The following is a 101,566-nucleotide window of genomic DNA, read 5'->3' as shown; positions in this document are numbered from 1 at the left end:
TATCATATACTTCCACTGACTTTAAAACCAACTGGAAATCCATTTTGCTCATCCAAACAGATCTGTAAATATGTCGGAGCCTGCTAGCATTAATGGCATACAGAAAACTAATAAAAATAATGCTATTTCTTGCCATATTGCTATAAAAAAATTAAACTTAACTGATTAGACCCTGCTTGGTATGTGTAGCACAAAACAAAAACTACCAAATTATGTGTGTTGTTCTGTTCCAGAAGAATATCTGAACATGCTCTATTTACTGTAAAATAAATGCAACTCCCAACTATAAACCCATAGTTAACTAATAAAATAAAATTTAAATTTTATTAGTTTTTCCTGGAAGAAGGATTGAATTTTTGGAAATCGTTTCTTTTTTGCAGAGTGTCAGACTTTGATTATAAAACACTAAAGCTGTCTAAGAGTCCAGATTGCTATTTAACAAGATGTTCCATGAGAAGAATTACATCGGTTGGTTGTTTGTTCTTTCTGCACTCACAGCACTCTAGGAACATACTTGGGAAGGGTATCAGAGATCTAGTCCAACCTGCTTTCTATCTAATCTCCTGTTAAAAATACCCAAATAGAAGAGATTCTAGTAGCAAATTTAACAAAAGAAAACCACAAACTGTTGTCTCTAAGACAAGCAGGCTCATATCTTATGAAACATTTTTTGATAGCAATGATAGATTTGACTCAATGGAAAAGTGACCACTAACAGACATCGAGACCTGTGGTGATAACACCTATCGTTAAAAGCATTTATTGAAGAAAAATTTGGATTTCTTGACTCTCATGTGTCATGAGAAATATGTGCACTTACTTACATCTATACAAGTTCACACATATATATATATATATACACACATATATGTGTGTATATATATATATTCCATTGACAAGCCTTACAGAAGGCCTTTTGCAGTTTTTTCTTTTTTTCTGTTGTAATATACATGTCCTAATGCAGTCAAGGGCATCGAATGATATACCATTCAAATCTAAACAGATTACTTTTGTTCAAAATATGTTATTTTTTAAAATACACTACTTGCAAAGGTCAAACTATTTCACAAGAAAACACAAATTAAAACACTTGTCAAATAGGATGTTAATGGGACCAAATTTAGCTCAAGCAAAGTAGAAAGAAAAAAATTAATTTGTTTTAAAAGACAAACAACAAACAGGTTAACACCGTATGATGTATTTGCCTAGAAGACCTATCTATAAATAAAACAGAGGAGATCCTGTTTGTTAGAAGTACAAAACATTAAACTAAAATTAGTCCTAAATTAACAAGTAGATGGGTTTAGCTATCCAAAACATGTTTATTTATGTGGCTTGAATTTAAAACTTTTTCTATTACTTCTGTCATACCAATGCACAAAAATTTTGCAGATTCTCAATGACTAATTTTGACACTTTTCAAATGGAACAAAAATCTGAATCAAATTCAAATACAGTTTAGTTGCAACCAAACTTTCAAAATACTAGTTTTCTTGCATAAAAGGTATTGCAAAATACACATTACAAGCAGTCCAAATTATATAAGGGTTAAACATCAGTGGTACTGTAACAGTAATTGCTACAAGTGATTTACTATGCCATCTCCTTTCTGCTCTGGTGGTTTGTAGATATGGTGTAAATAAGGAGCTTGGCTTCTGCCACTAATAAATGCATTTTCAACTATCTTTCACCTTGCAACTTATGTTAAAAGTAAAGATTTAAGCTAAGAAGTAGGAGATATGTTGAGAAAAAATTCATATGAAAAACTGATGCTTATGTGTTTGTTTTATAGTTTAACTGCACTCTGAATGCATGTAATTTTTCAGAGCTTCTTCCAAGACATGAGTAAGTTTCTTACTAAAGAACCAGAAAAGAAACAAAGTCTATCTATTTCTGTTTTCAGTAACATGACTCCATGGCACCAGTCTCCATTGAACAGATCTGACCCATGCTATGAGTCAGTAAATCAACAAATCTCATAACAGTGTGAAAATATTAAAATTTAACTGTTAGAGCTAACAGATACAGCAGGAAAAAAGTGAGCACTTTCTCCTTATTTACCCTATGATCTTTTTGGCTTGTAATGCTAATATAATGCATACAAAAGGATCTCTGTTATCATCTTAACAAATATTCAAACGTATTCTCCTCTTCTGATGAGTACACTAACTTCCATAAAGGTCAATGGGAAACAGGTGCACAAACTGAGGGTAGAATGTAGCCTAGCATACAAGACATCTGAAAACAGTTCCTTTGGGCTGATCTCTTTGCAGTTCTCAAACTCTCTCATAAAAGCCCTAGAACTAGTGCAGCTTTTGGTGCACTACAGTATACCTTGAGAAGCTCTCACTATCTCCTCTTTTAACCACATAATAGAAAAAATTTGAGAGTACCATACGCAGATGTCACAGTCCACTCATAAGCAGACACGTGATGGTTCGTACCAGCTACGATCTCAGAGTGCAACGAGAAAACACAAAATCCAACAAGTCAAGGGAGTTAAATTTCAATCCAAGGGGGAACTTTATTAATTTAGCCCGTAAAGCGGCCTGCGATAGAGAGAGAAAGAGAGAAAATTGGGGAAATATGGGGAGGAAAGGGAAGGAAAGGGGCTACAGCTACCACCACAGGTCCACAGACATCTGGCGTCCCTGGGGTCCCATCCAGTCGGCGTTCCTTGGCCTCTGCAAAGATCTATGTGATCTTTCGGTGGGGAAGCTCTTCGGAGTTCAGTCACTCCAGAGCTGTCTTTTATGCTTAGTCCATACACCTGGTCCCTCCTTGCGACCCACCTTTGCTCCCCCTTGATTCTTGTGGAGATTTGCCAAACTCCACATGGCAAGGCCAACGGAGGAGTGTCCGAGGCATGGTCGGCAGGTTTTTCACAACGGGTGTCAGGGCGACAGCTGCAAAGCCTTCATCACGTACCAGCTTTGGCAGCACAAGGCCTTTGTTCTGTACCAACTCAGGCAGGTGCAAAGCATTCATTCTGTACCAACTCAGGCAGGCACAAGGCCTTTGTTCTGTAGCACCTTAGGCAGGTGCAAAGCATTCATTCCGTACCACCTTAGGCAGGCACAAAGCATTCGCTCCGTACCAGCTTCAGGTAAGTACAAAGCATTCTCTGCATAAGTCCTGCACCTGTAGTTTCTGATGAGAAATGCTGAGACAGAACTCGATTCTTGGATTGACCCTTACAGCAGATTACACCGAGGAAGGAGAACTTGGAATTTTTCAGCTGGTAAACCTATTTTCTACAGTGCTTGGCAGGGAATCACTCTCAAGTGCTGGACCATTCACTAGTGTGTTTTGTGCCAAATCTTACCAGACTGCAAAAGGGTTCTCATCTCAGAAAGGACCCATCATTCACCATCACCTTATTTTGCCAAGACAGAAAAATAGTATGTCCATCCAGAAAGAACGGGAAAGAGGGGAGAACCTCTTACAAAATGTACAGAGGTTATTAAGAGATCAGAAGCCATCTAGACAACAGACAGTTTTTCTAAATTTTCTCAAGGTAGACTATGAACCCTGACTCACATGAAAGACTACAGGAGAGTTAACAATCAACACTGATTCCGGCAGCAATTGAAGTTTTCCTGGCAGCTATCCCAGCAAAGTACCCACTAACCTGTTCAGTTTATGATACCTAACAGGATTGCAACCTGACAGAGCCTGACTGCAAATGCAGCCTTTTTCCAGTGCTTGTCAGGACAAGTTTCAAAAATATACTCACCAGGTATAACTATTTGCAGACCCAGCCATTGCAAATAAATTACTCCAATTCTGTAATTGCAGAAAATTTAACCTGCTCTGGAGTTGATAGTTACTGCCTCCAAAAGCTTCTTGTCACAGGGTGTTGTGAACACACGCTCCACTTGAACTACATCAGTCTTCCATGTCCTTCCGCTCTGGTAAGCACAGTTCTGGCAGACCAGCACGCTGGGGTACCCAGCACTTCACTGAGAGAGCAGTCAGCAGCACTGGCCCAGCCGTTACCGAAAACAGGTAAAGGATTTCGATATAGGTTTCCACATGATACAATAGACTATACACTTATTAATTTAGGGGGAGTGGGGAACAGCAAAGCCACTTGCTCCCAGTCTGGAGCTGCAGCAAAATGAGCTGTGTCACTTCACTCCTGCACGACGCTCACGATGGGAACCGCCGTGTCAGCAGGGCAGCCCAGTGCCACCGGCTGACCCCCACACAGCACAGTTTGCCATTTCGCCACTCGCCTGACGCTCACAGCAAATCAGGCTTTTATACTCGTTATTCCCAGGTCACTGGAAGGATTATGGCTACCAGCCGCAAGTTGGCCCGCGGTTGAAACCATACAGTTCCGTCAGTGTTCGCATCGACACGACTCGTTTTCCCGCTCGGCTGCAGGAGGGGCCTAACATGGATTCTCCCTCAGTGCCCGGAGGGCAAACCAGAGGCGAAAGCGATATCCCGCACAGGGATCCCGCCTCGGCTCGCTCTGCCCTGACCAGCACCGCTCCCGACGCCCCCGTGAGGGGAGCCTGCCGCGCGCCCGCCCCCGGCCAGCCGGAGCACAGCGCGCATGCGCACGCGAACTCCACGGCAGGCTGTGTCGCTCACTCCTTGCGCCTTACGGCCGCCAAGCGTAAACTGAGGGTGTGTTCCTCGGAGAACTACAGCTCCCATCATGCAACGCGCGGGGAGCGCCTGCGACGAGGCACACCCTGCGGAGCGCGCTGCATGCTGGGCGTCGTTGTTCTCCAAGCGGCTTCCCCAGCCAACGCCCCGCCGGAGGGGTGTGGCGCCGGGCCTCGGGAAGCGCCCCGTCCCCGCGTCGCTTCGCGCTCTTTCCCCGTGCTAATTCCTTTCGGATCGCCGGCTCTGCCGGTGCGGACGAGCGGAGCATTGGGTGTTTTACTTCACGGAGCTCCGTGTCCTTCCGCAGTTCCCGTGAATTTCTGCGCATCCCGCAACGCCTTCGGAGCTGGTTTGACCCTCGGCGCCTGCCGTAGGCAGCCGCTGCCAGCTGCCGGCGCCTTTGTGCGGCGGCGGAAGGGGCGCGGGGCCGAGGGCGGCGGGCGCAGGGCAGGAGCCGCGACAAGGAGCCGCGGACAGGTGCGCAGGGGGCCGAGCCGGGCCTGGCGCTGCTGCCGCCCGGTGGGAACGCGCTTTCCTTCGGCTTCGGCCCGTGCAGCGAGCGCCGCGGCGGCAGGGTGGGGCCGGGGGCGGCCCGCTCCGGAGCTCATTAACTGGGAGAGGCTGGGAGCGCTGCCTTCTGCCAGGCCGCGGTGGGACCTGTCAGGGCTGCCGGGCGCTCTCCCCGGGACGGCTCCTGTGGGGTTTGGGTGGGGACGCTGGTTCTGACGGCACCAGGTTCGTACCGCTGCCAGCTCCAGGCGGGGCGGAGCGGGGTGGGCGCTGCTGTGCTCGGGCTCGCTGCGCTTGTGCCGCTGCGCTTCCCCAGGCGACGCTGGGCGGGCGGCAGTCCGTGGTGTGACAGCGCGCTTTTCTAGTGCTCTTCTAAAGGGACACCGGAATGCCAACTGAAAATGCCGACCGTAGATTGATTATTTATTTATTAGCACTTTAATGCCCACAGACGACATGAAAGGATACGTACGTTTACCCCAATATAAGTATTACTAAGATGTGGGAGTAGACGTATGAGGCTTGCAACATTTTGCATCCCTTCCTGTGCTGAGCTGTGCTATGTAAACACTTGCTAGTATTCTTAATTTTGAATTAGCACATAGTTATATTCCTAGCGCTTAATCTTGTATCCTCATTGTCAAGCTTAGTGTAAAAGCATTTATAGTTACTTCATTTGTTGTAGGACCACTTCTGCATTTTCTTTGCTTATAAACAGTAAAATTAAGTTCTTCACATAGCCCATTCAGAGTTTTTCATACCTGTGTTCTAAATTCTTTTTAAATTCTGAAGTTGCGGTGTTTCCACCTTTTGCTGTTGACCTTCTTTTTTGTATTTGAGTTAGTTTTATAGCAAAACTTTTTGTACCATTTTTGTCTTTAAATTATCCACCAGTTTGTTAGCAGTGTAGCAGTTTTGAGAAAAAAAAAATTATAATCCATGTATTTTTTGGGGTTTTTTTGGCCACCACACTTGTACTTACACTGCCTTATCATTTATAGTAATCCTACTAAATGTTTTAATAAACCTTTATTTTTAATCATACAATGCTGTGTAGAAGGACATATAGGTTACATACTGTTAAGTTATAGCATGCCAATATTTAGCTGTCAAAGCGAAAAATGAAAGAGAAATACTGTCTTGCTGCTTTCCTTGCTGTTTTTAGCCTCAGTCGGCTTTGTAGCTGCAAAAATCATATGGCAAGATCAGCTACTCGTATCTTCTGTGCCTAAGGTTTCTTTCAAAATAGATCTTTCAAAGAGCATTGGACCTACCTTAAGAATGGTCGCTGTCACCATGCCATAGTTCTGTTTGTTTTAAATCAGTTGCTTTAGTGTTGAGAATCTGTTAAGTGAAAGAAAAAGTAGAAATAGGAATGAGGTTTTTTTCAGTTATTGTTGACTTCTCAGACTTCTGGTAAGCTGGTTTTGGTAAGGTAGTATAATTCCTGGAACGAAAAGCTGCTATCTTGAGAAAAAAAAAAAAAGAGAAACCCAACTAACAAACAAACCAAACAAACCAAACCAAAAGCCAAACGGTGACATGACTTCTGTTGATCAGCGTTTCAGCCATGTCTGACAAAAGTGAGCTGAAGGCGGAGTTGGAGCGCAAGAAGCAACGATTGGCTCAAATCAGAGAGGAGAAGAAGAGAAAGGAGGAAGAAAGAAAGAAAAAAGAAGTAAGAAATAATTTTCACTTTGAAAATTGACTTTGCATATGTAACTTGCCCATAATTTAAGGGTAGGTTCACGTAATCATTTTCTGTGTCCTATTCAGGGAGTGTCTTTTTAACAGTTGGTGCTAATACGTGTATAGCATTTTCGTTTTCTGGTAATATCAAACACCTGCTGTTTTCTTCATAACTGTCCATATGATAAGCTGAATTAAAAAAAAAGTAGTATCTTACACTAGCATAAAATTCAGATTTCTAGAACTACTTGCATGCATGTGACATCATTAATCAAATCACTCTATTGCATGAAAGTTGCATTAAGCAACTTTGCTTAATGAGTTGTGATTGGTGTTACTTGTAGAACTCATTTATGAAGTGTGGTTCTGAGGATGTCTACAGGAATTGTCTGACTGTCAGTATTATCATTGTACCATGTGCTGTGTTCTTCTGCTCTTTGACCTGTCTATAGGCTGAATTTTAAAATCAGAGCAACATTCAGGATGTGTATAGTACTTATGTGTTAGATTTGGTTTGTTAACAGTCTTTTGGTTTTCTCTCTGCTCAAGTATGTGAAAAGCAGTGATACATTACTGTTTACTCATACAGTACTGCAGATTATACCTCATAAAAGAAACTTTGGCTGGAGTTTTTTTATGTTTTGGGGTACATTTTCATTGCTTCTCTGTGTTTTGGTTATGATCTAGTTGGTGTTCTAAATCCACATATGAGTGAAGACTGGGCAGCTGCCAACTGCATGATTCAGACAAAAAGGAGAAGGACATAGCTCAAATTACACCCTAATGATCTTGTAATCTGTAATCGCCAGAATTGCTTTTTTAAAAAGCAGTTAACTAAGTGTAGAAAGATACGGCATATTCCGCATCTTTTGCAGTAGAGCTTGTGTTATTTCCAAATGAAAGAGGGCAGGGCTGTAGTTTTATTTTCTATCTAGCAGATAACATATCTTAAAGAAAGCTGCTTTTCTTTGCAATGGTTATTGTAATTTTAAAATAGGAACCATATGACTGTCTCTCAAATACTTTTATACACAGGTACGTGATCTTTTCTTCACTCTTTGCATTTTACAGTGCTTAGGATTAGTGTAAAATAAGAAACTCAATTTTATGAAATGTCAAATTTGGTAAATAAGCGGACACTTTTTGCATGTTTATTATATGTCCTTTAAAGACAGTACCAAAGCTTCAGGATGTTATTCCTGTCTGTTTACTATATCTACTAAAAAGAACCATAAGAATTATTGAAATTGGATATCTAAGTTACTTGATGATAGGTTTCGGTACTACAAAAAACCCTGTGAGGCCTCAAAATAAATGAAAGGTTAAATGATGTTAAATGCAATAACTTAATATTGAATAATTTTTAGACTGACCAGAAGAAAGATGTTCTTCCAGTACAAGAAGAATCTGATCTTGAAAAGAAGAGGAGAGAAGCTGAAGCATTACTTCAGAGCATGGGGTTGACACCTGAGTCTCCTGTTGGTAGGAATGTTACTATCTGTTTGAAATAAATGTTTGCGAGTTTTTTGTTTAGTTTTTTGGGGTTAAGTGTTTTTGGGGCTTTCTGTTGGGGATTTTTTGTGGTGGTGTTTTGTTTTTGTTAGGATTGAGGTATTTACATAACTAACATAATAGTTCTCTGGCCATGTTTTTTGGGGGGTATACATGTCTGTGTTTTACGCTATTTTGTCCTGCATGATCTGTTATAAGTGTCAAGGAATGTGCTTCTGTACACATTACATAACATTATTTTATGAAATAACACATTTTACAGTTAGATTATTTGAGGTATTTTAGTTAAAATTTATATGTATCATGTATACATTTTCTTTTTTCCCCCAATTTTTCCAGCTCATTATTCTCCTGTACCTTTTTTCCTCACTCTTCCATAATGCCAAATTTTAATGCTGATACTTTGGTGTGGAGTTGGCTTGTTTCTTTTCTGCATCTTTTACACCCTTGTTTTTCTTATCTCAAATACCTGACTGACTTTGTTGGAGCAATGATGCCTTAAATCACTGGTAAAAATTTTGAGACGCAGACACACAGTATAAGAAAAGGGTATTACCTTGGTTTAATAGGATCCCAGATGCACACTGACGACCCAGCCCCGACGATATTGCAATTTATGGACAGCCTAGATTAGCATACCTATCTAAAAGTCTCCAATAAGAAGTCTAACAAATGAAGTAATTGCCCCCTTATTAAAATTGCCCCCCCCCAAAAAGGTTACAACTTAGTTTACAAAAACATGTGTCAGTGATGGGGCTCTGTTCAAGGTTGGTGCCTCATGTTCTTGAGATTGTGGGGTTTGTTTCATCTCCTCCAAAGAATTCGGAGCAGGGCAAGGGTACTAGGGTTATAAACATGTAGGGTTAAGATACAGGGACTAAAAAGTGCAGGAATGGGGAAGGGTAAAAGGATATATATAAAGAGAGTATAAAAGTATAATGAAAAAGGGCAAAACCCCATCAGGCATCAGCAATAGCAAGGCTAAGTATAAAAACTAGCGTCCAAGGGTGATGATTGGTATCTGTGCAGCTCTTGGATATTAGTATATTGGCTGTTGCTTTTTGCCTTCACATAGGCACATCTCCGTGGAAGATGAAAGCAAAGAGTATGATAATGCAACTCTACTTTTTGTCTCTAACTCTGAAATCAAAGGATTTTAAAGCTTAGCACTTTGGGATATTGGTGAGGCTCTATTCAACTGGGTTTGTAAATAAAAGAATACTAGTAGTTTCTTAGAGATACAGTCTATATGCGATTGTCTTTTCATAATTGCTTTTGTATAATCCTCAAGTGTTCAAAAGTGAACGTGAGACAAACACCATTATCAGCAGTCATTTTTGGTAGTTCAAACTGTTCTCATAGTTGAGAGACTCCATTTGGCTGTTAGCACGAGCCTGCAGCTGCTTAAGTAATCAATTCTGACTCACTACAGCTTTTCTTTGCTGAACTCATAGTTGAACACTTCCCTTGCATGACACTGTGCTAAGGCAGTTGACGAAATTTTTGTAGAAATGTATGTGGTTTTTGGTTTGTATTTTTTTTAAAATCTGGGAGAGAATGTAAAAACCACAGAATAGCCAGTCCTCAAAGCAAGTCAGTGCATATGCTCAGAGTAGGTGTTCCTGAAAAACTCAGAGGTGCTGACATGCAAGACTGAGACACACCCCTGTATGTTGTGTTTAATTCCACCGAGCTGCTACTTAATCACACCCTTCAGTGTACGCAGAGAATTCATTCTGTTTCCTTTCAAGATAACCAGATCTGATACAGATCCTTAAGTTAAAATGTCCTGCTTGCTGCCTGGCAGTTAGCATGCCTAAGGCACAAGCTCCTTTTCTGCTGACTGAGTGCTGACAAGTACAGTGATTGTATGCGTGAACTGATGTGAACTCATGGCTGAGCTGCTTGCTGTGCAGGTAGCTTGTGCTTGCACTGCCAGGGGAGGTGGATAGCTCGATATTAGATTCTTTCATACAAAATTGTGTTAATTCCTGAGGCAATGCCTGTGCTGATAACTGCTAGAGAGAGATGGCTCTCTTGGGGGAGAAAGGACCCATATCAATGTCAGTATGTTTTTGATATCTACCACACTTATTATATAAGAAGCCCTAAGTTACTGAACCAGAATTATTTTCAAGAAGATACTATAGTTTATTCCTCTGGGGTATGTGAGATTCCATCTGGTCTTTCTGTAAAACTGCTGGTCTTTCAATGGGATTCACCCCCGTTTTGGGAAGGGTTTCTCGAGAATCGCTTTCCCCACAAGAGAGCGCTGCAGCACCAGGACTGGGCCCTGCGAGTGGCAATGGTCACAATGTCCTGAAAATGTACACAAATGGCAATGCAAAGACCTGCGGGCATCTCCTTTAGTGTAGATTAACCAGTTCATGGCCAGGGTGAGTTTAATAATGTATGTATTCTTGCACACAGTTATATAAATACAAGGGTAAAGTCTAAATGCGTGTATGTATGAATTTATGAAATATAACTCAAGACCTATTAAAAAGGTCTCTCCCCTAGGAGAAATGAAATTTTAATGCATTGAAAAATTCACTGTTATTTTGGTAAAATTAAGGGAGAATTCATGTCTCTGTTTTGGGATGGGGTAGAAAAATTCTTTAGAATTCACAACATACTTGTGATTTCAAGAAATTCTGTAGAAATCTTGTTGATATAAAGTCAGAGTTCTCCCATGCTTAACTGCTGACAGAGTAGCTAATAGTTTATATAAATAATTTGTCTTCAGGTGACTAAAGGGTTAAGGTTTTCTAAGGAGTTAATGCTTTACATATTGCTGAAAAATTAAGCATATAAGGACCTTCAAAACACCGCTTGATTCTTGTGTTTAAACCCTGAGTTTCATTTAAAAGGGACTATTTCTAAAAAGAAAAGTTGAAACAAATGTCAAAGTTGCTTTGTATTTGTATCAGGTTGCATATCATTCACTACTATGTATCAGTTCCAAAAATCATGTTACTTATTAAATTATAAATGCAGTCTTCATCTACATGCAGAAAATGAACTGAGACTTAAGTTTAAATAGAGTGATACTAGACTGTTTGCTGTCAAGCAAAAGAAAAAAAAAGTCATCCTCAAGACCTAACATTAGAAACTTTATCATAATACACAATATTTATGTTGATTTGATTCAAACTAGAACAAAAATAACAGGATGCTGTATGACAAAGCCACTTTTTTGGTCCACGCCACAGTGGTTATATATTTTGAAATAACATTGCCAGTTGAACACATTCATTGTCTAATCTTTAAGAAAGACTAATGTCAGAGCTGTATTAACAACTTTTTTCTATGTTTAAGCAACATGATTCAGTGGAAATTACCTTTTGAAAATCAATGTCATCATTTGTCAAAAGTTCAGTTTAAAAATAACTTTTTCAATTCATTTTCTCTTAAATGTCTTCCCCTCCATGTCTTTTTGTACGCTCCAGATGCATAAATGCCAAACAATTGCATGAAAGTCCAGCATGAATTGTTAACATTGTCTTTTCCCCTCTCTTTCTACTGTTCATTTTCATCCATGTATTTTTCGTTTGCCATCACTTTTTTTTTAATCCCTCATTTTAAATTAATTTGAAAACATCCTAAGCTGTGCAACCTCTGCGAATAGTAACAGCGGATACCTGTCTGTTTCACTATTTAGTCCCTCCTCCTACCTCTCCGTCTTCCAAATCTGTGAGTACGCCAAGCGAGGCTGGGAGCCAGGACTCCGGGGATGGTGCTGTTGGATCTCGGTACGTCACTTGCTCTGAATAATAAAGCTTTAGAAGAAATCAAGGTTAATTACTTTATTATAATACTACGAGGTTACAGTGTTGAATCTGTCAAGAGTGACTGTCTTGTAAACTACTTCACTTTAAAATTTGAAATGCAGCTACACTTCCTACTTTGAAGTTGCCAGAATTAATGTGGAGTTGTTTAAACATGCAAGTTTAAAGTACAGTTAATGTCTTGGGATAATAACAAACTCAAAAAGTCTAACTTCTGCACTCTTCCCAGTTTTTTCTAAAGGAGGGTGGGTATGGGTGATAGGCTATTTCCTTTTCCCCATATCTAGTTGATCTGATATTGCCTTCAAACAGCATTACTTCTGATTTTATTTTTCTCTTACTTAGAACCATATTTCTCATTATTTCACTTCATCTACATAATAGAACCACAGCACTCACAATCTCTCTTATTTTATCAGAACGTAACTCCACCTTAGTACAGCCACAGTTGTGTTGGTCTTTTTTCAGTGCCAGTACTTGACATATCTGTTTGACCATTTCTTTGGGCATGATGGTTTGAGACACGCTACTCTAAAGAAGAGTCAGATAACTATTTCTGTTAAATATTTAAAGTGGTGATATATGGGTGATAAGGTGGGAAAACACGACTTCCAAGGGGTATTTCGACTGTTTCCCATGCAAAGTCTGCAAATATGAGCAGTATGCCTATTAATATCAGTAAGATACTCTCAGCAAGTGAAGTTCGTGTACTTTAAATTTACCAAGTATGCATTGTGGATGAAGTTTAGTTAAAGCACAGTGACTGCAGCAGTTATCAGTTACTGTTGTGTATGAGTAGTGGTTTTTGAAACAGAGTCAATGGTTAGACTGCTTTGAAATATGTTTTTAAAAGACTGCAGTAACATCTTGTATACATATGGATTATGCAAGCATAACTATATGTTTCTTCATCTAAAAATATTCAAGATATTAATGACCTGAACAAAGGTTAATGGTGCCTGTTTCTAAGTAGAAATCATTAAGTTAGAACAGAGAATATATCAGGCAGCAGATATGAACCCAGACTGTTTTTTAACAATGCTCATGTATGATCTTGTTTTCCTGTCACGTTAATTAAGAGCCAATATAATTGTTCCTTCATTGAGCAGCAAGCAAATTTTAATTATTTTAAATTGAGATTATTGCATATTAAATTGTCTTTTTTTATATTTTTATATATATTTATGTTCACTGGTAGAAAAAAAACCAAGACGTATTTGGTGATGACTTTTTTAAAGGAAATATTTCCTTCCCATTCATACCTAATTTAAATTCAGTTTGAAATAATCTGTATAAGCCACATACCTGTAGTGGAATGCCATGTTGTGTACTGAATTTATTTCCACTTCATCAGTGCACTGCACTCTCTGATCGTGTGTTCTCAAACATAGTAAGGCAATGTTGTATGCATGCATCTTCTGTGAAGCCTTGAGAAAACCCATAACCTAAATCTCAGTAGCTTCATGCATTTTTAAACTTTAAATCTTTCTCAAGACTGTCATCTTTAAGGCATGGAGGTATGAATGTACAGCTAAATTGAAGGCATTATGGAGTCCCTATTAGAGTCCCCGTGCTTGTTCACCTGCCACTGGATAACATTCTTCCCTTCCCCCAGCAAATGGGTATCTATATCCTAGTTTATTAGTACAAGTTCATACATTTTGAACATGAAAGGTGGACTGCATGGTATCCCTTGGTGTTACACCTGGCATTTCATAGGTGGCTTTTACTAATATGAGTATATAAAGTCTCCTTTGTGATGCTTCATCTTGTCAGTAACTCTTTTAGTAAGTAGCAGAGCAGCATTCAGACTGTTCTCCTGCTGTTACTTCCATCTGTCTTGCTTTATTTTCATTAGTGAAGAGTTTTGTTTCTTAGTTTGATTGTGGTTCTTTCTCTTTTTTTTCCTCAGTCAAGGGTGCAAATCCAGGATTAAAAATGAATACAGCTGGTTTACTTTTCGGCGAGGTGGATGCTTCACAGAATTAGTTTAAAACCAGAAAAGATTTTTAGAGATATAGGAAGTATCAGGAATGTGCTTACATACAGAGAAATCTGGGCAGTTGTGGAAGAATGGGAACTTCTGTTTACTGAAGCTTGTAGATAAATTCATTTAACTTAAGGCAAAACAAACAACTGAAAAACAAAAGAAACAGTCTTTTGCATAATTTTGGCCCATATATAACAGGTGAACTTTATCTTAGAATGTTGTTACCTTTATTTTAAAACAATATCTTTGAGAAGTATTTAACTGTATCTCCTGTACTACTTCTTGGCTTCAACTATTTTAAGAGACAGACTCTCCATGGTGCCACTGAATCAACTTTTGAAAGTGAAAATAATGCTTTGAAAGCAGGAAAGCCCTCATTAAGGGCTAGATCTTAAACAGATGCAAAGGTTGGAGCCTTTTATGTTTATAGCCTTTTCCCCAAGTTCCTCTCAAATATGATTGAAAAAGTTGAGAAAATATTTGGCAGGTATTGTGGTGCTACAGCATCTGCATCTAAAGCTAAGGTGTCCTTTGCAACATGAACATTGAGGTGGTGGTTTGGTTTTGCATGTGATTGAACAACATACAAGCAATATCCAACTTGAAGTCTCAGGCACCAAATTAAACTCTAAGCTTAAATCTCTTTGGTCATGAAAGATAGTAGGGATCTAATAAGGTCGAATAAGTATGCTCAAAGTAATTAACTTCAGCTAAAATTATGTGTGCTGATGCACAAAAGAGATGAAAAGGTTTTGGAGATTTGGATATTAAGCTATTGCTGTGGATTCAATTGATTTGCTCTATATGAAGATAGTGGATTTGTAATTCTTAATTAATTATGATTTAATAGTCCTAAGGCATACTTTCCACTAGAACAAGGTAGTGCATGACACACCCATATTTATGAGCTTTTATGGCATTGTATGTATATTTTTCTGATCAACTTCAACTTTAGCAATTTTGCACCTGCTTTATAGAAAAGTTACCATGTATGGGATGAAAATGTAAATGATCTTTTATTGACTTAGCACAGTAAAATATTGTGTACTTTTAATTTTTTTTTCCAGAAACATTATTTTAAAAATATAGAACATAGCAACTGAGAATTCTGAGCAGTCAGAAAAAAAATGCATGTTAATCTGCTAATGTCTTACAAGTGTGTTTCTAAAATCCTGCCTAAGCTTGATAGTCAGTAGACTACCTGAAAATTTGTGAAGAAGGGATGAAGGCTAAAAGTGAAGGTAGAGGGAATATTGATTTCCCCCTTCCTATTTCTTCTGGTACGAGTTGAAATGGATCCATTCTGTTTGTTATTGCACATGACTTTGAAACATGTTATTAATATAAAGCCCACTATTTCTAAGAGATTTTAAGTATCTTAGATGGAGTTGGCTCTAACTCAGATGACACTTACAAGCCCAAGGCAGTGCTTAACCCATAATTACTGCAATGTCACATCTTGGAAACTCTAGCTTTTCTCTATCCCAGTGGAAATGCTTTTTTGCCCTGCTACCAAAAGGCTTATGTGTTGATTCATTTCCTTTACCAATATGACAGTTTCCTCCACATATTTACTGCCCTGGGCAAGTTTGTATTATGTTAACAAATTTGTCTTCATATAATTTGAACAAATGTGAACATAATTTAAAAGGAATTTCAAGCTTTTAATGGTTCTTGTCAGTGTTTTAAATACTTTTATTTGCCTTTCATAAAGGCAACATCTGTTTGCAGATCTTTAGTTTTCAATCTTTAAAATAATTTAATTCTTTGCTAATAGTTCTGAATTCTGTTTGCTTCTTAACTTTTGTATTTATTGCATGTGTTATTGCACTGAATGTTTTCTGAATTTCTGTTAACTGATGTTGCATTGCCTTGTTTCTTGTGAACAATGAAATAACTATAAGCTTGCTGTAACTCTAGAATTTCATAGTGTATATTTGCTTCACTAATCTCTGGCCTTTTTTGCTAATGCTGCATGATTGTTCAACCTGGGGTATCAGGACGCTGCATTGGGATACTGATCCATCAGTTCTTCAGCTCCACTCTGATTCCGATCTGGGGTATTGCATAGATTTCTTATATTCCCTCTTTCATGTGCTTATGGATAATAAGTATGAGCGTGTTTTCCTCTAAGACTTGTTGTTGTTGAGAAACTCTTCTGTAAGTAATAGAGCTGTCCCAAGAGTTTGCACAGTTGGCTTGCAATGGGAAATTTTTATATCTTTTAACATGCATTAGATGCTTATTTCTAATAAACAGAAATAATTTTTGAGTCTTTCTTTGAAAATTTTGAACTTAAAGAAGTCATTTGTTTAAAATAGAAAGGTTATCATGACTCTATTTAAAAACAGAGCAACTCCCATCTTTTCTTACAAAGATGTTTATAGAAGCTATAGCTCATTTATAAGCACTAATAAAACCCATAGTGTGCTCTAAGAATTACGATTCTGCCCACCAAAACCTTTCGAAAGGAGTTGCTCTTCCGCTTTTATCTTGGGAGAGGAGTGGAAACTAAATTTGATATAGGTAAATTCTTGGATTGTTGCAGTATTATTACAGTACATACTGCAGTTAGGTTTTACAGGAGGCTGCAATGACTGAATTAATGTTGTGCAGGTTTTGGAAGTGTACTATGTGTTGTATGATGCTATCTATATCTGCCTTTATTAAAATCAGAAAGCTCAGAGGTTTTGTGCTCTGTAACAATGTATTATAGATAAATCACTTGTCAGTGTGAGTTCCAGGTTAGCCTTGCAGTTCTGCATTCTAAATAGCATCTTACAGTTGGACAAGAATGGGCAGCAAAGTTAAAAGACTAGGAAATGCTTTTTCCTTCAGCATAACTAAGTAGGTTTTCAAGCTTTACAATCCTAGAAATGTTGCTTACAAACACGATTTGTGAGTAGATCTGTACCGCTCATAATACAGATGTATCATATAAGTGGCAATATTCTGGTCAAACACAAAGAGCAAAAATTTTAAATTATATCCTAATGTCCCGATATTTATATGTGCACATCTTTCTTTTTGTCACAGATATATAAGTAGTTGTTGATTTTAAATAGTAATGATAAGATAGTAGTCACAATCTTGTGACTTTTTCAAAGTTTCCACTGGATTTAAGTGTGGCTAAGCAGTGCTGTGACAAAATGACTTGGGTATTATTCTAGGTAAAATGTGAAATAATAAAATTAAGTGGGTTTTTTTCCTGATTTTTGAATTTATTTTGTTTAGACGTGGACCTGTTAAACTTGGAATGGCCAAAATTACACAAGTTGATTTTCCTCCTCGAGAAATTGTTACGTACACAAAGGAGACGCAAACGCCTGTTATGACTCAGCCCAAGGAAGGTGAATGGTTAATTTATTACTATTAAGGGTTTTCTTGTTTCTTTTAATGTAATAATGATAACAGGCTGAATTAGAACTAGCACTTGTGATCTTGAAACTTAATAAGGTAAATGAAGGCTGGTATGTGAGATAATTTATATTAATTCTATTATTAAATTTATAAAGGTTTTGCTTAACTGTTACTGTCATTCTGCATCTCTTTTAACATCACTCTTGCTACTGTGTGGTATTTTCACACTCCTAGTAAATATTCAGATTAAAATCACAGTTGCTTAATTAGCTGACAGCTGATAAATAATTGGGCTTTATTTTGCATTTATGACATTTAAAAATCTACACACAACTTGGCACATGGAGAGCAGGGAGGTGATTTGAGGCAACTGGCATGGCTTCAATAAGGGCAGCTCCTGCCCTGACCAAGCTAGTGGCCTTCTGCAATGGAGTGACTCCATCAGTGGACAAGGGAAGTGCTACACGTCATCTGTTTGGATTTCTCTAAGGCCTTTGACATGATCCCCCCAATATCCTTCTCTCTAAATTGGACAGAGACAGATTTGATGGGTGAACTGTTCGGTGGATAAGGAATTGGCTGAATGGTTGCATCCAGAGGTCAGCAGCTCAGGGTCCTGATGTACATCAGTGACATGTGATGTCCCTCAGGGGTCCAGACTGGGACAAGTGCTATTTATTATCTTCATTAATGATATGCAGAGGGATCGAGTGCACCCTGAGCACACCTGCAGGTGACACCAAGCTGAGTGGGACAGTTGACATGCCTGAAGGATGGGATGCCACCCACAGGGACCTGGGCAAGCTTGAGAAGTGGCCCAAAAGAAAAGACATATCCTGGGCTGCATCCTTAGTAGCATGGCCAGCAGGTCAAGGGAGGTGATTCTGCCTGGAGAGGGACCTTTCACAAGGGCATGTGGCTACTGGACAAGGGGCAATGGCTTTGAACTGGAAGAGATTAACTTCAGAGTAGCTATCAGGAGGAAATTCTTTATTGTGCTGGTGGTGAGGCACTGGAACAGGTTGCCCAGAAAGCTGTGCTTGCCCCATCCCTGGATGTGTTCAAGGCCAGGTTGGATGGGGCTTGGAGTAGTCTGGTGTAGTGGAAGGTGTCCCTGCCTATGGCAAGGGCGTTGGAGCTAGATGATCTTTAAGGTCCCTTCCAACCCCTAACATTCTATGAACTTACTTGAAGCCTATGGATCCTTACAACAAACTTAGCAATTAACACCCCTACTTCTTATGAATTTTAATTTTTATACCTGAAGTTTATACTTTGAGTTTTAAAAGAAGGAACTAATTTATTTATAACTTACCCAGTTTCTGCTTTCAGCAATTGGACATAGGCTTTCTTTCAGTCATGATTTGTTTGCTTGCTGACAGTGGAAATTGCTTGGGATTGTATGATCTGAGTTTCACAGTAGATAGGCTGTAGTTGAGGTTCACTGCAGTGGAGTTGGAACAGTAGTCATTTACTAGAAAGCTGTCTCAATGTATTGCCTCCTGATCTATTCCATCATAAAAATTTTTTGAGGGCCATCATAAATTTTTTTCTTATGTTTATTTTGTGTGCTTCTCAAAATTCACGGATATCTTTTCATCATTTCAGTGTTGAAGATCTTTTTAAGGTCTATTTTAAGATTACCTGAACACAGTCATAATAAAGCTTTATGCTGTTGGAGCTGTGCTTTTGAATAAGGAAAATAGAAGCAGTTTTATTACATATGCTCTGCAGTCATTCTGCATGTTTAGGTCCTCTTGTGCTAATTTTTGATTTGGTGGGGGAGGACAGCACATGAAATAAAAACAACAAACCCACAACAAATCACTAAATGAAATAGTTCTCTTTGTTCCAGTTCTGTCTGTGGCAGTGGTTATGTAGTTACACTGTAAGCTGAGTTAGGAAACATTCAAACTACAACCAGTCTGTCTAGTGGGAGAGATAGGAAGTAGAAGTAAACTAGTTTTAAGTTAAAACAGTTTCTAGTTTGTAAGGAAATATTTGTGGTAACACATACCAAGTGAGTTAAATAGGAGAGACTTCATGTCCTCAAATAAGAGGCGGCATTTGGAAATGCCTGTTTCGGATTTGTGTAACAGTTAAATTAATTTTGAAGTGTGACAGCTTCCTTAGGAGATGAAGGCATTTAGTGTCCTAACAGTTCTCACAACTTCCATTATTTTATTGCAGTACTAATATGTTGATTTATTATGACCTCAAAGTATTAGAGAAACTGCCTGTCTTAGGAAGATTGATTCTTATATATTGTAAAACAATAAAATCGGGGTCTCTCCTAGAAAACAGTTTGTCCAGAGAAAGGTGGGTGTATAGGAGAAAATGATTTTGCTCAGCTCTCACAATTAAGGCTTTTCCAGGGATAATTGGATACTTGCTACTTAGTGCTGCTGCACAATAGTGTGCATATGCAATTGCAGCTGACTGCAGATGGTATTATTGCATTAGCTCCACTCTTTGAGGAGTAGTTGTCTGCTAACATCTTCAAGACACAGAATTAAAATATTAAGCAGAGTAATAAAAATATGACGTATAGGATTTGCTTCTTGGATGCTAGTACAGTCAATGTAGGATTTATGCATTTTAATATTTTTAAAAGAAATAACAGACCCTTGTATATCCATGTACAATCCTTGTGGGTCTGTTCCAACTCAGAATATTCTGTGATTCTATATTATCCAGTACATGCCTTAAATGTACAGAAATATAGATAGGAAAACTTGATGTGAAGACATTTGGCTTAACAAAAGCCACCCATTTCACAGATGATTTAACTTTGATTAACCTACTCTGCTGCAACAGATTACTCAGACAACTGGAACTACACTCTACAGTGTTATTGCTAGGTGCAGCCTAATTTACAGCACTGCTGTTCTTTCTGTCTTGCCAAAATACATCACAATTTTTATGTTAACTCAAAGTAAAAATTCGGTGGTTCATTAAATCTGTTTTTAGCATTCATTGACAAGACTTTTGTTGCTATTAAAGATTGCATAAAAATAGCAGCTACTTTACTGCTCAGTTTGTAACCTTAGATCCCCTGATTGCCTGTCAGAAGCAACATGGAGTTAATCCCTTAGCATATTATAATGAATATTCATCAATATGTTGATGTGACATAGAGTCCCATTTTTCCTGTCTTTGTGACCCTGTTCCAAGTCTTTGCAGCCTTTATAAAATCTGAAATCATATTTGGTACACTGACAATTGAAGTGGCTTAAAATGCCAGTAGATACAGTCATTAATGAATAAGGTGGATGCAGTCAGGGGGTGCCCTTAAGGTTTCAAATTTAGGTAGCTGACTAGAAATAAATGCAGGGCACTGCTGTATCATGGGTTCTTGACTTACTAGATTGGAACTTTTTCAGAAATATTATGTCCAATGTTTCAGTGTTTGCTGGGTGCTATATTATTGTTATGCTAATTTCTTGCAAATTCTGTTATCTGGACTGCTACTAAATAAATCCAAGATGGAGACAGGAAAAGTAATTAAAACAAACATTTCTTATCTCGTTTGTAGTCCAGCAGCTTAATAGGGTCTATTTTGTGAACTGTGAGAAAGTCTCCTGGGTTTGGATAAGAAAGCATTCTAGTTTTGGATAATGAGGTCAAGGACTTGTATATGTGGGCTTTTTTTTTTTTTTTTTTTGGGGGGGGTTTTTCCTCCAGATCCCTTAATGAGAAAGTTTGCATGTGACTCTTCTTTAGAGAGTAGATTTATGCAGTTACAGATAAATCAGTGAGATGACATGTTCAATTTCAAGTCTGATACTTTGAGAATATTAAAATAAGTGCTGTATCCTGCATTTAAATGCAGTAATATCAGCTGGCTGTATGCAGTGAAAGTACTATGAAGGAATTTAGAGCTCTGTATAATATATGCCATTTATGTTTCAAACATTAAAAGGCAGGAGCAATCAACTATATGATCTTTTGAATAAAATGTGTAGATTAGAAGGTCATATAGCACTAAGGGGTTGACCATCTACATTTGACAAGAATTTGACTCCTGTCACTGAAAATGGTACTTAGAATCAGTGTAGTATGACTAATGGGGGGTTGGGCTGAAATTTCTAATTTGGGACTTTCAAAGCTAGAATAATGTATCCAGGGTGACCCAAAACCAAATTTCTAAATTTGAAGGCATCATTTAATTCTTCAAGATTGATTGGCAGGACAAAAAAGAGGGGGATTTTTATCCAAGTAGCTGCAATTTGAATATGTGATCCTGTATGTGTTGTTCTCAAAGTCGTGTGTGTTAACTCATATTACATTTTTTAATTAATCATTGTTCACACCTGTAGTTATTGGACATTAAGAATTCCCTTCTTTAAAATGGCCACAGGTTATACAGTTTTCAGGTTACGAGTCCGCTGTACACGCGAATCCATCGAAAAAGGAGCAGTGTCTTTCTGTTTCTTTGCGTGATTATTTTGCCCAAAAAAGCTTTCATTTTTTTTAAGTAGCACAAAAGCTGTAATTGGCATGCTTTGTAAGGAAGTGTCAATGTGCAAGAGAGTGGAGATCACTAAGAATTCTTTTACGGGTTCTTTCCCCTTTGCACCACCGCCTCCTCAGCAGGGTCACTGAGATCACTAGCTTTTCTTGAAATGGCCATTTTCACTGGCAGGTGCATTATACCCTGTATTTTCAGATTGTTTTTCCATTCTGAATGTTTGGCAGGTTGATTGCTCTGGCTGCATTGACAGAGAAAGGGCTGACAAATGCGGTTGGGCTGGCTGAAAAGACAGTGATTACTGTTTTCCTTTGTGGCTGATTGAGGCCCTTGAAAGGAAAGATTTTAACCTTCACCATTTGGTTCAAAAGTATGAGCATATATTGAAATCATTCATGCCATTTATCCTAGTTCTGTAAACTTGTCAGAACATAAAAATCGCTCAATTTCAAGTAATGTAGGATTGGCATACGTCATTATCATTTTGATTAAGTTGGAGTTTGTATTATTGTGTGCATTATACAGTGTCATTTAAAGCTTTCTTTCCTGCAGGTACAGTTATATTTTTATTGCCTATACTATGGAGTTAGAAGGATTTTCAGACCTCTTTAAACCTATCACTATGTGTGTGGTTTGGCAGCTGGTATGGCCTACAAGCTGTATTTTGTTTGCAGGGTAAAGGCTTGTCTGTAGACCTCCTGGAGTGCTGGTAATTGCACAGGCTTGCCATTGGGGAAAGACATGATTGGAAGCAGTCAGGCAGAAAAATGTTGTGCCATCCCATTGCCACCTCATAGCAGAGAGACAATCCTTGCAGTACCATCTGGTTGTTGCTATCTAGTCAGCTGGCCTGGCTGCTGGGACCATGGCTTGGCAGCTGGTTCCCATCCCTTGACCACCCCTTTTTTTTTTTACTCTTTTTGTGTGCATGCATGTGGATTTTGGTTGGTTTTTTTTTTTACTTTTTGTGTTAGATAACTGAACATGGGTCAGGGAGATGGCTGCAACAAACAAGCCTAGTCCCTGTTGAATACTGTCTCATTACTTGTGATGAGGCATGCAGCAGTCTCCTGCTGCCATTCCCTTATAAGCAGATGACGTAGCTGTTTAACCAATAAAAACAAGTCTTTTCAGATGCTTGTTCTAGAAAGTGAATGAAGAAAAGCCAGGAAATGCATATCCCACAATTCTAAGTCATTTAAAGGTATTTTCTGGTTTACAGTATTCAAAGAATAAAATGTAGAAATGCAGAAAGTGCTGTAAGCCTTGTCAGTATTCCTGAACATTAACATTTTATGTTATTCATTGCAATTAGGGAAAACACATTTTCCTGTAAAGTTCTCATTGCCAAACATGATACAGATAATGAGACTTGCATCTAGAATGACAGAAAAAATGTAATCTCTCTGCTATTATCTTTAGCAAAATTTGCTTCTCAGAATAGCAACCTGAAAGCTAATGTAAGCCATCTTCATGCCATGTGCAGACCCATTAGACTGATGGTTTCAGATCACAAGTAAGCAGCTGCTCTGTAGACTATTTTAGCCATTTGATTTTTCTTTATTCCGTGGCATTAATGTGTCAGTGTGTTACACAGAACATGCATTCACCCCATGGTTCTGTGTGGAATCATAAATGCCTGTAAGACAGATTTCCACTTTGGATTCTTTACAATTTCCTGCATGTCTTATTTCAGTTTATGCAAGTACATAACTCAGTGCAACTCACACCCAGGTGTAGACAGCATTCCAATGATATTTTGGTTTGTGATAATGTTATCCTAGGGACTACATTTTACAAATGCAATCATTTTCAGCTACATACTATTTTACATCAGCTTATTTGAGATTCATATAGAATGTTACTGTTCCTCTTTAGAAACACTGACGGTCTCACCATAATGTTTCTCCTTAGATGAGGAAGAGGAAGATGATGTGGTTGCACCAAAACCATTAGTTGAACCTGAGGAAGAAAAAACATTGAAAAAAGAGGAGGAGGAAGAAGGTATGGTTCACCTCAAGACATTCTGAGTGTGCTGGAAGGAAAGCCATCAATACATTTTTAAATTTTTGTTCCATTAAGTTAGAATTAGTTTGATTGTTAAATACCAATTAGTCAGCAAAATACAAAATGCAAAAATTATTAAAAACCATGATAAATACTGTTCTTCTTTCTTGAAAAGAATTGGTTGAAAGCGTGCAGTCCAGAAAATGTCTGCATACATTTTTTTCAGCTGCCCCTCATGAACTCACTGAAGAGGAAAAGCAACAAATTTTGCATTCTGAAGAATTTTTAAGTTTTTTTGACCACTCTACACGCATTGTTGAAAGAGCCCTTTCTGAGCAAATCAACATTTTCTTCGACTACAGTGGAAGAGACTTAGAGGACAAAGAAGGGTAATGTGAATGTTGAATATTTTTCTGTGAATGTCCGATACTTTTAATTGAAAAAGTGATCTAAGATTAATATCTCCAAATTGTCTTCATAGGGAGATTCAAGCAGGAGCAAAACTGTCCTTGAATAGGCAGTTTTTTGATGAACGTTGGTCAAAGCATCGTGTTGTCAGTTGTCTGGACTGGTCATCTCAGGTAAAAAATAATGCCTAAATTAAACAGTTGGGTGTGTAAATTGTTGTAGTTCTGTGCATTTGACTTGAATACAATTGATGCAGTTGTATTTCTGAATGTGTTATTTACTTGCTCCATGGTTTGCAAAAAGTAGACAGAGCTGTTAATCTTTTGTAAAAAGTAACAAAGGTTCATATTGTGAAGAAAGTTGGTTTTGGTTTATGGACTGCTTTACAGAGGTAACTCGGTTTCATTAAAAAGAAACCTTGCTTAAAAGTTGTGGGTTTTACAGTTAAAAGTAAATTATGATGAAAAGAACAAGAGTAATATGTACATTAATGCTGTTTCATGAGCTAAATTAGTAACAATTGCAGTTTTAAGTGACTGTTTTTCATGTCTTTAAAATGCAAAGTGTTTTTTTAACCCTATTTTGGCAAAAGAAAACAAAGATTCTGGGATTATCTGGACCATTAGCCAGTCGTTTTGCTTACTCTGAGTGTTTTTCACTTACCATGCAGTATCCAGAATTACTTGTCGCCTCTTACAACAACAATGAGGATGCGCCTCACGAGCCTGATGGGGTGGCCCTTGTATGGAATATGAAGTACAAGAAAACTACCCCAGAATATGTCTTTCACTGCCAGGTATGATTCTGTTTTGGGAGGCTCAAGATTTTACGCTGATGAATTTGGACAAGTACCTTTCTTGTGTTTGTCAACATAGTAATTTCATTGGGCTAGCATTCACTTTAACCACATTTTATTTGCCAACAGATACTGATAGCTAGAGACTTCAGCTGAGAAATACTATGGTGTTTCAGAATTTCTGACATAATTCAGAATTCCTGTTTGAGGACTAATTTTCTTTTTTTATTTAAAAAATAGGAAAACTTTCTTGTGTAATGGTTGAACCACATAGGTTTATATGTGAGGGCCTTGAGTGGGATTGAACAATACTACAGCTTAGTTTACTTACTAAAATGAAGTCAGCCTGAGGAAGTGGAACAAGGATGAAAACTAGAAGCACATGCATCAAGAATAAGGCAGATGGAGGTTTTCTACTAGCTTTCTAAGAGATAAAAACATGTAAATCTCTTCCATTATGCCAAGTCCAAGATAGCCACTTTTTTCCCATCATTATGGAAAATTACACATTTGAATCAAAATTTAACCTGATGTTGTCACATTACTATCAAAGCCCAGATTGCAAAAGTAACTCTGTTGTACCAAAATGTATTTCTACATTCTTTTAGAAGTAATGACTACAGGATGTGGCAAAATATTATTAAAATTTCCTGTGTTATTGGGCCTTCCTTTGCTAATAAACTGTGCTAGGAAGAATACAGATTATTCCTAGCATGTGAAGGAAAAGAGGAGGAAAACTTCATTTTAGAATTATAAGTTGAAACTGAGGGTTTACAAAGGGTGTGTGAATCCTTAAGTAACTGGGCAGTGAAATAATGTACTGACTACATCTAGGCAAAGTAGTTGTTCTGATATTTGGCTTCATTTTCTTTAGTTTTAACCATAGTGTCTTTGAGTGGTCGTTTGTGTATTTTGTTGTTTTTCTTTCTTTCAGTCAGCAGTGATGTCAGCTACATTTGCAAAATTTCATCCCAATTTGGTGGTTGGTGGCACATACTCAGGCCAGATAGTGCTGTGGGATAATCGCAGCAATAAGAGAACCCCAGTGCAGAGAACTCCACTTTCAGCTGCTGCTCACACGGTAGGAGGTGAAATATCTTCAAGGACTGTGCCCTGTTGAGATGTGTTTAATGTCTACAAAATTCTGTCCAGTGAACTTGATTGGCGATGCTTAAATGTTTGTGTCTGTATTTTGACACTTAAGATCCAGGCTATTCATAAAAACTAGAGTGTCAAAAAAACCAAGCATCAGTTTTATGGGGGAGTATCATTTGTACTTTTGATTGTGATTAATCTTTTGTGCTTTGTTAAGTGGTGAAATGGTGTCTTCTACTGTATATTTATTAAACCAGAACTGGTTATTACCTGTAAATTTCTTTCTGATAATATTTTGTTTCTTAGCACCCAGTGTACTGTGTAAATGTTGTCGGGACCCAGAATGCTCATAATTTGATTAGTATCTCAACTGATGGCAAAATATGCTCTTGGAGTCTGGATATGCTTTCCCAACCACAGGTAAGATAACTTTGGATATATATGGTATTTATTTCAGGTTAGTATTTTATAAAAAATTCTGTTAATCTAAGAAACAGTAATCAACATTTTCCCAACACATAGAAATTAAGATAGCTTGACATTTGATAAAATATTTCCCCACCTGTGGAATCAAATACTTTTTGTAGATTATTTTGTATATTTTTGGTGTACTTGTGTTAGTGGTGAACACAAACGTAGTAAGAATTTCCTTATTCCTGCCCAATCTATATAAGTGAAATAAAAACACTCATATTGTGAAATCTAAGGGATTTTGTAGGTGTTAATATTTCTTTTTATAAAGTAAGTTGCTGATATTTTCACTACAGGATAGCATGGAGCTGGTTCACAAACAGTCCAAGGCTGTGGCTGTTACCTGCATGTCTTTCCCTGTTGGAGATGTTAACAACTTTGTTGTTGGCAGTGAAGAAGGCTCAGTGTACACTGCATGTCGTCATGGCAGGTGAATACAAATCTTAATTATTCAAAGGAAATAAAAATAGTGAAAGGATGAGTCCCTGCATGCTTTACACTCAAAATTTTTTAAAGTTAGTATTTTCTCTTTTGCATTGAAGGAGTTCAGAGTAGCTCTGTCTGAATTCCAATGCACTTTTTCCTGAGTAAGAGCTTCATTAAAAACAGAAGTAGTTGGAATAGTGAATTGGTATTATGAATTGTTTGTGTTGATGAGGACAGCATATGTCACTGTGGTTTTATTCATTTGAATTGTAGCAGAACATTCCAAACTTTGTATCTGTTTTGTAGATAATTGTACAGTAACATCACGCACAAATCTTAAATTGGCTAGCTGTTCTCCTGCTGTTCAATCTATTTTGAAATTGTCTGACTGTATCTTATCAATTGCTTTCTTAAATACAATTGAGTGTCCAGGTTTCATCTCAAATACACATCACCTTGCTGCACAGCTTTTTTGGTTCCAAAATACCCAAAATTGTATCACTTTTGTGTAACATCCTTCCCATCTGTTTCCCTCCTCCCTTATCATCACCCCTGATAAGAGGCTATTAGGGATATATTGTTTCTGGTGTATGTCTGAACCTCGTGTTCATAAAGTATGTGCAACTTCTCTTAATTTAATGGGCGTTTTGTGGTTATTCCTGAGGCCAGATTTTGTTGTTTGTATGAATTGAAGTTGTAGCTATTGCTGGGAGGACAGTGTAGTTAAATGTGTGGACTGACTGGTACCTGCTGAATTAGTCTCTTGTTCCTAGGATATATATTGGTATTTAAGGTTAGCAGAAAATACATGTTAAACTTAAGGTCTGTTTTCAAGACTGGTCTTCTGTGATCCTGCTGTGGTGAAGCCTTTTACCCCCTATGATGGGGTAACATCATAGAAGGCAGCAAATTCTTCCTGTGGCTATATTTAAATTGCATTTCAGTGCTGTTTCTGTCTACAGATGTTTGGTTTCCAAATCAATTAACCTTGGTTGTATATTCTGAAACAGCAAAGCTGGAATCAGTGAGATGTTTGAAGGACACCAAGGACCAATCACAGGTATCAACTGCCATGCAGCAGTTGGACCTGTAGACTTCTCACATCTTTTTGTCACCTCTTCTTTTGACTGGACAGTAAAGCTTTGGACAACGAAGGTAACTTAGATAGTTGAGTGGTTTTCTTCGTAGCCCTTGACACAAGGTGGTGCTATAATGTAAGCTACTTAAGGAAGTTCACTAACCTGATGAAAAGAAATCATGGGACGTTCTGAGGTTCTTAGCTGCTTTCCTGCAAAGAGGAGACAGCTGATGAGCAAAACTAAGATTACTAACATAAAGCTTTGCTTTCAGCTTGTGCATCATTTGTATACTTCTGATCTGTTCTTTTCATCCTTTTGCCCATTGTTATCAACAATGATTACAATGTAATCAAATGTAAATCCTGTTATAAAGTCAGTTACTTCATATATTCATAAGGCAAATGTTTTGCTACAATTTTGTGGAAGACTAAGGGACATCAGTTAAACTTGATGAGGCTCACAATTGAAATATCTGTCATTTCCATTGCCAGAATTACTTCTTTCTCTGTTAGTTTGATGCCCTGAGAAATGCAAAGCAGAGGAAGCAGAGCTCAAATCTCCCAGTAACAGTCTGAAGTGCTGTCACTAAATTATCATTGGCTTGATTTACAAGATTCTTAAAGCATTAAATTTACAATTTACAATATTGGCTTGCTATTGGCTGTTTTATAGCAGCAGCCAGCAAAACGGCTGCATGCTTTGGGAAGCATGCCTTTAATTATTAATAAAGAGCATTGATTTTGGCTGATCTTTGCAGTGGCAATTTTTAAAGCAAGTCAAAATGCAAATGACTTCTTATTGCTGGTAATGCTGTTGAAGTTCTATATTTTGCTTTACCTGTTAATTTTATAATGTTGAAATGTAGGGTTTGGGTATCACATGGTTATTTTTGCTTTTTTTCAGAATAACAAACCTCTCTACTCCTTTGAAGACAACTCAGATTATGTTTATGATGTGATGTGGTCTCCAACTCACCCTGCCTTGTTTGCCTGTGTGGATGGGATGGGCAGGCTTGACCTGTGGAATCTCAACAATGATACTGAGGTGAGGAAGTCAGGTTAACAGTCAAATGCAACTGGAAAGTTGTTTATACTCTTTGGAAAAAAAAAGTCAGGAATTTATCATAGCTTGGATTGTTGGGGTTTTTTACCATAGCTTGTTTTTGTTGTTCTTAAATATTCTGTAATCCAGTAGTTTCTGTGTAACAGATAGCATTCTTTGATTACAGGGTTACAAATGACTCCTCATAATGAATAACAGCAGTAATTAAATTGTTTTACCTATAACAAGAGAGGGAAACATCTGTTGGTGTAACACTGATCCATGTTGTGAAAGTGATTACAGACCTCCCACCTTGAGGCCTTGTCAGCCTGCAGCCTAACAGTGTGAACAAGCCTGTTACCACACACCACCGTTGTCCTATTGCCACAGTAATACTGCAGTGAAAGTGCCATTTGTTTCTAAACTTAGACAATGGAATGCTTGGTTTTCTGGTGTGAGTTACAAACTTCATTACAGTGTAAATTTTTTTTCCAAGAATTGCTGGAGGTAGATCAGAAGAGAAACCTGACAGATACTTAGTACTTAAATTTCACTATCTTAAAACTACATATGAAAGCAAGTTGCAGGACCAAATGCCAGCCTGTGCCTTCAAATTAGAATTACCTCTTCTAGCCTTTTGGACAGGGCTTGACCTGCCAAAACAGCTGATTTCATCCCTGCTCTCTGTCATAATCTTTCTTGAGATCCCAGGGTGCCCTGGCACTGCCTGAAAGCATGTCTGCCCCCTGTCTCTCAAGAAGAGTGCAGATGTGCCTTTTCGTAGCAGATGTTTGTACTTTGGCAGAGGGACAGATGTGTTGTTTTGGTCATGTCACTGGTGACAGCTTAAAGCCACTGAGGGTCTTTGTACTGTGAACAGCCTTTGATCTGTGCACCACGCACCAGCTGAAGTGTTGGGTGTTTCTTTTGATGCCACACAGATGGCCTAGGTGTGTTCTGTAATCTTTAGCTTATGGAAACCTGATGCATTTTTAGCAATGTGTTTCCAATTGGTACAGGTGCCCACTGCAAGCATCACTGTGGAGGGCAATCCTGCTCTGAACCGTGTGAGATGGACACATTCTGGGAGAGAGATTGCTGTAGGTGATTCAGAGGGACAAATAGTTATATATGACGTGGGAGAGGTAAGTATACCATGTATTGTGCGAAGTATATTGCTAAACACTTGAGTTTATTTAGCAGCTTGCCTTTCACTTTTTTGTCATTAGACAAAGAATAATTAGGTTTAATTTTTATTTTTGAATTAATGTTCCCTAGTAGTGTTTTATTTAGGGTGTTCTAGCATAACTTTTTAGTATGCTGTCATCCAGTCAGAAAGCAAAAATTTATTGTAAGGCTGGTGAAATAAGAATCAGTGGTTTTGTTCATAGAATTTTATTTTCTTTGTAACTGTGGCACTTGAGAATTTTGAGCCTAGCTTGAGAAGTACCAAGCAATTTCGCAGTGAAGCAGTCTCTGTTTTGTTCCTACAGAGAAGCTGTTGCTATTGCAAGTGTGTGTACTGCAGTAGTACATGACTAATTGATGAGATGAGGATATAGCATTAGTATTCCTCTTTGGAGGCAGTCTCTCAGATGGAGATCCATAGCATTAGCTTATGATAATACTCTGCACTTCAGTGCAGGAATCTGAAATCCTGCTTCTTTTATTAGTTAGAGCTTTTGATGCTTACACTAAACTAAAGGTAAGCTTTTCTACTGGAACCTCTTCTGAACATTCTTTAGGTGCTCTGCTGTTGCAAGTGAGCTCAGATTTAATTATTAGTAGGTTCAAGTAACGCTCTCTGTGTCAACAGCAAATCGCCGTTCCTCGCGGTGACGAGTGGACTCGGTTTGGCCGAACGCTGGCAGAAATAAACGCCAACAGAGCTGACGCAGAAGAGGAGGCTGCGACTCGCATCCCAGCGTAGAGCCTTCCAAACAGGCTGCAGGGGTAGACTTGGGAGTGATTGGATGCAAATCCTAAAGTGTCAGTTCATGTGTCAGTTCTAATCATAGCTTAAGGGAGGAACATATGGTTTCAACAATGGACTTGGAAATGTATTAAGAACACTGAAAATCAGATCTTGCATCGTTATGTTTTATATATAAATTGCAAGCACATGCTTGGATTTGTGTAACTTTTAATACACTTAACTTTGAGTCTGCAAGGATCTTCTTTTGCTGAAACACTAACCTGGTATAAATTTGCTACTTGGCTTCAGTAAAGTCCAATCTGAAACAGTATCTTTCTGGAAGGTAAAAGTTCCGTTCCTAAAACTTTTTCTATTACAGACTAACCTTCATTAGGTAGTAAATCTCTGATACATTCTTTAATTTCAACTCTTCATATTACCCATGGATATGCATGCATATGTTCCAAGTTTCATTGTTTATATATAGATAAGACTCAGACTCTGGTAGTGGGTAACACATGTGAATAAAAATTTGTCTGTAGTTACAAACCTCCTTGATAATCAGACCTGAATTAATGAAATACATATTTAATACCAATTTTCTTTTGTTTGAATTGGTGCATTAAAGGTGAGACTGATTCATAAATAAATATTATACAAGCACTTGTCAGCTGCCCTGACTTCTAATCTGTGTCCCTGCAGTAGTTTAAAGTTTCTGGGAGCTGATCCTTTTGTTTTACTACACACATCACAGAGTTGTTTTCTACCCCCAATCACCATTTATGGCCATGGCAATTGGCCAATAGTAAAAGTTCCTGTTATCAGACTTCTTTTCCAAAGGATAAGGAACAAGATTTTGACTTAACTTCTATAGCACAATAATTTGTATTCTGTTAACTACAGACTTGCTATTAATTTTCTGTGCTAAGTTAAAGCAAGATTTTTGTTATTGTTACTGATTTTAAACATTTTTATTGAAACAAAACTTCATAATGGCTTGAAACAGAACAGTTGGAACTTCTGTTAAAGGTTACTTTTTTTCTTTCTTAGCACATGATAAAGTTTTCTATCAAGACTGGTTGCAGGGTGGCTCTTGCTTGGTTTTGGGTTGTTTTTTTTTTTAATACTGTGAGTTGTACTAATTAGGCTCTAAACCAGTTTTGAAGCCTTTAACTTAGGACTCTCCGTTTGTTCTTAATCTGTTACAAGCTTATCATTTTGCCAGAAGAGCTGATTTTATATGCTTAAAAATAGGGAATAGATTTATATTCCTTAATCAGTTTTAGATCCAGAAGTAGTATCATTGTTTCTTCATTGTTTGTGTTTTAACTTTTCTGGTTTGTTTTGGGTTTTCTTCTGGTTTTCCTTGTCTCAGTTCTATTATGAGCAGCTTACAGAGACACAGCAGTAACAGCAGTTCTGTCTTCAGAAATTTTCTTTTTTGCTGGGTCTGGAAGTGAAATATGTTTGGGCTTCCACTGGTGTTGGCATTTCAAGAGTGTGTGTCCCTCCCCTCCCTTTTCAACGCAGCCCTGCTGCTCGGGTTGCACACATTTACCCTGGGTGTTCTCAGCCCTACAAGGGCAGCTCTGTTCAGCTGGGAAGCATGTGAACTATGTAAGAACAGCACATCATGAGATGGTTTGTACCTTTAGGCACAAGAGGAGGTCTGTTGGTTTGATGGTTTTGGAGGGAGGGTGTGCTTGGGTTTTTGGTTGGCTGTTCTTGTGGGTTTTTCACTGAGATTACTTCTCATTAAATAATACATTTCCCTCATATTTTTATTTTCAGAAATCCAGTAGATAAAGCTTTCTTTCAATGACTGTTGCATACATGCAGTTCATCTGGCATTAGTTTGGTGTAGTTTCAACCTTCTAATAATTTTCAGTTATTAAATTTAATACTGCTCTGTATTCCTGTTTGTGTTCCTCCCTCACAGAATACTTGAATACAGATTTAAAACATTGTAAAACCTATACCTGCAAAAGTGATGCTAGATGCTGTAAATGATCATTCTGGGAGACAAACTGTCCAGTTTTGGAGCTGTAAGAAATACAAATGCTGTTGTGCATTGTAAAGTCTCCTAAGGCCTTGATCCAAGTCAGTCAACAAGCTGTGACTAAGATTAAATGCCAGTGGGTACCCACCATTTTTGTCTCTTTAAGAAAAGCACAGGACAAAATACATAGATACAAGAGAGAGTTCCCGTGAAGTCTGTCTCTATCCAAAAAGCACTACAGAACAAGAAATTCCTTAAACAGAATATCACAAATAGAGAAGGAAGTGTTCTAATGGGGTTATTTATATTCATACTGCAGAATAGTGATCAAACTCCCAAGGTCAGTGTATTGTTACCTCTGGCTCACTAATTATGCAGCACCAAAATTATTTTTATCTTCCTTAGAGCCTAGAGCTGAAGGAGGGCTGGTCTGTGCTGAGTTCTTAAGAAGCTATCTCTTCATAAACTGACTTAATCACCATCACCTTAGTAAGAAAACAGAACCTGAAATGAGTTTATATTGCTTGGATATGCTGTACTTCAGGATGTTTAACCCTTTAAGAAATATACAATAGTAAAGACTGGAGGTTGCTGTATTGAGGAAGCAAGAAAGGTTTCCAGTAAGGCTGGAAACTCACCCCTCTCATCTCTGGCTGCATGGACAGTGTAACTAATTTTCCTCAAGAACGGTAGGAATCTAGACTCCCCTATTTCCTCTGACACTTTTGCATTTAAATATTATACCAGAGAAACTTTTGGCAGACACTAAGCCAGAAATAAAGCTTCTGCTTTCTCCTTTTACTTCCACTCACCTGCAAAGGTAAAAATCAGTTTTGCATATTAAAATAATACAAAAGTAAGTAGGTTTCTTCCCCCCCTGCCCCGAATAACCTAATCTCGTGGTAAAACAACCTAGAAATAAAGAGAATGCTTTCAATTTTTCATAACAAGTTTTCTGTCTGGAAAAAAAGGCATTCTGAGTAATAAACCCTGTAAAAATTCTTGAGTCTGTTAGTAACTGGCAAATATCTCATGTTTTAAATATGCTACCATAGAAGTAATATCTATTACACATTTAGTATTGCCATGTATTTTGAGAGAATTCTTGTCACAAAGTAGTGCTGCAAAATAAAAATCCTCCATGTGCTCATCTAATTACTGTGTTCTCTACCACCTATGAGCCAGCACATAGCATTTTAATTCCTTTGCTGTAATTAGTAATGAAGGGTATGCCTGCAGAGGCCATGTCCTGTCCTGTCCTGTCCATTCATTAAATGAGTGCATCTGATCTTTACCTTTACTCTGTGGAGGGAAAAAAAGCAATCATACTGGACAACTTCCTATAAATTCAAAGAAGTGAAGTGACAGAAGTATTTTTAAACATTTTATTGTCACGACTGTTAACAAAACACCTTCAAAACATCTGTACATTTCAAACTATTTTGAACTGCAATACCCATTATATAAATGTATGTGTATAGATGCCCTGATGTCTCTGTACAAAGATGTACAATATGTACAGTAACATTAAATGCAAGCTGTGCAAGGCAAAGTCTAGGCTACAGCTTCATGCCACTGGTTAAAACAAGGCAGAGAACCACAGCTTCAATCAGTTCCTTGTGTGTAAATAAATAAATGCAGGTATGTATGAATATTTGAAAGGAGCAATTAGATTTGCAAGCTCAGTTCAGCTAGAACACATGCAGCTGACTGGAAAAAATACAGTAGTAGTTTTGTGAACTCTTTCCACTGCCATCACTTTGTCCCATTGAAACACCTTTTCAGGGTTCAGCTGCTACCTTGTGCTTGAGCCGAGGTGGTGGCAGGAGCTCGAAACTTTGGAAGATATAAACCAAATTTATTTTCTATACCAGCAAATGTAGCTGTAGCAAGTCTGTATCCTCCTATATGTGCAGGGTTAGCAGGTGGAAGATCTGAAATTCGAGTTTTTGGGGTAGATTCTGATCCAGCAGGTTTGCTGTTTGAACAAAGAAAAAGAAAAAAGGTCTTTTTATTTGTCTAGATTCCATACAAAAAGACTTTATATAGATTTATTCAGGCTTAAATACTTGTGTATTTTTTTCTTAATATGGAAGATGTTAAAGCTGACCTTAATTAATAGACTCCTCTGCTGAAGAGAACGAGGTCAGAACACTACTTAATTTTAAATCAAACCCAAAACTAAAGTTAAATTTTCACTGATACCTTTGTAAATTCCTTTAACTTCCAGTGTCATGAGGAAAATGGAAAAAACTATCTTGCTACAATGGAAATACAAATTAGTGTACTGAAATAAATATGAAATGGCTCTTTATCTCCTCATTGTTCAGAAGTTGCATGCAAGTTTCCCTCAATTATATAAGGATGGGGGGATTTTTTACATTCTGCAAGTTTGAGTACAGGTGCTCAAAGTCAATAAGTTTTAATGGGTCCCATGCATGAAAAGATTTTATTTTTTTTCTTTAAACTTGGCAGTTGTTTTGTGCAAGCTAAATAGCAAATACTTGACTTACAGGCCTCCAAAATCAACATATAACCATCTCTGCAGAAGTTCGTAAGTGACCAAAGTAACACCAAACTGGGGTGAAGATCTGAACACACGAGCTGTTAAATATTACAAATCATAGTGTTAAACAAATAAAACAATTTTTCAAGAGAAAAGCTAAACATTTTTAACAAGGTGTTATATTTTTCACAATCAGACTTTGTAAACACTGCTCTGATTTGAGTCCTTATCAAAGCCAAGTGCTAATTTGCAGATTTGGAGTCAGCCTTAATACTTTTTTTCTCACCTCCAGCTCCCTTCCACAAAGCCGAAGGGCCTTCCTCCCTCAGAATCTTCCTAAAGCAGTCAATAACTCCACTGTACGTTGTCTGGCCAGCGCGAGCTGCCACTTGCAGTCTAGTCTTGATGACATCAGCAGGGGTTACCAAAGAAGCAGCAGGCACACCTTTTAGGAGAAACCACATTTAATTTGCACAAAGGATCTTGTAAAAGATAGAACACTTAGAACTGAAAAATACAAGTGCAAAATTTCATATGTTTTACAAAGGCTAGACATTACAAAAAGTGCAGGTTCTTACTCCTGATGCTCATACAAACTGTTGTGTCTGATATAATCATTTCGACTTTCTTCTAAGTTAAAAGGCTGTAACTGATAGTAAAGGAAATAAACTATCAAAAACCGGTATCAACTTCTAGCGGCCTGGCAGGAGCAGTACTTTGAAACAAGATAAAATTTGCTATTTATGTAACATGAATTAGTTGCACAAATTTACTGTATTTGTTTATACTCTACAATGTATTTTGCAAATTACATAGATGATTGATTTGGGAATTGAATCCTCTTGCATCCAACAAATTGCATCCATTTGTTAAAGGTGTTGATGAGAAAAGCTACTCCTTAAAACCCCTACTCCACAGAAATATGTCTATACCGCTGCTTGGACTGTTCTGTAGGAGAATAGATGCTGCTTACTGCAGTAGGCAAGCCATAAAAAGACTGAGGACAATGAAGGTGTTTTACATTAGTAAAGCTTAGTACCAACTAGCTTAGTACCAATTAGCTTAGTACCAACAGCGTGATATTAGCCAACAGTGATGGAAAAACAAATCTCCACTTCCAAGGCACCACTCAGCTTTCTAGTCAAAGGAAAGGAGAACGTTTTCAGAAATGTACTCCACAGTAGTATGTAACTGTGTTATCTATTTCTGAATACCTCTGAATACTGTAAAAACTTTGTCCCCTTAAAAAGAGGAACCATCTGCTGATTTAAAATTCTGAAATTAATTTTGACTTCTGTTGAACTTTTACAACTGGTTAATATTGAATTAAAAATTTTAACAAGTCACTGACTCGCATAGCTGATGATAAACTCTAAAATGTCACTGACCAATTCAGGAGGTTTTAAAGGAAAACAGAAGCATTGTAGTTAAGCCTGCAAGCATACACAAATAGCAGTCAAATGCAGATTGTCCTTACAGGCAGATCCCTTCAGACTGTATTCTGTGCCTGCTGCACATGCATACCAGGAATTGAATAAGTAATTGAAAATTTGAAATTTGCAATTCAGAGAGGCAGATTCTTGTACATGCTATAAAACTAGGCCTATAAGATTGACACACATTTTTAATAGGGTTCATCACTTAGTATGAGCAACACAGAAACACTAATGAAACAAACAGAAACTGTGAAATTTGCAATCTAAAAAAGTCTTATAGGAGATACAAGTTAATAATATATTTAAAATTATATATGAGTATTGTAAAAGAAGCTAAATAATTTTCCACTTCTGGCAGCTCTGCAATATTAAAGAATAAACAGGGCTACAAATCTGTTAGATGTTTCCTAAGTGGTCTCCCTTCCCTCTGGCACAAGGAAGACACCAACTGGAACAGAGCAGGTGCAGCCAAGCTCTGTATCAAGTCCAATATGGGAAACTGCTATTCACACACAGGCGCTCATGACTGATGTGTGTGTGTCTATATATACATATATGTATTTATAAAATGATTCCTTATGACTGTAAAAAGTAGCAAAGGGTCTTGCTCAGCCCAGTGGTGTTTCTGAACTGCAGATTCTGACACTGAATCATTCACAGTTGAGAGGCTGCATGCAGATACCTGGTTTTTATCTGCTGAGCTCGTCCTTGGTCGTGCAGAATCTGGCAATCCCTATCTGCGTGTTTAAATATCCACCACTCTAGTTTCTACATCTAGTATTTCTATACCCCTTGCCATTTACTACAAACAACTTTTTATCACAGCTGCATATTGTCTTTATACTAAACTTGTTTGAAAATTCTTAAAATATTTTAAATTTCAGAGTATGGTACTTCAGCTTCTTTACAAACTAATGCCCTATTTTCAGCAATTACATTTGAACAAAGTTTCTTTTCAGTTATTCCGGAATCCAAACCTGGGCAAGTAATTTTCTTCTTAGCTCTTACGATCTCTCATTTTATGTTCATCAAAGATTCAAATTAGCCTTCAACTCTGAGAGCTCAGTAACAAGTAAAACCCCATTGAGACAGACAGATCAAATTTGACTACAAGTTGCTGAGCTGCATTACGCTGTTTATCCACATTATGCAAATGTAATTAGCTCTCATCAAAATTACATCGCCTCCCACTAAGGATAACAGTGATCAAATTTAGATTAAATGAGATACAATGGTACAGCACCCTTCCTTTTTATGGGGCTACTGAATGAATATTAAATATTACTCACTAAAAGAAGAAAAAAATTACTTTTAAGAAACATTCTGCAAAATTACCTGCAATGGCTCCAGCTGCAAGGAGATTAAGCCCTCCCACATGGCCAGTTTCATCAGCAAACATCATTTTACTATGAGCATAAACCGGAAAATAGATTGCAGAAAAGGGAATGTCTCTGAGGAAACATGCTTTGGCACCCTGACACAGAGAAAAGAGACAGAATGCAAATAAATTCTGTAAACAAGGCTGAAAATGATATCCAGCAAGCAGTCTGAGCCCAGAAAGTACAAACTCTTTTGATCTACTACATAAATATCAGAAAATAAAATGTCTCAGGAAACATACAGGGAACTTGAAAGTAAGAATTAAGCACATCTAAAGTGTCTAGAACGAGGCAGAGTCAAGTTTCATGTCTAATTTTGGTATGGTATACATGACATCAATCCTGACATCAGTACCTAGGATAAATACTTTTTACACACTATGTGTCCAAAGGCAATGAAGGAAGTGACAAAGATAAGTCCTTATGTCTTTCTGACAACCAGAGAAGCAGCCAGATGGGTCCCTGCAGGCTATTTTCCCCACCAAACACAAAGGCACTACTAAAATACCAGTGAGCACTCTAAGACCTCACACTGATCATCATCTGGTTGACCAAAGAAGCTGCACTGGAAGGTTAGCAAAAAGAGGAAAAATGCTGCAAATTTGGTGCAGTTTAATAAGGAAATACAATGGTCACAAATCTCATCTACCAAATTCAAAACAAAAGCTTCAGCTCTAGAAGTAAATGTGCACATTTTTATAGCATTATTGCAGGTCTATGGACAAATCACATAAAGCCATGTTTTGTAAGTGCACAGCTAACAGAACTGCTGAATTTACGTATTACCCCTTGCACTGGCAGAAGATACAGAAAGAAACACTCTTCCTTGTTTAAGAAAACTAATAGCTTCTGCTCCATTACACCTGATCTGTAATGATGGCAGTAAGTGTACCTGCAGGGAAGGAATCTGTTGACTGGCATTCTGCTGAAGTACCATACAGAACAGGCTTTTTTCAGTGGAATTTATTGACAAATCCCACCACTTAACTTCTTAAAAATCTGAATCCTACTAAACTCCACTACTGTTTCACTGCCATCAAATTATTAAGACAAAGAGAATATCCTGCTGCAAAGATAACAATAGAGATACAGAGATTCAAAATAAATGTAAGAAAAACGCACAGGGAAAGCTAAAGAAACTTTTCACAAAACCCCACCAAATGAAATGAGCAGTGCCAGAATCCAGCAGGTCTGCAATACATGACTCCCTGCAGCTTGGCATAAAAGCCCAAAGGATAGAATGGGGGAGTATTTTTTGTATCCCACTGCCATTAATATAGAAGTGAGTTTCCTTCAGTTTTCCACTGTGGGGCTGCCCTGCAGGAAGAGATTGGTTTTAAATTCAAAAGATGTCTTTAACAGGTTTTTGTTTCAACAATATAAAAGTTTAGCATAAAACGATGAAGCCACTCAAAGCAGAAGTACGTACCTTATAAAGACCAAGAAAGCCTAAATCTTTTATAACAGAGAGGGCACTGACTCTGGGTCCTGTAGTAATTTCTCCTGCTACCTGCAACCGAATCTTTACAATCTCCAGAGGATTAGTGAAGATGACCTGGGAAGCTCCTGCCTGCAAACCCGAAGAAAAAGAAAGTAAATTGTGTTACTAGAGCATGTAGTGACATACTGACTTTTGCAAGGTGATGAGTGCCTTCACTTCTCACTGCATTGGCTGATATTCTCATGTAAAAATATACGAGAATTTAATAAAGCACCTGTCTGGAAGTCAAAAGCCCCAGATCAGAAATCATGGGTTTGTAAAAATAGATTTTTACATTTATATTTTTATAGTCCCCTGAGGTGAATTAATTCAGTTTGTCACTGCTTTTCTCCTTGACATCACTTTCTAGAAGTCATGGCTGTGTTTGAAAGTCTATCAGATATTACAGGAAATACTAAACTAAAATAATCATTATAGACTTGTGCTAGTAGAGCATCAAATACACATAAAGAAGACCTTATGTTTATTCAATAATAATCCATCACGAATGTGCAGACATGCTATTTGCATTCAGAAGTGATGCTGTTTAAAAGATAAATTTGCATTTAACAGTGTAATTTTAAATTATTAGAAAAGGTGTTTGGAGTTTTGTTTAGCAGTGTGTAATAGTCCTAAGTGGAAACAAAATATAAAATTTAAATAGGAAAACTAACATTTCAAAATATGATACTAGATAAAAACAGGAGTCATATCTTTGAGCTGAGCATGACAGATTTTACTTGCAGGAAATGCTCTGCTGGCAGTGTTGAAGGACTATCTTGCAAACTTCCTAGTAGTAGTGTTGTAAAGCTGCTTCTGATTCTGCACTTTAACCAAAGACTTTCAAAGAACTGCATTTCACATTTGAGAGAGATTCAATCTGACAGTTCTGTTTCAGAGTTTTAAACCTGTTTAGAATTACATGTTTAGATTTCTCCCTGGTTTGCTGTAGGTACTACCATTCACTTCTGAATAAGTATGTGGTTCATCACAAACCACCTGTATTTTACTAAGCTTGTTATCCTCCCCACTTCCTAAGCCACATTTTTTCATTAAAAAATTAAACACACTTCCTTAAAATTTGTGGCATATAACCACTTGAATACAGCCAACTTTTAAAAGCATTTCTTGCACAATATAAAAGCTCCTCTTAATTCTGACCTAGTCCTCCAACCCATCAAATTTTAGTGAAGTAAACAGATGCAGAATATCTGCAATTAAAACTTTTTACCACTTCTAAATTGTCCAGGAAATAAACCCTTTCTGTGATGCTGGGGGTATGGTGAAATAAAATAATAGTCTGATACAGCACCTCCTGGACAGCCTGCATGGTGTGCTCTGCTAATTGATTCACAACTGATGAACACCAATCCTTTCTGCCTATAGCACAATTTCCTCTCTCCAGCAGCATGCAGAACACATTTGAGATTAGCTCTGAAGCACAGTTTAGAATTTGACAATCTGAATTATTCTATCTTAGAGACAAAAGAGCATTGCAAACCTCATCAGCTCTTACTGAGAATGACCTAGCACTTGGGCAGCATCTATGGGCTGGGGGCATGAAGCAGCAACACCTGCACTGACCAAGCATCCCATACTCCACTGAGCCTCTACTGAGCACTGCCAGCCTTTTATTGCAAGCCCTGATTATTACTTCACTCAATATTGACATTTAAAATCATCACTGCAACAGCTTTACTGAAGCACCTTGACCCAAACAGTGGGAGATCAACCCCTGCTTTTGATTAATTATCTCCACTGTAGTAATTACTGTCTTTAACACTTTCCACTCAAATAATCAGTCTATACAGTTAATCTTAATTTTATTCCCTCACTTCTTCACCTCTCCAAAAGAAAATCAAAGCCTACATTTTTGTGGACATTTGTTGCTACCATCAGGAAGATCACTAGAACTCCCAGACTGGCCAAAGTGATTCCTATCCTCTCTGCTCCTTGGACTTGCTGCACTGTATTTACTCAGTTATCTGACACTACTCATGTCCAAAGGCATTCTTCAGACTCTCTTAACTTCTCATCTCACTTTTTCTTTTCCAGTTCACACACACCTATGCATGCAAGATGAAATGGCTGTCTTGCCAGACAAACTTCCAATCTAAACAAAATTTATAAAATTTGCATCCAGCAAGTTCTGTTAAACAACCTCTTTTTTTGTTTGTTTGTATTGCATTAAGCATAAAACCAATTCCAAATGTTTAGCATTTCCCTGTATCATTTGAAAAAATAATTTTGGTAGATAAAATGTTAAGCCGCATGTTCTGGCTTCATATTACAATGGACCACACAAAAAATTCAAGTAACTTTAAATTGCAACACTAAGCTAGAAATTCACTCCTTCTAGACAATTACCAGCTACCTGCCTATTAAATATGTATTATTTGTTTACACATATATGTGAAATTCCATTTTTTATTTTTAATGTTAAAAATTAGCACATCCTGCAGAGCAGCCAAAATAACTCTTCCTATTTGCCTAACACCCACCACAGAAACACAAATAGGCCAATTTGTAAACATTTCTATTTTCTATCCTGAATTCAATCTTCCTGCAATTAACATTTTCCTCTCCTAGGAGCACAGCTGCCTACCTTTCTGTTAAAATCAGCCATAGCCCTCTTCAGATACAGAAAGTAAAAGATTCTGAACACAACACATTTTAATAACTTAGTAGCAACACTAAATATTCATACAATGTTACAAATTCTATATAGTTAATACAGAATTATGTATTCCAATAATATTAAAATATTATTTGGTGATCAGGTTATTGAGGAAAATAAAATACAAGGAAAACCCTATGCTTATCAGTATAAAACCCATTAAAAAGCTCTTTAATTACATCAACACTTTAAACATTGAGTATTTACAGTGTTGACAGACTTCTCAACAGGCAGCTTTCTCAAAAAGAGCTGTAACTTCCTAGATTCCCAGATAAATACTGGGAATATGCAATATGTCCTTCTATCCAAGTCTTGTCTTAACACTGTTTTACTTGGAGCTTGGCAAACTTTTCTGCCCAGCAGTGATTTGATTCACGCAAAGAGTGCTGCATTCAGCAGAGTGGCACAGATGAGTTAGGTCCCTCAAGGCATCACAAGTACAGACAGGACAAGCATTGACTTTAACACACAACATGTAACACAAGAAAACTCACTTTCAATGCAAAGTGAGTTTTTTGAATGCAAGAATGAATGCAAGGGTTGTTTGCTTGTTTGTGTTTTCTATTTAAGCAGAAGTGGCAAAGAACGTGTGGGGCAGAGAGTGCTGCCTTGGGGAGCAGAAAAACACAGCAGAAAAGGATGCAGAGGAGAATGACACAAAGGATCTCCAAATAAAAATGAACTGGAAGCATGTAGGTTTGCAGTACAAATCTCCACGCTCCTGTGCAAATCATTAGCAATCAGCATCATTCTTGTTCAAAGTCTCTTACTTCAGCTGTCAGCTATGTATGTTAAATACATGTGCATGTGTATATGTACACAGAGGTATATATTGCACTCCTTGAATTGCTTTTGGAGATGGTGCAGTAAATCTAGATTTCTCTCCCACAAAAACCTCTCTTCACACATAAATTGCAACAGACACTTTAAAAAAGGTTGACAAATTTGTTTCTGAATGGAGGTTATTCATACACATCAAAAATACCAGTAATAAAAGCTTCTACTTAACCTTAATGTCATGTAAAATAACTCTACAAGGAGCAAATAAAGGAACTAAATCTGACAGCAAAGGTTATGAGAGAAAAGATGTAGTTTGAGATCCCACAGCAAACGCCCCATGACATGCCAAAGGCTGAAGGAAATACACAAATGACCCTGCAACATGAGACCTCTTGCCCTTTCCAATTCCACCCGAGAGGCATATGCTGCAAAGGAGGAGAGGCCTATTTCAAGCCCTTCCTTCCTTCCTTTTTGAAACCACCACATCCTGCACCACAACGATGTCCCACAGAAGCAGCTAAAATAAGATGTTACTTAAAACAGTGTTGTTTGAAAACATCAAAAGAACTTGCACTTCTTTCTCAAGGCAAAGTTGACACTGTTCATGAACATACAGTAAGCTTACTGTCTCTTTCATTAAACAATCATTTTCTCCCTGATTTTAAATGTCCACAATAGAAATCAAGATAAAGGAGTAAAGTTTAAATCTGCTTTTAACTTCATGTTTTTGAAGTATAATAAAAGAAGTAGAATATCTACAGAGTTTTGAAGGAAAATCAGTCTGACAGCGCTAATTCTGTATTTTTGTGTTTGTTAAACAAAACCATTAACATTTTACATTATTTTTTCAAAAATAAATATTTGACACATTCCTATTTGCCTGATAAACCTACATGCATTTTTGTGTGTCGGTATATATATATATGCATAAATATGTACGAAAATTATTTTTTACAAGTATACCAAAATATTTAGACTAAATGTTAGATTTGATGTTCATGAAAGCTTCAAAATCAAGTAACTTTGGACCTCTCTGTGTATTTATGTGCAAACACGAATTCACATACACACATCCCAACCTCTAATTACCAGCAGATGCACTGCCTACTCCTCCAAGGGTTCTCAGACCCTTTCTGCCTGGCACCCCACATCATCTTTCTCCCTGCAGCATAAAGCCAAAACATCTCTCTGATGAAACACAATTCATCCATTCAAAATGCTAAGCACCATGAACAGGACGGGAAGAATCCATTTCTTTCTGTGTAACTCATAGGAATTACAGCCCAAAATCACAGTATCTTTGTCTCGTGTACCAGTAATCATGAATCATTTACATAGCATTAGATGTCTACTTCAACACTGCTTCCCAGCTGAGGATGAGCAGCTGCCCTACAGCACCTTGCCCTTCACAATGTACTCACATGTGTCATGCGTGTAAGCTCCTCTGGGAAGCACTGTCCATATCAGGCATGCGCTCTCTCTGCTTCCCAGGCCTCTGTCGGGATAGAGGAAAGCATTGCCAAAGCCTCACTCAGTCTCCCTGCAACTCAAAGCTAATGGTAGCTGAAAACTTCAAAGGCAGGAATGCAGGTTAATCACTGAATTACACTGAAATGTAATTCAATTAATTACAGTACCAGTAGGGAAAGAAAATGTTTGCTCTGAACATGTGTAAATGTGGACAGTGCTGTTAATGATTAACAAACCAGCATACTTCAGGCAGGTAGGAGAATGGGATATCAGTTTCATCCATCAGGGACAAGAGCCCTTTCACTGACAGGTATGACCTGACTGCTGTAACTGAGCTGCTCCACGTAGCTGCTCTGCAGTTTTCAAATGCAGCTACAGCTTGAAAGCAGCTGGGAATATTTGGGCTCCAACAGAGCAGACCCTTCACTTCCCAGTGACATTTACATTGCCCAGCAGCCAGCAGGTAGGTTTAAATGAGCACAGGGCACAGGCTGCCTGCGGGAGGTCCCTGCCCTGCAGTAAGGAAGGAAAGACAACAGACAGGCAGCTGACCACATAAACAAGCCACTGCAAAGGCAGAAGTCTTTGTTAACTGCTGTGAGAATGAAGATGTTTCCCCGTACTGAGAACATGAGTTTACTCCATAACTCACAGAAGCTGAGAATAATTGGAGCCTGAGAAGTAAGATTTTGGCCAAAGCGGTTCAGTCTCCTGGGGACGTGTCTGTGAGTGGCCCCTTTGCTGGACAGTAGAGCTCTGCCAGCAGATCCTCCAGAGCTGAGGATACTGACCAGCCTACACAAGGTCTCATGAATCTCTACTGTCTTGATATCAAAGGTTTCACCTGTCCTTATGCGTGTGTCTTAGAAGACTGTAACACCACACATGAGCTTTGATACAGCACTGCCATCCAGAGAGGAGAATTTGCTATGTCTGCTGGAACCTTCCCCAAGCTGCCTCCACTTCCTCACAAGAATTCTTTTGATTGCTGTTTGAGGACCGTGGCATGCACAATATGCTTTTGTATATGCACAATATATGCATATAACTTTTATATGCACAATACTTGCTTTTGCAAGAGGGAAGGCTTCCAAAAACATGGAAGGTCTCTGCTGTAAACTCTGTAAAAAGGCTGAAAATATGCCTTGCTCAACTTGTTCATCCACCAGCAGTTCCATACCAGAAATGATCAAAAAGTGCATTATTCCTGTTAATGAGGAGATAGTTCAACACTAAACACAGGTAAGTCAGAGTCAGAGACAGTAAGAAGTACATCTCTGAGAACTACATGCAGGCATAATGCTATTTCTTCTGATGTTATGACAAGGTGGAAAAGTATGTTTTAATTTTAGCCTGTATTTATAGTGTACTATTAGCAAAATATTGAAGTGTTGAACAGTAAAGAAAAGCCATAAAGAATCAAGTTACCCAAATCCAGATGCTGAAAATAATTTTGGCATATATAAAATCCAAACATTCCCACAGTATCACACCACTTTGTACTAACAGAGAGAAAAAGAAGAGAATAAAGGAAAAATGAAAGGTAGTATCACCCAAACACAAAGCTTTGTGTGCCCCTGCAAGGAAATGGACTAAGCTTACTTTTGGCACTGCCTTGGATGTTGGTTGTGCCCCACAATATTTTGTAGAAAAACAATACAGTAACACCAAAAATGTGAAGACCAATACTATTTCCAAGCAAGTCAACACAGAAAAGAGCTGTCACAATGACAATGAAAAGGTCTGAGGATAAAAAAAAAAAAGACTAGTATCAAATTGATCTGCTTTAGCCAACTGATACTGTCAGACTCAACCTTATAGGCTTGATAACAAAGATTCTGCTATTTAGGAAGAAGTGGAATTGCTAAAATTGAACCAACCAGCAGTACAGACAGAAAAATCTTCAACTGGTAAGATATCAGATGATCCAGTGGAAGCTTACGAAGTAACATCCCTCAGGTTGCTAAACTGTGGTCAACACCTCTTCTATAATTTTATTTAAAATTCTCCCAGAGTGAGTGAGAGTAATATAACCTTGAAAAAGGAGGTGAAAATATCAGCTACGACAGCCAGCTAGAAGAAAGTGTTGTGTTTGACACTACAGATGAGAAGATGAGCACTACAGATTTGAAGATGAGCAGACTACAGATCTGCTCATCTTCAAATAAAACATCCAAATTACTGAAAGCTTATCTGAAACTCAATTTCTCCCCAATTTTTCCAAGTTCATTACAGTAAGACAATGAAGTTATTTTGAAAAAACGAGTGTGTAGCACGAAGTGCAAAAGCCTCTAATGTAGATTCAATTTAATATTATATATTTCAGTACAAAATAATGTAAAATAATAAAACTCAGTATCAGATATTTGATTTTAATTATGAGTTTAAGCACAACACAAGCACTAATGAATTATATTCTCTTCCATTATAAATGACCTGTATTTGCTTTCTGTGTTACTGAGCTTTCTAGAAAAAGGTTAGTCTTCTGCTAGCTATACATGAGACCTGCTTTCTCACATTTCTCAGAAAATAAACTTTGTGCACTGACAGGTGAAGACTCAAGCATGTACCAGGCTGCCAAATTCAATCAGGCAGAACTATAAGCAGCTTCCCTTCAGGGCTGTTTCTTTGAATTAAAAGTTTGCAGAGGTCAACAACCTTTCTGCCCCAGGTTTTCTTGTAAGCCGAGGAGGTTTTCTACCAGCCTGTCAGCCTACTCAACTGGAAGTTATTAGTGTTCTCTGCTACAAAAGAAACCTAACTCAAGCTTTAAACATATTATAGGGTTAACAACTGTTGGGGAATCCCACAAATGAAATTAGCCAACGTGCAAAATCAAAAGGAATCTATCATCAATATCAATTCAAAACACTTACAGATTGCTAAAACATTCACTGAATCACAGCCCTCAATTTCAACAAAAACATTGCTTGTTTTTTAATTGTATTTAGATGAGGGATGTAATTAGCATCTCAACTAACACAGCTACATTTTATACAAAGTCATTTAAACAGACAATCCACTCATACCTGTTACCTGAAGGGTAAAGCTATATTGTTCTTTTTTTACATATTTTCACAAACAGAAAAAAAATTCACATGCAGCAAGTTGAAGAATATATTTCCTTTCTTTCTTAAAAAATACAGCAAGAAATATATTTTCTTAAACCACCCTAGACATCTTCATCCCTCCCCTGAAGGAAATTCAATCATGCCTATAATCCTTTGTCAAGGAGTACCTGTATCTTCCCAAACTAATGGTGAATGGCAACCCAGCAGTACATATGGAAAGGGAGAATAGGCGTCCTGCTCTTTGGACTTGGTGAATAAAACCACTGCTGAAACCAAACGCTACAAACTGGGCCAAAAGAGCAGTTTAAGCACATCATTCCAAGGGAACTTAATTCAGAAGTATGCAAAGCTTTTCAAGCAGAAAAAGTACTTTTTTTAGTTCTTGTGACTGGGAGAAAAAAGAGCACTCCTGTTCAAATTGACAAAGCACACCCATTAACTGTCATTCCAACTATTCTGGACATGACTGAGAATCAATTTTTCCTAGCAATACAGGACAGATACTTACACAGCCTCCAGCAAGGACCTCTGCAGGGAATGGAATGGAACCATCTTTCTTAGTAAATTTGTCTCTGACAAAGTCATTAACCTAATAAAGACACAATATATTACACACTATTTTAAGTTATTTTTCCTTCTTTTTAACATACATCAAGTACATCTGTAGCCATATACATTAGAATGCTTGTAAGTGGTCATCTTTCACACATTTTAGGAAATAAATCCTGTGCATGTTAACAAACAAAAGGATGCCAGGGAGAAAAAAAAAAATATACGTACAGTTAGCTTAATAGCCTTTTCTGGAGCAACACCTATCAGCTGTGGTAACAAGCCTATAGAAACAAAGACATCATAAGGCAACATTATCTTCCTAATAAAGAAACTAGTATTTTACAAGTGCTGTACAGAAATGCCTTTCTGCACAGGGGATATCCTTTGAGGTGGATGGCATTTAAGTATGGAATGCTGCTAGAGCACTGCATATTCATACCAGTACAATTTTATATTATAATTTCTGTTGAAAGTGATAATGAAATGGGTGACCAGATCTACCTTCCTCGACCAAGTCAAGCCTGATGCCTGATGCTTTACAGAAGGAAAGAAGTTTAAGGACCAAATACCTTGGATATGTTGACTACAGAAGAGATTGTCTGACATTTTTAGCCCCTTAGTATCATTTTCCCATACAGCTTGCAATCACTTTTTAAAATAGGAGAGTAATTGTGAGATATACACAACTATGATAAATTATCAACTCGCTTCTACTTGACTCACTAACCTGAGTTTTCTGAAGACTCAAGTCACCTAAGGGTATAAAGGACTTTCTCTTGTTCAGTTCAATATGGTAGCATGAACTTCTTCAAACCCTATCACTAGTAAACATTTTTTATCTCACTAAGAGGAGGTATTAGTGGACAGAAACCGATTTTGACAAAGCCCTTGCTCCTGGAAAATAGCTACAATCAAAATGAACTGTCATTTGACAAGCGCACATACACTTTTCTAGGAACTAATAGGTTTAAGAAAAAAATCAGTAGATGGCAGTCTTAACTTCCTAACATAACACATTATAACCATATCTGTTATTTTTAAATCCATTTTCTCCACGGTCATTTTGGCATATGTATAGATTCATTAAACTTAGGAGAGTTGTTTTTATTAGATACGGTCACTCCCTAAAGTTATTCCATGGTTATGGAATATCATTTTGTCAAGTGTTTGCCAGTTAACTAACAAACAAAAACCCACAGCAACAAAACTGCATTGATGCCACTTTCCACTATTCATTAAGTATAAAGAAACCACAGCTAAAAAAGTTAAATGTTCAAAATCCCAAGAAGTACTCAGCCTGCAGAATTTTTACACTACTTCCTTAAAAAGAAGCTCAGAACAAAGGTACCCTAAATGAAAGTGCAACAGTTATTAAATGCAGTGTAGTGTTTTCTTCCAACATAGTACTTTCTGTGCGATTTACAGACTTACTATGCTGAGGAAAGGTAGTTATTAAATACAAAGAAAGGTTGACAGTAACAAAAAGAAATCATGCCCTCCCAGCCTGAATTTCTGATCTACCGTGAAAAGACAATCCAGTTCTGCAATGTCTACACTTAAAAAAAACAAAACCACCAGACAAAACACCACAAGACAATTCCCCCACTCCCTTTTTTATGTAGCTGAACTCATCGAGCACACACATTTGGTGTGCCAGAGAACCTGGGGCACTGCATGGTCTAGTGAAGGATCTGAGAGGAAACTTCTTAGTTTTGAAGTTGGATACCAAGGCTCTAAAGTGACTTTAGTTTCTTGGCCAAAACTTGTAAGTTTTTATTTAGAATTATGACGTTTCCAGTTTGTGTTAATTTCTATTCTTTAAACTAAACAACTACATTGTACCATTATGTTACAGTATAGATGTACTTTATACTACAATACAATTAGGATAATTCAGCTCAGGAATATAAGAACCCAGTAAGAGAGACCCCCAGTCAACTCTGTAAGTGTTTCTGCTGTTTAGTTAACATACTTCCAACAGAACATCTAAACCTCTGAGCCCAAATCTTAGTAACATGCTGACCATTAACCGTAACATTTTCAAAACAACTACGTGAACGTCTTTCCTTAAACAATCTTAAAGACAATTATTAAACAGGCTATTAAAAAGTTTAGCAAACTGATATTCTTTCAAACCAGAAGTTTTTTTTCAAGTGTAAAGCACTGCTTTTAACTTGTCAGTGGAATCATCCTTGATTTCAAAGTGTTTAAGAAAGGTGAGAAAACAAAAATAAAAATAACAAATTATTTTAGATGCTGCTGTGCAAAAACGGGGTGGGGGGGCGAGAGAAAGAAAACAGTACTGTAGAACAGCACTGAAGAATCAGTCTCATAGATGTAACTCAGGGAGTATTTGCTTCTGTGAAAGATTTAGCATCAAAAACAGAAAAAAAAATTACTGATAAGACACTATTTACACAGACTACAGCTATTTCATTAACCTTGCACTAACATACTCCTTCCCTTACTTACTGCATAAAAAAATCCTGCAGGACTACAAAACACTCTTTAGCCAGAACCCACAGACTTCTGTATGCAGAAACTTCTTAGATACTGTCCATAAAGGACACTGTCCAGTGTCTTCACTGACAGAACACACCACAAAGCAGAACAAAATAATGTAGCCATCACACAAGTGAGTGACTTTGCTGCAACTAAAGAAACAGGTGTACCAATTAATAAGTACCTTGCAGATCCTTGTGAAAATTGCGAAGTTCATAAAATTATTTGAAATTACAATTAAAAATAGAGAATTCAACTATCTATTTTAGAGGGTTGGCAAGCATGTACCCTGTATGTAAGTTACCTTATCAATGGGATTAAAACTCTTTCAGAATCTTCTAAGCTAAAACAAGATATAAAATATAAGACAGCTTTCAGCCTAACTGATAAAAAGCTGAATTCCTAACATGTATTTTAGAGTTCCATTATTTTTTTAAGTTACTATTTTCTGAGTTCCACTGTTGATATTTTAAAGTAAAATAGAGCAACATAATTCAACAGCAGAATGCAACTTTTGTTCACCGGGTAAAACTATAAAACAAGTCTCACTACCTGCAAAAGTATGAGGCATAAGATCTGGTATCCAGTTTACAGATACATTTCAAAATTATCGTCTTTTGTCTCTCAACAAAAAATATTTGCAGTAAAACTAATCTTTATTCCTCAGATGCTAATCTGCTCCTGATGTTTGACCCCAGCCAAAAGCTGCAATCCTCAGTTTGTGAGGTAACAATTATGTCCTCAACACTTACACCCCAAAAATTAGGTCTTCAAACAAGTAGCAAGGAGCAAATCAGTAACAACAACAACAAAAAAAAGCCCAGTTTTTCCCAGCAATTGTTTATGATGAAGAGTGCTCAGTGGAAGATAAATACTGAGCTCCAAAATGAAAGCAAAATTAGACATGATATCAAGTATCCTGACTTGCCCATTAGCTGTTGAGGTATTATAAAAAAAAAAAAAGGTGGCAGAAAATTACTGATTATATATAAATACTGATATATATATTTTATTTATTTTTTATTTGCTTACCTCTGTAAAGACCAAAAAAGCCTTCAAAACGCAAAACCTTTTTAAAGCAGTCAAAGCTGTTTTTGTACATCAACTCTCCTACGACTGAACCTGTGGAGCGCTGATTCTGCATACGAGTTTTCACCAGATCTATGGGATATACTGCAGTAGCACCAACAGCTGTAAGAAAGCATTTGGAGTATTATTTCTGCAACATCACTGCTGGTGTAGTATATAACTGTTGTGACGATTTTCTACAGTATTTATTTAAACATAAAGAATATATTAGCTGGTAAGACCTCTGATATATTCAAACTAAGAAGAAACAACACCGAAAGTCTAGAAAAAAGTCTCAAGGAGAATGAATTACACTGTTACATAATGAAGAACACCAATGTGAATTACCACTAAGGAAATTAGTTACTGGCATAGTTTCAGAGGACTGTGGGGGGATTCTGGAACCCAAGTGACAAGGAAAGAAAGCGAAGAGCACAACCAAAATGGTTCCGACATCCAATTCTTCACATGTATAACCAAAAAAAATCCAACTTAGAAGAGATCAAATAGGCTGGCAAAACAGTGTTTAATTAACCCAAGCTTGAAAACAGAAAGCAGAAAATTACTCACCTCCAGCAACTGAGCCTAAAGTGAACCTGTAAGCTGACTCAGCTATCTGGAGCCAAACAGGTCTGCCTAATTCGCCAAAAGATTGCTGCATGAGGGAAAAAAGAAAGAAAAAAGCTTGAAAATCTGCACAGGAGAACAAAGGCACCTGTGAACTTCTTTTATAATGTTACAGAAAGAATCTGATAAAAATTGGTGGCTTTATGTCTAGGAGGAATGAGAAAAAATAATTACTAGAAAATGTCTATCATGCCTAATGCATGAACTACATTTTTCAAATACTCCTTTTAGAAAATATTCTTCCTCACATATTCCTAGTTGTGCCAAAACCAGCACACTGATACAACTGAAACAACGATGCTCAAGAAAAAGAAGACAGAAACGCTAAACAACTTTGCTGTTTTCCATTCTGTTGCCTTTGAATTTGTAAGGCAAGGAACTCCCTTTTGACTCAAATAAAATTGAGTCAAATTGATAAAAACATCTCAAAAGGAATTCAGGATCTCACACACAGGCTCTATCAGCACAGGACATATTTAAAGATTACATATCCATTCATACATAGCATTAACATGAGATTTCATGTCTTCAAGACAAGCAAAAAAGTCAATTATTCCTAAAAGTAAACTCCACAAGACTTTTTCATGCAGTTGTTACTTTACAGAACAATGCTGACCTCACTCATTTCAATGACATACACTATTGTATATGTGTTAGTGTTCTAAATAATAAAGTCTGCAGAGAAAATATCTGCAGAGACTCATAATCATATTATATGGCCATTAGAAACAAGGTAACTGATAAACAAGATGTGTTCACAAACTTGCACAATAAAGTACGCATGACTGGCCAAATTTTCTTCCAAACATAAATAAGACAATTAGAGAAGTATTGATATCATGCAGTGTAACTTGTCTGGGCTGAGTTATTAACTGTTAAATTCCGTATGAAAGCACATACTAAAGTCCATTTTCTCAACACAAACCTGTTTTTTTTTAAAGTACCCTGTATATTGTTAGCAGATGTGCTCCTGACAGCACACCGGGAATGTCTACAGCCCCCAGACTGCCACAGGAGGCTTTGCTCTGATGCATATTAGGAATTTTCACAAAGATTACCACACACACACTTCACAGCTCACTCCCCAGGGCCACCCAACCAAGGTACATTCAGCTCACTGAACCACTACAGAAACACAGTGCCCATCTCAGCACAAGCTACTCTCTGTGGACTGGTGTTACATTCGATGTGCAAAACCTGCCTTTATTGCACAAGTTTACACTGTATACACACAGTGTAGGACAAAAGCCTATGAGGTCAAGGTGAGATCATTACCTTTAAAAAACCATGGATTATATTTTGTACCATTTTTCCACAGAATAAAAAGGTACAGCTAAAACCACTTCCCTCCACAAGACATTCTCCTCCCCCACAACACAGCTTAACAGAGAATAATAGAGAAATTCTAGGTAGCACCAAAATTACACACTGCACATGCAGACCAGCACAAAAAAAACCATAAATCAAATGTACTGCCTTTACAAGCAATAGAAGCAATAAATCCAAAGAATATTCTCATTACTGTAAAACCTCAATGATTTCCTATTAAAAAAAACCACACACAAAACCCCCAAAGGATAATAAAAACAAAATAACCACAAAAATAAATTATAAAATTCAGATATATTTCTTTTCATTCATGTAAATAAAAGACACATGCAAAAATATACCCCGAAAAGCCTTAGAAGCAGAACTAGTTCTTCATTCCATAGAAATTTTCTCCTAGTTTAGCACACCTGCTGCCTTTCAGCCGTTTTAAGATTATTCTTTTTTCCTAAGCTTCACACAGTTCTCATCAAAATCCAATCATTGCATTTAGACATTAATCTTAGTGAATGCATCCTTGAATGTTAAAAATCAAATTCTTTCTGAAGGAAATGTCACTTTTATATTATTAAATAAGTGTTCACAAAGTTTTCAGTTTACTTGTGTGTTCAGATGGATATGTAAATGAATGTAATTAATGCTATAGCTTTCAAATCATGAATATTTATAAAGAGAAAATTACTGTAGCTGTCATCCCCATAGGATATTCAGCTGCTAAGCTTTAAAAAAATCTTACACAATGAAAAAAATTGACAATAAAGTAAACATGGTTGAAAGCAGGCTAATTTTCATTTCTACCCAATCTATATAGAGTGATTTTATGTAAAAATTTAGATTTTTCTTTACAAAGGGATTTTTAAATCATATAAAACTGATTACAGAATTGGTTTCATTTCCCAGGGACAGCTGGACTGCACTGGGATGATATTTACTCTTCATGAACTGATATCTTTCATTTTGTCTATTCACTTAACTTACTGTCAATATAGGGTTCACTTAGGACATGGTCTAATCAAAGACTGTTCCTTATAAATGAAATAAAATGAAATTATTTTGTTTTCTGGTGTCATGTTTTAACACAAAATGTGGAATAAGATGAAAATATAATGTACCACTTCAAGAGTGTGAAAAGAGTATATGCTGTTCTAGTGATGAGTGAAGCTTTTATCAGTGATTTTATTTTAAAAGAGTGCCAAGCTACAAAGGTAGGTCTGAAAAGTAAAATAAATCAGTATTTTTTCTACTTAGAAAGGTGAGTACTGCAACACTGAATAAAACCAAAGCTGGTTGTGGAATGGTATTACAAAACTTCATCGAAAATATTTATTAGCCTGGATAAATGTTGTATCCACATTTCTGGGTCATTCCATTTCATAATTCCTGCCATCAGGAATCCAAAGGAAGACTGTTACCACTAATTAGGTTTTTGACATGCATTGGCTCAGATATGTCTAATTGCCTATGGACAACCAAGGACAAAAGAGCAGTAGAATTAAGAACAGGAGCAGAGCTCACTATGTTTCAGACCAATTTGTCTGAAAGATAATCAAATTATCAAATTCAACTCTAGTAACAGTAACTATAACAACATAAGTTAATGTTTGGTCCTAAATCTTTAGTTCTTACAGTTGTAAAATGAGCCACTGAAGTAAGAAACAATTTATATTCAACATCCAACTGCACAGCTTGGAACTCCTATGCTGTACTACACATGTGTATTTTTACTAAGAAAACTATGGTAAAAGCAAAGCTAGCAAACATAAATGTAAAGCTCCGGTGAAATAAAGAACTTACATTCTACTACAATATTTTTCATCTTCTTATTCTACCCTTTTCATCAATCCCAATATATTTGAAGTTGCCTTCTACTGGGAAGATCAGCCAACAAGTACAGTAAAACTCAATTATCATTTTAGATAAATGGGTAAGCCAATAATTTCACCCCATTTTTCAAAAAGGAATATATTTATAAGCTTCGCATTCAATATTCGTATTTTTTGCTACCTGTATTGACTTTGTGTGGCAAAGCTGGGGGTGGGGGATACAGGGGTGGCTTCTGTGAGAAGCTGCCAGAAGCTTCCCCCATGTCTGACACAGCCAATGCCAGCTGGCTCCAGGATGGTCCCACCTCTGGCCAAGGCCAAGTCCATCAGTGTCAGTGGTAGCACCTCTGGGATAATGTATCTAAGATGGGGGGAAAAATCCCTGTGCAATGGCAGCTGGAGAGAGGAGTGAGAACATGGGAGAGAAACACCTGCGCAGGTACAAAGGTCAGTGAGGGAGCAGGAGGAGGTGATTCCAGGCATTGGAGTAGAGATTCCCCTGCAGCCCGTGGTGCAGACCATGGCGAGACAGCTGTGCCCCTGCAGCCCATGAAGGTGCACAGTGGAGCAGAAGTCCACCTGCAGACACTCTAGGACCCCACACAAGAACAGACAGGAGACAGCACCTCAAGGAGACTGTGACCACATAGAGCACCCATGCGAATCTATTCCTGAAAGACTGCACCATGTGGAAGGAACTCACACGGGAGGAATTTGCGAAGAACTGCAGCCCATGGGAAGGACTTGTTGGAGAAGTCCATGGAGGGCTGTGTCCTGTGAAAAGCCTTCTCAGGAGTGAACAAATGTATCCCCAATAAGGAATCCAAGTATCCATATAAGCTCATATCTAAACAGGCCATTCTTCAACACATCTCATACCTTGTTTAGACACATACAGCCTACCCAATTTCTATCCTTACAGCAGTACACACAGCTTGTTTCACTTGTCAGGAATTTGTTTAAAACACATTATTCTTATTTTTCATTTGAAAGTACATGTAAACATTCACTCAATTTCAATTATTTTTTTCCTTTTACCCACCTGCCTCTGGAGTTCTGCCAGGTTGTAAGGTAATGCACCTTCAGCCAGTGGTGCTATTCTCTCAATATCTGCCAAAGTTAAGCGCCTTTACACAAGGCAGAGAACAGCAAATTATAATTAGATAAAGCATCAAACATATTCAGTACAGTATTCCTGGCCACACCCCACAGAGTACATCTGAGTTTAAAAAAAGACACTTGTCACATTCAAATGCACACCTAAGAAGTCTGCTACACTGTATTAAAGAATGTTTGGAGATGAAGGGAGTACAGATTATTCTGTAGAAGTGACTTCTTCATTACTAGTAATAAGGAATATAACGCACAAATTAAACTATTCCTAGCTATTCCTATGTAAGATTTTGCATGCATTAAAGAACCATGCAAAACATCAACCAGTGCATCATAGCCTTTTGGCAGTACTGCATTTTGCTATTTCATTTGTATACTTGTAACACAACAATTAATAATTCTACTGATATACACAATTCACTTACAAAACCCATGCACACAACAAAACCAGTTTACATTGAATAAATTACTGTAACAAAATATAATGGAACACAAAAATAAGATGAAAATAAGTAGTCCCAGGAAACACAAAATTATGATTGCAAAATGATAAAAATCATGATTATGTTACCCAGTAACACTGTATAAATCTGTTAGTTGGTAGAGAATATCTATTTCCAGTGGTGTAACTTGTCCAAAGTGAATTGCGGAGTGTGTAAATTCCTCTGGATTTAAAAAGGAAAGAGAAATACAACAGTTGTGTTATTTGCCAGATTTCCTCTTTGAATCCTTACTAATAACTTAAGTATCATAAAAATGAAGTCCACAAGTCAACAAGAAGCAAAATCCATAACGCAAAGGGAAAGGATATCTTCAGGAGAACATCTATCCTGAAACTGGCCTTTCCAACACAGACCAAGTCTGACTCCACAACTCTGATCTATGGTAAGACTTCACCAAAGACAACAAAAATTCTCAAATTAGCAAGCTTAACAAAACGACACCCACAATTTGTGATTCTTGCTTCTGAAGTTCTGCAAAACAGAACAGAACAGAATAATGGTCCATTATTCACAGCTTTAAGGGCAACTGACTCATCTATTCCCATCATGTCCAGACTTCTTCCTCCGCCAGCTCTGAATGACCCCAAGCTTAGATATTCATCTGGCCAAATTACACAACATGTTCATAACATAATTGGCAAGTTGCAGTTAACAGGCCCAAGCAGTGAAAACACAGAAAGAAGCCTTTTTTCTCAATACAAATCCAAGCAAGATATTTTTATGCATCTATACCAAAAAACATTGTGAGGCAATTTGTTAGCACAGTTTGGAGGATGAGAACGAGCATTTTATGTTTTCCTTTAGGGAAAAATATGCAGAGCGTATGAATAAAAGCCAAACAAAGAAGTGGAAGGAAAAAAAAACCTTGGCATGCTTTTACCACACAATGGTTTGGCTGGTCTCATCCATACAGGTAGTAAAACTGGTGATAAAATCTGTCATAAAATGGCTACAAAAGCAATCTGCTTATGTCTGTGGTAAGACTGAAATATGGCAACCTTTCACATGTACAGGGATTTGTTATGTACTAACTGGCATATATATAAAACCACTCGGATTTTCACACTTCACCCATTCTACCACATTCCCTGGGAACTTCCTATTGCTAAGCAACAATGTATCTCTTTCAAGTAGTTGTAAAATCCTCAGTATTGTACTGACTTGCAGTTACTCATTCAAACTAATAAAGCCAACACAACTCCTGCTAGAATCTTCTCTTCACTGAGCTAACTGAAAATACTTACTAACCTCTGAGTATGAAAATCACCCACAGATAAAAAAACACCCTCCCAGTGGCCCTAACCTCACATACTACTGCAGCTTGTGACTCACCTTAACCCATATGCATCACCAATTACAAAATGGACAGAACCAAAAAATTAATAAAATATAAGAAATATACCTTACCTTTTGTGACTTCAACATCTCTTCTTGCACCTGCTATATTGCTGTATATCTTCCTAACAAGATCCATGTTATTCAAAAGGGCATTAAATGCATTGAAAAAGGAGAAGCTGACCTGATGTGAAACAGTTCCACCAGCTACCTTTAAAAATTAAATTAATACAGTTAAGTGCCTTAAGCGATTTTACAACATCTTCTTACAATTACAGAAACATCCATTTGAGCAAATTATTAAAGAATTAAAGTTATCTTTCTATTCCTGTAATTTTAATATACTTTTAATAGAAACATGAGGGGAGAATTATTAGACAAGAAACTATTTTTGTGGTAAAGATTGAATACTAGGAAACAATTAGGAAATAATCATATAAGTAGATTATTACTCAATTTATCTGGTAGACACACTAAAAGTGTCACTAAGTAGTTTTCTAAAAGAGAAATGCATGCAGATGCCTGCTTCTTGCATCACATACATCAATGACCATTTACTTCAAAGTCCAAAGTTAGTAGATACTAAAATTTTATGGAAGACAGTATGCCTCATTAGAAAGGCAAGGCAAGATTTATAGGTAAGATACCAAGATAAAAGTTATTACTTTATCTTTTATATAAATTTCATTCTCAAGTAATTTTCACCCTACATACTTTCAGATTATAACTTGTCTGTTATTACATTACCTACAGATCTTGCCAAACTATCAGAGTTGTAACCATTCTACCTCTAGAATCTACATATTGATTTTCCAAATTCTGATCTGAAAAAGAAAAGAATGCAAGAGTATATAAAAAGACAACATTGTAAGTAGTCTCCAGCTTCAGAGATGTCATATATTCAAATATAAAAACTGGATACTTTTATCCTACATGACTTCCATTGGATTTGATCATTTTAAGGGACTTTTCCTAAATGGTTCTACAATTCTATGATTCTTTCTGTGCCAAGTAGTTTGCCCTGCTCTAGTGGAAAGTATAGCAGACTAACTCAAACTGCTTCCAATGGCACTTTAAATATGTAAAGCCAGACTGCCAACCTTTTCACTACTGCAGCCAAGGAATGCTGCCACATTTCACCCTGCCCACTGTATTATGAAGCTGATAATCTCTAGCACCAAGGCTGTGAGTGACAAACAGGTAGAAGACAAAGCGGGAGAGAAGCAGTGCTATCTTAAAGCATTACAGCTATTAAACACTGAATTCAAGGTTTTTTAAACACTTACTGAAACTAAATTTTCTTCCACAAATGGAGTTAGCATATGGGAGCGAATGGTAACCATGATCTCATTGAAATCCAGCCCAGTTATTAACCCGCTTTTACTTTTGTCCTTCAATGCAAAGGCTTGTCTTGCATGTTCTGACTGCAGCTCCTAGAATGAATATTCAGAGACAGCAGATTAGAAGCAAATTCTGTAACTCACTTTTCACAAAATATTCACTAATTTCATATTCTTATGCTCCAATAGGTGTATGCATATAGACAACAGCATAACTACAGTTTAAACTTGAAGGCCAGCTCAACTAAAACAAGAAGTGTGCATATTGATTCTATCCACAGATTCATTCCTCTGTCAAAGAAAAGCCTTAATTGAACTCCAAGGAAATATGCACTTTCAATAAATGATTGGAGAAATGAACTTCACATACCCACATCTTGCCTGCTATCTATTCCTTAATTAAATACTTAACTGCTAGAAAAACTTCTGATACTGGTCTGGAAGATGCAAAAGGAGCTGATCTCTTAAAGATCCAACATGAAATATGACTGGGCTACTATATACTAACTCATTGGAAAGTACTTGAAAATACACAGGAGGACAGTGAAAATTATACAATATAGATTTAGATTGCCCCAAACAGCTATCTCACATAATGTCAGAAATGGTCACTCATTTCAGACAATTTAAAACTCCTATACAAACTGTAAAAACCTTGATACAAAGATCACTGTGGAAACCTAACCTCAGGATAATAATGATAGTTGTAAATTCTATGTCCAGAAAAAGTTGTTTCCTTCTACTCAAGCAAACAATAAAGCACATTCAGCTTTCATTCAGACCTCTAGAAGCTGCTAAAAACACCCCATGTTCTGAGAGACAGTAAGAAGAGGGCAAACCATCTAGCTTTTGTCACCTTTACAGTAATTTCTCAACTCTCATAACCTCATGATCAAGGTTTTCTATTTCAGGGTACAACAAACCTGCTCTGACCCAAGTCCCAACCCCCAAAAGATGGTGTTAGACCAAATGAGAAAAATAATCCTATCTAAAAGGATGGATAACAATATCCAATTTGTGTACATACTGAAATTACTGCAACCCACACCAGCCTTCCCTACTGAAGGTTTTTATTATGATTTCAGTGAGAGGTTACTGTATTTTACATGGCAGTATCTTGGAAAAATAAAACATAAAACCAGGACAGAGGCTTATTTATGGCTTTGCTCTGAGTTCCCAATAAACAGTTTTGGAAGCAGGTACAGAGGGCCATAAAAATGACAGAAGACAGGAGCACCTCTACTAAGAGAAAAGGCTGAGAGTCGGGGCTGTTCAGCCTGACAGGAAAAGAAAACAGAATGCTCCTGGGAAACCTTACTGCAGCCTTTCAATACTTACAGGGGGCTTATGAGAAAGTTGGTGACAGACTTTCTAGTAGGACCTGCTGTGATAGGACAAGGGTTAATGATTTTAAAACAAATGAGGGTGGCAAAGTGCTGGAACAGGCTGCCCATAGAGGTGGTAGATGCTTCATTCCTAGAAACATTCAAGGTCAAGTTCAACAGAGCTCTGAGCAACCTGATCTTGTTGAAGACATCCCTGCGGATTGCAGGGGGGTTGGACTAAATGACCTTTAAAGGTCCCTTACAACCCAAAATATTCTATGATATGATGAAGTATTTTTATCCTGGACAATAATTACAGATTATGTCAAAGCACATCTATCACTCCTCACTTTTAAGACTGTACATACAAAAGTTTTCTTGCAACAAAGGCAGCTCTAGAAGTGTACAATTTGTTTTTCTTCATGTCTCCTAAACAGGCAGTGGTAAGTTATATCATGAGGTGATCAGCGATATTCAGTGCAATTACCAGCAATTCTGTGAACTGCCATGAATTACAATGTGTATCTCTCCTACTTTGCTCTTTCTCCACCCTTTATAGACATTTTCCTTTCCTTCCTTCTAGTATGATGTTCCATTCATAATACGTTTTAACTGTAACTTTTTGGCTTAGCACAAAGTGCAGCTGAATAAGTGAAATTCTTTAAAGACCCATCCTTTAGATGGGTCTTTAAAGGTAGAGGGTAGTTCAGCAACATCTCAGGAAATCAGATTTACTTCTTGCAAGCTGGCTGCATTTAAGACTGAACTCCCAGTGTATGTGTGGTAGCAAGCATGCCAGTGGAAGAAAAAAAGTGATAAGCATTAGGACAATGTTTATAAAACGAAAAGAGATGTTACAGAAGCTAAAACCTCTATATGGGAGGTTTTATCGTCAGTAACAACTGGCTATATTAAGGACACTATTTTTCTCTGGTACAGTTTAGTTTTGCTGTTAAATTCCTGTAACGGAAAAAGCAGACCCTCGACCCAGTTTAACAACAATCAGTAAAGTGGTTAACTTCACAAACAGTATGTTTTGTCCCATTCCTTTAAAGGATGGAATTCAAGTTAAAGTACAAAGAGTACACACTACTTACAAAACTGGTATGGAGAAATAAAAGTTCATCATTAACTGTCAGGGTTAGTATCAGATAACCATTATCACTACCAGAATAAGCTCAAAATTCATAATGGTATTAGTGTTTTATTAAAGGATAAATGGACTTCAGTTCCAACTTTGGAACAAGGTTAATAACTGACCTGAAGAAACTGAGTGAACTCTGAATAGTTAAGATGCTTCTTCCTGTTATGTCCAAAATGCAGTCGAATAAACTCACAGTCCCAGTTGAACGGGATTTGATGATGAATGAGAGTTTGTTCAAATATTTCTTTGACATTTGCTTTGGGGAGGGAAAAACAACAAGTGAGCCTTGGGGTACAGTAAATCTACAAACATTCCGTTTAGGATAAAAACAAATTATGATTTCAGCAGCTGTTTAAGAAGCGTTTCAGCTTGTTAAGAATAATTGCTAACTGAACCGTTACAGACCTGTAAAAGAACACATTTGAGACACAACACGATACTTTTTGTATTATTGCATAAAATCTTAGAGTGAATGTTTTATTTAGTTTTAATTAAGAAGCAATTTCCCTCATACATGACAAATAAAAGCTATTTTGCATTCTGATATAAAAATCAATAGTGGTTCTCTGTCTCTGCCAGCAGTCAAATTAAGCCCTTTATCATGAGCACGAATACCTGCACTACAATCTCAGGCAATATTTGTCATACTAAGTATGGTTTGATTGAAACTTGATTATTACAATCACACTGTCTGAATATGGCTATTGAAGATAGGTATAAGAAATGACATCTAAAACATATCATTAACTCAGCAGAAAGCACGTTACTAGATGCTTTTGATAAGGCCTTAGCACAAAAATCAAATCCTATAAAACATAATTGGTAGTCTCAGTTATTAAAATGTTTTAAGATTAAGTGAAGATAGAGATGTCCTCTTTTAAATGAAGAAAAAAACCTGCCATTTCAGATTATGGAATTCTCCACATGTATACTGTACAACTGCAATCTCAATGCTAAACATATTATCTGAATTCAGTCAAAAACCTCATCTAAAAAACAGCATGCATTATTCATATACAGCACTGCCATGCTACAAAACAAGCCTGCTTTTTGTGCAGATTAGCAAACACATGAACTGTATAACAGGACATCTACCCACACCACATGAACAATTATCAAAATTTCCCTCACAGTCCCTGAAATGGTTTATCAGCCTAGAATCTGCTAACGACCAAAATAAAATGTGGCATTCAGCTTAAATTTAAAACAAAATACAAAATATTTCAGCTGATAACACACCTCTTCTTTTATGCATTTGAACAATTTTGCTAAAAGACAAAATGCAATGAGAAGCACCTTAATTATCATTTGATAACTTTATCAAGACCTACTTAGTTGAAGTAAATATATTGCTTTCTCTGTAATAAAGGCCTACTTGATTCACTCATTGTTCCAATTCCACAGTCTTTCTACTAGTTCTAGATCAAATCTAGGCAAACCACTATATGGTTTTATCCTTTCAGTGAGGAAAGGAAGGGAAATGTCCAGAATATGTATCTCAGAACAGGGGTATACAAGGTAGGATTCCTTGGCTAAATCACCTCCTTCACAGTTAGACTGAGATTATATATTCCAAGGGCAGATTATGGCTAGTGATTTAACCCTTACATAATGGTCAAACACAAGAGTATAGTCAAAAATCTACAATTTAAACCAGTTGCCACTGCCAGGTAGTCTGAAGGACTTGTTAGGGTTAACAAGAAACCTAAAAAACTATTTGGTTTGTAACTGTCTATTCATACTTACTCATCAGTATCAATATGCAAGGTGAGGGTTAAGAAAAAAAAAAGAGAAAGCACCAAATACATAGTGCTAAACTATTTTATTTTGCCATACTTCCTTTGAAAGTTCTGTCTGCAGTATATTTATTCATCATTGTTGGAGACCAAGGAATCAAAATATGTACATTTAAATTCACCACTTACCACTAACTCACTGCAGCTTCTGGCCAAGCTACCTAGAGTCACCATGTACTACAAACACAAACAGGTCAGTGCAGCTCACCGTGGAGCCTGCAAAATGGCAAAGTGTGAACAGAGCAGAAGACAGGCCTGCTTTACTGCATTCTGTTGACTTGGCTGCTAAAGTACAAACAGGGTGCCAACTGGCTACTCCTTACGTGTACATAAAACTGACTTTTAATACACACTGAACTCCCCTAATCAAAACTTAGAAAAGAACGTTGCTGAAGCGGCCAGAAAATTTAAATCATATTTTCATTTGCTTCCAATAATTGCTTTTCTTAACCTTAGAGAAAGGTAAAAAAACATTTTTCTTTAAAAATTTTATTTTCTTATCCATCCATGTTCCTCAAGACAGATTTTTCACTTGTTTTTAGTGAGACTTAAGCCCCTGGTGTTTTCCTAACTCTCAAGCATTTAACTGTATGCTACTTAAAAAACAAGAATCTATTTCCTACACTTAATGTTTTTCTTCATAAAAACATTTACAACTACTCATCAACATATCACCAATCAAGATTCTTCAGCACACAAAAATAATAGCTAAATCAATTAGTAAATTTACATTCAATAGTTCAGTGTATTGGTACTTGACAAATTCCAGAAATGGCTAACTAGCTTTAATAAATGGTATCCAAACTAGCCTGTTGCTTCTCTGAAAACTGAGGTGCCTTGTCCATTTCTCTTTCCCAGGCAATCTCTCACACACAATAATGTATTCTGCATGTATTACAACAGTCTGGGTTTGAAGATATGCTCTCATATATAATCCTTATTTAATTCCACGTTACCTTTGTTCATGAAACGCTTGGGGCACAAAGGCAAAACTGCGCTCTTCTGAAAAATCACTGAAGCACAGAATGGTTTGGGTTGGAAGGAATCTATGCATCATCTAGTTCAAATCCCCCTGACATGGGCAGGGACACCTTCCACTAGACCAGGTTGCTCAGAGCTCCTTCCAACCTGACTTTGAGCACTTCCAGGAACGAGGCATCCACAGCTTCCCTGGGCAACCTCTTCCAGTGCCTCACTACCCTCACAGTAAAGTAACTGACCCAGTTAAACCCATGGAAACACTAAACACAATCTTCCAAAGCCCCCTGGGACTCTCAAACACCTGTTAATAGATGCTAAAACTTACTACATCTACCCAAGAGCAGGGATGCTTTCTTCATAATATATCAACAATATCTTTATAATCCAATTTCATTGGTTCTTCTATTATATTAACGGAAATAGCCATCACCACCGCAAACAACTTGTGTAACGAGAAGCAGCAAACAGCCAATCACATTTCAGAAGTTACACACAATGTGATCAGCACCTACACTTTCACCACTCTGAATTATGATCAAATGTTTAATTTTCTATTTTTTTTTCACGGTAGAACCAAAGCACTGACAGCAAAGAAAACAAGCAACATTAAGGTACAGATGCTGGCTTGGCTCTTTTTATCTCCTCAGTCAAAACCTAGTAATGCTTCTAAATTAAGATAAACTACAAGTGTTTCAAATTTCCAACAGAGCTATTCTGCAGGGGGCAAACAGTAAATTATTTTTCAAGCCTTTCATTCTAGTATGACATTTTACAGAATGCATTCATTGTCCCTGTCAATACATGTTGCTCATTTACTAATGTCTTCTACTCTTTGCTCACCTTTCTGCAGTGGAATTCTTTCCTACTGAGCTGATAACTTTCTTTCCAGGCTTACAGTAATGCATTTTCTTCTCAGATAGCCATACAAGTCAGCAGCCTGATGACATGCTCAACTTACCATCAGCCCCAGGAGCAATAAACCTACTACTCTAGTGTACCAGTACATTACCTCCGAGGCGACACACATTCTCTCAAGATTGCTTCAGAATTTCCCCACCCAATCATTTTAAACAAATTATAGATGCCTGGAGCAGCTATCTGCAGGCAGCACACACATGACTGGCTCAACTTCCATCAAACACTGTTACCTATCAGGCTCAGAAAAATGATACAAAAAATCAAAGATTCTAGGCAATAATCAATTTCATGTAAGGAGGAAGAATACTTTAAATTATAAACACTATGATGTCCTGTTGGTGGTCCACTGTGGGATGAGCTCAATACTCCAAGTAACCCTTGAGGTAGTACCTATTATTTATTTTGACTTATCAGCTCCCTAAGAAGCAGAGTGGAAAGCTCATACAATTCTAGCGCCATCAACCTGTTAACAGAGCTTGCCATTCCCTTGTGCCAGTGATGAAAAAGCAATCACACTAGTTAGGGACACAAAAATATAAAGGTGGTAAGTTTTAAGCAGCAGAGTAAGTATGGTAAAGCTTTGTTGTTTAACAGAGTTGCTTGGGTTTTTTTTAATCTCTCTACTCAGTAATCTACTGTCCAATTTGTGCATATTTCATGCCTAATGTACATAATGCATTTTAACATTTGTATGTTGCTATTTTTCACTTCCTGATAACAGCATATTTCCACCTTGATGCATGAAATAAGGAACTACAGTTAAAGGCAGAAAGACTTCTTTGTAACACCTGATGCCACAGAAGTACATTAGAAGTAACCCAAACGTAATACACTATTTACTTCAATGTGAGAAAGCTAAACTAGAAATAGTTATTTTATTTTTACTCTTATTTTAAAAGGATTATTGAAAGGACTATTGAAAGATGACTGACAGCCATAATAAAAAATTGTCAATACATATAATTTGAACATGAAGTTCTCCCTTTCTGTTCCCTCTTGCTGAACTGTGGTTTTGAAGAAGAATTATTACTATTATTAAGAGGAGGGGTTCCCATTCTACATTGCTCACAAGTATTTAAAACTGTAGTTTAAGCCTGAAAAAAAATACAAAACAAACAAAAAACACAACAAAAAAATGAAACAAAAAGTCCTAACAGTGATGTTTCCTATGTTATCTGTATGTGTTAAGCAAAAGACACTTTGAAAATAGGCAACTAACAGATGGCTACCAGGAGGCCAAAAAAATAGTAGTTCTGGTTTACAGCATACCTGATGAACACACAAATTTTTTCCTCATATCCTCAGGTCTGTAGCTAGGTAATTATGTGTTTTCTTCTGTTTACATTTTAAAAGGTTTCCAGTTTTTATGGTTGCCAATAATATTTTAGAAAGCAGAACTCTTAAGATTAAATCCAAATCCTAATGTTTTCAATCCAGATGCCTTTTAAAAATGGTGAATGAGTGATTAGCAGAAGTGACTCCTGTTTCCTGAAAAATAATACTCATAAAGAAAACACTAACGCGTATTTAACTCCTTTATCTTGATCTTGCTCATCATCTTCCAGTGTTCTCAAACTCTGTGTCCTGATTAAGGCAAACCTGAAATTTCTCTCTCTGATTAAAACTTGCCTAAGAAAACAATTTGGCCAAAACTTCAGTAACCCTGCAGACTCAAATTCTGAAACTATTACATTGATATTCAGTATTTCAGTTCACCAATACTGTACAATTTTCACATAGCAGCATTATGAGGCATCTGGTCGCCTTTTTCCCCCCAAATGACTTTGAAGATGCTGTTATACCCTGCAAAGTATCTGTAATTACATTTTGAGTGCAGGATGTTTCTAAATGCCTTAAGTTCAGTTCCAAAAATATTTACCAATTACCTCCAAATAATTCTGAATACAGAAGAATCATGAACATATTTTTGCTCTATGTTTTTATCCATACCAGCATGTGTATTTAACTGAAAAAGCATCTCTAAAAACTCTCCAGTTTATCAGAGAATGGCTTTCTTTGTGGTGACTCTACAAGAACAGCTGGAAAACACTTTGTAATTGTATAGTCCAATTAAAAGTGATGAAGTACAGATCACTGTACCGTGTGCCAGAGAGAGATTACAAAGAATCCTTTTATTTCCAGTTAGACAACCTATTTTTCAGAGAAGTTTCACAGATAATCACAAACTTCACCTTTTAAACACAAGTAAGGATTATCTGCCTCAACATCCAAAAAAAACCAAATAGCTTGAGCAGATTTATTATTCAGGTTTGCTTTAACCTGAATTCAGGACAAAAGACCTCCACAGAATAAAAATAATATTCCTTAATATAATAGTATTAATTTTATGGAGTTTTTAAATATTTCACTACTGTTAAGTTGCATAGTCAGTTACATCCCATGATTAAAAGACCAAAGTCATTCTTCTCAGGCTACAGACAACAACCTGAAAAAAAATAATTTGTCTTCATCAGCTTTAGCTGTTAGCATTAAATATTTTATGGACAATGTAGTATTGCAAGGGCTCAGCAACAACATATTTCACCTAAAATATTCACCTAAGAAGCATTTATGAAGATGTAGAAGCACTTGAATAGGAATACATGCTTTTTCTCTATTTCTCCATGATTAAAAAGTCATTTAAACTACACTAGCACTTGTAATCAATGGGTTATTAAAAGAGTCATTTCACTGCTTTTTATTCACCAAGCTGACAGCAAGTCCAGTGCAGCTGAAACAAGCAGAGAGTATTGAGCACGCTGTGCTGTTTGCTCAAACAAAGCAGGTCCAGTTTCATGTTCTTGCAACGGACCTACTTCACAAATGTTGCAGAATACCAACTACACACTTATGGCAGTCATTCATGCAGGATTTCTGGATGCCCAAAACCCCTGGAAAAGTGTCCCAAACCAGTAAGGAAGTAGTAGATGACAATAAAGTGGCAGAAGACTTCATGTTTCAACAATTCCAACATATGATATTGCAGACAAAGACATTATCTCAGCACAGCACAGTTAAAAAGTATTTCTACAAAATAGTTTCTAAAGTCTTCTTCTAAGACAGTTCTGTGATACAATTTAATTAATAGTTTCATCACGGGAGAGTAGGAAGCTAAATATTTTAAAAGACAAGTACTAGACTGAGGCTTAAGAGGACCGTAAAATTAATTGCTTGAGAATGGTTCAAAATCATGTCAGTAAATAAATCCTAAACAGATGTGAACCCAAGAGCAACTTGCTTTCAGATACAGAGACAGTTCTAAAATTCAACAAGCATACTTAACTTCCTCCAGATAAGTGAAAATTTGAGTAGATGAGAATATTTTTTGAGAACGCATTATCTTATGCAAGGCCAGTGTTGGTTCAAGTTACTGGTCTAACAGCCCTGAGTTGATTCTGTCCCTTGCTTTGGATGCACAGTGTAGAAAAACCTCAGAAAATCCATGTTGCTTCTGGCAAGACCTACTAGTTTGAGTTAGCTTTGGCATCAGTGCAACCACATCCACAGAGCATTTCATCTAAACTGGAAAATCTTGACTCATATTTGCTCTCATAACCAACATGGCTTACCTGCAGACTGGATACATTACAGAGTCTAGAAAAGACCTGACTTGTCTCACAGTGATTCTCACACCAATTGGCTAAACTTACTCCATTTCAGTATATTTCTAATAATTTACTAAAACTTTTAACTTTAAAACTTATTTTTCTGTATTGTCCTGTTTTTACATGTAACTAAACTCTGTGCCTTTCTGTTTATGTAGTATGAAAGACTGCAGGTTTCAGTTATAAAACAGCCTCCAACGGGCATAAGACTGACTTGAAAACTGACTGCAGGGTTACCAAATTCTGAAGATGTCACATATTATCATTCACATTTTTCACAGATGTATGAATTTGTATGATATGCGTATGAAGGAAAATTAAGTAGCCTATGTTACAAACAAGCAAACAAACAAAGACAAAAAGCAGCAGTGAATGTGGGAACTGTTGCACAAAAGACAGGTACCATGTTGTGTTAATAACATGTTAAATATAGTAGCAGTTGCAATATAATTGATTTTGCAAAAAAAACATGAAGCCAATAGTGTATTTCAAATTCCCTCAAGGATTTCCTATTCAAGATTCATCAGCCTCATAAAAAAATCAGCAAGAAAGATACAGAAAAAACCCACCAATTTTCTGTTGTATAATTTCTCGTGTGTTTTCTTTTAGACTTTAATTATATGCTCATAAAAATAACAATCCTCAGTCTAATTGAGGAATCTGTATATCATCTGAAATGGCTTTTTGCTCAATTATGGAACCAGCTATTTCAAGTGTGTTCATGAGAGCTACCAAGTTCAAACCCCCATTTTGTAAGATTATTAAATACACCATCGTTAACACAGTCACACTTGATTGTAGCAGTTTGTCCAATTCCTAATGACTGCATTTACTGACTTCACTTTATTTAAATTCTAAAGATTTTCTTTTCAAGATGTTGTGTATCCAAATTGCTTAGTATCTGATTCTCCAGTTAACAATATAATTTAACAGGCATCGTAAGTCAAACAGTTTGTTTCCATAAAAAGACCTTTGCTTTTTTTTTTCCCAACAAGTTACAACAATTTTCATAAGAATGAAATAGTACAAACAGCAAGTGGTTACAAATCCAAGCATAGTTTGTATTTTCTTTATTGAGTGCTTTATTCTTTTGGATAGAAATAACATTTAATTATCATTCCATTTTGTTAAAATTCTTACCATTGATTTATCTAATTTTCTTGAACAAGAGGTTTTAAAAATAAAGCCTAGTCCTCCTTAATCTGCAATGTTAGTAACAATTATTTAGCAATATCATAAAGCAGTATAGTTAGGCTAAAGAATTTGGTCTGATTACTAACTTAATTGATTAGGTAACAAAACCAAAGGCCGTATTTTCTTCATAATTTCACAAATTTATGATCTGGTTTTAAGATACACTCCTAACATTAAAGTAAGATTTGTTCCTCGTGGAAAGGAATACCACCACAGGAAATCAAATTACTAGACCTCTTTAATTTCTGTATCAAGCTCTTACTGTATCTAATAACAATTCTTCAAAGATATGTAGAGATCCAGAACATATTTTAAAACTCCCTCATTGCTGAAGGAGTTTGAAGTTCATTACATGGAATTTTACTCAGGATGACACTGAACATTACTGTATTTACTACTTCAGGAAAATGAAAAACCTTGATTCAAGAAGACAGAGCAAAACATATTTTGCCGCTGTGTACTTCTTAAGCTTGTATCACTTGAGAGAGAAAAAAAAAGTTCTACTCATGCAGAGTCTTGGGAAAACAATACAGTACTGCACAAATGCACTTCTATGCACCTGTGGTCATAAACCGTTATTATGATGGATACTATTATAATCACTTTCTTAAACTGTTTTTCTTTATGTATTCTTACCAAATGTTACTTCTCCAGTGCCATTCCTGTCAAATAACTGAAAAGCAACAATGAATATTGCATCTGGAGTACACAAAACAGATTCAAATGCCACAAATTCTTGGAACGAAATCAACCTAGAAAGGAGAACAGAGAAGTTATAAAGATTTTTTAAAATTATTTGTAATACCAATGATAATTTGCATTTGATACTCTAGAAAACAGTGTGATCCAAATATTACATAAAATTCTAGCGTTAAAATAATTAACACTCTAGTGACTGGAAAGTATATTACATTTAAGTAGTTACTTAATGTTCATGCAACTCAGTTTCCTCCTCTATGAAGCGACTGAATTCTTCCTATCCATCAACACCCAAATATAATCCATTCTCACTGAACACCTACAAGTTATTACTTTGTAATTATAAATGTAATCAGACAGCACTTTAAAATTACGACATAAAAACACCACAGAAGTTCTATCACTATGAAATTTACAGGTCTGTCATTGAATTACTACATATGTATTTCTAGTAAAAAAGATACTGTAATCAAGTACAGGAATACACTATAAAACATCCATTTTCTTAAAACAATACATAACATTCATAAAAACCAAACAGGTTCAGAAAAAGTTACACCTTACTATGCATATGGAAAGAATACTACACTTTAAATATAACATGAACGGTCAAGTCATGTACTCAGGGCCAATAAAGAAAGAACATAAAAACATCTGGACACAAGGACAGACATGACAAGGCAGGGAAGGATTTGAGTGTAACAGCAGATCACAAGATTCTGAGCTGTGTATGCAACACAGTCACTATGCACAACTCAGTATGCACTAGTAAATCCAAGTCCCTGTGGTCACCTCATATAAACTCAGACTTCAATGTATGCACAGATAACCTAAAAGGATAATAATAAGTAACTTTTCTAGAGGAACTTTGCTAATTCTGACTAACAGAAAAAAAATATTTAGAAGGGATCCTAATGCTGTATGTATGAACAGTTGCAGAAAGACAAGCCTGAAGCTAAGAGTAGATAACGTTGGCACAAGAAAATGATGGGATATATATTTTAACATTAAATAAACAATAGGAGTAGGAATTTCAAACAGATTTTTATATTAAAAAAATTTACTATGTATCAGTAAATATTGTTGAAATAGGGGATATCACTGCTGCCTAACAATTTTCCTAGAAAATGTACGTAATTGATCTGAACTTAGTACTCATCATACGAGATCACTAGCTCATAGTGATTACTTCAAACATTACTGCTTACTGCTAAAGAGCCACATATAAATTCTGTTCCCCACAGGAAAAAAAAAAAAGAGAAGAAAAATCACAGTATTCACATTATTCATTACTTTATCTAGTCTTTCTCTGTCTAAGTACACATGAAGCTGAATTGAAATACTTTAAAAAGGTTAAATATGTTAACATTCTTATATATATGCACTGCACAAGAAATACAGAAAAAAACTAGTAACTTTGAAAATAATTAAGATATGGCAACTAAAAAATTACCATATTGTCACATTTTAGCCACAAAAATCAGAAATATGAGAATGGTTCTTCACATGCAAAATCCATTTCATCTGAAGGATGATCTTGATAAATAAAGGGTTAGTATCAAAAAAACAAATGTTCCTTTAAAATAATTGTAAATACTATCACTCATATACAAGCACAAAGCTGACACATGAATTAATTCTTAACCAGGAAGCTTTATAACAGACAAAACCAAGTGATGATCCCTGTAGAATGCATCCATAGAAGCCTGAACCTGAAAGAAGACATCTTCAGAGGTCTCACTATAACAGTGCCTACAGCAAAAGGTGATAGACACATTCAATTTCCTTTCCACATATTCAACTTGCAATGCCTGAGAGCAGGGATAGCCTGTGATCCTCCACTAGCCATTAGGGTGGAGATAACAGGAGCTAGATTTAACAGAATGATGGAGCTTCCCACCCAATCACTACTCAAGTACCATCCACTGAACCCACTGCATTACAGAGTCCATAACAATATCAAATCACTCACCTCTCGTCTTATCTGTAACATTTAAAAAAAATTCTTTCCCTCTGATTTCTTCTGTACTGTTACCCTTCAAAAGCACACAAAGTAAGCCATGTGTTTGCAATTCTTTTCTGTCTTTTTTCCCACCACAAGTATTTTCTCATTTTTCCCCACACAACATAGCTTTATAAACATTATGTATAGCTATGCTGTGACTCTCCATTATGTGAAATCCCAACTCTTTCTTGGGGACTTCACTTAAGAACAGATTTTCAGATTTAAGAATGAAATGCTGATAAAAAGGGTACCCAAAAACAAGCAGATAAAATTAATTTTTAATTGCTACTGTCAATTTTTGAAGGTTTCAAGGGACAAGAAAATATTTTAGCTGGTTTTGACACACATATGTGTGTGCATACATATATATATATATATATGTAAGTATATTCTTCAGACAGGATATTTATCCTAATTTCAAAACCAGTGCCTGCAGTCTGAAGACATGGGAATGCTAATGCTTTCAGCATCAGTGAAATTCTGTTGTATTAAATAGATAACAGACAACAGACAAGTTTAAACCAAATTCTAATTTAGAGATCATCATGTAAATTTCTCAGAACATGCACTTGTAACAACAAGGAATAAACATTTGGGAAGTGAACAGTCATCTCTTATAAGAACTACCTTACTGAGCTCCACTAAAGCAAGCCACTCTTGTACAGCAGTAATGGGAGAAGGCAATAGTACTCTGGAACAGTTAAGTAAGGATCAAGTTACCATTAGAATAAAGTAAAAACCCATTTTTATTAAACACATGCCTACAGAGAGCCAGTTCCAAAATGTGCTGTTTCTGTAAAGTGCCAAACTTAAAACCTAAAAGAAATAAAAATATATTAACAATGGAAGCAACCACCAACTTTTGGCTATATATTTCAAGGGCAAGCAAGGCTAAGAGAATATGATACCAGATACAGATAGAGGAATGAAATTTTGTAACAGAACCCAAAGCTTCTCCATGACTTGCAGCACCACACTGGGCTGTCAATTTACAAGTATGGAATAGGACTACTGATACTTCCTCAGACTTCATAAAGTAATTTTAAGTCCTTGGAAAGACAAAACACATTCTGGAATTCAGTTAAGATTAAAATAATTATTCACACTGTTAGAGTCTAGATTTTGATATATTACAGCTCACTACAAATGAAAGAATACGAATGTAAAAATAAACTGATGATAACAGGGCTATAACAAATTCTTCACATAAAATATAGACTAAATATAGATTAAAACATGTAGAAAAAAAGTTTCAGACAACTATTCAAACAGATAAACATTTTATACCTCAAACTATATGGTAGTGCAAAATAAAAATCCCACTTTTCCCATATAGAAGGTGATAAAGCACACTTACCCACACTTGATTATCTCACTTCACATACTACCCAGATTTAAAAAAAAAAAAACCAATAAAACAAAACTAACAAAAATCTTGTATTCACAGAGAAAGTAACAAAAAGTGATGCCTGAAAGTTCTGTTGTACCAGTAAAACAAACTGATTTCCTACTGTAAGAAAGACCCTTTTATAAGACATTTTCTGAAGAAATACACACCATAAAAGATAACCAACAGCTTTCAGAGAAACAAGATGCTAAGCATGCTGGTTTACTTCTTCAATTAAACTATTACTTGAACAGATACATACAAAGTTACCTTTACAATCCATAATAAAGCAACAAACTGCAGCCATGTATTGGAAAGAGAGACGGGTTACTTAGATTTATCAAATATATGTATATTCAAATATATTACCAAAGTGCTGCAGCCTTATGAAAAGAAAAATCATATAGCATTACATCAAATAGGAGATCCTATATTTGTCATTTAGAGTAAGAAGCATACAGCATATACAATTTCATTTCTATAGCACAGATACTGTGCAAGCTGCTCGGGATACTAAGCAAACTAATAAAATGTTCTACAGCAGAATGCAGGAAAACAAAACCAAAATTTAAGTAACCAAGGAATTTAAGGAGCTTTCAATTTAAAATAAGCTACATTTTTATATTTGTAAATCTATACTATTCTAACAGCATTTTCTTCTCTACAAATAGCCACTCACTTTTGCATTTTTGACCTCTTCTCTGATCCATCTTAACTTTCTCACTTTAACTATGTTCATGCCTCCTACTACAATCCAAGGCCAAAACTAGAAGCCTATATACAGCAAAAGAAAAGGCTTCTTGGAAGACAAATGACTTAGAGGGCACTACCTCAGCAGAGCAGACAATTCATAAATTAGTTTCAGGGAACTGTCTAAAAGTGTGTAGCAGCACCTGTAAGCAGAATTGGAAAAGCTTTATGTGGTGTGACCTGATCTTCATCAGGCAAACGGCTTTTTCCTTCATAGAGTCACTAGTGTCTCTATTTCCTAATTGTCAACACTTTAAAAAAGACCCCAGTGGTTTGATTTGAATTGCACACTACAGAAATAAGAAAGCTCTTCCATATTTTCATGTTTACTTACAGGTACTGAAGACTCTACACCTAGTGATGGCCACAGACATACAGAAAAGAACTGCTCCAATGCAACCACACTACACTAAACTTACCTGCAGTTCAACTTCCTCAGCTTTTATAGAATTTAATAAAATATCATCAAAATAAGTAATTAATTTTTAAAAAATCCACGTTGAACACCATCATTTTTTCTCAGTCTTCACAAATTTAGTCTACTGTACTTGTGAAAAATACCTCTCATTTAAATACACCTCAACTGTAATAAAATCAATAACATATTTTAGAATATGAAGCTATCAAACTCATGTACTCATACATTTACCAATGCACTACAGGTCTCAAGTGGAAAGCAAAATTCTCACCCATCTTTAGTTTGATCTGCCACTCCAGCCAACAGCTGCACTGTTTTAGGATTGTGATGCGGATCTGTATGAAGCCCTAGGTATTTCTGCACAAAATCCTCTGGGGTCATGTAATGCTCACCATCTTGCTCAACACTTGCATACTAGAATAAAAATAAAAAATCAAAGCCACACAAACAAAAATTAATCAATTTACATGCTAATTATCAGTGATTACCAAATTAGTATCTTTACTGAATATAAGTTAAAATGCTGCACAACTGTCTGCACGTAAATGCTCTGAAATTAAAGGGCTGGATTAAATGAACAAAGTTATTGAACTAGTTTTATACTACCAACAATCAGATTTCCCTGTACAATATATGTGTTCACATAATGACCAGTATCTTCTAATTAAAAGACAATTACATATTTCAGAAACTGTCAGGAAATTGCAAAAATTTATAAAAATTACAACCACGCTGTAGCATTCCATTTGCAGCTACACTGCAAACATAGCACATAAATTTTCTTACTATTTCCAGTAGCAGATATCTTCTGAATAATTGTTCCTGATCTATAATAGGACCTATAATTATTTTGTAAAACATGTATTATTTCTTTTCTCCTTTTGTGAGAAATAATTGCTCACAATAATTTTTATCCCGAAACCACTGTTTTTAAGGAAAGATTTACACATACATGGCTTGCTTCACAGTATCATAGCCTCTCACATCACCTCATCACCTCTCCCTCATCCACCCTATAGCTGTGATGACAACTGTTTGCAAGACTTTACTGTAAACCAGAGTACTGAATTTATGGAGAATTAAAATAGAGTATTTCCACTATAACAGGAACACAAAGCAGTGGACAGGAATGCCTTAATTCAGCACTGCAGCCAATATGAAGCACAACGAAACTGTGGCTTCTCTGAATCAACTCTGAAAGGTTCTCTTCTCAGCCGTACACACAAGTGACTGAAAAAAGCCTCATGAAGCACAATGCTGCTGCAAGACATGAAATCCAGAAAAAATGTTATGTATGAAGGACCATCACACATGCAAAGCATGGAGCATATCTTCAAGAATAACTGGTCAACTGTATGACAACAGAGTGCATATCAAAGACAGTCAAAATCTAAATACCATCTTTTTTTCCTCCAGACACCAATTTACCTGAGTTTATAATAAAAAATAATTTATAATAATAACTTTCACAATAAAAACTGTTTGGGGGAAGTTTTGTTAAAAAAAATTTGAGACAAAAATAATTAACTGACAGACACATTGAACTCCGTATGAGAAGGTCATGGCATTTTGGAAGAGTTTGGCAGTGAGCCAGTAAATTAAGGCCTAACCAAGTTGCTACACATGTAAATACATTAGTCCTATGTTTTCACCACATAACTTCAGAATTTTTTTAGCCCAAATTAGGCAATTGTAAATTATAACTTAATTTGAATATAAAACATAACACATCAATTAAATCTATATTTTTGTCAGTCTTGAACTCTATTACTTTAGAAGACAAAATTCTTACTATACATTTATAGATTGTCTCAGGAAGGCACTTGATGAATTTCCAGGAGACTTTTTTTTTTAACATAAGACAAACATACAAACCCCCCTACTCTACTCTACAAGATGGTGCTAGGGATCACCACACTTTCAGAAACAATGCTTTGGAAATTTCTTTTTGTTTTTCTCCACCTTGCTCCAACAGGTTACACTTGAACTCAGCAGGCAGGGAATAATTCAACTGTATTTTCCAAAGGCTGACTGTGACTTTTCTAAGAAAAATAATGAAGGTTCACTAAGAAATCCGGTAACTGGTTTTCCACCCAACTCTTTTATCCTTCAGTGATAATTTTTTATGAAATTTGTTCTTTTATGGTTGTTACTGAAGTCTGTGGTTAGCAAAAACCTAAGAGGTAACTTATCTGATGATACACAGACATGAAATTTCAATACCTGCATTTCATAGTTACAAGACTTAGAGAAATAGCACACCTTTTTAATGCAAATCAAACTTTATATTTTTAACAGTTTAAATAGTTAGAATAAGCAGACAGCACACTTCAGAAATTCTAAAGAGAAAGGTATATATCAAACATCCTTTAAGATACAACATAAACTGCATGGCCAGAGGGCACCAATCATGTTAGAAGACATGCATGAACAGAAGGAAACTGAAGTACACTCTCTACGATTAAGGTGAATGGTGACGAAGCCTACAGTTCACATCTTGCCTTCTAACCATTTCCAAGAGAAGCCAAATTTAGGAAGGAATGCACGACCTTTAGCTGAAGCTCACAGAACAGGCCAGCACTCTCAGCAAAGAGCACAACATATCTGACCCCTAAACACTTGCAATATTTCATAACAAGACTTTCTGCAACTTAGTCTTGAAAAGAATTATTCTCTTTTGTGTTAAAACCTGTAACTAAGTTTGATTTCTAACCATCAAACAAAAACACCATTTCAAACTCAATTTTGATCAAATAGAATGCAGAAGAAATACAAACTCTTTTTCTATGCTTTTTTTCTTTACTGCAAAATCTCAGATATTCAAAGGGAGAAAGGAGAGCTTTTTCATTCCTCAGAGCTCAAAACAATCCACACCTTCATTTGCATGCTTCTTTGAAGATAACAAGACAGAGTTATGAGGAAGACCAAAAAGCCATTTTTTAAAAACAGACTGTCTGCTTCAGAAAATTTCAACATCCAGTTGTACAGTGGTCTTCCTCTCCACTGTTCTCTGTGTGACCACTATCAAGGACTTCAATTGTTTATTTCCAGAAGCAAGAACTTCTACTGATCGGATGTCAAGAACCATAAAGAGTTCACATTTGAATATTTGGACACCTCATTTCACATTTTTCCATTCAAATGTACATAACTATCTTGCAAAAAGTTGGAAAAATATGTTCTAGAATCATGTTTTTATACTGTATTAATATTTCTTTTTAAAAATACTATTTTCATGTTGCTGATTTTACTAACATACTCTACTCTATTCTTTATCTGTGAAAGCTGAATGTCATGTCAACCAAAAATGAACCTGTGTTGGAATATTTTTTACTAGAAACTAGACGGTGAGCGTCCATAGTTTGATGCCAGCATTCTAACCTTTTGCATTCCAGCAATGTTTCAATGTAATCCAATATGCAAAAGCAAAACCACCAAAATTATGGTTGGGATATAACTCCTCTCTCTCAGGCAGAAAGGTCTCTCTGACAACTTATCATAAATGGAAATTATCAGATGGTACAGTGGAACAGAAAATACAGGTAAAAAAATTAAATAATAGATTTTCTCATTTACAGTATTAACTCTAATTTTGTACTCTTTTTAATAGAGAAAAGCATCTGGAATATACTGTGTAACACTCAACATAAGGGGAAAAAAGGTATTTTAGAGATTTTGAAATATAAGTGGCCCAGCTATGTAACTAAAACTTAGTTCTTGTTCTTCTTATTCCATATGCCTGATTCAAACTTCATCATCAACGTTTCAGGATTGACTGGTTTTCCTTTCTGATTTAGGATTGATCTGGATTTTCTGATCATGCTTTACTGAAACAAGGGAGTGGAGAAACCTCCATACTATTAGTTATATATGTTAATTCTAAGGCACTGCAAGGAATAATATTATGAAATATATAAATCCTGAAAAGTCAATTTTAAGTTGTAAAAGCATTGCCAGTGGTCCAACCATTTGTAAGAACACATAAATCCCAAGAACAAAACATACAGCCATGGAAGAAAATTTTTTTTTAAATGCTGCAAAGGTGTATTAAAAAAACCCCAGTACTTAGTTATAACTACTTGTTTTATAGAAAACTAGAAAATAGTTCACAAAAGTGCTTAATATTATAATATGGAACTAGTTATCACAATGTGTGCCAGCAGCAGCTTCTCCTCAATGCCTGACAGCCTTTTCAATACCCTGTGTCTGCTAAGTGAACTTTTAAGTGTCCCACCAGCACGACCCGCCTTTGATGCCACGGCAGACTGCTGGAATGGCAAACACCAGAAGTCTGTCACTCAAACATTAGATCTTTTTACCTGCAAAAAAATATTTCGTAGCTCGGCGGGATCCGCTCTTTTGGTTGAATGCACCTGTAAACACAAGCACATTAATGCTTCGCTAGCCGGGCTACCGTGAGAGCGCAGCTAAAATCAGTGCTTCGCCGCGCCGGGCAAGGGCGGCAAGGCGGGCTCGCCCGTCAGCCCGGCAGGCCCGAGCTCAGCCATGACCGCGCCGCGCTCCGCGGGACGCACAGGGCTCCGCGCCGCTGACAGCTGTCAGCACCGCGCTGCCCGCCAAGGGCGCGGCGCCCCGACCCCCGGCACGACCGCCGCCGCACCCCGGGACCCCGGCCCGCGCCCCACGGGGCACTTGGGCGGGCGGGGGCAGCCCGGGCTGCGCCGCCGCTCCCTCGGGGCCGCCCCGCCATCACCGCCCCCGCCCCGCCATCCCCCGGGCCCCGCGGGGCTCCCGCAGCGGCGGCAGCCGCCTCCCCCCGCCGCCCGCCTGCCCTCGGCCCCGCGCGGGATCCGCCCGGCTCCTCCTGCCGCCAGCAAAGGAGCGGGAGAGTCACCTTGACCGCCATGCTGCGCCCGCTGAGGAGTAGGAGGAGGAGCCGCCCGCCCGCCGCGCCGCCGCAGCAGCCGCTGCCTCAGCGCAGCGCCGCGGGGGTGAGCGCCTCGCCCTGCCCTGCCCTGCCCTGCCCCGCCCCGCCCGGCCCGGCAGCGCCCTGAGGGCAACGCGTCTGCCTCGCCCGGGCACCGACAGAGCCACGGTGGGCTTGTGCGGGGGGCTGCTTGTAGCACAGTGCAAAACTGAGCCTTTCTCAATGCTGCTGAATCTCATTGCTGGCCTAACAGATGCAGCCGTGCCCCTGAGGGTCAGCAAAGCTGTACCTGTTGGTTCCAAGTGCCAAAACTGTTCGTAGACTGCTGTTCTTGCAGCCTGGCTACAAACTGGTGGTAGCTCCATATTTCAGACATAGAACCGGATGCCCAAAAGCTGCCTGGAATTCAGTAACTTCTCATAGGGTCTTACAGTCCTTTAGCAGCAGAACACACATATGCTTTGTACTTCGAAAAGAAAAACATGCAGGTCACATCCTTAAGAAAGGATGTGACCTGCTTCGTTGCAACAGTTCAATCACAGTAAGTGCTTATAAAACCTGACTTAAATAATACTGCATGTTTTGCCTTGAAATATTGCTGCACTATCTCAAGAGCCCACCAAAGGGCCAGCTTTTATTACATACCACTGGAAAACATATAAAGGTAAGATTCTGGTACTCCTCAAATGACAGAGTGAAATATTAAACTACAGTACAGTAGTTGGTAGTTTGTAATGGTGGTCACGAAACAATGACTCTCTTAAGTTTAAAGCAACTTTTCTCTGGAGAACAACTTTTTTTTTGTTACATTTCAACAAAAACTTTCTGCATATAACTTAAGAATTCACATACTATGCATATGCCTATGTCCCAGCAGACAGCAATAAAAGTTTTGCAAGAAATCTGCCTATTTGGTAAGCATCTGACCACTAAAGCATCTTGTTCAGCAAATCCATATATATATATGCCAGCTGCAGTGTCGTGGTCTAACCCCAACCAGCAGCCAAGCCCCACACAGTCACTCACTTGTTCCCTCACCAGCAAGATCGGGGAGAGAATTGGAACGGTGAAAAGCAGAAAACTCGTGGGTTGAGATACAGTTTAATAGGGAAAACAAAAGCCACATACACAAGCAAACAAAACAAGCCTTCATCACCTGTAGCAGTTACTTGGAAATACAAATGCCATCACTCCAAACATCCTCTCCCTTCTTCCTTCTTCTCCCCACTTTATATACTGAGGATGATGCCATGTGGTGTGGAACACCCTTTTGTCACTTAGGGTCACCTGTCCCTCCCTGTGTCTCCTCCCAGCGTCCCATGCAGCCCCAACATCCTTACCAGCACCGCAGTACAAAAAGCAGAAAATGCCTTGGCTCTGTGTAAGCCCTGCTCAGCAATAACAAAAGCATCTGTGTATTATCCACCCTGTGTTCAGCACACCTCACAGGATCACAGAACAAGCTGAGTTGGTAGGGACCCTCAAAGACCCAATCCAACACCCTCACACAAGCCACTGTGAAGAGGACTTGTACGCCAGCCCAAAGCAGCACATAGAGCAACAAAAGCCAGCCTTTTGAAATAAAATGGCAGAAATCCCCATGGGTCCTTCCCGCAGTGTCTGCAGCAAGTGGTTCAGCATCCAGCTTTTTTTTCCCCACTAATGACAAAGCCCTGGTTGCTCGCTCGGCTGAAGCGTAAATGCAGCAGAGCCACGAGGCGTGTGCGTGAGGACCGAACAGAGGTAGAGGCCGCCCCTCAGGAGGAACGTTCGAGCTGTGCCGATGGCACCGCGCCGCCACGCGCTCCGCGCGCGCGAAGACGCCCGCCGCGGGAGGCGCGCGGGTAGCACTGCGCATGCGCGCCAGCCGGCCCGCGGTCTGGGCGTGCAGGGCGGGGCCGGCCACGCGAGCGAGCGCGAGGCTCGAGGCAGCGCTGGGCATGCGCGCGGGCTGCGCGCGCCGCACGGGGCAGCCATTGGCTCCCCGCCGGGTTTGGCGGGCGGAAGCGGAAGCGCGTTGCGCGCGCTCAGTTCCGGCGGGCGGGCGCGCGGGCTGATTCGCTGTGCGCGGGCGCTCGGCCATGGCGGGTGAGTGCGGCCCGGCCCGGCCCGGGGAGCGGAGCGGAGCGGAGCGGGGAGCGGGGAGCGGGCTCTGTCCGCCCCTCCCCGGGACAGGCAGCGGGGCCCGGGGGCAGCGCCGCGACCGGGGTGCGGGGCAGGACAGTGGCGCTGGGGCTCGGGGCTGGCGGGTGTGGGTGACGGCGGAGCGCGGTGAGGCGGGCGGAGGGCTGTGGGGTGTGAGGTGGGCAGCGCGGCTTGCTCTGTTCTCAGCTGCCAGGGCCCTGCTGCTGCTGCTGCTGCTGCTGCTGCGTGCCTCGGGCTCGCGGCCCCGCGGGCTGCTAGCGTCAAACCACAGTGTATTGGCATGGCCACGTCCACGGGTTTGCTGGGGGTAGGCAGGGAATTAACAACCCCAGAATGTTTTCACGTAAAGTTTGCTGCCTGACGTAAGATATTGAAGAACCTTCTTATGATACTTTTGAAATGAACGGGGACTATGTTTGTAAAGCATTTGGAACATAGCTTAAGTGAAACATGTCTTCTGCCCTGGGTTATGTTTTGGGAAACAGACTAAATACAGTTTATATGCTTTTTTTATTCCACATCCGCTGTGGAAGAGCAGCACTGGCTCAGTAATTGCTAGTGGTGTACGTGCCACTGTAGTTCAGGAACACCTGTTTATGATAATGACTTAATGCAAGCATTGGGAATGTTCTGACACATGTTACTTAAATAACGTGTTAGACTGAGTTCTTATTTTCTTACTTATACCTTTAAATATATGTTTAATTAGTAGTAACTTAGAATATGTAATATTTTGATAGTAATGGCTTTAATTATTAAAAATTAAAAAGAGATACTTGTATGTTTTTTAGTTCTTGTTTCTAGTTTCAGAAAAGTGTGTGATAAAGATCTCTTTATTCTCTGTGTTAAGATGGTGTGGCATATTATAGCTTTTTTCAGTCTTTCTTGTTAGGTGGTTGTGTGTTTTTCCTCGGTTTGTGACCCTTTTTTAATATATTTTTGAGTAATAGTGGTGGGCAGATTTAACACCTCTTAAGTTTTAAAAACCCTTTTTTTTCAGGACTTACTGCTATGGAGAAGAAGTTGGCTGAATACAAGTGTAATACAAATGAAGCAATTCAGCTGAAGCTAGGTAATACCACTTTAAATATTACAAGTGATATTGAACTATTTTAGTACCTTCCTATGAAAAATATACATGTATATGTCTGTGTCAATGTCATAATTCTAGTCTGATTAATGATTTGATATTCTCGGATCAACTGACATGCATCTAAATTGTACAGGATTTTGATTCTGTACATAGTTTCTTAACTGAGGTTGTCTGACTGGGGAAGCACACACAAACAAGTAGCAGGGCATCTGTGGATAGACAGAGGGAAGGTGGCAACTTGGTCGTGCTTTTTTTTTTTTTTCTCAGTTCGCTTTCCTGAGGATTTGGAGGATGACAACACAACATTTAATCCAGAATATAGCCATCAAGTGTTTGGAGACGAGTAAGTTAAAATTTCCAGATTCAAATTAATAGGTTCTGAAGGGGAAATTTACTTTCAAATCATTAAAAAGAAATCCTGCTAATGCTGAGTACAGGGGAAGAAAAGCTGCCCTGTGCTGCTGATACACTTGCTGATCCAGGCCAGGGTGCCTTTGGCTTCTTGGCCACCTGGACACACGCTGACTCACGTTCAGCCGCTTGTCAACCAGCATCCCCAGCGCCTTTTCCACTGAGCTGCTTTCCAGCTCTCTTCCCCAAGTCTCTCACTTGTTGTTGTGACCCAAGTCCAGCAGATCAACACTCCTGTCCAGCCTAGTGTTGTCTGCAAACTGACTTAGTGAGCATTCAAATCACTGATGAAGGAGCTATTAACACTGAGCCCTGGGGGGAACAGCAGAGGTAAACAGCTGCCAGCTGGATTTAACTCCATTCACCCCTGCTCTTTGAGCATGGCCATCCAGACAGTGAAGAGAACTCCTGTCCAAGCCATGAGCAGCCAGTGTCTTCAGAAGAATGCTGGTATCAGTGTTTCCTAAAGTGTAGGTAGCAAAGTATTATTTCTTCTGAGTATGCTGAATTAATTACTGCTGAAGTGTTGTTTATTATTTTCAGTAGAGTGATATTCAACGATCCAGCCAAAGTTTAAAAAATTCAACAACAAAAACCACTAAAGAAAACCCAGCTGCACATTTCTGTGGATTTCTTGTTATGTTTCTTAACTTCAATTTCCTTTTAAAAGCATTCTAAGTACTCCAATTAGGATGAACTACCTATATTAAATGTAATAAATTAGTTACACTATTACACATCTGCTGCAGCTATCATTGACAATAGTTATAATTTTAGTAATCAGAGAACTGTTCAATCTGTTAGTATAACTAACAAGCAAATTCTTGTTCTGTCACTTAAATTTCAAATTTTAAGTTATGAATGTATTATCATAAAAGAAAAATCCCAGTAAAAAAAGTTTTAGCTATGCTTTAAAATAACCAAAAAATGGCCTGTTTCTGTGTGAGCATTACTATTTTCTGCAGGTTTTTTTCAGAAAAGAAATTCTCTATACTTCATAAGAGTATAGGGTTTGTCTTTAGGCAGCTTGTATTTTCAAAGTGTAAAAAAGACTGGTGTTCTATACTTTTTTTCTTTACTCATTTCTGGTTAGATTGGATAACAAAATAGAAACTGTCAACTAAAAACTGTCCACATATTACTACACCTGTTTATCTGTGCTTCATACAGTATAAATTGAAATAGTTTATTCCAAAATATGTTACTACACTGCAGAGCAATTTTTAATAAATATTAGCAATCAGTTAATGTAAATAACTGTTGATGAGTTTAAGCTATTGAAAAAGCATGCGCACAATGTTAGCTGTTTCAGGTCTTCTCTCCTGAGCTGTCACAGTAAGGGCACAGGCACTGCCTTACTGAGTTCAGAATTTTTCCACTAGAGGAGCGAAATAGTAGAAGCAGTGTAAGGCATCGTCTCTGTCTAGACAGCATACATCCAGTTTGATTCTCTTTTCCTATTAGGAAGCTTACTTTTACTTTACTAGGAAAGATTATGAGAATGTCTCATGAAATGAAACCACTGTGATGTGAATGTTTTGCTGTGTATAGAGTTCCTGGTTATTTTCTCCTTTCTCAGTGAAGTTGCTTTTGGCTACAAGGGCCTGAAGATCCTCTTGTATTATATTGCTGGAAACCTTTCAACGCTCTTCCGCATTGAATACACGTCAAAAGTAAATGAGAAGTTTGATTGTGTGGAGGTAAGTGTAGGTCTGCTTCTGCCTGTAATGTAACATTGAGAAGGTTTACTTTGCTATGCACAGCAGTTCTAGGTTTAGTAATTGCCCACCTAAACATGATTTAAATTAAAAGTAAACCAACAAAACTTCCTTTGTTGCTAAGCTAACAAAAAGCTCTGACCTTCATCTATAAATTTTCCTATTCTCTGACTACAGTGCAATCAAAATTGTGTCAAACAGAACAATCAGATGCAAGGTGGTGATATCAAAGCCAGTTTCACAAAATAAACCTCAACTTGGCAAGTCTGTATTTTCATGTTAACTGTGACGAGGAGGAGGACTAGCATTGGTGGGGTTTATGATGGAGAGCATTCAGTAAGAAGGAAAATGAGGCTTCTGTAAGCACTTCATGAGATGGGATACTTGACTGTCTCTCTAAATGTGGAGAACAAGTAAGGCAGAAAAGAGATTATAAACATCTGGATGGGTATCATGAATACTTTATTAATTAAAAGGAATGTGATAATACAATTACCTGCAGGGTTTTTTTTTTTTTTGGTTGGTTTTCTTTCTGCCTGCAGATTTTCTAAGCTTATAGGATACTTGTAGAAGAGTTTTTTTTGTTGTCCATCTGTATACTCTCAGAATATGATTTCAGGTTGTATTTCAGTTGCTAATTTCAAATTCATTACAATTTATTTAAATATTTTTAAGGAAAGGCCTATTGTAAAAGGAGAAGTACATTGGAATGACATTGTTAAATTAATTTTAAAGATTTGTCCTTCCGTGTTCTGCAGGTGTATTGGAATATAGTCAGTTGAAAAGGCTAAGTGCCTGGACATGTCTGAAATACTTTGGAGGCTAGAGCAACATGTCTTAGGAGTGAAAGGTCATGTTCTTCAATTTTAAGAAGGTTTTTTTGGAAATAAGGAAAAAAAGGAAAGGCTGTTGTCTATGTAGTAAATGTATTAAAATCAAATGATCCAACCTTTCAACAGTATAATTTGAAAATAGAACAGGAATCTGTACCATAGCACCTCTTTACTCAGTCTATTTTCTGTACAAATGCCAACCAAATTTACATTCCTGGAGGTGTAAGCAAGGTCTGTCTTGCCCCATGCACACTGCAGCTTTTTGATTGCTCAGAATGATTGCTTTTTTTCAAGTGCTGTTTCCTATACTGAATTATTCCTCCAATTCCTTAAGGGATTGAGATGGACACAAAAAAGATCTTTCTGAGCAACACTTCTGTATGCTTTCCAGAGCATTTACATGCCTTGACTGAAGGGGAAGAACGTGGTTGCTTACCCTCTGCTTCACGTGGTGTTATTGGCACTGTACAGTCAAATAGGCTGCTCATATTGCTGTATCTAAACATGTAGACAGAAAGATGTGGCTGTAATCAATCTTTTTTCTGCATTTATATTTGCTATCAATTTAACCACCTTAAGATATGCATTTGCAGAGATTAAAACATAAGCTGTCATTACAGCAGGATGTTGATTTGAATGCATATCAATGCTTACTGTTCTAAGTTAACTGTTTGCTGATGTCTCCTCCTTGAGGATAATTTTACTAAGATACAGTCTATGCACCATACATGACAGCTAATCTTGTGCTGTGAATAGATGGTGTTTAGGAAAGGACAGTGGTTTCTGGCTTTACCATAACTGGTTACAAGTAAGTTGGTATTAGTTCTCCACAAAGTTATTCACAGCTTAGGATTTTGTATCCAAATATCCATACAAGCCCATTCAACAGCAGGTGGTTTTATACTGTAATATTTGGATTGGTTTCATTATCGCCAAAGCAGCTGCTACCATCCCTGCTGGGGACTGACAGAAATATTCATCCCAATATGACTATTTGTTTCCCTCCAAGATCTTTTTGAACATAAGGAAGAGATACAATCCTGAAATGTCAAAAGCCAAAATTCCAGTCATATTATGGATCTCAGCATGATTTAGGTCCACCATTAAGGAGATGATATTATTGCAGAAGGCTCAGCAAAGTATGATCACATTATGAACAGAAGTTGGCACTTCATTTAGTGAAAGTAGACAGAATTTATCCCTTGAATGGAGTTGATTCTTTCAAATAACTGAAGAGAAACTGCTTTCTTCTAGTGTAAATATTAATAGCAATGACCTCTGAATTGCTTGCTGCTTTGAGACTTGCAGCTGTTCCAGTATCTTCCTTTTCATCTGCATTTTATGATGGTGTAGGGGTAAAATATTTCACTAAAGTCTGTATCTTGTTTTGCAGCTAGTCTATACATTTGCTTTATACAAAAGCTAATTAAAAAGTATTGTTTCAATATTTATTGGTTTTTTAATGTAATACTGCTGATCACTCCATTGCTCCCCACTGAAATACGTGCATACAATTCTTAGAGAAATTCAACTTTCAAATGTGCTTCTGTAGTTACTTTAAATACAGTCACTTTGAAACAGTATCTACGTGGTATACAAATGTCATAGCTGCCTATTAGTACAAGAATATTTTCTATATTAAAATTAGCCAGAGTCAAATGCAATGTACAAAGAGACATTACTCACTTAAGTAATCCTACTACAAATCAAGTGTAGTTAGAAGCCTGTACCAAATTGTCTGTCATGACCTCACCTCGTGATTGTGATTGTGAAGGTAATCCATTACAGGCTGCACTTCCATGAACCATAAGCTCAACAACTCTTGGCTGGCTTGATTCATGTTTTTGCAGGATTTGTTAAACCTGTGGTAAACATTGCTGTAGTAGTCAACAGGATTGTTTTTCTGAAGAGAAACTTGTGTATCATTGTGTGCATCCATTCCAGTTGGTAAAATACAAGTGTCTTGCTCTGATAAAAGAAATTAACCTTTCACCACTATCAAAGAAATACATAAGGAAAGGCATTCTAGCTACATTCTAGTAGCTCCTTGGATTATGGGCACCTCAGAGAGAAGTGTTTGAAAAGGACCTACTAAGTAATGAATGTTTCCATTAAAAAGTACAATTATTAATGAAATAAATTCTTTGTGTGGTTGATATATCAAGGTTCCAGTTTTCCACGTCTTACTAACTGAAAATTGCGTGGCTTAAACTTGTGCCACTGCTCAAACTGAGGATTCTGGCATTTGCTCTGTAAGAAGGAGAGAGCCTGTTAACCTTAAAAGTAATTGGACTATATTTTCTTGTCAGACTGCATTTCAAGGGTAGAGAATTTTTAGGAGGCAATAGGTGAAAATATGTTGTAGTCATATAGAACCAAGAAGTATTATCTAGTGCTTTATTTGCTAAGCCTGTGATGTGTTTTAATTCTTTCTGTTGTATTGAAAACAAGGCTTTTCTGTGGTGGCAGCCAGTGATGGTTGTGTTACCTTACCGCTTTGAGCAGGTCACAGTTTGGCTTCCTTCTCACACTAATGAAGAAACCAATGGGAGAGGAAGTGGAAGTACTTAAACATTATTTATATAGTACTTCATACTTTATATTTGCCCTTTTTAGATGTCATCCACATAGTCTGAGTTATTGAACTGTTGCTTGGAAATACTGTTTTAATTCTACATTATTTTTACATGCGTATTCAGCTATATAAAATGCAAGTCAATACGGATTCTTAGTTGAGGGTTCCTACAGCTCTGTCAGTAGTGCAGACTTAAGATCTGTGTAAGCAGTGCATTTGCACAGTTTAAAAAAAAGGCATTTCTAAAATGTGTTCCTTATAAATATGTTTTTAATGTAATTCATTGATTCTGAAAAAGTTGCTTGTTTTGTGTAATGCCCTTCAATCAGTAAGTGTACAGAAAAGTGTGTTTTAGCTAATATTGGTTTATGAAGAATAGCAAAGTCTCCAACAAGTTATCTTTGTTTTGAGAATGAAATGAATGTAAAGCCTACACATTTTAGTTGAGTTCTTACACCAGGTATTGTAGAGCTGCGTTTTAACTGCTTAATGGCTCTCTCTCCAAATATAAATATAAATGTTGGTAGTACCAAACCATTAAGAATAAAACTTGTTTGTGCTGAACTAAGTCTATCTTTCTCTACACTAAAAATTTAACTGAATGATAAAGTGCTATTCATTTGCAGGTGCATTGCTTCTGCTTAAGGGCCCATGGTTGAAAGGACAGGAATTAGTAGCATGTTGTATTAGCCTTTTGTAGTGTATTTTGTTCTAAGCATCTTAATTTCCCTGTTTTGAATGCTAAGTAGCAAGGGTCTTGGTTTTGAACTAATACCCATCATGCATGTAAACGGTGTGAAAGAGCTGCTTAGTAAGTTAACACAAAGTGTTCTTGTGTCCGTCCTTGTGGAAATAGATACAATACAAACATTACAGCTGAACTCACAGCAAACTCCATTAAGTAAAAACCTGGATTCATTGTCCAGAGGAAAGTTTGAATTGAATGTAAGCTCATTTTGTTGAATGTAATGTCAGGCTTTTAGGGGTTGTATTGAGGAGTATGGTTTTGTTAAGTTGAGACCAATTCATTAAGTTTTATTGCCTGGTGAGAAGCAGTAATACGTTATTGTGAAGCTTCATCAAATATTCATGGTTAAAAAGAAGTAGTAAATGTATTCAATCAAGTGGTCTTTTGGAGGTCTGAAAAGGATTATGAAGTCTGCTCAGCTGATAGTCTCTAACTTTGGTTATCTGAAAAGAGTAATCTCTGAATTAAATTTTGGTGTCAGAATATTTTGTGTTCCACAGTATGTTGGACTACAGGTCAGATTTGCTGACAGTAATCATAAGTTATACTATTTTATGTCAAACTTTGTTTTCAAAACTTCCTTTTATTAGAGTGCAGGATGTGGTTGTCTAAGTTTGTACTGTTTTGCAGCTGATTCTATAGACATTTCAAGCAGGGAGCTGTAGGAATACAAGAGTGTGCTAGCTGTCACTTTCCTATTTGAGAGTTACCATTTTTGATCTTTGTCCCTTTTTCTCTGCTTATTTCTGCATCACCTGATACCTCTTGTAGGCTACTTGTTTGGGAACCTGAGTTCTACAGGGTTGTGTAGCATACATAGTCTTGGAGAATTGCTGTCTGGAAGGTCTTGGCTTGTGATCATGCTGCACTTACAGAGTAGCTATCAACACTCTTAGTCAAACTTGGACAAATACAGCAGTTTCTAACCATAAAAATGTTCATGAACTTAGGTTGTAACCAAGAACTTTTGATGCTTACAATGGCTGGATTGTGACATTTCTGATCTCATCAGTGCAGCTCCTTTACTTGCTGGAAGATCACTAATGAACAACAAGAATGCTTGCTTTTTCTTTTTTCTTTTTTTTTAATTACTGGTAGTTATAGCATCTCTTATATGTTCATTTCTTAAGCACAGTAGTGACATCAATGCTGTCTTTTTCTAATCTTCTACCGATCCTTCCCGTTTTTGTAATCTCCAGGCAGATGATGTTGAAAGTAAAATTAGAGAAATCATTCCGCCTGGTTTTTGCACAAACACAGATGACTTTGTGTCTCTGCTGGAGAAGGAGGTCAATTTCAAGCCCTTTGGAATGCTGCTACACACATATTCTATCCATAATGAGGAAGCTGGTGAAGATATAACATATCAGATATACAAGGTATGAAAATTAAGTTAAACTTCTGCTTTTGAGCAACCAAATTCAATTTTATTTTGCAGAGATGCACATTCTGTAGTGATTCAACTGTAGTATATAAATACTATAATTTTACCCATTTATTTATCATTGTAAACATGCTTTTTAAATTGGAGAATTTAATTAGGTTTTGCATATTTTTTTCCTCTTGCATCTGTGTTAGGTTTCACCTGACTTCTCCTGGCTTTTTCCCTAGGCTGACATGACGTGTCCAGGCTTTCGAGAATATCATGAAAGGCTTCAGACGTTCTTGATGTGGTTTATTGAAACTGCTAGCTTTATTGATGTAGATGATGAAAGATGGAACTACTTTCTAGTGTAAGTACAGTTCTAAAGCAACAGTGGACCTTATTACCTCCACAAAGCCTGCATTTTAATTGTGGCTGGCCAATTATTGGAGCAGTATAATGATATTTTTCCCAGGAAAGAAAAACCATTGTTTATGAGGCTTGAGTTTTCCTCCATTATGCTTTGGGAAAGCTTGAGAATAGAGCTGAATTAAACGCTGTTGTCCGTTAGAGCCCTGAATGTAGGCTTAAACAGTAAAATGAGCTTTGCCTGTGTTTTCTTTTACTTGCCACCTATTCATCTTTATAATAGGCAAGTGCACTGAAGTGCTGTAAAGAGGTCTGATTTATCCAAGTTGCTGCACACCAATTAAGTGAATTGTACATTCAGAACATAGCAGGTGTACCCATTGGGCCCTCACAGAGTAGCTTGCTGACACTGAAAATTCAGTTGGAGAATGGAAAAGAAAATGGACACTGCATGGGAGCGCGACTGTAATTGACCTGCTTGGCTTTCTGTTTTATCTGCAGATTTGAGAAGTATAATAAGGATGGAGCTACACTCTTTGCGACCGTAGGCTACATGACAGTCTATAATTACTATGTGTACCCAGACAAAACCCGGCCACGTGTAAGGTAATTGGCGGTGTAACTCGTGCCTTGCCTTTTATTTCAGAAGAGGGAACTGCTGAAGTTCCCAATACTTGTTTATAATAGTGTTGATTTGTTTAAAAAAATCCCCATTATTAGCTGTCTATGCACTCATTTATTTCATTGTTCCCTTCTTGAAGCGGAGGGAATCTCAAACAAGTTTTGAATATTTAACAATTTTAAGATTCCGTTAAAAATTACATTTTAACTTGAAGATTGCATGTATCTTAATCTAAAATGAAATACCATTTTGCTTTTAAGACTTTGCATTATGTTTGCAAATGCTTGTATTTGAACTGAAAATGCATTCCTTTGTCTATAGCCAGATGCTGATCTTGCCACCATTCCAAGGAGAAGGCCATGGTGCTCAGCTGCTCGAAACAGTTCATAGATACTATATGTCTTCCCCTACAGTACTTGATATAACAGGTTTGTGTTAAATTTTTAATAAGTAACTTTCACTGGTTGTTAGCCCACAAACTAACTTTTATGTTCATTTGTCAGAATGTAAAGCCTTTTGAAGATTTAGCTTCTGCTCAGTTCAGGATTAATAGCAGCCTGGTTTACAGTAGTGTATATAATGTAGTTTCTTAAATACTTTACTAAGAGAACAGCACGCCAGGAAAATTCAATCCCTAGTGTGAATGGATTACCAGCTAATTAACTATTTTATTGTGAGATACACAGCTGAGTTTGCCAAGAGATCGAGCTATGTCAAATTCCGTGTTCAACTTACCCCTATTAGCCAAAACTCAAATTTATGGGAGAACACAACACACCTAACTAAAATAGCGTATTAGTGTGCAAGCTGAAATTTTGCAGATGGTAAAAGTCTCTAGAGAGCTTGTGCACTAGGAGCATGTATTGCTGGCTGAAGGCATCCATGATATTAGATGTTTGTGCACAAATACCTAAAAATAAAAGATTGTGGAAATGGCAAATAAAGGGTCCATGTGCGTAACAAAAGTAACATTAAAAATTGCCACAAGCATGATATCAGTCCTGCAGAATCAAGACTAGTATAGGAAGAAATGCAGTTTAAACACATGTTGACCATTCAATTCCATGTGCGGTTTCATCTTAGTTAGAAATCACTCTCCATTCAAATTAAAACCCAAGAGAACACTTGTTTTCATAATGCATTGTTGCAGGATAATTGTAACATAAAGTAATCCACCTCATAATTTCAATCCAGTTCATGGGAGCCTGAGGAAGTATAATTTAGTTTATGTAACAGGAACTCATGTGCATTATGTATTCACTTTTTCCTTTAAATAGTGTACACTTTTACATAGCTTTTATAATTGAGGATGAACAAAGTCTTAACATGATACTACATAAATCCTATGGCATGTTCATGGCTCAGTGCCTTAAGTGCAGGGTTGTAGCAAACAGTAAATGTCCACTAAGTAGGGTTCAATTTTTTTTATGGAATGAAGCAGGAGAAAACTTGAGTGCCATGTAGAATATTGCAAGCTATTAAAGTTAAGGCTCTTACACAATTATTTATTGTCCTTCTTGAGGGAGTGTTTTGTCTTAGACAATCTTCATATGACCAGGATATTTAGTTAAATATCATCTAAAATTGTGAAATAAAGCCTTTAACCTTTCTGTAAAGAGGAAGGGAAGATCTAGTTAATCTCTTTGAAAGAGCTAATGATGTACTAATTAAAATTACTTTTAAGTTTCATATTTGCAATAAATACTTTGTTCTGCTTATACCTTGTCATACTGACACAAGCAAAATGTATGCTGATAGTGCTTACTGTTCAGCAACTGCCTCATCTTCTTTTAACTAATCTGAGTGCAAAAGAATCAATTTACTTTAGTGTCACTGTTGAGCCGCTAGCAGAGAAAAGGACCCCAGTTCTCAGTGTAGCAAGAAAAGGCGTTTATTATTTTGATTTCCATATATATATATATAGATTTTTCAGAGGTCGCCCAGATTGGTCAGTCAGAAACCTCCCCCTAGGCCTAATTGGCCAGGCCTGAACTGTCCAAGTCTCGAGACGCTGTTTGAAAAACATCCAGACTTTATCTTTGTTTATGAAACACAGCAGAATGTTCTCATGAGAAAGACCTGTGCTAGCCACACTTTAGTGCATTTCTCCAATCTCTTTTGCAGAATAAGTGCTATGAGGCTTTCCATACAAGATTAGGTCATTCATGCACAAAACATTTTAACTCAACCCAGTAAAACAAAATTTTAATGGTGCAGTGCCACATATACACGGCAAAAGCTTTTATCATTGTCCTTCTTGGTAACTTTGTTTTGCTTTTGATCATCCTAAAATTACAAATTTTAACTATTTACGGTGTTCCTCAAAACTGAAGGAAAACGCAGCCGGGATGTAAGCTGGTTAGCAAGAAACTCCACAAGGCTAGTTCCCAGAAAAATGAGTGTTGAAGGGGAAGTATGGCCCTTCTACTTGTTTGTAGTGAGCCTGTCTAAAGCAAGCAAGAAAGAAGTATATTCACAATGTAGTACATTCCTTCTGCATTAAATAGTTGCATAGGGGCTCATGTTGATGTTAACCAAGGCTAGTTCGCAATTTCAGTGTTTTTTGCTAAAGCAACACTTTTGATAGCTATGCTGTCCTTTTTAAGTAAAACAAAAGTAACTTGAAATTGTGATCAGCTTTTGCTTAGGTCCTTTTAGCCTTCTAATATTGGAAAATCTTGTGCTTTGGGTCCTTGTACCTTTTCATGCCTTCCTTGCTAACAAAGACTAACTCCTGGTCAATACATGTCTTCAGCTAGTTTACTTGTATACAGAAGGATATTTTCACCAATCTTCTCCCTCATTTTCCCCTTTGTGTTCTAATAGTTCTACCACTCTGCCAAATATTGAATAGATGGAAGATACAAGAAAAAGGGTTTATAGAGTAGTCATCTTGTCCCAAGGAATTAAATGGATTTAAACAAGTCAGTTTCATAATACTGTACAGTACTGCATACATAAAATAATATTGCAAGTTTCTCTTCCTGTGACCTGTTTGATGTCTACTGTCAAACATCTAAACCTTTGATAACAGTGCTTGCAATTAAACACAGTTGTTTATATACTGATGAGTACTGCATCTGCTTTTGTTTTCCATAGTTCTTTGTAATTACATACTAGAGATGAGAAAACAAATAATGCTGATAGGCTTTTTTTATTCTTTCTAGCTGAAGATCCATCTGAGAACTATGTGAAGCTAAGAGACTTTGTTCTTGTAAAGCTCTGTCAAGATTTGCTTTGCTTTTCCCCAGTAAAGTTAATGCAAGGTTTCAGTCAAGAAATGGTGACGGAAGCTCAACAAAAATTGAAAATAAATAAGGTATTAAATTAGTATAGGACATATTCTTCTCAAACTAGTACAATACAATTTAAACTTATAGCTGGAAACATGGAATTTACACACTGTGGCTTATTTTGACATCTTTCTAGGATGTATCTGGATATACATGGCTCATGGTTTTGGATAAATGCCTTTTTAACATACAGATTCTGTTGTAATAGAATTTGACATGGTTTTGATTTCTTTCAAGAGTATTTGTGCACATAAGTGTTGCTTTGGGAATGCAGAATGGTAAAGTGGCAAACAACTTACTAATGCAACTCTAAACACTTGGAGAACTAAAGAGTTAAATTGAATAATTAAATTTGCTGGTAATCTCAGTAAGTTATTAAACTTATTTTTGAGTGTGGTAGTGAAATGGCAGAGTTGCTTAATTAAAAATGTATTTGAATGTGGTTTAATGAAGACCTTGAGCCTTGAATGTGAAGCCATATTCAAACGTGTTCATGAAAATGGCATAGCTTGTGTTCGGAAACTACATTTGCAGCCTTCTGTATTTTAATCCTGAAAAAAATAATTTCATTTGTTTTTTTAACAATGTATAAACATGCGTTAGTGTAGCATACAAACCACTTCCTTTTTGTTCTGGTGTTCAGCAAAAGAATACTTGATCTTAAATGCTGTTTTCATACGGATTTGGTGCAGCATGTGAGAGATGAGACACTGGCTGCATGGAAGAAAGTGGTTTTGAAGTAAAAAGAAGAATGTTTATTCATTGAACTCACCAGATTTGTCCATGCCCCTTTCTTCCGATAAGTTGAAGAATTACTCTAATATTTCAATATTTCTGCACTTGAAGTTCTGTTAAATGACCTCTTTATTCAGACATGGTTTTTATTCTCCTTTCTGTTCATTAGCAACACACAAGACGAGTTTATGAAATTCTCCGATTGCGTGCAACAAATATGGGTGATGCAGAACAGTCCAGAAGCTATCGGTTGGACGTTAAAAGAAGACTGATTGGCCCCTATAAGGTGTATATGACTTAAGTATAATTTAATATTTATTTCAAGGCTAATTATACTTGATTTTACTTTCATTTCCATAAATGTAGTTGATGCCAATTATGTTGCCAATCAGCTACTGTTAGTTATGCAGTGTTCAACTGACACGTGCAGATGCAGAGGACATTCGTACATAGCAGCACTGAAGATCCTGTGTTTGGCTCCTGACTGTTTCATGCCCAGTTCCAGCAGGAGGTTACTATTAAGCTTATGCTACCTAGCTACAAGTGGCATTATGCCCAGGTAGGTTTAAGGGGAAAAATTGTCAATTTCTTGAAGAGGTTAAAAATATATCCTTAATAGACAAGCCAGAAATTTGAAGAGAGGTGAAGTTTACACTGCAGACTAGGTATAGTTAAATAGATTCCTGTTCTAATTGTTAGCTAGGTCTTAAAAAAGGGGATTTTTTAGCAACTGTTTTTCATGACTATTACATGGTTTCAATTCATTCACTCAACACTGAGGTCCCATAGGTGAAATCCAAAATTCCATAAGCAACTTCAAATCTAGTGCTTCTAGCAGGTGTTTCCACTTCAGTCTTTGCACACAGTAAGTACATGGATAATGAATGGATTTTGTATTGCTAAATATGCAATATCGCTACTTTAGAACATTGCATTTTTGGTTTCTTTGTTATTTCAATGTGGATTCAAAAGAATCCTTAAAGCAGCCAACACCTCTTTTCCCTGATTTTAAATTTCACGTTTTGAAATAGTCATCTTGTTTATGGTAGTTCTACCTAGTGAATAGCTTACTCATACACTCCTTTTAAACAATTTCCAATAAATTCTAGTCACAGTGCTATTTTCAAAAACTTCTCAAAGATGTAATTTTCTTTTAATATAGAGAGGGTAATTTTGAGGGGGAAGCAAATATTATAAACAATCAGGAATATTACTGTACACTAATACTGGTAATGTTTTATTACATAAATTGTTTGATAGCTTCATTTGAACCTTGCTGTATAGATGTAGAATAATTCTAAGTTGGCACTACCTTGGTTTAATAAAAATGGTATTCCATCTTAGAATTATTTCCTGGCTAACAGTAGCAGTGAAAAAACATACATCCAGAAACCTCAGGAAAAACATATAACACATCTATTCCCCTTGAAGTTGTTACGTTAGCAAGGAGGCAGTTGCTAAAGATATTGAGACCTTTATGTATGTGGCATCACTAGATTGGAATGACTGATGCAGCAGGATCTGTTGCTCTCTGTATAAGTAGTACTAATACAGGAAACAAAAGATTTGGTATATTGTTGAACAGGGCATCACTCTAAGAGAGTTTAAAGGGTGAGCAGCTTGTGAAATTTCAGTTTCACTGTGGCTTCTCCATTTCTGATGCACTCTGCTTTTTAATTAGTGAACTGTGCTGGTAGACCTGTCTGCTTAATCATGTCTTTGTTCTTCATGTCATCCCTATTGGAAGTAAATACCACTTCTGTGTGGCTTTTCTCAATTGTAATACTTTGTTTGCTACTTGAAGAGAATATGCTTTTCTGCCCAGCACAAAACTTGCTCCCCAAGAGTGCTCTTGAAACTACCCAGGTAAAATGTTACTTATGGCAGTATTCAGAACCTTGTTTACCTGGGTATGCTTGTAGTATATTTGGGGGGAAATGGATATTGAAACTACTAGTTATCTGAAACATGCAGAGGGGATTTGCTTTTGAGCAGGAATCTGGAACTTAAAAACGGCCTAATGTTACAGTATCAGATGTAGTGGACATTTAAAAGCTTTTTTCAGAGCTACTGTTTATAACCTAAACAGATGTTCCTGTTAGTCAGGCAGACTTTGAATTAATTCTAGAATAAAGTTTTAGTTGTTCTACTGACAGAAGCTTGACCATAAGGTACACATCTCAATTTTCATTTGGGCACTCATCATATGCTTTGAGTACCTTACTCACTTTGACTGCATAAAGCTAATGTGAATCTAAAATTGAATCATCTTTGCTGCTTTTCACATCCTTCCCACAAGGAAAGGTCTCTTGGTTATTGGCCAGAAATGTGCCTGAAGGCCTCACCAGGACTTACGTACAGAACCTCCTTTTCTGAACAGAACTTTGCCTATCTGTGGAATCTTCGGGAGACTATAGAAGTTTTTCTGGTCTGACTCATTTACAGTTTACTGTAGTCTCCACTCCTTCCTTCTGACCCTCAGCATCAACCACAGAAAGAAAACAAATATTCCTTTGAGAGATAAATATAAAACTAGAGCACAGAAGGGCTTTGATTTTGAGACTATTAGAAACAGAATTATTTGGTGAAATTTTGTTGGTTTAATACATTGATTCCATAGGCATTGCAATGATTTATTTGTAAGATACCAGGCATACATAATGCTTTTTTAAAATGAAATATTGAATGACAGTCTGATTTTACAAAGCAAGAGAAGACTGAAGAATGGAAAGTACCTGAAGAACTGAGTAGTTCAGAAATAGGTATGAGCTGTATAAAACTATGTCTGGGTAAAGAAAATACAAAAGTGTTCTGAGGTAATTTTAAGAAACAGATGAAAATATCACATGAGACAAAGGAAGGACAACTCATTGTCTTCCTCAAGAGATACGTTTATGCTTATAAATATTCTTACTGCATTTCAGTGCTGTTACTGCTAGTCCCTGGTAACTTGAATGATTTGTAAGAATTTGTGAAACTTTTTGTGTGTACTGGAGGATGGAAATTAATTTCTGATAGTCAGTTACAGGGAAGTTAGTTGGCTGAACAACTAGTGGCATACCAGTGTAATTAATGTCAATGTAGGACTAAATATCCTGTTCAGATTTCTACAGTCAAGTTTTTCATGCCATACATCTTCAGCAGTAGGTGTACTGTTAGACATAATCTGTTTGGTTAAGGAAAAAAATTTGAAACCATTCTTTCCTTCACTGGCTCATTGGTAATACAGAAACTATGAGCCTTTAACAGAGCAAATGTGCTAATCAAAGATTGTTACTGTTTCTCTTGGGATTAGGGACATCTTAAAGAACTCGATACTGAAATTGAATAAATTTTAATGAAATACCATATGCTTGATAATTCCTGGTTGTGTTCAAACTACTATTTGTTTGATTGCTTAGAAAAAACAGAGAGAACTTGCCAAGATGAGAAGGTGTCTAAGACCAGAGGAGATGACTAATCAGTTGAACCAAATAGACCTAAACTTGCAACGTGAACAGTTAGAAGAGAGCTTCCAACAGCTTGTTTCAGATTACCGAAGAGTCCTAGAACGACTTGCACAAGCATGAGGATCCTGCCTGTTCAGGAAACTTGCAGATATCTATACACTGTTGTAAAGCACATCCTTAATTGCCACTTAACTGCAAAAAATCTCATGTGACGTTTTAATCACATTAAAGGTGACTTGTGTTTCTGTGCATTTTGAATATTTTCTATTTTTGTGTTGTAGATTTTAAAATGTACTTTAGGTTTGGGGGCACTTCTTGATGAAATAAATAATGCAGATTCTCAGATACAGTGTTGTTTCAATTGTATGCATTTTCTTTTACCCTTCTGTTTTGAACAAGACTTACTAGATACTTGAATAGCAAGTTAATATATAAATCTAAGCAATCTCTTAAATTTCTCCTAACTTGATTCTCCTCAGGCTGTTCTCCTTGGATCCTATGGTAGAGTGTAAGGCCTGTGCAGGTTTAATGCCACGTGAGCAGGTTACAAGGTTGGATCTGTGGTCTCTCTGGTGTTTCCTGTGTACAGACTCTTTACTCTTTGCTAGAAGTGGATCCTGCTGCTGCAAGCTAACAGAGCCATTCTGTTTCAGGTTCTAAAGTGCCTCGAGCACATATTTTTTCAAACCCTCAAGTTTTCAGGTTCATGATTTTCAGGAAGATACCTCACAGTTGGGGATCCAGCCAAGGCTTTGGACTTGGACTAAGGACTCCGAAAGAACTTCTACTGTAAATCTGTAGCAAGCAAGTGCCTTTATATAGGTCTTTGATTGTATTCTGCTATCCATTACTTCTCAAACCTGAGGTTAGTTCTTAAATATTCTGTGTGTCCTCCCTCAAAGGAATAAATTATATCTTTTCTGGTAGTTCAGACTTT

At 37.3% G+C, this 101,566-nt stretch overlaps 3 protein-coding genes across 7 annotated transcripts; 2 read left to right on the top strand and 1 right to left on the bottom strand.

The window, feature by feature from the left end:
* The first annotated feature begins 4,757 nt into the window (after positions 1–4,757).
* On the top strand, positions 4,758–34,332 carry DYNC1I2 (dynein cytoplasmic 1 intermediate chain 2). 4 transcript variants are annotated; one of them, XM_085066468.1, is made up of 17 exons: positions 4,758–5,097; positions 6,691–6,808; positions 8,187–8,301; positions 11,993–12,083; positions 16,110–16,169; positions 17,344–17,459; positions 23,855–23,944; positions 24,174–24,336; positions 24,429–24,528; positions 25,026–25,151; positions 26,086–26,232; positions 26,553–26,666; positions 27,014–27,147; positions 28,154–28,298; positions 29,126–29,266; positions 30,283–30,408; positions 31,080–34,332. In XM_085066468.1, exons 2-17 carry the CDS (start codon positions 6,701–6,703, stop codon positions 31,191–31,193), a joined length of 1,890 nt encoding a protein of 629 aa, XP_084922594.1. In that variant the 5' UTR covers positions 4,758–5,097; positions 6,691–6,700; the 3' UTR covers positions 31,194–34,332. The 4 variants fall into 4 exon arrangements, with proteins under 4 accessions (XP_084922594.1, XP_084922597.1, XP_084922595.1 ...); XM_085066469.1 differs by lacking the exon at positions 4,758–5,097 and adding an exon at positions 5,127–5,355; XM_085066470.1 differs by lacking the exon at positions 4,758–5,097 and adding an exon at positions 5,459–5,598.
* Positions 34,333–34,548: 216 nt separating this feature from the next.
* SLC25A12 (solute carrier family 25 member 12) lies at positions 34,549–81,367 on the bottom strand. Its single transcript, XM_085066467.1, has 18 exons — positions 81,243–81,367; positions 80,707–80,760; positions 76,659–76,801; positions 71,765–71,880; positions 62,751–62,890; positions 60,112–60,258; positions 58,898–59,036; positions 57,559–57,652; positions 56,917–57,001; positions 52,669–52,753; positions 52,063–52,221; positions 48,757–48,809; positions 48,485–48,565; positions 39,928–40,068; positions 38,455–38,593; positions 35,970–36,128; positions 35,691–35,781; positions 34,549–35,155 (listed from the first exon to the last, which is right to left on the bottom strand). The coding sequence occupies exons 1-18, from the start codon at positions 81,252–81,254 to the stop codon at positions 34,966–34,968; spliced, it is 2,028 nt and encodes a 675-aa protein (XP_084922593.1). The 5' UTR covers positions 81,255–81,367; the 3' UTR covers positions 34,549–34,965.
* A 1,865-nt stretch (positions 81,368–83,232) lies between these two features.
* HAT1 (histone acetyltransferase 1) lies at positions 83,233–100,976 on the top strand. 2 transcript variants are annotated; one of them, XM_085066464.1, is made up of 11 exons: positions 83,233–83,363; positions 84,421–84,492; positions 84,781–84,856; positions 86,504–86,624; positions 91,998–92,177; positions 92,410–92,531; positions 93,032–93,136; positions 93,474–93,580; positions 96,320–96,471; positions 97,350–97,466; positions 100,582–100,976. In XM_085066464.1, the coding sequence occupies exons 1-11, from the start codon at positions 83,357–83,359 to the stop codon at positions 100,747–100,749; spliced, it is 1,227 nt and encodes a 408-aa protein (XP_084922590.1). In that variant the 5' UTR covers positions 83,233–83,356; the 3' UTR covers positions 100,750–100,976. The 2 variants fall into 2 exon arrangements, with proteins under 2 accessions (XP_084922590.1, XP_084922592.1); XM_085066466.1 differs by lacking the exon at positions 100,582–100,976 and adding an exon at positions 97,611–100,530.
* Positions 100,977–101,566: the final 590 nt, after the last annotated feature.

The sequence above is a fragment of the Lichenostomus cassidix genome, chromosome 7 (assembly GCF_008360975.1).
Source record: "Lichenostomus cassidix isolate B80296 chromosome 7, HeHo_3.0, whole genome shotgun sequence".
NCBI lineage: Eukaryota > Metazoa > Chordata > Aves > Passeriformes > Meliphagidae > Lichenostomus > Lichenostomus cassidix.
This window is presented reverse-complemented; position numbering and strand designations above follow the sequence as displayed.

Excerpts from the sequence above, each read along its gene's own strand:
- DYNC1I2 (XM_085066468.1), top strand. The coding sequence starts at position 6,701 with ATGTCTGACAAAAGTGAGCTGAAGGCGGAGTTGGAGCGCAAGAAGCAA. Across the intron at positions 24,529-25,025 it reads GTCTGGACTGGTCATCTCAG|TATCCAGAATTACTTGTCGC; the intron begins GTAAAAAATAAT and ends CTTACCATGCAG. Across the intron at positions 26,667-27,013 it reads ATATGCTTTCCCAACCACAG|GATAGCATGGAGCTGGTTCA; the intron begins GTAAGATAACTT and ends TTTTCACTACAG.
- SLC25A12 (XM_085066467.1), bottom strand. Across the intron at positions 57,002-57,558 it reads GATTTATACAGTGTTACTGG|GCGCTTAACTTTGGCAGATA; the intron begins GTAACATAATCA and ends CCTTGTGTAAAG. Across the intron at positions 35,782-35,969 it reads TTTGTGGAAGGGAGCTGGAG|CTCGTGTGTTCAGATCTTCA; the intron begins GTGAGAAAAAAA and ends AATATTTAACAG.
- HAT1 (XM_085066464.1), top strand. Across the intron at positions 92,178-92,409 it reads TAACATATCAGATATACAAG|GCTGACATGACGTGTCCAGG; the intron begins GTATGAAAATTA and ends CTTTTTCCCTAG. Across the intron at positions 93,137-93,473 it reads AAAACCCGGCCACGTGTAAG|CCAGATGCTGATCTTGCCAC; the intron begins GTAATTGGCGGT and ends CTTTGTCTATAG.